The sequence below is a fragment of the Sparus aurata genome, chromosome 1 (genome assembly GCF_900880675.1).
Source record: "Sparus aurata chromosome 1, fSpaAur1.1, whole genome shotgun sequence".
NCBI lineage: Eukaryota > Metazoa > Chordata > Actinopteri > Spariformes > Sparidae > Sparus > Sparus aurata.
This window is the reverse complement of record NC_044187.1, coordinates 14,056,805-14,173,686: the sequence shown is the minus strand read 5'-3', so window position 1 is coordinate 14,173,686 and position 116,882 is coordinate 14,056,805. Positions and strand designations below refer to the sequence as shown.

The window sequence follows — 116,882 nt, the reverse complement described above, 5'->3', positions numbered from 1 at the left end:
AAACAAAAAGCTAACACGCTATCGATCGACAGCGGCCAACTTTCGTGAGGTGGTGTCGAAAGGTCGATATTGTGCAGACAGCTTGGGCCGGGGTGAAGGGCTATTACTGGGATGAGGGAAAACTCCAGCGTTTAGTCTGATCACAGAAAATTCCGCACTTTTAGCTGACAATTTCAGCCAAAACCGTCAGCGCGGGAGTGGAGTTACTGTTGTTGTCGCTAAAAGAAGAAGAAGAAGAAGAAAAAAAAGAAAGAAGAAAACCCAGCCCTGGCATTGTACAGTGAGATATTTTCAAATCAGAAAATCCAAATGAGGTTTTTCTATCCTTTCAATCAATAGCCATCCCCTGCAGTGCCTGCATGTCTCTTCACTTCCTAATCAACACTTCCACTCATGGGGAGGTCAGACGAGCAGGCGCGCAAGTGCCCCGAGCGCTGCTTTGAACTTAATTAAGCAGCTTTAAACACAGTCGAAAAGATTCATTATTACACGGGCAAGATGAGCAGCGAGATGAGAACACGGCCCCTTCAACCGGAGGAGAGTTGGCTTCGGCTGCAGTGTTGAACCCACACGGGTCAACCCTGCCGAAGGGCCGCAGAGACGGAGGTCCCCCCCCCCGTCAAAGCAAGGACTGCCATAAATCCCTGAAGGCGGCTCCTCTTTTTCTCAACAGCTCAGATGTCACTCTTGACTTAACACACGGTGTGGACGAGAACTGGATGCAGTCGGTGTTCTCCGTTAAAGCGGCGTAAATAAAAAAAAAAAGAGGTAAGAGAGGTAAAAAGATGGAGGCGTTCATGTGGCAGGAGAGGCTGCAGCGTGCCACCAGGGTGCTGCGAGGCAGGGCCTGTTTAAAGGAGAGCTCCAGACCAAGGTGTTCTGTAGCTCGGGGGCTAACGGTGATAAATGAGTCCCTTAATGTCGGCAAACACTTTATCTCTGCTTCATCTGTTTTCATTAGGCAGGGCCAACCTTTGGCTGGGCGAGAACGTGCTGTAACTTTCATTACTACAACACAGAAAGGAGAGGGAGAGAGAGACCTCCCATCGGCCTAATAAAAACACCAGCTAGACGCCATGACAGATCCTATTCCTTATTATTATGATGGCACGCCACCCGTTATAAATTGGACAATGCCGCGTCCCTCAAAGATGATCACGGCTGTTTTCCTCCACCGTCTCCCCCGCTGAATCATATCTGCTCCTTCCCGCTGCTCTCATCCGTCTGAAACACGCTTTTCTGATCTTTTTCTCAGCCTTTATTTTTTTTATGTCTTTACTCGCCATCGTCTCTGAGAGGAATACTGAGAGGCCACCAAGGCTTTGTGCAGGATTTGAGGTTATATGTGCAGTCCTTGTGAGCTGATTTGAATGTGAGGAACCTAGTCAGGGCGGGGTAATATTCAATTTGACCTCCAGTGGAATCTTACAATAATATGATCGTTTTTTTTTTTGTTACCGTTTTATGCTGTTGTTCCAGTTCATTTAAATTAAATGATACTGAGCATTAAGGCTGAACAATTGCAGGAGCTGCATTACAAATGAAGCGTCGTGGTGCTACGGAGACATGCCGGTTTTAAGGTGTACCGTGAGATAAAACTCGACGCTTATCGTACCATCTACACTTGCTTAACTGAAGGTATTGGATTCTACCGTTTCAGGTGTTTGTTCGAACCATTAAAAAAAACTTTTATTTTCATTCTTTTCAGGGTTATTGTAACAGATACAATAACTGTGTGGAATCCTGATCATTTCTGGGATGGTTATCGTTCCCCGAAAATCTCTCAACCCGACTACAGAGATGCCCCCGGCTTAAAAAAACATATCCTCCAGACGTGATCACCGCTTTAATATTTTTCTTCCAGCGACAAAATTGAATGCAACAATTATGATTTCCACTAAAATCATGACAAGTCAAGTCATAATTACATCTGTCAAAACAATTTGAATATTAATTTTAAACATACTGTTTGTCCCTGTTGAGTATATGAATATTTTGTTTTCAGGTTTTCGTTTTACATAATTGAATAATTTTTTCCTACAAGTCATAATGTTACAGTTAAGTGATGTGTATAGATAAATATTTTTCAATATCTCCCAAAGGAGGATATGTTTTCACCTGTTTCCTTTTGTTTGTTGGTTTGTTGGTTTGTCAGCATGATTAAACAAAAGTTACTGAATGGATTTACACACAACTTGGATGGAGGCTGAGTCTGAGCCCGGAACAGACCCCATTAACTTTTGGCATGGATCCAGGAACTTCTTTCTATTTTCTTAACATTGTGCTATTGGGTGTTTTTTAAACATTTTTGTTATTTTCTCAGGTAATAATGCATGAATCTTGATCTTGTCACATTTATGTGACTGGCATTTATGAGGAAGTACAAAAGAGGACTGTTGGGTCTTGGTGGATGTACGCGCTCTACTCATTCTAGTCATTGTTTTTACAGGGTTTATTTCTTTCATTTTTATTTATTGTACATGGACTGTTATGGTTACTGGACGTTAAAGACTTAAATATGGCTTTATAAATAGTCAACAGAGAAGATCTGTAGAATGTGTAAATGTATAACAGTATATTTTTATTTTATAAATTATAGTCAGCAACACCTGAGTATCTTATCCATCCTAGCAGCTAGCTACTTTACAGCTTGCCTACCTGTTCACTGTAAAGTTTATTTGCATATTGAAAGTTTAAAGTTGAGCTACAGAGACGATTCGGCCAACTGCGAAGATAAATAGAAATGAGTCCAGTTTTTACATTGTATTAAATCTGTTAAAAGTAGCACATATTCTAGAAATTATACGTAAAACGTACATTTTTCTGTATTCATGCGTAAAAGATTCCAAGCATCTAGTCAGTGAAGTATCAAGCGGTAATAAAGGTAAATAAAACACGTTTGTTATGTCAAGCAACGTGTTTGAGGAGGCGGATGAACGTTGACGTGCGCCATCAAAAGAACGAACAGAGAAGAAGACGAAACAAACTGCTGTAATATCTGATGTAAGCTTTACTTTCAAATCCTGTTACATTTAGATCTGGCAAGTTGAACATAAAAGAATGCCAAATAAAGAAAAACAAATACAAAACCAAAAAAAAAAAAAAAAAGTACAAATGATCTATTTACCAGTTATCGTCACAACCCTGTACAGCCTTAACAATGGAGTAATAAAAAAAAGCTTTGTACAGCACATACCAATCTTTACCGAGTGCCAAAAGATAAGATAGTTGAGCCTTTTTTCTAATCATAAAATACAGCCAAACGTAAAGCTAACTGATTGTATAGACAGTGCAGTGTGATGCTAACTAAATGCAACCGAGGGAGTTAGTTTTAAACACAATTAAGTGCTGAAGAACTAGAGAGAGGGCAATGTCATGCATACTCCTGAAGTGCTGAAAAGGTAGTCAAGCTTTTTGGAAAAAAAAAAAAGAAAAAAAAAAGGTCACTGTGCTGCTTTACATATGGGCAAAAATAAACAGAATAAGTGCTTAAGAAAACTGGATTTTCAAAAGGATAGAGCCCTGTCGCCTTTTTCTAAACATTACACTCGAACTAGAGGGGGACATAAAGAAGTGCAGCCATTCATGATTAACTCTGTAATAAAAGGCAGACATTTTTAAAAAGGTGTCAAGAGTGAGCACTGTTCTTTTTTTATATCTCCATCTATTTTTTTTCGTCTTTTGGACCCTGACAATTAGTTTGACTCATTCTCAGAAGTCTCAGGTGGTTTCCTTCCACCAAGTGGCACTAGAGTATAAAAGATAACGTAGATAGTACAAGGAGAGTGTGTGTGTGTGTGTGTGTGTGTGTGTGTGTGTGTGTGTGTGTGTGTGTGTGTGTTGGAGGGATGCTCCTTTCACTCCAGAGACAGCATGCCAGACATTGACAGAGCAAAAAAAGGAACAAACACACAGCAGTGTAAAAGGGGACAATCGAGGCATCGCTCCAGAGCAGGAAGTGACGGATTCGATCCTAACATCACATCTTGCGGCGAGTTTAACATTTTGGTCTTGTTCAAATTCATGTTCTCTGTCCAATCAACACTTCTTTTTTTTTTCCTGACATGTTTCTAAGTAGAAAAAGAAAAAAAAAAGAGAGAAGCAACAATGATTCATAATCAGAAAAATGCATGAGTAAAATAAGACAAAAGGAAAACATAATGAAAATAATAATAATAAAAAAAAACAATCCCTTTACAAATAAGGGATTTTGGCTTGAAGACCACTTACAAACACAAGTGCTATCCATAATGGGTAAAGCTTTGTTTCTTTCAAAATAAAACGCTTGCACTACGCTGCCCCTATCACATACTTCTTTTTGAGCATCTTGCGGATAAATACATATTCTCTGAATCAAAAAGTGCAGCACTGTGCAAAATTGGCTCATCACAATTTAGCCTGGGACCTTTAGTTCCCAGGGAGAGCTTGACCTCTACTGTCTAATTCATGCAATTTGTATTCATTTACTTTCTCCGATTTCACAGAGGCAGACCCTTTTGCACCGCTAGAAATGTCTACGTGTGAAACTAAGGGGTGATGATTGAGTGATTTTCCAGCAACTACTGTCCATTTCACAGTACGGTAACTTGGTGGATCTAAGTTTGCACTTCCGAAAAAAAATAAAAGTGGAAAATTAAAGGTTTAAGTGCTTTTGGCTTGAAGTGTGACTACATTAAGTGCAATTAAAACTCAAAAGGTTGACAGGAGGAGGAAGAGGAGGAGGGGGCAAAAAGCAGTACCATGTCTGCCGGCCTAACAGAAGCCAGTGCCATTGAACACAACGCTGTACAAGTGAATGGCTTTGCTTCATCATTGCACCTACAGGAGATTTTCTTTTTTTCTTTTTTTTTCTCACAATGGGTTCTCTATGAATGTTAGTAGAAAATGTTTTATTATGATGTAAAAGGCTCAGTAAAAAAGTAAAAAAAAAAAAAGTAAAAAAAAATGCAAGACAACAAAATAAAAACCAAAAAACACACAGAAGGCCACCAAACACACTAACTTTCCCGTCTTTTTCCAGCACAGAAGACGTCCCTGTTCACACTTCTGTATCGCTTCATTTTTCATGTACATAAACAAAAATACATTCATTCAAGTCATTTTGGAACAGTTTTTTTTTCTTTTTTTTGTACACAAAAAATTACAAAAAGCTCCAAAAAGCACCATTGAATCGGCCTGTGGTGACCGTACCCTGCGGGTAGCTCGCTAACCCGGAGCCGGTCACCTCCACAAAACAGTTATCTCATATATCTCTTCTAAGTATAGGTGCGTCGTACATAGTTCTGCATACGAAGCTGCTCCGATATCCACCTGGTCTCAGAAAGAATTCTTGTTTTTGTCTATGAGTGCTAATTCATTGGCAATTTATATTCACATCTAATTATAAAGGACTAAATCTGTACTGATTCTCGTCGTGATAGGTCCGATTGAATATTTCTTATTTACATCATCACAGCTTATCTTCTGTCGTGTGAGCTTACAAAAACTTAGCTAGGAGACCATTCGAATGGGATTTATTCTGAGGCAGAGGTGATATCAGGCGGCAGCTATGCATAATATGGTTTCACCATTATACAAAAAACCAACAGAAATCAAAAAGATGGGAGGGGGGAGGGCTACAAAACTATGTACACGACTGATAAATAAGTAAGTGCGTGGTTTTGAGGCGTTGCTTTGGAAACGTGCCTTTGTCAATGAAAAGCATTCCGTTTCATTGGTTCTGTCCACGTTGCACCGCTAACACTTCAGGATATCTCGAATTTTTAGCTTCCTAATGACGTCAAAGCTAGTTGAATCACAGAAACAGGCATGCTATTTCGATGCATAATAGCAATAGACAAAAATGCACTAAAATATAGCACTTGCAAGTTTTGTTTCGTCTTTTCAACTTTTTATCTCGTCAAACGACTAAAGAAAATATCTATAAAACTGAGATACATTAGTTTCCTCAGATAATGCAACTGGGTCCAGGTCATTCAGACATTTAAAAACAGAAAAACAAAAAGGTAATAGAGAGTAGTAGTTGAAGTAGTAATAATTCAATCGATAGAACTGATAAGAAAAGCAGCTTTTTGATATAAATGCATTTTTAGCATGTACAGCCTTTTTCTCTTATAAATGTTTTTTTTTCTTTTCTTCAATATGTTTGTCTGGTCCAGCTTATTCTGCTGGTCTGATTGGAAAAGACGTTTGCTCCCACTGCAGTGGTCAAGTGTCATTCACACCACCGTCCGAGGAGTGAGGGAAAGAGCGAGGAGAGGCGGAGGAGAGGAGGTGGGCGAGGTCAAACAGTCTTGGCCCTCTCCATCAGTCCCAGGTAGGCCAGGAAGGAGTGTTTGTGGGAGGTGGGTGAGGGTGGAGAGCGGGAGGGGGATGCCAAGTTGGAGGAGAAGAGGAGAGGAGATGTGGCGGGCCGCCATCTGGAGTGGAGGTGCGAGTGGAATGTGAAGCGGCTGTTGTGGGTGAACAAGGTGGTGAGGGGGATCAGGTGCGCCTGGTCGCAGTTCCTGTACTGCTCGAACACGTGGCGGGAGGAGGGGAGGAAGAGGGAGGGGCCGCCGCTGCTCGGACCGCCGAGGTTTCTGGTGGCGTTGTTGCCGTTAGTGCTGACCAAGCAGTGCAGTGGGCTGGTGGCATCCGGCTGGCGGGACTTACCCAGCGTGAGTGACAGAGCGACAGACTGGAGCGCCTGGGACGCCGTTAGACTCATGAGAGGGCTGTTACTCCCACTCCCCCCGCTGCTCCCTCCTCCTCCGCTGAACAGGAAGTTCTCCTGGCTCTTCCGTGACGATGAGCCTCCCAGTGATGTTCCCTGGAGTGGCAGCTCCTCTTCTCCTGCCTCCTCATCGTCCTCCTCTTCTTCTCCTCCTAAGCCTCCGCCCAGTCCCCCCGCTCCTCCACTCTGGTGTTTCTTGAGGTGGCGGCTGAAGACGAAGGGGTGTGTCGTGGTGAAAGGGCACTCTTGGCAGCCGAAAGTCTGGCGCGGCGCGTGCTTCAGCTTCTTGTGCAGGTTGAGGTTGTCCTTGCGCTTGCAGCTATAAGAGCAGCGGTCGCAGTGGAAGGGCCGCTCGCCTGTGTGCACACGCACATGCTCGATCAGCTTATTGGCCGTCTTGGACAAGTAGCCACACTGCTCACACTTGTAGTGGTTGCCCAGGCGGTGCCCGCGCATGTGGGCCTCCAATGAGGCCTGGTCGGGCCACAGTCCCTGGCAGATGCGGCAGCGGTACTCCATCTTACAGTGCGTCTTAAGGTGGCACTCCATGGCCGCTGGACGATTGGTGGAGTAGATGCAGAAAGGGCACCTGGGTAATGCAACACAAGGGAGATAGGGTGGGAGAACACGACACACAAAAGCAAAGGACAGTTGAGGAGGAAGCGTGCATTCAGAACTCGCATAACAATCCTTGAAATTTTCATAACACAAAATGATGAAGAGGAGAAGGACAGGTAAAGGAAAAAGTGTGTGTCATGTACAGTTCTGTGTGCTCATGGTGGTATGTGTGGCAGTTTAATGATTGGAGAATTGAAGTGATCAGGTATATGTGTGTGTGTGTGTGTGTGTGGAGGAGGAGGGTGAGGGGTGGTGACAGGCTGGAGAAAAGATTGGAGCAGTAGGACATGAAGGGAAATGAAGGAATGGAGTGGCACTTACATTTAAATAGCACCTTTCATCTGCTCTGGGCCCCAAAGCGCTTCACAAACCCTGCAGAACAGAATCACCTCAGAAAAACCTCGAAATGGTCAAGGCCCTCTCTCCCTTTCTACACACTGCTACAATTCTAGAAATACTTCACATTGCTCAAGTGTATACTCGTGTATACACTGGTCTAGAAAAAAAAAATCTTAAAATATAGGCAATCAGTTTGTTTAAAACTTGTTTGCCGTTATGGTCCATTAACTTATTCTACACCTGTTTGGCAAAATCCCACCTGCTGTCTGAAAGTAAATGTATATAAATATAAATGTGGTTTATATAAATTGAGAGACTGTGTAAACCTTGAAGAACTGAAAATATAACCCACATGTGCAGATATAAACAGTACAGCAAAGAAGTTGACTTGAAGCAGACTTTGATTAAACCAACTATAAAAACAATATCAAAAGAGCTCAGTTCTTCCATTCGCTGTTCTTCTCCCTTTAAAAAAAAAAAAAGAACCTAAAATAACCTGCGTCTTTCCCCCTTTGAATGCTTGCTTAAAGAAATCAATCTGGCTTCAAAAACATTAAAACCAGACAGAAGAAACATTTATAAAACCTCCTGTACATGTATTCACGCACACACTAACAGCTAGCAGCAAATCCTCAAGGTGGTGACTAAAGATGCTGTGTGAAGATCTTGGAGCTATGGAGTGGGGCCTCTTGTGTGTTTGTGTTCTGTCTCAAGTATACGTCCATATAACTGTGTTGGCAGCTCCCTTGTTTTACGTGTAGTGAAATGCTACCGCTACTGATGGCTGCACAAAAAAAATGTAGAATACAGATCTTTGTTCATGAAGAGATGAGGCGGTAATCATAATGATACTCGATGGTTCTGCACATGCACAGACTGGAGTTATGAAAACTGAAAAACAAAAACATGGTGTGTTGTTTACTTGTTATGAATCTGCATTTCCCCCCTAAAAATGTAGGCAAATATATTCATGTGTGGAAGTTTTTTCTTTCTTTTTGCAGTCTGAATTTGTGTCTAAGCACATTTATTCTGACTGCCCTGAGCTCAAACACGAACTTCATCAGTGTGTGGTGTGGATGTTGAGATCAACAGATGGGCTTTATGTTAGCTTGACAGGCCTGAAATGGGACATAAATGTGTCACAGTACAACAAAGGCTCCTGTGGGACTGGAGTATGGAGATGGAGAGGGGAGCATGTGAGGAGACTAGAGCTACAGAAACAGTGGATATTAGAAAACAAGGCTGCCTGATCAATAGAAGTCATAACTACAGTATATCTATGCATGCATGAGTGCTTGTTCATATATTTGTGTATGTATGGGTGCGAGTTAAGGGTGGGAAAAAGATTCTTAGATCCATCAGTCTCAATAATCAGAATTTCAAATCTAATTCTCGACATTGTCATCACCTGTAACAATTTTGTAAATTCAGGCTGTGCCTAATGGCTGAAACCAATTGGATTGTGAAAGATGTCGGCCGTAAACATGTGACATTCTGAGCTTGGCTGCTGCTTCAATTTTTGGGAGGATGGCTGAGCATGAGATAAAGGAAGTAAATTCAACTGTTAAATTTAATTATGGATTAGAAATTGTCACACACACTGAAAGAATATTAATCATGTATGGAAATCAACAATTTTGCTGCAATCGATAATCATTCTATCATCGCATCGTGACTAAGGGTGTAACAATTCTGGCACCAAGACAAAGCTGCGATACAAACAACCACCGACTCAACTCATGGTCCCGTCTAATGGATCCGCGCCGCTCCGTAGCCCCAACCTACTGCCGCTGCCTAAAAACTTGGTCTTTTACTTTCACTTTGTACATGACTCACTTGAACGTGTCAGTAAACCTGTCAGCCCTGTCCTCAAAAGTACAAAAACTGCACAAAAGAAACCCATTTCCCCCTCAAAGTGGCCTCACTTCACGCCTCAAAAATAGAGTTTTGTCGGACTGTCAGTCTGCGGTAAACTGTCAACTGACTGTGCTCTATATGTTGAATTCAGGGGCTGTTCGTAAATTACAAAAGCTGTGTTACATTCCATTCACATCATACTTTTCAGAGACTTTTGCTGGAAGTTAAAGGTGCGCTATGTAGTTTTGGGCAGGACATCTCCATTCAGGAGAGAAAGATCATCATTGTTTGTTTATTTAGTTTGACTGATTTTTATAAGTAAACAAACTGACCTTCAAAAGGATAGCACAGGACAATTTCATACTGTTCCAGCCTGCCACCTTTCTAGCTTTAAACAGTGTTCTGGGGACCTTATTATTATTATTATTTGGAAAAAATAAATATTTCTCAGTTTGTAATGCTACCTCATTAATATTGCAAATACACAAAAACTACATAGTGCCCCTTTAATATGTAGACTCATCATGAATGAAGTGTATATAGAAGTATCTACCAACCTCAACCCTATCTGACCTGACCGGAACTGACCGGACTGTATGAACCAAAAGTGTGGATTAAAAAACTGAATAAAACTAAATCTGATGAAAACCATGGCTAAAAAATTTTTTTTTATAAAAAGATAATTATAATAATATAAAGGCTGAACCAAACTGTGGACTACGAGAATTGTTACACCCCTAATTATCGCCCTCTGATTCAAATGGAATTGTAAGAGATTCCCACCCCTAGCAAGTGTGGTTTGGATGTTTGTGTTACTCTAGAATATGGTTTTACAAATGTAAAGACCTGACATGTATGGAGTGTGTTCACATGCTTCTACTTGATTATCTTCTAGGGGTGTGCCAACACAATTTATATAACACAAAGTACAATATGCAGTATATAGCGTATATAGTATCTGTTTTAGGGGAGAAATTAAGTAGCTTTCTGGATTGCAGGTTTCATCACATATTCTTGTTTGGCATGGCTGTTAGCTGTGGGCAGTGGAACAACAGACCCTGAGGCGAAGCCCATTTCCCTCTCCCTTCTGTTCATAGCAGCCACTGCAGACCCACAGACCACTGTCTAATAACTTACACTTGCCAAGAGAGGCTGTCAAGCTAAACTACAGCTTGTATCATTTCATTTGCTGGCTGCAGATGATGAACATTAAAAGAGAGGTTAACTGATTGAGGACACATGGCTGGAATAATCTTCAAATAGACCTGCCGTCTGTGTTTCTGTCTTATTAATGAGAGTTTACAGGTGTAATCTGTGTGGCTGTTATAATCAGCTCTTACTGAAACGAATCATGTCAATGTCAGCCAGCTTTATATGTTTGAAATGGTTTATATTTCTGTGTCCTTCAAGTAAGTAAAACGGTGCATGTCAAATAAGACAAATTTAAATATGCTTTTGCCGGCACACCCCTAGTATAGGTCTGAGTCTGTATTTACTGTATATGTGTTTTTGTGTACAGTGAATTTAAAGGGTGGGGGGAGGGAGGGGAAGGACGGGCGGAGTTAGGAACCTCTGTCTGTACTTGCTTTCCTTACTTGAGCCCTCCGGAGGGGACGGTGTGGCACTTCTTGTGCTCCAGCAGCTGCTCGGGCGTCTTAAGGAATTTGTGGCAGACGTCACACTCGAACATTCGCGTGATGAGGTGGATCTGGAGGTGCCGTTCATACATGTTACGTGTCTTGCACACAAAATTGCAGAAGACGCACTCGAAGCCTGGAGAGAAGGAAGAGAGGAGAGGGTGAGTTAAGACAGAGTTTGTTTTCAAATGAGGTTAAATCTAATAATTTTGTTGCAGAGCGGTTTTGCTCTTGATACTCAAAATGACAAAAAATCTGACACAGGCACATATGGAGTTCAGCTAAAGAGAAAATTCAGTTAGGGCTGCAACTATCAGTTATTTCATTGTAAATTCATCTGTCAATGGTGAAAAATGTTGATCAGTATTTCCGAAAACCAAAGATAACAAATTCAAATGTCTTGTTTTGAACGCAACCCAAAGTGTTCAAGTTTACTGTCATAGATGAGTAAAGAAACCACAAAATATTCACAGTTAAGAAGCTGCAATCACAGAATGTTGACTTATTTTTTGCCACATTTTTTGGGTGAGTAGTACTCCTCGTCACTAGTAAACTGATCTTTATATGTGCTGCACTGCTAGGTTACCCAAAAGAAGAAGAAAAATAATTCAAAACAGCCCGGATTAGGCCTCATACATGAACATCATTCACATTAAGTGAATGAAGTCAAGATGTTAATTTCGACACTTCAGGACTCATTTGCAATGTTCTGCAAATGTTCTAGATTAACGGGTGTATTTTTGTGTGACAAAAGTACTAATGAATGATCCCTTCTCTTCTTGACACCCGTATTTAGTCTGTCATCCAGTGTGAGCAGCTTTCTGACTAAAAAGCAAGTGTTTTTAGACTTGATACAACTCCAAAAGATGAAGGTAATTAGACGTTATGACGGGCTTGATGGCTTTAAAAAGCTCTCAAAACTGACTTTCTCAATCAGCTTCTTGCTTCTTCTTCAGGGAAAAATTTACAGTTCTCTGATTTCATTTTTTTCTCACTGTGAGCCAACTGGTGTGAGGTGAGCAGGGCCGGTTGGAAAAAGCCGACTTATTGCCTGCATCAGTCATGATTTAGTGACATTAGAATAAAAATTTGAGGAAAGTTGGAAGGTTCATATATACTGGTGTGGAAAAATATATAATGAAGTTAATCTGGTTACAGTGGTTCCTACAGTTCCTTGCCTTTGTCAGACTTGTCCTCAGTTCCTGATCCTGAGTGGCTTCCAGAACTGGACTGGCTGCCTGCGGAGGAGGGCGGGGCTAGCAGGCCCCTGAGCTCTTCGTTACTGTGGGTGAGGTCTCCGCCCTCCGAGCTGTTGAGTGAATCGCTGAGGGCCGAGAGAGACGAGGAGGTGCTCTTGGTCTCGCTGAGGGGACTCCTTGAGTTCAGACCTGGACACATGGGGACAGACAGAAAGTAAGAAAACCTTTAGTAGATGTAATATAAAAAAGGTAAATATGTACTCTTTACTGTTAAACCCCTACTTTTTTCATGGTGAAAAATCAGTCTCAAGAGCCCCAATGTTATGTACATGCATACAGACAAACAGAATAAAAGCAGGCAGCCTCCACAGTCTTGTGCTCTAGCTGAGGCCCCGCTGCCAGTCAAATCTAGATGCAGTGTGCTGTTATTGATCCCTCTCTCTAAGTCTGCAATTCACTGGGAAGAGAGAGGGAATTAGAAGGGGAGGGGGCGAGACGGAGGGAGGGGTGAGGAGTGCGGGTCATGGCCGAAGGAGCTAAGATGGCGGGAGCATCTAAGGGCATAGCTCAACAAAGGGCATTCACTCTGGAGGGAGTGAAAGGAGGGAGAAAAGGCTGCACGGATCCTGAAATGGTTGACCTATCTTTTTAATTCAGAGACACAGACATGCAAAACAAACTCTAAAACATACTGGTATGTAGGCATACCGCACACATAAAGAAATCGTTAGCCATAGATTAATTGCTTTCAATCAAATCTAAATGTACAAGGGTCGTTCACATTACAGTAAGAGCGGCATTTTGAATATAGTATTGCACCAGCTTGAGAAAGCTTTTATCTCCTTCGCGGCAACATTTAACATACACTTGTCTTCTCTTACAACATTCAAAAAGGCTAATGTCACAGAATGTAAGCAAAGAGGAAAAAAAAGAGGAAGATGCTGCTTTCTGAGGCAGTGGGCCTCGACCTTGAAACGCACCTCAACTGAAAAACATTTTATTTTCTCTTTTACTGAACAGCTTTGTCTGCGATTGCCTGGCAACATTCATTGTATAGGAAATGGAAATAGAGATCTAAAGTCTGACTGACACATAATTCAACACCTTCCTCCACTACGGAGAAGTGTACCCGACCAACCCCTTTAACCGTGTGAGTCCAGCCTTCACAGGGGGTCAGCTTGAACTATGACACCTGCTGAGCTCAGCCATCTCCTGCGTGGGCGTGTCCAGATAACCAGCCTTTTACAGTCAGTAGGGCCCTCTTTAAGTGGTGCTTACCCTCTGAAGTATAGACACTTTAACAAACAGGGCTGGACCGTGAAACAATCATTAATATCACCACATATGGAAGGTAAGTGACTAGAAGCCACATCACTGTACATTAGTTTGTTTGGTGGTGGTGTCCATCTTGTGTGAGACTGAGATAAATGCCAAGCCGGGCTCAGAGACTTAAAAGATGGCCACAGTGGCATCGTAAACCCAGCTCGTCTCCAAAGGACCCAGGGCCTATTGATTTTTTCCCCTCAGGCACGATAAGGGCCAACCTTCTCAGATAAACAAGGCCACTGTGGCCTCTGAAAGACCCCTCAGCTGTCTAGGCCGGACAATCCCACCCACCCACACACAAGCACACACACACACACACACATTGAGGAGCAGAGGAAGAGCAAAACGTCAGCAATAAACTGGACAAAGCTGTTTTAGACAAAAACACTCGTATCGACCACCAGGGGTTCACACCAGCAGCTTTAAAAGTCCAAAGAAGGTCGGCTGGAGGAGGTGTGTGTGTGAAACCCAATTCTACTGCTTTTCTTTCCCGGTGCCCTCTGAACTGATACTGGACTGTGAGTTTATGAAGTTTAGGTTACTGTCACATTAGGATGTTTTGACTTGAAACAGCCTTTGCCGATTTCCTTTCAAAAAACAGTAAAAAGCCGGGTGGTTAGAGGACAGTCGATAAGTATGTAGACAGCACTTTTTTTGTGTTGGTTTTGTACTGAAGCACAGTGGATCTGAAATTAAAGAGCTGAGTTCATTATTATTCAGTTAGTCTATAAATTCATTGCCGATTTGTGTTAAAGTATATTATAATTTTTGCGGATTGATAAATCATCAGTAGGAATGCACAATATATATCAGACTAATAAATTATCAGCTCAAAAATGAAAACATTTATATGACAATAATAAATCATCCATCCTTGCTCACTACATCTTTGCCTTTCTTACTCTCAGATGTGCATAATCTACAGGTTAGAAACTTCTATATTACATGCAGACAGTGGAATGTGGAAGTGGAAGTCTATTTTATTTAAAACGAAACAAATTCAAAAAATCTCTATTGTTGCAGAAAATAAATAAATTCAAACACTTTGACCCGTGCTTATTTACGTCTATTTTGTTTTAAGATTTCAAGGCCTTGATTTTTTTGCCCAAATAACATCGATTAGAACCTTGAAATAAATAACCTGTAGTCCTACATGAAATATGAATTGTATGGGTACAACACAGGGTTTAATTTATGTGTGTGTACACATACAAACTAATATTGTAGGAACTGTAACCCTTCGTTGGTTGAAAATGGAGGGAATATGTATAAAAACACTCCAATTCTTAAAACCCTTCAATCTGAAAGTCGGCTCTTTAACCTCGGCCGTTGTTTAAATTTAAACCCCATGTGTTGGAGTACAGAGCCAAAACAATAGAAAATGTGTCACTGTCCAAGTACTGCACTGTATTTCTATTCCGAGCTGTGAACAAGAGCCACAATGTGTAAGCTACCACCCACTCTAACATGTGAGAGTAATTTTGAAAATAACTCCATAAATCATTTTTTCTAGGGGTTGAATCATGTACTTTGCTACTATCCAGTTTGAGAACACGACATGAACAGCAGAAGCATGAGCAGTACTGCTGACACTATTAGTCAATTGATCAAATGATTACTTGACAAAAAAGTTGAAAACAGTGACTATTTTAATAATTGCTTATGTTTTGGAGTGTTGGTTGATATAAAAGAGGAATATGTCAAGATTTCCAGACAAAAAACAAATCTATTCACTGACAAAAATAATATATAGAACAAATTATATGACTAAATATTGTTAGTTCCAAGCACACATTACACCAGCACATACTGAAGACGTTATCTTTATAATGCTGTCATTCAGAACCAGCGGATCATCGGGGATTCTTCTTTACCTGCATGTCCCGTACTAATGTGGTTCTTCATGTCGTTCTCCTCCATGCAGACGTAGTCACAGACGCTGCAGCAGAGCGAGAACATCCACTGCTCCTTGTCCACATGGAGCGACATGTGGCTGACAAACTGGGCGTTCAGCTCCGTCTGGAAATCACACACATGGCAGCTGGACAGAGAACAGAGAGGAAGAGGAAGGAAGATGGCAAGAATAACAGTCAGCTTTAGTGTTATATTATGTCCGCATAAATTGGTGAGTGGCACAGTGCGGATGCATTTATTTTAATTTGTGAGAGATGATTGAAATTACGGTATTTCCGCACCACAGACATGGTGCTATTTGATTTCTTTTCAGATCATTAGCCACATAAAAAGTATTGGAGCAATAGAACGACATTTTGGGAAATGCACTCATTCACTTTCTCACTGAGTTAGATGAAAAGAACACTCTGCAATGACTGTGCCTTTGCATGATTACAGATGTATCAAAAGTCTATTTATTATTTTACTGCTATTCATTTTACCTTAGCTCTTTATCTTGCTGTCCTTCCCCGACCTCTGCTCGTTTGTTTATCTGTGTTTTTGACATGTAACATAATGGATGTTGCTACTGTGATTGTGGACGGGGTGAGCTGCAAATTAATTGCCCTCTTTGGGATCAATAAAGTTGTCTGAATCTGAAAGCGTGTAGGTAGGGGGAAACAGCTAATCTTCATATGCCAGCATGTCTAAAAATGACTAAGGAGTCTTGTAGTCACTGTGAAGTTGCCACACAACCTGCACAGACTCCAGGAAGTCATTACTCCTGTACAAAAAAATAGTTCTCTGGGTTTATTAGCTAGAACTTCCAATAATATAAGATTATTTCACATTATCAGGCCAATGAATTATCAGTCAAATTTAATTTGCTGCATTCTTAATTTGAACCACTAAATTTTTTTACATTTTGGTTTTATCCAATATTTTTTTTTATGCTTGTTTCGTTTTCATACCTATGTATGCTATTACCAGGGTCTGATAGAGACAGCATTTTGATCTTCTATTCTTACTGTGCATGTGGCCTAACTGACAAGAAAGTTGACTTGAACCTGAACTAGATTCCGTATTTGATAAACAGATGTGAGTGCGGTACTGATTTTCTCATCTAACTATCAAAAAAAAGAAGCAAATAAGCATAATTTCCAGATAAACGATTCTCAAGAATAGAGGAAATTGAAAACATGAAGAAAAAAGAGCAGCTGGCGAGAAATTGAATCAAGGACAAATTAGGAATATATAATATGATTAGAAATCAAGCACCTGATACATATAAATAAAAATAAAAAACCCTGATTCCATCATCTGATATTGTCCCTAGAGAAAGGAGTTATGGGGTTGGGGTTTGATATGTTATCACTACCTGTAGTAGTAGGGGCAGTTCTTGCGCTCGGCGGCGTCAGCTGTAACAGCGCTGACAATCTGCTCAGCGTCTGTGTTGACCAGCTTGACAGAGTGGATGGTCAGGTGCTGATTGAGGTTAGCCCTGCACTTGGCTGCGTAAGGACACAGGTGACACTTGTACTTCCTCTCTTCTGCAACCAAACACACACACAGACACAAGACCTTGGGTTACTGTAAACATTACCTCAGATGATATTTCATTAAGTCATGCTCAGCCTCCGAGCCTTTAAAGCAAGCTTAAACCTAATTACTTAACGCCTAACCCTGCCTCACCTCCGCCTGACCCCAACTGCAACTCTGATCCTGGGAAAAGCAAGAAAAAAACACCTTGTGATGTCTGACTAAATCAGCCTTTCTTAGCAGCGGAATACTCCTGTAGATGCCACAGAATGGTGAAAATATTCAGCAGGTCCAGATGTAATTTTACTGTAATTGTGAGTGATATAATATCAAATCAAATGTTAAAACACAATTGTTCCTTTTAACTTATGACAAATCAACACAGCACATCTTCTCCCTCTAGCTCCCCCTCAACAAACACACACACACACACACGCACACACACGCTCACACACACCATTTGCCCCAAGGACATGAAGCCAGGCAACCTTTATGTCGCCGGGGAAACCAAAAAGACCATCACACTGACATATGCCCCTGCTTCTGCTCTCTGTGGTGTGGCCAAGCTGTTCACAGCCAACACTCTCAGATGGTGTGTGTGTGTGTGTGTGTGTGTGTGTGTGTGTGTCTGTCGTGTAGTGTGTGCACGCAAAATGTGAGAGCATGTCCAATTGTGTGGGGGCATTTTGTACACGAGTACACATTTGTGCGCCCAGTGATTTAGTCTGTGATCTCAAGTAGGTTGCATTAATGTCTAATCCGACGTTAATTTGCTTTAAATAAAATTGTGCAAGCAGAATATTCATTCTTTTTTTTCTTCAATTTTGCTAATAGGGAGAGAGAGATGGATTGCAGAGGACAGTGACAGGGTAGAATGGATCAATTTGGAGCAAAGAAGGGCCAGGTTTGAAAACACAGTGTAATCAGGACACAAGGGAGTGAACAGCCTCATCCTGAGGAAGTCTCCCGTGTCTGTGAGTGTGACGGAGAAAGTAAAAGAGGGAACCAATAGTAGCTGCATCAGAATTACTGGTGTGTGTGTGTGTGTGTGTGTGTGTGTGTGTGTGTGTGTGTGTACACTCTGTGAGGCATCCCTCTAGCTGGGTAATTAGACGGGCAGTTTTCCCAGTGAGACTAATCATGGTAGTAATCTCTTTAAAGGAAGGGTAATCTAGTCTAGTAAGCCTTATTTACTTACTGTCGGCTGCAGAACCACATGCACAAAGCAGCCAACATCTATATGCATCCATCTATACATTAATAAACAAGTGTGGCACAGTGATGTGCACATAAACTGACATTGTATATGTGCGTCTATTTACCTGTGTGTAGTGATAGATGTCTTGAAAGAGTCTGCTGTCTACCGAACACCTTGCCACAGACAGGACAGGGGAAGAGCTGTTCGTTTAGTCTCCACTGGGCGATCCCGTTTCCCGGCTCCCCATCATCCCTCTCTGAGTCTGGAACACACGAACGCAGAAAACCATCCTCATCATTCATTGCTGACACAATCAGCCACAAATGCATCTGCAGGTGGACTAAGGGCTGTGAAGTCATGCCGTTATAAATCAAAGTAACTTGAGTTCAATATTTATTGATGTTGAAACCATAACACACTGCTGTGGTATGTGCTCATGTCCTAGTTGTGGTGTTTTGGTTGTTTTTTTCAGTGCATTTGGGGCTTTTAGTCAATAGTAAACAGCTGAGAGGTGACAGGAAAGAAAAGGACGGGGGGAATGATTACAAAAAGGTCATAAACGACTCGGGTAAAGCTGCAATTATAGTAGAGTATAAAGGATGCTTCAAAGCTTCTACGTTGCTATGGTAATTGACGTTCAAATCATCTTTTGAGGGCAGGAGACATTGCATCCACTGAAAAAAAATTACAAAATTATAGGGGGGGGCCTGTTATTAGTGGAAGCTTGTGTGTCCAGTGGGGAGTGTGAAGACAAGCGTGCCCCCCCTCCCTATCTGCGATGTCTAAGCTGGAAATAATCACATGTGATTCTCACTTAAGCTTCAAAACCCCCAAAATTGTACACAGGACAGTCCTAGTGTGTGTCTTAACCAGAATCTTTCTGAGGATAGTAACTGAGCCCGATCCGAACTTGGCAGCCATTCTTTTTTTTAGTACTCAACTCAGGTCTGACACAAGGAATTGTAAGCTGAGGCACTGAGTTAGGAAAGTAACAAGTAACAGGTCAGCTGAAAGGATGGAAGTTGCTGCATCTTGTCTAGAAATAATCTGGTGCATAACCCTCAATAAAACCACTTTGGTTTTCATATGTGATATTTAGTGAGTTTCAAGAAATGCTTGTAAGGTGCCCCCCAACTTCTTAGCTAACCTGTTTAGTCCCAGAAAATGTCAAACTATTCCTTAATTTTTTTTTCAATGAATACATACAAGACATTTTCTACCCAGCTGTTACAACCTTATACAGTATTCTCTTTCTGTGAAGGTGCTTATGTGCTCTCCACCCACCCATCAGCACTAATTTCTCCTATGGTGTGGTTTTCCATGCTAATCAGCCTGCATACTACACACTTCTCCTCCTGCCTCCACCCTACTGCACAGAGACAGTCAGTAGAGACTGGAGGGCGATGGGAAAATATGACACAGACAGGAATTAAATGAGATGACAAAGGGAAAGAAACAATACACTCACATAACATTTTGCAAGAAGTGGAGGAAAATTCAATCTGTAGTTAATGAATGGTTCTAACCTTTGAGATTATGGGCCACATCCTCAATAGTGTAACATTATATTCACTCATTTGGTTGCTTTAAATCATTACAACTTAATACTATCTGTTCAAGTAACTAACACTGTAAAAAATATGCCGCAAATCTATTCCTTGCAAATGAAATCAGGAAAAGTCTCATTTCCTTCAGAGTCAGTGAAACAACAAGACAACTGATAAACTGTGGGCTAATTTGCTAACCCACAAGATTGAAACCTGTCTGCTACAGTTTGACAGATGCTCCTTGTCTCGCCTGCGGGAGCGATGCAGAGCAAATGCATTCTTAATGTCAACGGCAAGCAGCAGTCCTTTGCTCTGAAGCCTGCAGCATACACAGATCACTACTGAAGCTCTCCTTACTGCATGCCACCCCTCCTTCCCTCCACCCCTTTCTCAAAGAAACAGGAGTGACTGTATTATTCACATTATAGAATCTTAAGAAATTAAGTTTCTGGTTTGAATCTGACCTCTTCCCGTGAATAGGGCACAGAGTAATTCACAAGGATAAAAACAAATAGGACTTTTGTCACTGTGCTATGCAACTTTCACAGATGGAGGCTTGATTTTATTCTTATTTTTTACTTACATACTTACATAATGTTCACAGAACATACTACACATCGTGACCTTTACCAAAACATTTGTATTTGCAAGGTGCTATGAAAAGATGTCACACAGAGTTTTAATAAAGCAAAGGAAAAACCTTGCTGCTCATTACCTTTCACTAAAAGTTTCAATTCTTTGCAGATGGAAATCAGTGCACACAAACTTGACTTTGCTAAAGATAAAAAATGTCAAAAGAAACCTAAAACATTTTTCGATAGAGATGGCTTTTCTCACACTGTCTCAGATATTAATCCCCATTCTACCCCCTACACTAGTGAATGTATGTTGTGTATCTTTGTGTAGTTGCTTTAACTTCACTGCCACAACAAACCTCCAACATATCTTTTTTGAATTGTGAAAGCAAAATACAAATCAAATATGATTACATTTTAATTGCTCTGCATGTCTCACGTTATCTTGATTTTGGGGGAAAATATATTTTAAGTAATACCAAATATTTTCTGATGACTTGTAGCACTGAAAAAATGTATGTGTCTCTTTTCTACTGTAGGTCTCACTGCTGTAATAAAGGTGCATGAGGGCACAAGTGTGTGTGTGGTTTCTCACAGGAAGTGAAGGTGCGACAGAAGCAGACGAGTGAGTGTGATCTGTAGGTCACAGACTTTCTGACCTCCTGCATTAGCTCAAAATCTCCTTCTTTCCCATGATGGCCCCGATATCCGTTTTCAACTGGCTATTCTTCTTTTCTCCAAACTCGTCTGTGTGTCACTAATTCTGAGAATCATTGACCTTCTTATGGGGCTTGTAGCTGAAGCTTAGCACATAAAAGCATTAACTTGTCCTGACTCACAAGTGAGACTAGGGGATGACCTGGTCAGGGCAGTGGCTCGAGGCCACGACCCGGCAAACAGGCTGATGATTAAGCCAGTTAGGGAGTGGCGTAGGCCTTGAAGTGGTTAATGGTTTAATTAGCGCTATTAGAGCTGGAGAGAGAGGGACACAAACAAGAAATGAAGGATTGTACTAAATCCCAGACTGAAGGGAGAAGACGGCAACTTCTGAGGTCTCGCTGATACCACTCAAACTCCCTGAGTATTCTTTCTTTCTTGCTTAAAAGGAAAAGGCTCACTGTTTTTATTTCATCAGTTGTTGCACACATATGTCGTCACTTAAGTGAATAAACTGCAGCCCTGATATCCTGTTTTTGAATCAAAACTTGACTATAATAATCAGGGGGGGTCACGATTCGATGTGACTTGTGATTTTGAGGTCACAGTTTCATTTGATTCAATTTACGAGTTAAACCTTTTCAGCACTGACACCTATCGAGTCTTGATTTGTAAGGATCAACAGATTACTGGTTAGCCATTTATTTTGGTAGAGGTTAGACCAAGTTTAAATCAGTAAAAAGGTTTAGTGGGTATTAAACCCTACTAAGGATACATGCATTCAGAATGATCTTTTTGCAATGCAACTGAATTTATAATTAAAACAAGGCAGAGGAAAAAAACACTGAACTCAACCACACCATCAGTTCAGTTTTCAAAGGTTATATTAGAGCATAAGGTAAAGAAAAATCTTGAGTTCTTTATATCAACTGGCCAGGGGCCGATGTTAGCTTGTTTTCAGCATTTTCCGGATATATTCAACATGTTATTTCTACTAATCATTTAAAAGTAATTGATTTATTACTAACATAGATTTTAATCCTTAAAAAATGGTTACAAAATGTTTGTGTTTGCTGTTAATCATAATTTCATAGTTTCAGTTCATAAAGTAACAAAAAAATATTGAACTACTAACCAATTCTTGTTATCCAAAAAAAAAAAAACACAGTTATGAGTTCAATTTAATCGATCAAATATCAACAAAACGTGGACAAACGCATATGTAAGGAAGAGGCAAAAAAAAAGTACTCAACGGTCACCAGGCTTTCATCAACTCAGTTAACTTGGTGAGGCATTATAGACAGCTGTCGCATCTCTGGATTATCTCTGTCAATGTCATTGTCATGTCATGTCATGTCGTTTGTTGTTGACATAACTCCAGAGGAAGTCAAAATGATTCCCTACCGGCGACTTCAGAGAAGCCTGATGATTTTCTCTATTTTCTCCATCTCTGGCAGTGGTGACATGTTGAAAACTTTAGATAAAAGTCATCAGTGAATTGTCGTTGAAGAGGGTTTTTTTTGCTGCTTATTTGGACACACACAAGTGGGAAAGGACGCAGAGAAGAAAAATTATGGGAGACTCGTCAATCCTTCTTTCTGATTTCAATGATCAGAATTGAAAGCTCCTTTTACATTTTTCCAATTCCCTATATCAATACAAGTTAATTTTCAAAAATGTAAATACAATTTTTCAGAATTCTTTCAAGACAATCATGACACAGCAGCCAACTTTAACTTATCACCCTAAAATAATTTTACAACCACTAAACTGTACAAACTAATATTAACACTGCAATAAACTAAAGCTTTTAGGTCTTTCAGTCTAGGCTCTGTAAGAGATGTCAACTAACAGGAAAAGACAGTAAAGTTCACCCAGCAAAACCAATAATTGGAGAAGGGAAATAAAACAGGGAGAGAAAGAAAATAAAGGCACACTAAAAGAAAAGAACAGGTGTAGATGGACACACATGAAGCAGAGAAAAGAGTTAAACTGTACAACAGTAAAAGAGCGAGCTGCAGAGGCTGGATCTGAAGCTTTAAACACACAAGGGAAAAGGGGAGGTGGGCTGGGCGAATTAACTTTCAGGACACTCTTGACACCCAGAAGCCAATCAGATTTTCATTAACTGGCAGAGGGACAGGCAAAGCTGGCACAAGCTAATTAACCTCTGGATCTCTCACTGCCAAAGGAACATGGAGGGAAGTTCTGGGATGCCAGGGAAGAGGGGAGAAGAGGGAGACAGGAGGGAGGGTGGGGGGATGCCCTGGGCAGAGGCCTTCAGGTTGGGGAAATGTGTGAGAGTACAGAGAGGCCGGATGGAGCTCTAAATATGAGAGGAGGGGAGGGGAGGGGGGGGGATCATGTAAAGTTGGAGGTGGTTAATTGTGATGTGTCCTTGTGGCCTTAAACTCGGATTTAAAGGTTTTTTTTCTCTCTGGTAGTAAAATGTTAAGAAGCCCATCAGGCTTCAAAGAGAGGCTGAGAGCAAGTGTTGTGTGCATGCACATATATGTAAAGTGCATGTATGATGAGCATAATCAATTATTGCTCTAAGCTACAGTGAGAATAACATGAAGCCTTGGATATATGTCTCTGAACATACATACAAATGATACAGCTGGTAGTATTTACTTGTTTTGGTCAGCTACAGATTATTTTTCTGTCCATTATTAACTCCAATATCGAGGTTATGTTTCCAGCCTTGCCCATTTGATGGTTGGTTGGTTTTCTAGCAGGATTACACAAAAACTGCTGAAGGAATTTCATTTAAACTTGGATGGAGGATGGGTCTTGGCCCAGACTGGGCCTGATTAACTTTTGTTGTGGATCCAGATAAAGGAACAGATCCAGATCCAGAAATTGTTTCTTTAACAATGCAAGATCAGGTTTTTTTCTCCAACAATTGTGTTAATTTCTCAAGGAATAATGCATGGATTTTGATGAAAAAATCAAATGTATTCCACCAGGTACAATTTGATGCAGATCCTAAAATGTGTATTATTTATTTAGTGCCATTGTAGTTCTCTTTATAATAATCTTCCTGTGAAACCGGTAAAGTAACAATTGTGGACTGCTACAGCTAACAATTATTTTCTTATTCATTTCATATTCGATTACTGTATCACTTAATTGGTCTATAAAATGTAAAAAAAAATACTATTCACAAATGTTTTACAAGATGATGTCTTCAATTTTAAATCACTCATGAAAACACACTTGAATAAAGCTGCTTTGCTTGATTCCAATGCGTTTACTGTTGCTTTGGTTTCGTTGTTTGTCCCCTTTTTGTCTGTTCGTTATATTAATGTCAAAGTTTTTATATTCATATCTATAATACTTGAGACACGCTGTCTCTTTTCTACATGTCTTTTATCTGCTGTTTGGTGGAGTGGAACCACAACATTTTTTGGCATGTTTGTCTGAGAAATTATTGAAGTTCTTTGTTGATTATCATAATAGCTGCTGATTCATTTTCTGATCGACTGACTGATCAATCATGCGACTAAACACTGCAGCTCTACAACACAATAAGAGCAAAGATAATCCTGCCTGCAACGAAGTGCCAGTGATATGTCTGCTACATCTCTATTCATGGTTCTGTATGTTTGTGTGCTGTGGTTTTTTTTTTTTTTTTATGTGTCTTACCATGAAATGCTGCTCTGGTAGAAGAGCTGGCCTCTGCGGGGGAAGAGCTCTTGGAGCGCGAGTTAAAGGGTGATTGTCTGAAGCACTCGTCCAGGAACGGACTGAAACATGAAACATAATAACAGTAACATGGCTACTTAATAAACACATCTTCAAACTACATTTAAAAATATGGTTTATTACCTATCATGAATGTCTAAATGAAAATATATTTTATTATGTAACCCCTTTTACATTTATTATTCATTATTTTTGACTCACCTGTTTATTCCCACCATGTTACCGTCTTTGTGGTTGTTGGATTTGCTGACTTTTTCTGTAAAAACAAAACAAAAAAACCTTGAAGTCAACACATCAGCATTCATATTATATTGAACATTTCTATTCATTCATCACTCTGTGTATTCAAATCTGGGGTCATTTACTTTCCAAACACAACCACCTGCTATCATGTGACTCAAGTTCAACAGTTCACGTACTGACAACTTCGCCATCCCCGTGACAACTAACGCCTTGGCCACACTACACAGCGTTAAAAGTCGTCAGATCTCTGTGCTGTTCACACTAGACAACCTTCTTTCTTGTAATCGGGAGCCTTGCAGTCGTTGTGCTTTGCATGATACATGACTGATCAGCGACAGGGGTCACACATTACAAGATCACACACGCGAGACGTAGCACGGGACTGACGCGGTCCAAGCAGTCATAGTTGTTTGTGTGCTGATTTGCAGCGAGAAAACAAAGACGGAAAAGAAAATTATACTTGTGAGAGGATGGATGTCATTATTACCATTAGTGCAACAAGGACCGGTTTCAAACACTGAAAAACTTGATTGTTTGCATTCTGATTGAAACTATAAGATATTATTGTGCCTATGATATGAATAGATGCATGAGAGCTACTGTGGATGACAGCAGACGAGTGTCTGCTCTCATTGGCTGTAGCCGTTCTTGGCTCCCTGACCCATCTGTGGCCAGATATTTAGCCTGCTAGATATCCAGCAGCCGTCTGTGACATGCTGGTTAACTGTCCCCGAGCTCCTGGATCACATCTTCCAACAGTACACACATACCGATCGTCATTCATGCGCGCCGATCTGCCTCTGATTTGGGGCTTTTTGTCAGTGGTCTCCAAAAAACTTAACAGAGTGGAAGATCAGGACTAAAATCCTGTAGTATGAGCTCAGCTTAAACAAACTATGGATGATAAAGAACATGGTTGTAGTGGACCTTTAGTTAAGAAAATGTGTACTTTAGCGGTCAAGATTTAATTTTCCTGCTTGTTTTTTGCATATATTTTAAGTCCTGGGTCTAACATACAGAGGAGATATTTAGAAATGACTAGCAGCCACTATAAAATAACACTCTGTTTCTAAAACTTTCCTGTACATTGGCCATTACAGCACAGAGGAATAAACGCTATGTAATCCTGATTCCACCATGCCAGCAAGGGTGTTCCGGCCATCTGGAGAGGTGGGAGTCTCTGTGGTGGGCCTGCTGACCTGTGGGCCAAAGGCAAGGCCAACAACACCAATATTAAAAGATGAAAAAGAATAACAATCCGCATGGATGGTCAGATCTTCAATGGACTACCCAGCTGCACATGTGTGTTTTTGTGTATGGTTGCTCTCTTGTATATAAATAAGAAACTCTGCTGAAAGCAATTAATCAGAACAAAAAACTTCAAATATCCTTCAGGTGCAATAAATACAACAACTGTACAACTAGGGACTATCAAACTAATCTCATCTGCTAAGAATTCCCCTCTCACACATCAGCACCATACTGAAACTTGCTGGGCTGTTTATCTCGACTTCTAAACTTCTAAAAGCTCAGAGGGTTCTCTTTTTCACCCGCCATAGCAACATGCTGCTCAGATTAATGACACTGTACAAGGTGATCAATTAATCACCTGCTGAGCAGAATCAGACAGCTCCTGAAGTGTAACAAGCCTAATATTTTATTTCACAAAACTATGATAATTTCCTCTGACAGTAGTGGAGCCTCTTTTACAGGTGAGGCTACAAAAAAAAGTCACCTTCCAGTCAATAATGTGTTTTTCTTCTTGTTTCTATAGTTGAGTGTTTTGAGCTTCACTGTAGTGTAGTGCATCTTTGTAGTGTATTTAAAAGAATATAGCTCAAAAATGTACATCATTGCAGTCTGTTTTTATTACCTCCTCCAAGGAGATTATTTTTTTGCCGGTGTTCATTTTTTGGTCTACTGACCAGGTTACCAGGAAATTTCCAGGAATGGAAACTTTCTAACTTTCTTTAATGTTGCAAGACACAGGTTGTTTTTCAAAATTTTTGTTAATTTCTCAGGGAATAATGTATGGATGTACACAACCGTAGATGGCTGGTTTCTATGAGTGAGTACATCCAAATAAAAATCTGTATCTGGCGGAATTAAATATGTTTAATTTGATATTGGATTTGGCTCGATTGAAGTAAAGCGTACTGTAGAGGAGGTATGTGCTGTTAGAAGTGCTATTCTAGTTTGAGTCTGTATTGTATGTATGTATACTATTTTCAAGTAAAAGGTGTCAATAACTGCAATTGCTGCCTTTGGGGTTCTCACAACTTTACAATCTTAGCACACCTGCCCTTCTTGCGCCTACGATCACACCTATTTTAGAGTCATTATCAAACTTGAAACCAGTTCTCTATAAACTGTCAAATGCTAGGAGAGTTTATGCTACATGCACCTGTAGCGACACATAGACGAGAAGAAAACAGAAGTCCCCCTCTGTCTACCAGAGTGCTGTTTCAGCATGAGTCACTTTAAGTCCGGAATGGTCTTGTTCATAACATAGAAAGTCATTTCTAGCTCATCAACGTGTGGCTGAGTCTTAAACAGAAAATTATTTGAAGAGGTTTTTAAGTGGTAACTAAAGCTATCGTTGTAAAATCAGCTAATGCCAGGAGTCGGGTGGCTGATGCGAGCATGGACTATGGGTGTTCAGCTGTTAAGAGCGATATAGAAAATGCCTGAGAATGAAGCCATATGTGTGAGTTTCAAGGCGATGCACTGAAGTGAATTTCAGAGCTGCAACCATCTCAGTGTTCAGAGCGACCTTGCTACTGATGTGTCTCTGAGGTCCTACTGCTCTGGGTAATTCATATTGATTGCTCATTGTGTGACAGCAGCCCACTCTGTTCCAGTCCCCCTCACATTCAAACCCAGTTCTAAAGGGGGGGGGGGGGGGGGTGCTTGTCGCTGTTGCCAGGCTAGCGATGCCCCGGCCTCCCTGGGTGGGCATACTGTGTACCCCTGCTGCCCTCTCTACCCTCCTTATCCTCTGCCCCCCCGCTACAACCCCCTCCACCCCACCCTACCCTAAACACCCCACTCCGTCACACTGCTCACCAAGGACAGAGGTCTCTTTCCACGTTGCCATGGAGATGCCGCACGGGAGAAATGTAAAGGGAGGGAGGGGAAGTGGGGGGGGGCGTGTGCAGCCAAGTGTGCTTGAGCCGGCATGTCTGAAAACGAGTCAAGGGAGGGTGAGAGAGAATGAGAGGAAGGAGGAGAGGGAGGAGGGGAGAGAGGGGGGCATTTGTGCAGACACCACTCCCCATGGGGCCTTGTGTGAGTGTGTAAAGGTGTGCATGTAAGAATGTGTGGGAAAGAAAGACTGTCAATGTGTGAATTTGTGAATATGTGTGAGAGCAAGAAAAAAAAAGGAGAATTTTACACAAGCTTGTTTCTCTATGTGGCATTTAAGCGAAGCAATCACAGGCTGGATGGAACAGGGGTCACAGCCCAGGACGACAGGCTTGACCCCACCACCCCCCACCCCCCTGCACACACACTCACTACACCTTTCCTCTGGGGGACAACGGTTCCACCTCAAAGCTCTGTCTTAATCTAGCAATACAAACAGCTGTCTGCTGCTTCAATGTCACTTTCATGGCTGTACAGGTAAAAAGCAGGATGTCATTACATGTCATATATCCTTGACTTTACTACAGAGCCACCAGAGGATGGAAATGGAAACATGTAGGTTTTATGGTTGAGTATCAAAAACTGTCCAAGGTTTAATGCTGCCGCGCTGCAGGGAGAAAGAAGACGTGTTGCTCTGCGTGTGTGTTGGGATTCTACTGTTGTTCAGAGAACAGTGTATGCCTGACGTGTCTTGAAGGAACATACCTGACAATTTGAACAGTAGTTCGGAGGCCATTTTGACCGATATGTCCTGGGAGAAGAGGTCTTTCTGGGGGCGGGCCAACGTCTCAGGGAGGTTGCTCATCGGCTCACTCTTCTCGCTCGCCCCTAAAGTGCTGAAGGCCAGCAGGTGAGAGGCAGGTGGTGTGAGTTCAGTGGGCGGTGGGTCCACCTCCATGGGCTCTGCCTTTACCTTCACCTTCTGGAAGTGGGCATCTTTGTTGTTCTCTGCAACAGATCACAAGACCAAAAGAGCACAATTACTGGTTAGATTCTGATTAAAGAGATTCACCTGTCACACATTATTGAGGAGTGAAGATGATGTTTTATTCACAGATGAAGAGACCTGGATGACTAAGAACCTTCATCAACATCAGACCTCAAAATGACTTAAAGTTAGAAATAGAATGGCACCAACTAAAGCGCATAGCTTCATCAAGACCCAGCAGTCCCTTTTAATTCAATCAAGCATAATCCTGTATAAAATAAAAACGATTTAAATTCGCTAGATACAGATTTTTTTATTTGGATCCACATCAAACTGTATTCACTCATAGTTACGAGCAACCAAGATCGAACAGGATCCATGCATTATTCCTTGAGAAATTAACGCAAATGTTGAATATCTCAATATGTTTAAAACAGTAAAGAAATTCCTGAATCTGTCCCTTTATCCGGATCTAAACCAACAGTTAATGTTGTCTATTCAGGGCAGAGCCCAATCCTCTGACCAAGTACAGTGTAAATCCGTTCAGTAGCTTTAGTGTAATCCTGACAAACCACCCAACAAACAAACAAACAAACAAACAAACGGACACGAGCGAAAACATAACCTACTTGACGGGGGTAATTACTTGAAGAAAAACAACAACAAGCTGGCAAAAAATGGGAGATCAAAAACAAGATAAATGCATTTTTGTAATTTTACTTGTTTGAATCAATTTATAAAAGGCATAATGAATTGTATTGAAATATGTAGCCATGCATAATCTATGTCTTGCCCATCACCATGATGGCAAAATGTATTGTAAGCCAAACCACCTGTCAGATGCAGATCAAATTCACCAATCCACAATCAGCACAACATACAACAGCCTCAATCATTAGAACCTCAATAAGGATGAGGGGGAAAAAAACACAACAAAACGTGACCTTCCGAAAGAGAAACAGAGGAGGGATTCCTGTATAACAGACATGTAACAGGATGGAGGATAAATGATTTCTTTCCTTGAATGTTTGGACAGATAATTTTCTGATAAGAATATTAAACACATAAAATGAAAACTCTTTGACTTTCATCAGAATGTACAAGCGTTTAGCATAAAAGAATAAAAGATGATGTATGAATGGCACTGAAGCTAAAAGAGGGAAGTCCAAAAATCAGTCAAAACATGAGCATTGCAGCTAAAGCCGAGCTGAGCCGGTTAGCATCTTGCTGTGTAATTATTAGGGCACGAGGGCATCGAGAGGTCACACTCTCGCTTAGGGGGGAAGAGGGCTCCTGCAGCTCGTGTAGGCCCACTGCAGCAAACAGGAAAGACACTAAAACACTTTCAATCCTAACTGAAAAACAATTAATTCTGTGTTTATAATAACTGCTAGATATAAGCGTCTCAGATTGAAGGTAGGTTTTCAGGACATAAACAATGGCCTGAAATGGTGAAAACAGCTGTTGACTCACTTCTCACTCAAGTTCAAAAGGTGAGGCGAGGCTAAAAATAGTCGAGATGGCATCTGTTAGGAATGTCCCGAGCCGATCTGCAGAATCAAACACCGACTGTGCTCTCTCTACGGATATTAAAACAAAAGACTATAGGCCGCCATAAAAAAATATTGGAAACTATTAAAAGGAAACTGTGAGGCAGGCTATATTTTCTTAATGCAGAGCTGTTCCGCTGTCAGAAAGTGGTTCTCTAATGGTCTCTGTGGCTAAATATACTCGATTAAATGTAGGCCTACAGTAGGTATACTCCGTGCAGCTGTATGATGTAGACAAATTGAATAAATAAACTGGGATTGGAGGGAAAAAAAACACCAGCTAGTATCTGTATATCCAAGGTATCTGATCTTTTGACTGCAGCGGTGGCAGGAGGCAGTGTCTCAGTGTGGTGACAAGCAAGAGCAAGACAAAAGCAGTGGGGGTGATACAGTGCTGCTGACATGGCGACTCAGCACGATTATGGGATATATGAATTTGGCAGGGCATCGGGAGCAGTGGGGGGGTAGAGGAGCTGGAGAAAGAGTAGAGAGGGAGGGAGATACAAGACAGTAACCCTGTGCTAACCCTGAAACCCCCCCCTCCCCTCACATTCTCCACTCCTCTGCTGAACGAGGCCAGTGTGTGACACCAAGACTGGACCTACAGTCCATTGTGCGCACGTGTATCTACTGAATCAGTGTTTGTGTGTGTGTGTGTATACTACTGTGTTTATGTAGATGAATTAAACTCCCCCTTGCCTCCTCCCTGAGGTCCAGGTGTCTGGTTTAGTGGTAGTAGCCAGCATGTGGGGGACACTGACAACCATCAGCCCGGCTAATCCCTTAATCAGGTGGCTGGAGTTGGCCAAGAGTAACCTAGGAGAGGCTGATGGAGGGGCAGAGTAGAGGAGGAGAGAGACGGGAGGGCGGAGGGTGAGGGGGGCATGGCTCTGCAAGGGTCAAACAAGGGACAAGCGAGCCTCCATCACTGGATCACCAGCCCAACGACAGAGGCCGAGTGGACGGCTGTGCTCTGCGAAAACACACTCGCAAAAACACATCCGCGTACAACAGCACATGATATGGACTTGAGCCCACAGCGCGGGGACAAACAAATGGAGCCGTTACAGACAGATCACACGACACAGAGGGAAAATGTTTGATCGTAAACACGCTGACAACACGTTGAAAGCATCACATCACGGCAGGGTGGATCATAAGTCTACCTGTCACGAAATGAAATAAAATGAAAATGTGGCCGCACTCGCATAGTGATAATAGCCGTGGCTTTTTGGTCGGGGTCATGACCTAATGTTCTGAAGCCATAAAAAGCAGCCCTCAGTCTGCCTCAATCCAGCCTGTGTGTGTGTGTGTGTGTATGTGTGTCTGTAACGGAGTGAGTGAGTGTGTGTGTCTACTTGCTTATGTGTCATCCCCTCTGGTGCAGAAGCCTCCTCTGTGATACACCAGCTGCCATTAGGCCACAGAAGCAGGTCTACAGGAATGTGTCTATGTGAAAAAAAACTGCCTGTGCCCGCTCTATAAAATAAATATCATAGCTTTTCTTCTCTTTTTGTGTGTCAGTGTCGCTTTAGTTCCTCCCAATATTACTTCAAAATGCACCAGTGAAACGTGGAAAATAAATGGGGTTAAACTGGAGGGTTTCTAAGTCCGGTGTGTGTTTTACAAATGTGCAAAGTGAAAACTGGCATTTGATGGTTTATATTTTATAATTTTTTTCGTGGTATTATCTGTGAAATATTAAAAAGCAGGAGAACCAACATCTAAATCCCACATCTGTCTTCTTAAGGCCCAGACATACCAAACTGAAATCAAAGAACTCGCTGTGGCCAAAGTCGACTGTTATGTCGCCTCATGTCTCCTGTGTCTCGGCCAAGAAGCTTCATTTGAACACACCGCAAAAGACTTCTACAAGCAAATTCTGCAAACTGTTCTGATTAAGCTGCATTTTTTTGGACACCACTCTCGCTGACAAAGCCGCTTCTAATCGAGAATATGTCTGACAAAAAGTTGCAAATGGCAAAGAGGCAGAGGAGAAAAATAGGGAGTGACCATATTAAATGAGTGACATGATACCACAACAGCCTCGAGAGGCGTTCCCTTTCTTTTTCAGTTTCTCTTTTCAGGGACTGATCATCAACTGATCATCAACTGTACAGCCGATCACACAGATTTATCTCACCGACGAGCCACAACAGCTAGACAGCTACAACATCCTCCAATCATTTAATTTATCGTCACCATTTTCTGTTTCAAAGTCAACATTTAAAGAGGGAGGGCACACAAACAGAATTTAAAAGATTCATTTGTCACATCTGGTGTATATTTTCCAGAAACTTTAAAACTTTATTGCCAAATTCTATGAGCATTCCCATTTTTCCCTGAAGGTTTGTTAAAGAGCAGGTGTTACAGTTAAGTACCCTTGCACACCTTCTGGCTATTTGTTTGGGAATTAAGCAGTGAACCTTTAGTTATATTTTCAGTTCTAGATTCAAATCTTTGCCTCGACAAATTCACATGGATCCTACTTGTAAAGCACAGCCTGTGCCTTAGAAACTAGTGACAAACTTTAAATTGCAAGTCTGGATTAGGTGAAAACTTCTGACCCAGTGTGACCCTTAAAGTAAAAGGCTGCAAATGAAAGCATCTTTCAGAACCATGTGGTGTGTAATGAAACCATGTTGCACAGTTTTACAATGTGCCTGAATGCGATCTGTGTGCCAAGTTCCTCTAAATGCACTATACATACCTTGTTCCGTCTGACGCAGCACTACTCAAGTTTTGAGTCAGAATGAAAGTGACTGGGGTTTGTGCGATGCTCTGTTTTTAGTGATCAACTTTGACCTCAAGTGTCTACTTGAATCTGCACAGAACTGACAGCCTGTTTCACCGAGACTGTACAATAGGAGGGTACAGACCCTGGGTGGATCTGATACCATTCACATACCATTAGTGATTTAATGCACGCAAAGTCAATTTATCGCACTGCTGTGATGCATCGGCAGCAGGGAAACAAAAACTTGGACAAACAGACGGACAGGGGAGGCAGACAGACAGACAGTGGGAGGGGCAAAGAGGAAGGGTAAAGAGAGGGAAGAAATTGTCAAACAGTGCCAGGAAAAGAACACCCGAGGGTAAGAGAGGGAAGAAGAAAGTGGGATGAGAGAGAAGAGCTGGGGGAAGAAAAGAAGGATGAGGAATTGCTAGAGCCTAAATGACAACCTCTCCGCCCTCCCCTCCGCCTGTTATCTACCCTTCTGCCTGCTCTGTTATTCCACATCTCTCCATCCCTGCCCCCATCCCTCGCTCTCTCAATCTCTCTATTCTCCTGCTCTCTAGCCGACCTGCTCAGACAGGGGTGAAGAGTTCAGGCGCTTCAAAGGCTGCAGTGTGGAGACTGCATGTCATGTGGGAGCCACAGCAGCCTTGCCTGCAGACTTCACAGACAGCTGCTGCTACAATTGATCCTCGACCAGCTAGCTCTGGGTAGTTCAGCCTTCCAATGGTCACAGGCTGCAGCTACATCTGACTCTGGAGCGGAGTGCTTGATAAACAGCCCATCAAAATCCAGATATGGCCCTTATAAAGCCGCCCTAAACAAAAACATTTGGCACATGCCGGAGCTGATCTAAGGCTGATGAAGCTTTATCATACGAGGTCAAGACAAGAGATGACAAGTGATTGCCTCCTTGATTCTATCAATCACTCCTTCCACCAACCGAGGAAACAAACACACAAATAGACACACAGCAAGGGGTGAGAGGAATCAACTCTGTATTTCTGCAAATAGAACTATAGGCAGTGATGAGAAGCCACTGAGACAGAAAGAGAAGACGTGGAGTAAAGGAGGGTGGGAGTAGGAGAGGTCAGCGAGCGGCCACATTGAGGGGGCATGATGAGGACACTGTCAGAGCCGCATAGAGCTTAACATAAAGTAATACTGTACAGTAATGCCAGTGTTGTGACTTAAATGGTGACCTGCTTACACAGTCTGCTGTGTTAAGCTTTACTGCGTAAATACTGAATCCTTTTATGTCAAGATGAGGATAGATAATGAGCATTACATACACGAACTAACTAGGAGAGTAAAGGCTGTAATGTAATGAGAGATTATATATATATATATATATATATATATATATATATATATAGATATATATATATATATATATATATATATATATATATATATATATATATATATATATATATATATATATATATATATATATATATATATATATACATACACATATATATATACATACACACATATATACATATACATATACACACACACACACACACACACACACACACACACACACCTAATCTTGCTTGATAGTATTTTCTCCTGGAAGGCATAGAAATGGACGCTTGTTATACTGACACTTTGGGACTGGGATTGGTGTCTCATGTTTGCATATTTATTTGTGTTGTCCCTTATTTGCTTTTGTGACCACAGTTGAAAGTGAACAGTGAAAAATGTTCACAAATAAAATAGAATAAAGTGTTTCTCTCTTTTGAATTAAATTCAACAATTTATATAATTTTCTTTGTCATATTAGAGTTGCTGAGCAGCGCAATTAGTTTTGATATAATTTCTCAACCTTTAGCTGTGCTTTACTGTCCGTAGGAGTAGTGCAACAAAATATAATACAAACAAAATATTCTAAGGCAAGGTGTTAGTGTTTTGGTGATTAACTGGCTGTTTGCATGCTTGACACTGAACAGCTTTAAGAGTCAAAACTTTGGTCATTCTATCATATAATAAATAACAAAACACACTTTTATGTGAATAAGTGCATCTGCATCTGTGACCGTAAACTGCTTTTAGACTTCCTTAAAGCCTTCCACTTTGGTTTACTAAATCCCTGCAGCTACCTGAAGGCAGCAGGTGATGTAATGTGTGTGTTTTATCTGTATCCAGTTTCATGCCAAAGAGCAAAGCCACTATGAACCATGGCACGCTGTGGTTACCTCGAGGAAATCAGACACAACCAACCAGCACTCGTCACTCTGGTCTGTTACAGCACTTGTATTCTGCTTTATCTTTTGCAATTTAATTAATGCATTTTAAGGGCAAAAAAAAAAAAATGTTTTATTTAAATTTAAAAGTGGAAAGAGAAAAGAAACCCAGTCATTCAACTGTCAGATTATCCAGCTGACAATGAGAACATCAACGCTGCAGGCCAACAACATGTGGTATGTCAGTTGGTTGTGGCTCCTGCAGTCGAGGCAATCATGTGAAATCTTTTGAGGGGAAGCCAGGTGGAGCTGGCATCCTTTGATTATAAACAGTGTTAATTATCACTCAATCAATCAGCTTTGGCCACTGCTGTAAGACCTGCCAATGCTTCTGGAAATCAACACCCACTTTCTAGCTCCTCGCTGCGTTCGGCTTATTGTTCTGACGCACAGACAAAGACCAAAACAATACACTTTCTTAAAAAAAAACTATGAGGATGTACGCAAGGAAACCATGGATAAACACCAGTTAATATTAAACCTACATTTGGTTGGTAACAAGAAAAAGCTCGCGTTGCTTTGTTCATGTAGAAGTAGGCTGTTATTGTCTAAAATATAAACTAAAAGAACCTTAATCATCAAAAATGTGTTGCTGCCAGTTTGATTCCAAGTCATTCTGTACCTTAGTGGTCAAAATTGCTTAATGCAACTTTTATTAGCAAGGTAACGAGCACTGCAGAGGGGAGAGGGCCTTTAAAATGTCCTCAGAGATGAAGGGCCTGTTCCTAAGGAATGAGGAATGAGTTAAGCCAGTACAAAGTGTGATTTCACACCTATAGTGAGGGTGGCTGGATGGTGAGTGGGTGGCACGGCTGTTACCCACACGATGCCAGTCTGCCAGGGCACCACCTAGGGCCTTACACACATACCCCCCTTGCCTTCCCCCTCCCTTCCTGTGACGCCATGTTCCCCTTGCCCTGCAACACCAGTGCCCATCTGCTAGGACACGTTAGCCTCTGGCGCCAGGGACTATTTAGCCCGGCGTAATTAGCCCCCAGACACCAGCAGCCTGGTTTTAAACAGATGTGGGGGAGGTAGCGCTAGCAAGGCGACTCAACACGACCAACCAATGTTTGATAAGGAAGGGGTGTGGGGGGGGGTGTGGGGGGGGGGTGACCTAGTTAAAGGGATGATGCAACTCATGTTACAGCACAATGGCCAGTAATGATGACAACCCTACTTGCTCCGATTGTCCAATGCCATGGCCGAGGAGGGATGAGCAACAGAAATCTAATTAGGCTGTGTCCATTTTCTGTACGACAAGCAAGACTGAGAAAATAAGCACTCATAGCTGTTTTGTACAAAGAAAACGCTTTTCCTAAAATCCCCAGGGTGATTTCCCTATTCTAGTATCCTCACCGGGGCTGACCTTTAACAGGGGACAGAGAGAAGTCACAGTGTAGATGCCCTTGAACCTCATGACCGTAATCACACGTGACTGTAACTGTGCTGACCTTTCCCTGGCTCTCTCCTTTCCTCCTCGCCATCTTTTCCTCCTTCCCTTCCCCCTAGGGTCATTTGAGGGTCCAGACTCTTGTCAAGGCTGTCACTCTAGACGGCCCTCTCCATCTACCGCCCCCGCTGTTGCCATGGCAATGGACGGCACTGCGCTCCGAGGACTGTGTGAGGGGGCAGAGGGAGCCAGCGGACGGATGAACGCTGCAGCATCTTTCCCTAACCTAGGTCAACCTTGCAGAGCTAGTGTAAGTGATGGGAGGGGATAAACGCCGGCCGTGCTGCTTGAGGACCAAATAAACTGGCAGGATAACATCAGTGCAGGGGATTGGAAAATGGCAAAAATGATGGGAGAGAAAGAGGGATAACAAAGATGAAACAAAGAACATAGGTTGGAGGCAGTACAGTGGAGGAATTAGAAACAGCCCACATCATTCTCTCAGTTTTTCTCTTGGATTTAACCCAAAGGCAAACGTCTTGAATTAGGTTTATCTGTTGTTTTTAAGTGGTAATCATGTCATCTTTGTCTTCCTTACACAAAAGCACACTCACTCACGCACACACACGGGGGAAACGTGACCTGGGGGCAGGCAGTGGAGCAGCACACGTGTAGTACCACAGAGCTTCAAGCCAGCATGAGTCACTGTGAACACCAGTCAACCCAGAGAGAACAATGGCAACCGGTGTGTGAGGTGTCTGTCATGCACGCACACACTGGCACAGGATGAAGAGCGGCGGATGGAGAAACGCCCCACTGCGCCACCATCAGACTGCCTCTACATTTGGTTTTTAACACTGTGGATGGATGCATATTTTCACAAGTGTGTCACATTTTATGGCTGCATAATTCTAGCGTACTAATCATTCCAATGTTGAAATCAGAAATTTTTTTCCAACAGGAAATGTAGTTCATGAGGCCTTTAAAATACACAGTTAAATCAGGTGGGAAAAAAAGGGGGAAAAAAGGGGGAAAAAAAGGTTTATCATATATAGCTTGGGAAACCAGCTGTGTTGGTACAAACTGATACATACTTCAGCAAATTTCATTCTTGACAGCCTGAGAGATACACTCCAGCAGCCCACAGCGGACAAACACCTGTCCATAACACACTTGAACTGGCCCTGGCGCTCAGGAGTGATTTTGTATGTAGGCTAAAACAAGCAGCAGCTTCAACTTTATCTAGCAGCGACACAAACTGTGCAGTATTCAAAAAACAACAGCGCAGCAGCAGCACACGCACTCTGCCACAAAATAAAGAGCTAGGTTTGAGTCTCTGCCCGAGGACTTGTTAGCAACATTCTTGCTGAGCTCAAACCAGAAGCTGTAAAGGCTGAACAATGCTGCTCTGGATGATGTCGGAGTGTTCCACACAGGTTGAAACATGATGTGTGTCAAATATCTTACTGTTTAACTGTCTGGCATAAAACAAGAGGCGAGTCAGGGTTGAGTTAAATATACAACACTGATTCCCAAAGAGTGGGCAAATACAAACAGAATGCAATCATTTCCAAATGAACTCACAGACAACCAACAATGGTTTTATAAAGTCTCCCTAAGCCTGTGTCATATTATCCTTTATACAATGGTGTGTTTCACAAAGTGGTGAACCTCACCCCATCCTCGCCAGTGAACAATTGAGCCTTTCTAGGATGTCCCCTTCATACCCAATCATGATACTATCACCTTACCCAGTGTTTTACAAGGAACCTAAAAAAGAAGGGAGGCTCCTTATGTTGCAGAACCTTATTTTGGTGCAAGACTGTGTTTAAGTCAATGGGAGATGCATTGAGAAACACACTAAACCCCAGCATATCTACATTGTGTGACTTCTGATGAAGAGATGCCTCCAGGAAATGAAAGAACAAACTTCAGAGTAGGCAACTTTTCCAAATTATTGAAAGGACTGATGATATCATGGCCAAACAAACAGGTCCACCCAAATATTGCTGATGAGACTGCATTCAAACTGTGAACAGGATCCTTGCCCAAACAAAACAGAGGGGCAAACAACATGTCGATAAAACCTGAGACCGAGAACCTTAATCAACATTTGTGTTGCTGGCATGAAGTTCAGAATATGCATATATTTACTAAAATCAACGACGTTGATGAAGTAAAACATTAAATATATTGTCTTCGAACTGTTTTTAATGGAGGTTATGTGAAAAAAAGGATTGACAAGTGATCACATTGCCTTTCATTTATATTTTAAACAGCGCCCAAACTGTCCAAAAGACATCCGACAGGAAGCTGTTGCACAACACAAAGCAGAACTGATCCTCAACATACTACTCCTTGTTCACAAAAACATGGAAAAAACAATAGATGCACCGAGGATGGCTGTAGAAAGAAAATGAAGGGTCAAGACAAGTTACCCAAATATCATCACTGAAGATACAAATTCTTCGCAGCCACAATCTGGAGGCCTCAAAGAAACTGTTTCACCGCATATGCTTTTCCCCCACAGATGCACTTTGCTCACCTTTGAGAAGCACCCAATTTCAGCTTGGTTAGGTGGGCTATGGTAGAAAACAACAGAACCCTTTTATGTGTCATAACCTGAGCTGCTATTGGCTGATCTGACACTCAAAAAGCCGACCAGCACCACAAATATCAATACCACAGTGCATGAACTGTTCTGTCTTAGAAATACTTTTGGATAGAGACAGATTTTTAAAAGGTATTCAAGGTTGTTTCCGCAAAGTTTTTTTTCTCCACATTTTATGTTTTGTTTGTATCTAGAATAATAACAATAATACCTGAGAGCTTAATCAGCAGCTCAGAAGCCACCTTGACGTTGATATCCTGGCTCAGCAAGCTGTTCTTCGCCATGGGACTTCCTTCCCTTGGTTTCAGTGGCCCCGGGCGTTCAGTCGCTGCTGCTGCCCCAACTGGTCCGTCCTGGCAGAAAGTCGCAGGGAAGCTTGGCTGGACCTGGCTCTGGGATTGAGAGGATGGTCTGGGGCTCAACGCCTCCTCCGCTTTGGGCTCTTCCTTCAGGTGGAAAGGAGACTTGAGGGTCTCTCTCTGGTTGGCCGCTGCAGACAGAAATAAAAGAAATTTAAGATAGAGAATGTAAGGGGAGACTAGCGACTGGTTGTGACCAAACAAGGGAGGTTCACAGTGAAAACAAGAGGCCATGTGGAGGCTCTTTCTAATACAGCATCTCAGTGTCAGGCAGCAAAAAGTCTCTAAAATGTGCATGCACTTAAGGGCCACATACTGCATTCTGTGTACCTTTTATCCTTCAGCTTGAGATGAGCATCTAACCTTAATTTAATTTGACACTAACTGATAAAAACAAACAGCAACACATGAAGTTGAGTTTAATATCCCACAAGGACATTATATCAACATTTCTTGAACTTGAACATCACTTATGCGAGAGGATGACTACACAAACAACATAAAGTTTGATACATGAATGTGCAAATTAAACAGAAACAAAAAAGTGGCCCACAGCGGATTTTCACAGTCTTGTCACTGGTTCAGACACCACAGTTGGCGTGCTGTGGGCCAACACCGAGTGTGCAACCTCACGACTGTCTCTCTCTCTCTCTTGGTCTTTAGAGCATCGACAACAAATTCCCAATTCACTTCTCCTTCACACGGCCCCCCTTCAGCACCCCATTCATTTCTCTCCAATTTATTCTCATCTCTATTCTACTTTAAGTCCAGTTTCCTCATCCCTTCTCGCCCTGGCTCTCATCTGAATCCTCTTCAGGCGTAAGAACATGAAATAATTCCTGTACTTCTGTAGAGCAAGATAGCAATCGGCTGAAGCCTTATCATGCCATCTCTGCAGTGTGTAGCCTAGGTTGGGGAATGAACTGTCACATGGATCCCTCTGCTCTAAAGTCATCTTCAAGAGAAACTGGGCCACATCTAATCCGCCTAAGATGAATAATTAATAATTAGACATGGAGCAACTTCCGATAGTCGCCAAGAAAAGAACAGCGGGGCAAGCGTCTCTCTTTGTGTCTCTCAGCGCGCTCCACTACACTCTGTGCTAAAACAAAGGTTTACACAGGCTATAGCTTACAACATTGTTGAAATTTGAAATGGCAATAAAACACAGAGATGCTGTTGGAGTGTGTTTTTAAAAACATATTTTGTCAGTTTGTGGAAAGTTATTTGATATCTTCGTTTTATTCAGTGTAACTATGGGAACCATGGGGAAGGTTAAAGGATACTATTGTCCACTACTGTAACCTGATTTACTACAGGTGCACCGTGACATTTTACAGCACTAATTACAGTACTAAGTATTCCATGAAGTGGACTGGCTGTTGACAGCACAGATCAGCATACATGAAACTTGAAACTGCTACATGAATGCAAGTACAATTAACTTTCAGCACAATTTCTGTGTTTGTTGTAATATATGTAGTTTTAAAATATTACATATTACTGAAAGCTTTGGAAAACTTTTTCTGTCTGGTTTTCTGAGGTAATAATTGTAGTCTTTTTTTTTCCTGAAAAATAAAATAAAATGCCAAAACACCCTAATTTGCAATGTTACAGAAAGTAAAAAAAATAATTCTGGATCCTTCATTTGATCTGGATCTGTACCAAAACCTAATGTGATCTATCCTTGGAATATAATGTTATTTGCGTTTTGTAATAAGATAACAAAGTTATCAAAGCTTTTGGGACCTACTTCTACAATTATCCATATATTCAAATAAAAATCTCAATCATGATTAAGTTAAAAATATATAAAAATTCAGATTTTACAGTTTTTATTAATTTGTTACCAATGAAGTTTGATTGTGACAGAGTAGGGTACCAAAAAACACATCAAAACATGTCATCAACACCCAACCCAAGCCTTGACATACGAACGGTTTTCAAACAACCTGTACACCACCCACCCCTATCGGTTTGTCTCACACACACACACACACACACACACACACACACACACACACACACACACACACACACACACACACACACACACACACACACACACACACACACACACACACACGGATGCACACACGGACACACACACAGACACACACAGACACAGGGCATGGATATAAGAGAGGCTATCACTCTTGGGCAGACTGCTGTCCAGTCTCCTCTGGCCCCAGCAGAGATCTGCTCCGCTTCTCACCCTACCGTCTCACCTAACATCTCTAACAGCCACAGGCCTGCCGCCCCCTGCCCGCATCATCAATCTGTGCCGGCTCCAACCCCTCTGATTAATGATGATCTATGCCGGAGGGATAGAGGGCTCAGGGACAGGGGATACGGGGCAGGAAGAGGGGACAGGTGCTGGTGTTTTGACCACCCATGTGGTGCCACTATGCCACAGTGCCACTCTATGGCAGGCTTGGGCTGCAGTTCAAGAGGGTGAGAAGGAAGAGGTTGAACGGTGGGGGAGGTGGAGGTGGAGGGGGGTGGGAGGGGGGCAGTGACCTTCAAGTTCAGGGGCAGTGGCGCAGGGTCGCACACAGCACCAGCTGGAAATGTCACACCGTCAGATGTCAGCGGGCAGGCTAAGTATAACCTGGTCAGCACCTGGAAGGACGTCCTCTAATTAGAAGCGTGTTGGGCCATGTCGGATCAGACAGGGACAGCACACTTGGTCACCGCCTTACAAACACACATAAAAATACACTATCCTGTCTACCCACGCAGACACATACTTATCTTTATCTTCGGAGAAATGCTTACTTTGTGTGGCAAGCTGCGCTGCACATAAGCTTCTGACAAACACACTGAACACAAACTTAGATTCTTAAATTCCTCTTCTCTGTGGCCTCACGAGAACAAAAACAACCCCAGGACGTGCACTCGCACACAAAGTCACACCACTCGAGTGACCTTTTGGATTGTCGCTATAAATAGAGTGTATTTCCACTAAGAATCTATGTTACATAGCCCGATGAATTATTTAGTAGCCCAAACCAATGGGCACGTTTTTTTATTCCTCTAAGCTCAATGACAAAAAAGACAGAGCACAGTACCAACGGGAACAATCCAGCTCACACTTTGGCCTTTTGTCTGTCCAAATTTCACAATCACAATAGCATCATGAGCATCGAGTCTCTGGCAGAGCATCTTGTGAAATGAACACAGATCTGAGGAGGAGGTAGGCGTCTCTGGGTGACTTGGCATCTCTTCTGTGAGCTTCCTGCCTGTGTGAGTACGTACCCAGGCCAATGTCAGCCCCCTGACATCCCATGATACTGTATGGATGGTTCTAGCTCCGGGTTGACGATGCTATCAGTTTGTCTCCATGTTATCACACCCTTCTGACACCTGCCACCAATGCTACTTCCATCGTCGTTCTCTCGCCCGACTCTCTCCCCTTCGCCACGCTTCTCTCTCGCGCCTCATCCGTCTCGCTGCCAGGCGCTTGTCCACTACGCCTCACCTCTCGCTCTGTGGCCAGGGCTGCCGTCAAATAACTTCATTAGCTTTCCACCTCTGTCACGCCGGCCTGCTCCCCCTCTGACAATTGGCTGCTGTTTTCTCCCGGATAAAAAAAAAAAAGAAGTACAGGGCTACGTGGGGCAGGTTGAGAACCCAACAATAGCTGACAGTGTGCTAGACACTGGACAGTGATACTGATGGCTGCAGTGGGGATGTATGGACCAGAGGTCACACACAAAAGGCCTGCCTGTGTCTGCTCATGCGGAGCTGGAAAGCAAGGGACATGTAGATTAAATCTAGATGTTTGCAGAGAGACAAAACTAAAGAGAAGACATTTCAAATTCTGATATTCTGGGGCAACAAAACCAAAATATTTTTACACTTGAACATAAATTGATGCTGCGATGAAGGTGTCAAATAACAAACTGTCTGTCACCAGGAGAATGACACGAAAAAATAATCTGTGCTCTCTAAATATCTGTGACAGTATTCAAAATGTCTAAAAATGTACAATGTTCAAATTCTAACTGCGCCCCATTTCACTGCAGCCAAAGCATTGCATGCAAGATACTCTCCCAGGAAAAAGATAAATAAGACAACTGCAGAAGCATCATGACAGATGCAACACCTCCCACAACCCCCTGCATGCCAATTATTCACACCCAGCCAGGGTCAAGCTCGTTGTGCCTGTGTCACCGCAGCGGGAGGTGGGGGTGGTGTTTGGAGGGTGTGCAGTGCCCACTGTCATTATTAACTCAGGGTCCACTGGGCACAGGGTAGGGGCTGTGCATTTCAAAGTGCTTCGGTGGCTTTCATCTCTGAATCAAAATGTGGATCACACTGGATCGCTAACGGTTGTGTCAGCGTGCAAGGATAAAAATCAAAGGGTATCAGTACAAGACTCAATGGAAAGCAGGGCAGCCCAAAAAAATGATATGCTTATTATGTCAGAGGTCAGGAAGAGTTCACTGGCTTTTAATGCCTGGGGAACTCGATTCAACTCCCTCTTTGCCTCCTTCTCCCTCTCCCTCACATGCTGTCACTTTATCTGTCTCTCTTTTTTTTTTATCTTTCCCTCTCCAGCTTTTTTCTACACCCCCCATTCCCTCCACCCCTCCCTCTCCCATGCCTTGTGGGATTGAGGCACTGAGACAGCAGTGTAAAAGCAGGAGGGATGAGCTGCTCGTGTACACATTCAATCTAGGTTGGCAGGGAGGTCAAAAGAAATAGAGTCTAGAGGTCCCAGGAGGAACTTCCTCACCTCTCCCTCCCTGGCTGCTCTGTGGCATGGGTAAGTCTCACAAAGATCTGAGCCCTGTTCTTCTCAGTTTCATAAACCTCCATCTTTAACTCCGCCCCCCAACAAAGGGAGAACTTTGTGATCAAAAAAGCAGTATTCATTAAAACCCGTCATCATGCATTCAAGTTCAGCATCCTCTCGCCCTGTCTTTTTACATCCCTCCTCATTCTCCTTGAATGATGCCCTGACTAAGATGTCCGCCACTTGACACTGGACTGACATTGCGAGGAGCCATCTTGGCTCCTTTGGGAGTTGCCTCTGCTTGATTGTGCAGTCTGGGAGTGAACGCAACTGGCACCCAGGGGGCATCCATGTGGAGCCGGGGCGTGCGAGATCGAGGGGGAGTTAACTAAGCCGGCCCAGTCCCTGTGCATCCTGGCGGGGTCACAGGATGGCGCTGAGGGCGCTAATCATTTCAAATTATGAATTCCTTTTTAATTATGAATTATGCATAAATTTTTAATTAATCTAATGTTCCCAGGGTTTTTTCCTCCCATCCTCGCTCAAGATCTCAATCTAATTACACAGCATTAAGTGGAAGACTGGCAGCCGTAGCCTCGACCCCGATGCTGAACCTCGGTCAACCTTTTTCCATCAATCTTGCCATCGTCTCCAAGCTTATCCTTTGATATTGTGCAACATGGTGAAATGCATCTAAACACGGCCTGGACCTAGTACACCTTAGAGCAGCATGTTTCTTAAGTTTTGTTTAAAAAGTGATGTGTCATTATGTTAGAAAGCTGAGATAAATTCCATGTCACATTGCGACTTTACCAATGGCATAAAATACTGAACTGAAAGTGAAATTCTAAGCCTGAAACTACTTTGTGAATGGCAAATATTACTGTTTAAACTGCTTTAAGTCATAAGTCATGCAATGTAGACAACCAGGTAATCCGCAGCAACTGCAAACTGATTAATTTCTGAATGAGGCTTTTGACCAAAATAATGTTGCTTTATGTAAAGTACCAGAGCTTCAGACCCACTTCTGGGTCATTTTCTGTTTCATAAACAACTTTAAATATCATTAAATATACCATTTTGTCAGTCATAATAAAACTGACACATGCAAACACAATTGTAAGCAGGACAAACATGTCTAGATGTTGCAGATCTTTAAATCCCCTGACAAATGTCAAATATGGGTGAGTAAAATGAATTCCTCAACTAGTATTGAGGTGCCCTTGAGCAAACCATCTGCTCCCGAAGTGCTTCAACGGAGCTAATCAGTGACCAATATGAGAGGACTTTGAGAGTCATTTTAACTGTATGTTAAATAAATCCATCATACAGCATTAATTCTTGGATGGATAAATAATTTCATAAAATCATAGAAATTTGTAATATCATTTGGGTATCATAATGACACTTTTAAGTAAATAATAAGCAATTTTAAAGGAAACTATTTATCTATAAGATAAGATGAGTACATACTGCACAGCTCTGATTTAGGTCATGACTTTAGTGCTGCACAGTGGCACTTAAGTTGATGTTTGAGAGCATCTTCGACTCTGCTGCAACCACTCATGATTGTACACAGTAATTTTTCTACATCAGGTGAACTTTGATGGATGAAGAGCAAAAACATCATCTCCATCGACCATATAGCTGAGCAACTTTTGAAGGCATGAAGCCACTCAAGCTTCACTTTTAAAAACTACGGTAAGAAGAAAGCTCGATATCAGATTCCAAGCATACCATGCAGGAGTAAGGAAACTGAGAATGCTCTGTTATTATGCGAGGAATGTCTGCTCTCTTTTGCTTACTCCAACACACCTTAGTCGTACACAGACGCGGCATGACACAAGGAGGGTGCCAATAAATCAGTAGGATGTGCCAGCTTTAGGAGTATCCACTATTTGAGCACGGATCAAGCCACCATCAGTGAGATGTGTTGTTTTTAGAATGTAGATCCTTTCTGTGTGTATCTCAGTGTTGCACAAACTGGACGGCTTTTTGTGGGATGTTATTGGAATATTTCAAGCCTCTGTGTCTGTGACTGCCTACTGTGTTTTTCAATAACAATATAAAGCATACAGTATACAATATGTTGACTGGCAAGACGATTTTGTAATAAAACTTGGATGAGAAAGACCTTTTGATATGTAGGTACTACTGTACATCATAGAGAATCAGAGTGCACCTAATCCAACTTTTACAAAATAAGCAATTTTTCTGTGCCTTTTCTATATATTAAATATCTTTGTTCTAAAGAGCTAATATACAGTATTTTGTCTTCCTCAAATCAGTAGCTATTTAGATTTTGAATTCTTTGGGTACCAGTTTAAAAAGGCATGTGATACTTGTGAAAAGGCTAAAAGTCCATGGCCTACTTTCCAACTATACTCATGGGAAAGACACAGAAGCCAAGGTTGTGAATAACCCTGTGTACAAGTGAAGGCATGCCTGATATCCCCAATCTGCACAATAATATTTAAAGTCTGAAAAAACATCAGCTCAAACATACGTGTCTAGAGATGCACCCAAGAGCCATGCAGCGTTATTTCACACAATTGTGTAAACTATTTCTACTTAAACACCAGTGGGTTTTGCGTTTTTCTCCCCTGTGTTTATGTCCATAAAAAGTCCAAGCACCTTAATGTATTTGCAGCTGTCAAAATTAAAACTGTCGTCTATTCATTAAAGGCTTGAACTAACTCCCAGACATTTTAGGCTCCAATTGTTTTAAAATCCATTAAAAACAGCTCACAGAGACGTACTGCAGCCTTGACCTGAAACGATAAACATAAAACTGTTTACACTTCTTACGAGTGTTATTTCTGGTGACAGCGAAGAATCAAAACAAAACTTAAGGCAAAAGGGGAGACAACAGAACGAAGATCAGAACGCATGTCTTCACGTTCAAGTCTGGAAGAAGTGAAGCAAGTTTTTGATAAAAGTGCAACTGCAGCGACTGGAGTTAAGAAGTCAAGTTGAGAGAACAGCACAATAAACAGAACAATTATGGATTACAGGAGTCAAGCTGGTAGTGTGACTGTGGAAGCTGTTTTTCTCAAAACCATTTCACTTGATGCGATGTGTCTTACACTTGGACAGTTAGAGGTTTAATCCTTTTTATAGGCAATAATGGCAATATGGTATACTGACTTTACACTGGTGTTACGCTTGTAATTTTGATAGCATACAGGCTGGTGCCATTATAAACAGACCACAAAGTTAGTAAAAATAAACACATGGATGACTAATAGAACACATTAGAACAGAAATGATTGTGTCAGTTGATTATCTGAACATGAATTGTCAAATTTTTTGATAAGTCTTTTGATAGTGATAACTTGTTAAAAGGTGTCATATGTAAAAAAGTTACACTTGTGGAGGCAGAAGTGAACATTTTTCATCGAGAGGCTGCAGTTTGATCCGACTGAGAATCTGAGGAAATGCCATGGTAGCCACTTGTCAATCACAAGGTATCCAAGCCCAAAGTTTACCCTGTTTCATTGCCTATTTTACTCTAAATGGGGATATCATTTACAAAATGAACAATATGCTGTATTTTAGAAGACATGAAACAAGTGAATGAGACCCTAAACTCATCACAAAACTATTATATTACTGAGATAATAAAATCAAATGAGAAGTAGGATCATTTTCTCACAAGCTTACATATCATCACTTTTCTTTTTGAAACCAGTGGAGTTGCCAACTGCTGGCAGTTAGAAGGAATTCAGGTTTGATGCATCTTCTGAGTTAGATTCACTTTTCAGGCATGAAAGGACTGTCCATATTTTATCAGTTAATGTATAAAATTAATAGTTTTTGGCTCTGCAAACTTGTGATGGTCACAACTTTGCTATTTGCCTAAATTATAGTAGATTAACCAATAATGACGACAAGCAGCAGCCCTGGAGTGAACTGCATTTTCCATTTTATGAAAACAATGATGCTAACCTGAGAGCTTCATAAGCAGGTCAGTGGCCGTCTTGGTACTAATGTCAGGGCTGAAAAGGGAGGCTGTGGTTGGACCACTGGGACTGGATCTGATCCCGACTCCTACCCCAACTCCAGGCAGGTCCAAGGAGTTGGCACTGCTGTTGGGACGGTCCCTGGACATGCTAAAGGGGGAGAGCACAGACAGATCTCTCTCCTGTGGCTCCTCCTTGATGTGGATGTGATTGGAGGAGGCCTCGACCGGAGGCGACGTCTGCTGCTGAGTGTCTGAATGCAGTGGGGACACCTCGGTCCCCCTCAGGTCTGCCGAGCCGCTGTCACCCATCAGGGAGCCCTCGCCCTCCGTGTCTGTGGTGAGCTCCTCTTTCACCTTGACGTCTGTGCGGGGGAAGTGCTGGTGGCAGCGCATGTGAAGCTTCAGGCTGAAGTGACGGGAGGAGGTGAACGGGCAAAGTTCGCACTGAAACGTCTCACCCCGGTCCTGGTGCTGATGTACCTGGAAAAGGTGGACAGGTTTAAGTGTCAAATCACTGCTTCACTGTGGCGCTACACAACATCACAAACAAAGACTGGATTCTTTGCTTCTTCTGAGTTTAATTCTTTTACAACAAACATTGCAATGCAGTAGTGTTTAATTATGCCATGAAGAGGATATATTACAAGTTTAACGAATGCATGCATATCCTTTAATGTTAATAATTATATTGCTAGAGCCATAATAGCCACTAATTAAAGATGATGTGAGTGAAGGTGACGGAGGTGCAGAGTCATAAGATGAAGATATCACCTCACCTTCATGTGGGACTTAAGATTGTCTTTGCGAGCACAGCGGAAGGGACACAAGGGACACTGGTGGCTTTTCAAGCCTGTGTGGATGACCATGTGTCTCTTCCAATAGCTCTTGCGTTTGATGACCAGTCCACACACAGGACACTGAAACGGTTTGCCTCCATCCTCAGGGGAGCCTTGAGGGCGCCAAAGAACATTGTTACCTTTTACAAAGAACATTCAAGGAGTTTAAAAAGCCAGTCATCAGTCTTTCAGTGTGTGGAAATATGTACTATGCTGCTGAAATGTACCATTGTTGCCATTACAAAATAAAAGCCATGCTTTTCCAAATATAGACTACAGTATCTGGGGGAGATAGCTTCTCCACACCTAATGGTGAAAACTATCAAGGGAAATGCCAGCTGGAAGCAATGGAACAATGGGAGTAAAAACTCAAGCATATTTTAGTATCTCGATTATTGTTGTTGGCTTCATATCCGGCATCCATTACTGTTTAATTGGTCTTATTAGAAAGAGGCATGATTGCATTACAAATTCTACAAGGGCCTGTCAGGATGGCTTCATAAGTATTCCAGTGCCGTTCCTTGAAAAACATCTGGTAATCAGTGTTTGGTGAAATTACTGTGCTCAGCCATTCATTGACCTGAGGTGTAAAACCTCGAGACTGCCTATTTGCAACAATAAACCGCCATCTGCGGCCCAACCTCTCCAAGCACAGGACAGATCACAATGCAAAAATGACTTCTGCTTATTCTGAGTCAAGCCGAGTGAAGCGGAAATAAAACGGGGGAGAGTGTGTGAGTTTCATTCCTTCCATTAGTGCTTAACATACCTGTTTCCTATCTAATCACAACCATGTTTTAGAAAAAAAAGGGAGACTTTCCTTGTACATTCAGAGCGCACAACATACCCTGCAATACAGTTTTATGGTGGAACTGGCAAGGGACGACAATAAAACAAGACATGACAGTCAATAATCAAGGTCACATTTTTCAGTCTGGCGACCAAACAACTACCTGCATTTTTACAGCGCTGCTCGACCTTGACGGCTCGTGGGTTAGAGCAGACCCCCTTTTTAGCATGCAGATCACAGAATATTACATCGACTGCCTCATCTGTCTGAAGTCAATTTGATCCAGCCATTTTAGATTTGGCGGGGTTGCGACACAATCCCTCAAAAGTGCCCATCCATCTCCCTGAAAACATTCTGTTCTCCCTAAAGGCTACTTAGTGAGAGCCTGCACTTTGAAGCTTTCTCTCTCCCTGTGCAAGAGTGAGATCTCCGTGTGCACCACTGTTTGGGTTATATGTCTACATCTGAGTACACACTTACAGAATATACTGCATGGCCATTTGTGAGTAACAGAGAGAGCATGTGAGGGAGAGCAAAAGAGAGAGTGTGCACGCATCTGTATCCAGTCAGTGGAAAGTATGATGTGTTTGGCCTTAAGTCTGCTGTGCTGATCAGTGCAGAGGGCTCTGGTTAGTGAGGGTTGAAGCCAGGAGGAGGCTGCCGAGATGGATATGGACTCCAGGGCTCCCCACTGTGCCGAGCACACACTGACGGCCCCCTTTTGGCAGCACGCACATCCGAGCACAAACGAGCTGGTCTGGGAAGGCAGTGAGGTCTCAGTCGGAACCCCCCGTTGAGCCCACAGACCATTTCCCAGACTAGAAGGCCAGCCAGGGCTGTTTTCTCTCGGCTATGCTCTCTGCTCGGCTGACAGTTAAGCTGAGGCTACACCACTCGCTATTTCATCGCCAGTGAGGTGAGAACAAAACCATTACAAAACTAGAGAAAACATGTCATGGAAGTTCAGAATTGTCCTTTTTCAGATTTTTTCGGTGACAAGTAAACCTGCGACTCCACACAATGACAGCAAAAACATTTTATCATCCATTGCAATATTAGTTTTAATGCATCAGTACTAAGAGTTCCACTTTGCATTTCATGATATAAGTTTTACTTTTTTGGTGAAGACTGAATGCAAAGAAGTATAATGAATGGGGAAATATTTCTCTTGAACTTCAGGTAAATTCTTATGATTATTTTTCAAAAGAACAGGGCATGGTGAGGGAAGACGAAAAATGTTCCATAAATGAAGTGCAGTTGAAATTATCTTGAACTGTCGTAGTCTCTTTCTTCTATACAGACATGAGGTCATTTTATTTCAGTGTAGCAACCTTGTTTGAGCTTAAGTAGCCTCATTCAGTGGCAACAGTTGAGTGTGTTTTCAGTGTTCTGTAACTGTGGCTGAGCTGAGCTGAGCTCCACTCTTGTTATCAGTATCAATGCAATAACTGTAGTATTACTTGGACTACATTTGTACCAACTGCTTTAGTTATATTCTTTCTTAAAATTACCTGCTTGGCTGTTTGGCTTGCCTCTGCCCTTTGGAGTAGACGGCAACAACAACTCTAGGCTCTGGGTTGGTGAAGGCGTTGGAGCCTTCTGGTTTTTGTCCAGCAGCGGCTTCACATCCTCTTGGAGGACCCCAGGTGTCGCCAAGGAGGAACCCTCCTTCTTCTCTGCCAGCAGGTTTCCCGCTGCCCTGGCTGCCACCTCTTTGAGCAAGGCAGCCGAGGAGGTCATTGACACAAGTGAGAGAAAGGAGCTGGCTGAGCCTTGGTGGTCAGTAGGAGCACTGGCCGTTGACGAGGCTTGGCTCCTCTCACTGACTTTCTTGGAAAGTGCAGCAAGGGTAGAGCTAGCTGACTGTGGGCTGAACGGAGAGTTGAAGGCATCAAAGCGCACCACATCATCTCCTCGACCACCCCCTCCAAGAGCGGGTACTGCAGATGAGGCAGAAGTGGAGGAGGACGACGAATTTGTTGAGGAGGAGGCCACGGCATTCTTGTCTTGAAGTACAGCATTTGCTGCAGCTTTTAACTTCTGGATTGCAGAGTCCGGGGAAAGGCTAGAGCCGCAGGGCGTGGAACAGCTGGCTGGTGGCCACTTATCTGCAACACCTGCCCATACAAAGCCACTGCCATTGCTTGGAGTGACAGAGTTAAAGGGGTCATGGGGCTCTTGCTTAATGTTGGTAATTGAGGGTGCCAAGGAGGCTGGTGAGGCAGAACCGCTGTTGTTGTTGTTATTGGCCAGTTTTCGAGCAAGAGCACTTAACTGCTGGGCATGATGGGAAGACGGGGAGAGGGTCAAAGGTGGGGCTAGACCTATTGGTGGAGACTCTCCCCCAGCACCTCCCCTAGATGACCGACCCAGGAGATCCCCAGTATCAAGTTTCAGCGACCCAGCCTCTAGGAGGCGCCGTAGGTTGCTGCTGAGAGGTTTGCCCAGGGCACGAGATGCTGCCTCACCATACAGTGATGATACCACAGAGGAGAGTGTGTCCTGGGTCGAGAATGCACCTCCATCCAATCCAAGAAGTTCCAAAGAGGCACGATGGATGGGTGTGGGGCAACCCAATGAGCTCTCACCCCCGCAGTTATCTGGGTCCGCGGACCCAGTGCTGATTCCAGGCCGTTCATCAGGAGAGGAACCCCTGGCCAGGAGGAGCTCATCCTGGGTGTCTCCATAGGACGACGACTCTGAGCGTGTGTCAGAAGCATTCCCAAACCAGCCTTCCTCCTCAACAGGACCGTCATCTGGCCCTCCTTCCTCGGTGCTGTCCAAATCTGTAAGAAGAGAGTGAACATACAATATTCAGTAAGAGAACAGAAACAAATGCTGTGTTGTGGGACAAAAGTATTACCAAAGCATCATTTTCACTCAAAGTGCACTCAACTTTTTGACCAAGGAACTAGATTTCAAAGTACTAAAAGGTTCCTTCATCCCGCCGTTGTCTGTGTTTCCACCGAGGTCTAAGAACCCACGAAGTTAAGGTAAATTAGCTCATTGATGTATGACATGGCAACTGTTCTTTTTAAAAATCATGTCTGCACGCGTGTATACACACTATAAAGGCCTGAACTCGGTAACTCCATGTCAAAGTGTCAAAGCACAAGCACAGCACAGTTCATGGAGTGGAGACGTGGCTAAAGTTTCTCTGTCCAACAGTTGGGCATTATCTTTTTGGCTGAACACTCAAGTATACTGATTAAGAACTGTAAACATCAAACATTTATTACGAATAGTTAAGCAGAGGGCATAGTCATAGCCCTTGGCTGACAGTAGATCGCTTTTAACATTGGCGATTAGCATTTCCTATTCACTTTTATTATTTCACATTCTTGCCCTTCTCATGTGGAAGCCTAATGAAGACTGCGATTTTGAACATTCAAAAACACAGTAGCCTGCTCAAAGCAAAGTCAAATGCTCAGCAATGAGTGCACAAATGACTTCCAACACAGATTCAACCTCTTTCTTATATAATGGCAGTTTTCCACAAGGCGCATCCAAGATGTTTGAGTAATTTAGATTTTTCTGTCCTTTTTTTAACCATATTTTTCCCACCCTTGGTCTTGGAAGAGTCTAGTAAAGGGGTTACCATGACAACGGGTCCTTCTGGGAGGCTAGACAGCAAAGATTAGGGTAATGGAGGTTACAGAACTAGATTAATATTCATGAGCCTGCAGATACCACCGGGGAGCCAATAAGGATAGGGTTAAGGTCACCAAGGGTCATTAATATACACTTCATGTATCAATATTCATAAGCAAAACATTACAGCTTGCCAGACAAGGGCGAACAAAGAAAAGTGAATATTCCTGATACATATTAACAAACCTCCATAAGAATATGTCAAAAGCACCAAGCCTGGGCAAAGCAAAATGTCAAAACTGACTTTTTTTCTGCTCCTCTTTGGGTTACTGTACACAACCTCACAATACATCTAATAAAAAAAAGGAAACAGCTGAGATTTCCGACTTAAGTGGGCACTTACAATTATAGAGCAAAACACAAGACAATGAAAGAATTATTTAAAATGTCTCACACGCCAACATACACATATACCCGCACACGCCAAGCTGTCTTCACCCTCGCGACCCTGACAGAGGACTGGTGGGTCTGTTTACAGGCAAAGGAAAAATGGTTGCCAGGCAACCCAGCCCCAGCAACCTGTTGGGATCATTAGAGTTGGCTGACATCTGGCCCGCGTGGCTCACCGTGGTCCACAAAGGTGACCACGATCACAACCCGCTATGACCGCTACTCTCCTGCTGCAACAGATATCAAACAGGGCTTACACACATCCCACAATCTTATCATCCGTCTCACACATACACACACTGCATGTTACATTTTTTCTTTAACCAAAAGCTGACGGAAAATGTCAAGATGCCAAAAACCAACACAACAGATTATGTTGTAATACCAAATTGTCTATAAATATATGTGTAATAGACTTTCACTTAGACAAACATACAAGATGCATGAGGCCGATTAGCATAAACAGCATACATGACCCTTCTCATTTCTTGTGACTGCTATAAAGGTGAATGTAAACTCCATAATGCACTGATTGTGAACCCAATTTCCCATGCTCCTTGACGCCATTTTGCCACCTGAGTAGGGTTAACAGGAAAGAAAGAGAGGGAGATGGATAAAGAGCCAGTGAGTCATGCAGGGCAGGGCTTGACCCATTTCCATGTGACATGTGAAAAGCAGCAAGAGCCACTAATGGCTGTAATGTGGTTAGAGGGAAATCGCTAGATTGCTGACCCGAGGTCTCAGCTTTGAGGCTGAACTCTCTTGCTTCCAAGGTTCACTCTTAAATCTTAGGGTTAGGTGCAACTGGACGCAAGACTACACCACCAGGCTTCTGCCGGAGTGCTACAGTGCATCGATGCACTCCACTACCATGGCTTTGTGTGTCACAGGCGAACCACCCCCGTAGGCGGAATGACATTTCCCAAGGTCATGGTCTCCGGCCCAAGCTCTAAGGGGGCTTCGTCTGAGCTCTGTACTTGCTGCTGTATGCCCACCGCACACATGGGGACAAACAAATGCACGTGCACACATATGTTTAAACTGCACAGCCAAGAATGTGATTTAACGCCGGAGTCCTGCCCCCACTGCATTTTTTTTCCCCTGACACACATTCAACTGCTTTGCCTCCAGTACGGCGGCTGGCTCGGCGACAGTAACTGCAACCTCCCCCAAGTGATGGAGGCATGGAGATACGGGCCGAGGCGGCAAGCGTCTGCCACTGAAAGGGAACCATTTAGCGGTGTAATGGCGGGGATGACTTGCATGTTGAGACAAACAGCTGCGGGGTGCTCAGCAGTCTGGATCTGTTATCACTCACACATGGGTGATTCAGTGGTGCAGTGGCGGGGGATTTTCTCTCTAGGCCACCGGGATGTATAGTGCCACCACATTATAGACAAAGAGAGCGCCATAACAAGTCAAAGTGCAAGCTGAGGCTGCATTAAGAGGAGACTGTGAGGCTTCAAGACTGGCTAAAATAAACTGCCTTGAGACTGAACAGAGATGTACAGTGAGCAGCTAAAAATATTTGGATGTAGCACCTCTGTGACTTACAGTGTTTGGGAACCTGTGCCTTGTGTTAACCTTTCATAAAAAAAAGGAGACAGAAAGCTCACAGCCTGTAACTACAGCTAAAAACAGTTGGACATTACAGGTAGTGTGCTTGTTCATTGTTTCACCACGCAGTGCTGTCAACAATCTCCATTTGTGAACTTGGCAAGACTATTTTGGACGTGGCTTTTCTAGGTCAGAGTGGGGTGCATGTTGTGTGTGTGTGTGTGTGTGTGTGTGCAGGCACATATGCATGAGTTCGGTACAGGAGTCAGCCAGATTTCCCTGTCACACAAAATGATCGCTGGTAAGGGGAAGAGCGAAGGGACTGGAGTAAAGGTAGGTCAGGAGGTCACCCATCACATGACTTGTGTGTGGCTGCTGACTAACATCTCTCTCTGTCTTTCTTCCTCCCTCCCTTTCTCATGAACACACACACACACACACACACACACACACACACACACACACAGACATATACACACAAAGCTATTCTGTGACTTAGCCAGGCATGAAAATTGGCCTCACTGACCCCAGGCCTGAACGGGGTATGGGGGGAGAGGAGAGGGGGAGGGCGAAGGAAGGAAGGGACAGATAGAGGGATGGTTATGGGAGGGGCTGATTTGGCTGGGCAGGAAAGAAGAGGAGGCCATTAGCCGATTAAGGCTGGACAGGGGTGCATCGATACAGTGCTGATGTCAAAATGAGAGCCACGGCCATGAGCTAATATAGCAATGAGAGTAAGAGAGGCCAAGAGAGAGGTAGTGCAGGTCGAGGAATCACTAAAATCTCAAAAGACTGCTGACCGCAAAGCCATAAAAAGGAGAGAAAACATAAAAGACTGCCACAACGTACCAAGACTAAAGCCATCACATGTACATCGCCAAAATGATTAGCCTTACATCTTTCCTGCTATGAATGGGGGGGGGACAATGCTGCGTGCATGTGTGCGTCTGTGTGGGTGGGTTAAGGAGGTAGAGCAGGGGGTGAGGACATAGGAAGGAAGGCAGTAGTATGGATTTAGTGAGGAAGGAGCCACGGCGGTAATTAAGTGTCCGGCTGGGCCCTGGCGGGGGTTGCCACGGCCGCGGGCTATGCTAATGAGCACGCCCGGCGGTCAGGGCTGCCTTATTAGCGCCTGCTGGACAATATGGTGGGAGAGACGCTCTACTGGCGAGCTCACGTCTCGGCAAATGACTAACAGTCCTCCCGAGGAGGAAGGTAATTCCATTAATTGGGACACACTGGATCAGGATCGCTTCCCTTCACTTTTTTTCCCGTAATCTCTCACTTGCTTGATCTCTTTCACGCCCACGGGCTTTTTTCATCTTGTATACATCTCCCGTCATCCCTTCCCCCCTCTTTATGCTGTCTCCATCAACAGCAATGCAAATACTAAAAATAAATTAATAAATAAAAATAACACAGATGCTCTAAATAAATCCAGCTGGATGTGTGGGAGCTCGCAGACATACATCCCCTCCCTCTCTCCCCGCTTCACATTAAATTATACGCCATCAATCTGTTAAACGCTGTGGTTCTTTTGCAGGAGCAACATGATAATTGCTCCAAAGTTTACACATCATGTTATTTCCATTAGGAAGTTGATGAAACATGACAACAAACAAGGTTACGGGCAAGACGTGTGATCACTGAAGCAAAAATGCCATACAATGGAGCAGGTAACTTTTTTACTTTTTAAAGAACTTGGTGAAGGTGTGATGGCCTGTGCCCTGCATTGGGAGATACCACAATTCCTTTAAATTCGCCTATTTAAAAGAAGTTGGTTATATACATACATTACATTATAGTAAACTATACATATGACCATTATGTAGTCAATTATACTGTATAGAAGTTGTCAAGGCCTTTACCTATACTGACTTAAGAAAAGCTTGAAAGAAGGTTTTTGTTCCTTCTAGGCAAATATAAGCTAAACATCCCTTCAGCAATTGACACGGGTACCATGCATTGATCAAGGTCCATGTTCGACATTCAAACATCATGAAAACTCCTTAATTTCTTCCGTAACTGCCTCCGTTACCCTGTCCAACTGGTAGTCTGTGACAAAGACATAGAGAGCCCATCTTTTAGCTGGAATCTGAGGTGAGGCGATACTCTGAGTGAGGATCAGGGTTCAGGCAGCAGGGCTATATATAATGGCGGTTGAGTCGTATTGAAATGTAGTGCAAATTACCATCTGTGTATTTTCGGCCTTGGCCTCCGTGGTTTGTGGGTACTTTGGGCGGCATGCCAGAGGTGAAACAGGAAGGAGAAGTGTTCTTGGAAGAGAATGAGACGACTGAGAGCCCCAGACCTCTGAAATTCCTCATTGCAGATGAAGTGCACTTTACCCCCTGGTTTATTTTTCCCTTCCATTTTTAGCATCTCATGTTAAAAAAAAAATACTTGCTCATAACCTCAAATGTGTCATCAAAGCTATGGATCTAAACTGCTGGAGGGAGCGAAGTGGTATGTCTATTGCATCTTTGCAGCATAGACTGACACACATAAAGATTGTGATGAGAGGAGATAACAACGCAATCTGATTAGTGACTAGTGATTGTCCTGATATAATTCGATTCGGAGTTAGAAGTCTGTCTGCAACTTACGTTTCTGAACATATTGTGTTTTACATGTGTTTGTACTATGATTGTATCACTAAAATATTAATGTATTGTTTTGACATCTGGACACATACAGAATAAAAGTTAAAGTAACAAACCTATTTTCTAGAAGCTGATTTTATTTGCTGCCAGGTATCACAGTCTATGAATTCAGCTCGATTGCAGAGAGCTGTTTCAAAGTTTTCCCACATTCCAAGAAAGACATCGAATTTACATTGCCCATGCAACAACCTCCTGGTGCAAATGTGTGAATATGGTGTGAGACCATTACAGCAAAGCCTGTGTGAGTAACTAATCGCCTAGAAAGAGGCATTTACAACTTTTTTTCATCTCACTTTAGAGCACCCTCTGTAGTTGAGCGCCGAGAGTATCTCACTAAATGATTAAGATTATCATTCTAGCAATAATCTACATCCCAGGCTTCAAGCAAACCGTGTTACCCAGCTAATGACACTAATTGGTGAGTGAAAGCGGGCCAATGTTCGCTGTCACAGTCCCAAAAACAGCATCAAAATGTTTGAAATGTCTAGTACACATGAGACTTCAAATCCCATCTCTGTCTACCAATCCCCATTTCAAGTGACAAAGGGCAGTCACTTTCTAATTACTTCACATTGCTATCAGAGACTTTCAATGTCATGTTTGTGTATTTTGCTTATTTTTCTTCTTCAAAACGTCTACTGGAAAACGGCACTTTTCACATGAAACCCAAGCTATGGCCCTCTAAACAGAGAGAACTGCAACACTTTAAGCAAACAAATTAATAAGTAAAAGCCATAAGAATCGACAGTGATCCGTAGAATGTGTCAGACAGTTGGGAAAAATAAAAGCCTGAAAGGTATTAAGACCTGGTGTCCAGATTTTAAAAAACATATATTTCAAATGTTTTGTTTTAACTTGAAGTCTGTATGTGCTTTGCCGGTTAATGATATACAGCCAAGATGAAGCTATGACTTCACTAGTTGTGTCTTGTATTACACTCAAGAAGCATTTACTATTTTACCAAAATTCTTCCTCAACTGGTTTGTAAAGTTAACCTGAGTTTAGAAAGTAAAAAGAAAAATGCTGACTATCACTCAAGAGGAGCAGAGGCTGCGGCCAGCTTCTGCATATGGTGTTATTCAAGTGCCTCCCCTTCAGAAAGATTAACCACTTGTCTACAAATAGCCAACGGCAGTAAAGATCATCCATGGCAGCCAAACATGATGGAAATGAGGCATCTTTATATGCCCAGCTCCAAATGGGTGTTGCTAGCTTCAGTCATATCATGTGCATTTTGCGTACATTGAAGGCAAGGTGCTCAACTGATACATGCAAATGTGTCGCTCAACTTCTATATTTTTGTTTAGTGTTCAACAGTCTGTATTGACATGCCCAACTTAATCCATTAGTGCAGTTGATTTCAGTTGTCAATGAAAGATGCAAATATTTAATGTCAATCATTGGGGAGACATCAAGGAAATTACTTTAATTTATTCTCCATGTTAAATTATTGGCCACATCCAAATATTTCATCAAACTCATAATTCAATATTACCAAAAATGTATTCCACAGTCCTGCTGATATGGTTTACAAAAATACCCACAACATATCCAGTAAATTGTCATATCGTCCAACCCTACATGATGTCAATGATTTCTGACAAACTCAGAGTTGCTCACTTATTGTATTCATGGATGAATATGATGCTCATGCAGGTCAGGGACATCGTGTGCATTTAAAAATCAGACAGATTAAACCCACTGATACCACTGACCAGGGTCAAAATTAGCACCAGCCACTAGCCAAAAGCTGTAATGAAAATATGCAGTCAGTGGCTGGTAGCTTTGCCTCACTCACCAGCCAAAAAACAACTGTAATTTATTGATCTGCTGGTACATTTTGAACATACAGTAGCCATTTTAAAAGAGGATTTTTTTGCACCTTGTCCCTGACAAACGCATGATCAAGCACATTCATGTGTAAATAACTCTACAAGCTACTGGATCTCGGCGGAGCTCTAAGGTGGCACTGATTCTGACCGGGTATACTTTAATGACAGCGGACCTGTGCTACAACAGAGGTACAAGTATTAACTGGATTGTTATAAAGTGAGAAGTACTAAACGCCGAACACTGGTATTCCCAAGGCACTGGTTTGGGACATTCAACTGGCCCTGGGTCAACATCTTACTGGATGATTTTACTGACAAACCTGGTGACAAATGTGTTATTATTATCATTATGAATGACTCGTCCACTGCTTGCACAGTTTTGGGTAATGGTGAGTCATGCTTTTTATTGGATCTGCTTTACAAGCACTGACCTACAGTAAGTAGCCATTAGAAAAGAAGACCTCATGTCCGACAAGGTTGTACGCATTTCCTCTCATCTTTAAAAGCAACTCTATGCATCAGCTCTCCAGTGACTAAATATGAAAAACTACAAGATGATTTGACAATTCAACAGTATAATACAAAAGCTACAATCTGTGTATCACCACTACAGGTAGATCCAAAACGGACAACATAACCATTTCAAAGTCTAAAGAAAAAAGTATAAATGTCAAATGACATTTTTAGTGCCTTCCCATTCATTGCATATCATTTATTGGTTTGTCGGTGAGTGAGTGAACATTTCTTGGCATAATTAGCAAAACTGCCTGTGTATTCAGAAAATGTTTGTCTGCAAAAGGTTTCTATTCAAGGATTGCAAGGGAGTAATCCCAAAACAGATGAGGGTTTTGGGGTCTTTAAGAGCAGGGTGTCAGTGAGGGGTATTACTTGGAAGCGTAAATCTAATCCCAGCATTTAAAACTGCTGACCAGCCGTTCTGCTCATAAAGAATCATTTGGTCATATGGGTTTGGAAAGTGCTAAAATTTCCTCAACTCATTTCATGCTGCATTGCACAATTTTGTGTATTTCAATCTTTATCTTTTAAGGCTTCTTTACATACCTCTTTTAGTTAATTGTTTTAGACCTTTTTGATTGTTCTATTGTAGGCCACACACACACACACACACACAATACAACCAACATTGCTTTAAATTCAACACAGTCTTTCCAGAATTTGTAATAATTTGTGTTGTTATCGTGAGTCATAATATAACACTATTTATTGTAGATAAAAGCCAGATGCCAAGTCTGTCTGCAACCAGCCAAAACACAGTCCTTTCATTTTTGAAAAAGAAGTAGGCTATTCAGAAGGACACTATTGAGACGGCATGTCTCTACCTCAAACAAATTAAGAATAACTGGCCTTCATTCTCATAAAATAATTACTCAAAATGAAACCTTTTAGTTTAAAATTCTATTTTTGACTGAATCATTTACACGATAGATTTCCGAACATTTATCACTGCTGCTGATGTTGAACAAAATAAATAAATAGGTTGCAGGATAAATGGGCCACACCACCAGAATCGTGTCTAAACACTATACAACGTACACCCATCTCTTGATTTTGTGAGAAAGTGCTGTTCATATTCATCAAGACTTCACCCATTCTATCTCATAGGAATAGGCTTATGTGGGTGGCATCCTTCTTTGTAAAAACTGAACACATGCAGCACACTTTAAAACACCACATATGGTAGGAAAAAAACTTTAGTGTTTTTCCATGCACATGTGTGAAAAACACACACAAAAAAAGATGCCTCTGACACAGACTTGCTCAAAACAACACAACACTTTTTCAACAAATGGCCAATAATGGGCTGCGTATTTAAAATGCATTTTCTAGCGTTACATTTTGACCGACAAAACCTGATTAATTTACAGTGCTACAGTGGTTGTTTTACAGGTATTTCAGTGTTTCCTACAAAGAATCCAAAAATCCAGCATGATGATGGCATAACAGCTTTTCTTAGTTTCACAATTTCCTCTTCTAAAACACTGAGTAATTAGCATATGCCCACTGTTCAACTAACATAACTCCCTTGCGTATTTGCTTTACATCAGGCAAAATTGTCATCAATACAGCTCACATTACCATTTCATGTGGTTTTGAAAACTGCTAATTATAAGCCACCTGACATACGAGTCAGATCCCATCATTTTTTTCTTCCGGTTGACAAAGTAACCTCATTCAACCAAGACGTGGATGTCGCACTTGCATTCTCAAGTAGACAGGGTACATTCTTTGGAACAAGTGCGAAAAAGAACAGGCCATCACCCCGCTGTGTAGTTTTCTGGCATACTGAAACTCCTCACAGAGGTGATTGTGTGTCTGTGGAAGAGAAGTGAGAGAGAGAGTAGGAGGGTGGAAGGTGGGAGTGTGTACAGCGTCCATGTATTGTTTGTAAATCGCCCTATTGGCAAAAGGGACACTCGGCTCTATAGCAGCCAGTCCACCCAGGGACACAAAGCAAGGTCTGGTGGGAGGTGGGGGAAGAGTGTGAGAGGTAATTCTATATGTGCATGTATGTATGTATGGGGACAGAGTGTTAGAGCGATGGAGGCAGTGTCTATTAGAGAATGGGCGACAAGGGAGAATGAGCAGAGCAGCAAGGAAGACGAAAGGGGGAGGGAATCTTGAGAATTGAGGGGAGGCTGGAGAAGATGCCTTTTTTTTTTATGCTGGTATTGCTTTGACGGCTGTTTGGCAGAGGCGCCCAAGGCAGTGCCTGCTTGGATTTTAGCCTGTCACTTAGGACAGGGACACTAATCAGCATTGGTCCCGGTCCCTACCCCAGGAAGAGGGGGAGCACTTTCAGGCCATTATTAAAAAAAAGGGAAAAGAAGGGAGCAAGAGAGGGAGAAGAATTGCTGTGGCACAGCAGGAAATGCTAACCGCTAACCTCATTTACATGCAGGTCCAGGGAGAATGGGGGGGAGCTTATTCCGTTTCCAATCTCCATGTTAAATGCTAGCCAGGGCAGCTGATGGGAATGAGAGGCATTGTTCGCCCCATGCTGCTCTTTCCCTTCCGTTACACCAATACCTGCCTTGCCTTTCTTCAAGGTATAAAAAGAGACATTGCCTCAGTAATTTCAATCTGCACCTGAAACCTATATGAACCTGACATGCTATGTATGCGGCTGTTTACTTTGTGCAGACTGTGTACTGCAACCCTCATAGGTCTATCTGTTCTGTCATAACCAGGTTGTGACCCGAGGCTGCCGCATTCAAAGCCATCCTTCACCCACTGAGTCTGTTCTGTGGCATAATGATTGCTATGACAACCATCACTTAAAGCCACGGGTAGGTGGAGGAGAGATGTCAGCTTCTCGTCTGCTCTTCTGATGATCTCATTTCTGGCTGGCAGGTACAACAAGGTCAAACCACTGAAACTGGCAAAGTGGCTGCTTGCTACATGCAAATGACAGAACCCGAGTTTCCAAACAATTACACTGGCCTGTCCAAATCGACACGGGGCTAAGCTCGGACAACCACAAGGTGGGGGATAAAAAAAGAAAAAAAAATCAGGGGAGTCAGAGAGAATGAGATGTAGAGGGAGGGATGCCTGTCTTTGGCCAGCTATGAGCACAAAGTCTGGCTGTGCGTGCCAAATGAGGTTTTTAAACGGTTTTTCTGGGAGGATTTGTGCTAATCTAGAAAACCTTCTGGAGGAAGTGCAAATACATCTGCCGCTGACCACTCCCCTGTAGAGTACGAGGGATTAATGACATGGCAATCTGAACCAACATGGCCCTCATTCAAAACACTCGTGGGCAGTGGGAACATACGGGCAATCATGAGCTGAGCCATCTGATTGACTTCTTTTTAGAACAACTTGCTACCTAAATCCATTCATTCATTTAGAGCCACAACAATGAATCAAATCAAACATCAACAATTTTAATAATCGATCAACTGTTTTGGGTAATTTGAGTAAAATTCTCTGATTTCAGCTCCTTAGATTTGAATATTTTCTTATTTCTTTAGTCCTCCAAAGCCAATATATTTGGGTTGTGGACAAAATAATACATTTGAGGACGTCATATTGTGCTTTGGGAAATACTGGCTGACATTTTTCACCATTTTGTGTACCTTAAATCGAACACTGATTTATTTCTACTTATGCTTATAGTTCTTACAGGTACCATAAACTACGGGGCTCCTCACTCATGCTGACACAACCAGTGATTAGCTAATCTCATTAGCATCACAAGGGCAAAATCAAGTGACCAAATACCCTTGGTAAACAATGACAGGATGAGACCCGCATCAAAGTGTGCATTTAATGCATTAAGAGAGGCTACAGCTATGTTGAGCAAGAGGGGGAGCCTCCTCCACAAAACTGAATTAGTCAAGACGCTCACCTGCGTTTTCAGCATCATAAATAACCTCACACGGCAGTGACAATGGCTTTCTCTGAGATGACATCACGTCAATGATTTTAACTTCTCAGGATTTTTGTCTCGCAGCCAAAACACTTCCACTCTCTTTTTAGAGATGATATATTGTTTCCCTAGAGAGCTGTCACTGCCTTATGGTCCTACTATCCTGTGTCTGCAACAGCTCCCCCTCCTTCCTTGTACTCTTAATCTCCCTATAAAACTGATCCTACAGCCCAAAAAGCTGCAGACACGCAGCTGTTAGCCCCGGCTAGTTAAAGACATTAGCCTGTGCCTTGCTCTTGACTGCCTAAATGTGCAATGTGGAAACACTTCCACACTGAGAGGAGAGAGGGGTTAGCCTGGCTAGTGCACTAAAGGCTAACTAGAGCCAGGCTGTGCTTGAGAGAGAATATCTGCATGCATGTGTGTAAGAGGCCTCCTGCCCTCCTCTACCCACACAGGAAGTGAGGTCATCTCATAGCACTGCGCTGCGCAGAGTGCATTCAGCGAGGGCGACAAAGATCAACGTGTTGGCCAAAAGCCATTTTAAGCCCCCTGGCAAAATATACATACGCTGATAACCCTACACTGAATTACCACGTTTTAAAAAGTAGCTTTCTGGAGAGTTGATGTATAATATGCAAAGCAATATGTTTGTAGGACAGTCAGAATGTAACAAGCAAATTGGAATGCACAGCCAAAAACTATGATCATATGCCCCTTTGTGCCAAAACCTTCCCTATTTCACGTACTAGTTATAGACATACCACATGCTCCAAAATTTCTTCACAGCCCACAGGCGATGGTCTTTCTTCTAAGACAATTGGGGGAGTTCTTTATATCTCTACAATGTAATTTTAGTGTCTTTCTAGGAGTGAAACGTGAGACAGAGTCCAACAATAAATCACATCCCTGTTTAGAGCGGGCGTCTGGCACGACTGGCCGGCTTCAGCTCCCCAGACCACCACCTCCTTTCCACTGCCGCTGCCTCCTCCTCCTCCACCTCCTCCTCCTCCTCCTCCTCCTCTCCTCTCATGCTCTCCATCCCTCATGCCTGTTAAAGGCTTGTCCTGCAGGGCCTGGATGCACTTGTGTGGTACAACAACAGAGAAACCGCCCAAAGCTCTTAACAGCTCTTCCTCTCCACTTCCTCCCTCCCTCCATCTCCACTGCTACCACCACCACCACCACCACCACCAGCTCCTCTCTCCCTCTCCACTCTGCTCTGTCTTTCCCAGCTGCACCGGCGAGCTGTTCCGTATGAACTGCTGCCAGCTGAAAGCCTGCTACTCCTGTGAGATTGCTATTACTCAGTGCAAGCAGGGCTCTGCGTAGCCAAAGGGCTGCTCTCCGAGCTGTAGATCTCCATGTTGTGACTTGTCAACACGGGAAAAATCGTTACCAAGGCTGAGGCACTTCCATTCCACACAGAGGGGGTCTGATTGAGACCAGGCAGACAGACAGGCAGGTACTGTACTGGAGGTATTAGGACAACTACTGTTACCTGATTTTGTGCTGCAGAGGATTTTCTGCTTAGAGGAGGCACTTTCAAGTTATTAGATAACAAACATCTGAAGAGGAAAAACACATTCCCACAGTGAATTTCAACTTATGCTATTGATATTAAATTAAGTAATTTGTAATCAGATGCTGAACAGGATGAATCAGAGGTTTTCTTCTGAGAGACCAAATTTTAAAGTTGAACGATTCATGAAACCTAAAGACGTACTTTGATAACGATGTTCAGGGATCATGGGAGTTGTGGTCTTTTAACAACCACCATCTGACATCAAATCAGACAGTGATTCGGGAAGAAATGTTCTCAGACAAGGTAATGTTGTAAAGTTACATTTAGCGAACTTCACAGCTTCCTCCCCCATTATTTGACGTATAATCTAATGTTTCCTGCATTTCCCCAGAAGTTAAAGCACGAGACGACCAAATCAAACCCACTACTACCTTGGACAAAATAATGTTTTTTTCTGGGTTTGAACATTGTTGGAAACATTTGAGATGATGTCAAGTAAACAACTCAACATAATGTCCAGTCATTTTTAGACATTTCGATGTGGAAATGTTACTCATTAAAAGTTTTTGATTTTACAATTTGTACTAGACTTGTGGTGTACCAGAGTTACAGAATTTACTTCTTAAAAAGATGCCAGCAAACAACGAATGAATCACAAACTGGAAAGAACATTTTTTTGAATGCTGATTATTACTAGCAAATGCAGGACTGTGAAACATTTTGCTACTTGAACTGAGAGTACCTTCTGTTAAGTAAAAAATGTCTACTTCTGTATTATTCATTAAAATAACATTACTGTCGCTGTGGTTTTACAGCCTGCACAAAAATCAACAAAATAAATGTTTAAAATCGGGCAAAACAGGTAAACTAAAACACAAATCTGAACGAGCATTAAGTAGCAACTTTTATCTTTGAGGACGGTGCAAACCCATTTAAGATTCAATACCTATCCCTCTGTAATTTCAACCTCCTGAATGTCAAACTCTCGCTGGACATACTTATTATGGCACACAATAATATTTTTAAAATTTAATAAATGTATGAGAAATAGTCAAATTATTACTTTATTACTATATTACTAAGACGCTCATCATTTTGTAAGTGTGCCACTTAAAAACTTTGGGTGAGCTACTTTAGACTTCAGGGGCACAACTAGCCTCTTTTACATGCACATGTAAACACTTTAGCAGCTCTTCTGCTGAAAACTAAATTATTAAACACTCGGGTTTCCTTCCAGTGACCTCAAACATTTACTAATCAAGAAAATGTGTGGTTTACACGACAAGATAAGAGCAGCTATTTAAGAGTGTAAAAAGTGAGCAAAATTCCACGGTGTACCAGGGTTTTCAGGTGAAGGTTACACATGTTTTAGGACAAAAACATGGGTTTTAATTCTTGCCAAGGTCACATAAACTTTTTTCTGCTTGTCTGAGGAAAAAATACAGACGTTTGTTCATGTTACTTCTGAATAGATAAAATCAATTGGAAAAGGATGAACTTTGGGGACTGGTGCTATGAAACTGATAAAATTTGTTGGAAGGATATTTGATACCATGTCTGAATACCATAAAGTGTGTGGATAACTATTTTGCCACTGATGAACAATGGCATTCACTAATGCCTGAATGTGCAGTGGGAGGCAGCCTGAGCACCATGCAGAGAAAGACCGGCACCCCAACTTCGATACCAGACACACTTGGGTTATGCCACCACAATGTTTGACATATCTATTTGCAAAAGCATATCTTACACTAACTTAGGTTGAACAACACAGACAGATGTCTCGCTTTTACTCCTGCCATCCTGTCTATATGTAAAAGTTGTGCTGGGCAAACATGACTGTACCACTTTTTTCTTCCTGATGCCTATTCTGACACCTGAACTTTGTATTTTGGCAAGTGTGCTTAACAAAATATATTTTTCAAAATCTGTTTAGAGCATGACTGATCTTTTAGGCCGGTGCCGATACCAATACGAGGGAGCAAACAATTCAGAAAATCAATATATTGGCTGCTATACATATTTTTGCAATGATTCCTCAAATGTGGTTATTCCAACACTTGTGACAGACATTTAAAAAGGAGGCAAGTTATTTTACAGTTTAACAATTAACTTTACTGTCCCTAACCCTAAATAAAAATGATCTTATGTTAGTCCTGAGCATATTTTTCTGCATTGTACTGTTTTTTTTCTAATCCTCTATGGATGTTAAGTTACATTAGTCACCTGCCATTTACGGTTATTGCCTCCACACGCAGTGAAAAATCTGTAAAGTTGCATGCATGTGTCTAGGACATTGCTGAGAAGTGCCAGTGAAGCCCGTGAACTTGCAGATACCCAAGAATTTGGTGTCATAACAACACTCTTCTTGACAAGCATAGCTTACATGTCAACAGGGAACAACTGGAATACCATCAAAGCTTTTATGTCAAGACACAGAACATACTTATTCAGTTCACCTGGTATACTGAGGCCAAAGCACTGCAAATAACAATTTAATATGAATGCACATGCTGTTATCATCCGTGCAAAAACTACACCCTTAAACATCAGTTATGAATCTTTAAATTTGGTGTCCTGACATGTACAAAAACCTTATTTTAATGAAGCTGCGACTTGCTTGGCTACTTTTGAACTGAGAGACAACTTCCGGCAAATACATTCAAGTGAATCATTCAAAACAATGTGGAAGAGGTTATTTCGAGAAAACTGTGATTTCGCATGTTATTTTTGGGTTACATTCAGACCCACAGAGAGCTTTGGAAACATGTATTTTCAACGTTGTATTAACCCTGTATCTTATCACTGACATGATAAACCACCATGCTGCAAATGTGACTTGCCAACTGTCTAAAGTAGCGAATAAGGTTAACATTTGTGTACAAAGATCCAGACCTTGAGGCTCAGCGACTTCTTTGAAACCAGGCCAATTAGACCTTACCCAACTGTTTATTCACAGTCTGTGTTTTCATTTACTCTAAAACACAGAAGACAGACTTCAGTTTGGCCGCAGAATATGAACGTTCCCTGACAGCAGGTTTCTATGCTCTCTGTTGCAGCGTATGGGGAGAGAGGCATCCACCACCTTTCCTCTGCCCTTTAATTCATTTCTAAGTTAAAGCCTGTGTATCATTATTCGCTTGAGCTCCACTCGCCCGACACCACCAGAGCACCCAAGCCCCATCAACTTGGGGGGGACGTGGCGGTGGTGGTGAGGTGGGGTGGGGGATTCTTGGCAGAAATTCCCCGCAAATTTTATGCCAAGAGCGAAATGGAAACCTCCTCTCATTTTCCTTTCCCCTTATACCAATGTTTTCAAGCCCCAGCCCCACCAAGGTCATTATAATCATAGCAAGTGGAAGGGAGCCAGTGACCCGCCATTACAGTAAGGTAGAGAGCCACCCAGTCAGTCAGCTATTGGCTGATGAGGAGGAGCAGAAATCTGTCCATTTCAAATGAAGAAAGCCAGGGGAGAAAAGAGCAGAATACAAGTCTTCCTCCAAAAACACTTAAGGTTGTGCTCTTTATGATATGGACTCTCAGTATTTTTGACATACTCACCCACTGGCCTTGAAAGGCTTTGAGGAAGAGGATGACAACAGGTTCAGAAATATGAAAAAAGCCTTTTTAACCCTTCAATATCACATTCATGGTGATAACGTGTACAAGCCATGCCAAAAAAAAATTCAATTTGTTTGTATTCTTATATTAAAATCCAATCATGTTTTATTCCTATTGAACAAAAAAGTACGTGTGCTTATGTAGGCTTGAACTAACCAATATGAACCAATAATATCAGGACATCCACCCGTCAATTACTCTGCAACTTTTAGCTACACAGAGCCAAGATTCATTGGACAGCTAGCTAGCCTGCAACCTGTATGTTGGCGCGCCTTCAGGTGTTTGCCACTGCAGATCTTGTTCAGTTTCCTGTAAAATATCATGATTACGGGCCCGCTGGCTAGCACTTATTCACTTGTAGAAAAGTTGTACAGTGACAGCTCAAGGCATTTTACAGTGGACTGCTTCAGCAACTACATGGAGCATACGATGGGCTTCATCTCTCTCTCCCTGACGGATTCTGCTCTCACGCTCACTTTTCCAGGTACAAGTCAAATTCCTCCCAGCATCGTGTCCTTCATGCCTATTCTGTTTCACTTGGAAATGCTTCCGAACACAAAAGCTAAATGCTCTCAACGCTCATGCCTTGTTTCGACCTGATGACAACACAGCCTACAATGTGGTAATTTTGGCCTAGAATGTGGCAAAGAATACTGAATATAAAGCCTTATTCTGACTAAACCTTTGTCTAATTTTTAAAGTCAAAGACACATACACAAATTATTACACCATAAGCATTTTGACTAACCTTAACTTTTAAGAGTGAGTAATAAAGCAGCAGAATTACACAAACAATAGCACGCTGCAAGGTCATAAAGAATGGCAGAATTCATTGTGGCACCAAAGGTCATGTTTACTTGTCAGAGTGAAGGCGCCATACTGTACTGTGACCTCCATAGCCGGCTTATGTACCCACAGACACACACGCGCGCACACACACACAAACACAAACACACACAGGCTGCGTATTCACTTTCACATGTGCACACACACACTTAAAGAATAGTCTCCTCTCACAAGCTGTGCCACAGACAATAGGACAGTGCACACTGGGCTGCACAGCCCATATATCTGGGTCTGTGCTAAGATAAAGCACCTCCAGCATTAAAGCCAGTGTATTAGCTTGGCCTTTTTCACCACAGATGAAGAGATTTGAAGCTCGATATTGTGCTTGTTGGCTGGCACACCACCAGGGTGTTGTTGGCTGAATAATGAAAACACACAGACTGACAGCGAATGGCATGAGGTGACACTTCCATTCTAGAGTGGGAAGATCCAAAACAAAGCGCAAAAAGCTTCTGACAAATTCATACTTTTCGGTGACAGTTTGTTGACTGAGGAGGGAAACAACTCCTAAATCAGAAAAAAAAAAGCCTTTCATTTTAAACCCGGGAACACAGGCACAGCAGTGCTCCTAGTACAGTGCCTACACGGGAGTACATGATTACAGATCCGTGGGTGAAGATTTTTTTGTTGCAGACCAATTACAAAGCTTAATTGAAAGGTTGACATGGACTACCTTTGGTCTTCTTGGCCAAAAGATGGAAAATACAGGACTTCATGTTGACTGATCCAGACTTTATAATGATGACAGTATGAAATACAGCTTTCACACATAAACTGTGCACCTTTTTCAAACACAAGTTGTTTATCATTAGGGAAGCTTTAGTGAACACAACCTCATTGCTGGATCTCACAATTATCATGTCCATCATTTTCTAACATGTTACGATGATTTATAAAAATAAAATCATAATCAAACTGGTTTAACTAATTGTTTATCTTACATTTTACACTAACAAAGTATGTCCTCAAATACTCTAATCATTACGAAGCATCTATAAAAATCCTAGTAGTGGAAACTCAACTCCAGGGTACATTTGGATGTGAAAATAGACAATCAATTTCTATTCCTTAGGTAGGCAGCATCGCAGCAGGTGCTAACACATGATGTTACGTCTGCTCCACAAACACATCAAATCTATTCCAATTTTGCAATATTTCGAGTCTACTGACTCACATCAGAATAATATTCAAAAACTATTAATATATATGTGTCCCTGTTAACGAGGTGACATGTCATACATTCCTACACAATGAGTCACTGCAATTACCGGAGAAAAGACACTTATTTTATTATTTAGAAGGAAAATTAACAACTTATCAAAGTATCAATGGGCCGTACTGTACTCAATATTGGATTTTTAAAAAAAAAATCTAAATCATGAACAAGTTTACAGATGCCCTGGAAACCTTTTCACACATATTCTTAAATTAAGTAGATGAATGTCAAGAACGCAAGAAGGGAAACTCAGGAAAGGGCAACCTGTTTCACGCGTTGAAATGAAAAACTACTGCGAAAAAAACGCTTCATGATTACACTTTACCCTTTATACACTTCATAAGACACAGATTCTGGTTACTGATGAGTAGAATAAGTACAGCAGACGAGGTCCCTGAAAGAAGTCTCGGCATGCAGAGTGTTTGTAAAAAGGGCTGCAATGGGTCACGTTTGGTTATATATCATGACCCTGTTCTGTGCAGTCCAACTATGTGGCTTACATACTCCTTATGCAGCATATCAGGGAAGGCTCACTGTCCGAATATCCCCCTGTCACTCACACACATACACACACACACACACACACACACACACACACACACACACACACACACACACACATGCAGTCAGTCACCAGTGTCACCCAGTCTCGTCCTCTATGCCTCCCAGCCAGCCGCTGCAATTTCCCAAGTTCAACCCTAGGTCAAACAACTGAGCAGCAGATCAGTGAGCATTCCCATTAAAAAATAAATAAAAATAGAGAAAACATTTGCGTGTGTTGTGTATAGGAGCTGCAGGAATTCCTCTGATGTACATTTGATTCAACGTGTGAGAGATCTTAAACTGTGACAGGTGAGGGAGCGCAGCCCCTGCCTTGAACCCTGCAATAAGGTAAACTGTACGTCAGTAAACTCAGTTAAGGAGACAACTTAAAGTGTCTTTTCTGGTCATGGCTGGTTCTTGCCGAACAGCTGGCACCGTCTGACATTTAAGAAACGAAGAGGATAAGTGTCATAAGATAAATGTACCGAGCCGTCGTTGATTTAAAGATGAATCACTCACTTATTCATTACATTTGCATACCAAATGTGACAAATTGAGATGTTTGCTTACACGTGTATTGAGCAGAAATGATCAAGAGCATTACAAAAAAAAAGGATGTCACTCTGTGGATAATTCCCTTTAATAATGGTTGTCATTGCCCACTACCATCCAGGCAATCCTCTAGTGGCCGGAGTGTGTTATCGCAGCATTTCATTATCTGGACTGATAAAAGGCACAATACGAACATCCAAGATACCGAGGGTCAAACGTACAAAAGTAAACCAAGCTACTAGCAAAATCAACTCCACCACGGGAATCACAGTGGGTTTCAGCTGCGGCACGGTGTTATTTCCAGCGATGTAGAGGAGCATACAACTGTCGTTTCCTTTTTCTAACCGCGTTATCGATCGTAGTCTGTCTGCAATGAATGGCTGCAAAGGGAAGGGGGGGAAAACCCTGAACTTCAGGTGACCGACCATGGCTCTGACATAGCCTGCATGCAGACTGGGAGGGGTAGAAAAAAAAATACATTGACTCGGGAGAAGGGGGGGAAAGAAATCTCACCACACTTTTTAAAGTCGACGACAAACAAGCGCGAACAAATTGGGTTCCGCGATATGGAAGCCAAAAACTATGAGGCGAAAGTTAGACGTTTATCGCCGAGGAAATGAAGTTTACCGAGCGTTGCTAGATAGCGCTATTGCTAACTAGGAACACTGGGGTATGGGTAGCCAGACTCTGGCTTGTCTGATCCGACTGACCCTTCATTTTATTGCGGCCAGACTCCCAGATCCTCCCCTTTCTACCCGAAAAGCGACCAAGCGAGAGGCGAACACATTACCGAAAACGCTCGGCCGTTGTTCCTCACACACAAACCGACACATACGCCAACTGACCGCAACCTTTAACGGAATCGGACCACTATCGATTATACTCTTTAATAAAGCCACGTATCATTTATCCACTCACTGCCTTGGCTAACGTTACCCATCGCCAACAACATGGCTGCCTCGCTCGGACCTAAAAAGGGAGAAATAACCTACGCCGAGTCTTTTGTCTGTTTCACCTCTTTAACCCTAAACTACTGCGCAAAACACACGGAGAGCCGTTAAAATGGAACAAATCGAGTGAACGACTTACGTGAAGGCAGGCGCTTGGGTTGCTCCTGCTTCCTCCTTGGCATTTTCCCCCGTTTTTAATCACATTCTCGTCCTTGTTTGGGGATAAGAAGAAAAAAGGTTTTTCCCATTGAGACTGGAGGCGCCAGTGATGGCAGGGACTTGGTCGTGCACCTGGCTTTGCTCGGTTTAAAGTGTATTGTTGGGGGGGAATGGGAACACAGGCGGAGGAGGTGCCGCTGTTGTTGTTGCCGTGTCTTGACTATGGCTGCTCTCGGTGCAAGTGTGTCTCCGAGCCCCTAACTAACACTAATGCAGGGATCAAAGGGCAGCAACAGCAGAGCAGACACACACACGCGCGCGCACGCACACTCACACACTCACTCACTCACTCTGTCTCTCTCTCTCTCTCTCGCTCTCGCACACACACACACACACACACGCGCGCGCGCCCCCCTCTCTCTCTCTCTCTCTCTGTATCTCTCTCTCTCACTCACACACACGCTCACTCACGCACGCACGCACACACACTCACTCGAGGAGCTCGCCCCCGAGAGCGGCGTACGGACAAGGTGCCCCCAAGCTTTCAGGGTGTATTGCTGGAAAGAAAATGTATTTGGAAGAGAAAAAAAAAAAAAAAAAAAAAGCAAAAGAGGGTATAATTCAGCAGAGGGGGCCATATTGATGGAAGCGAATTACGATATCTATTTAATTCCCCCTGCCCTGCAACAACAGCTACAACAAAATAATAATATAATAATAATATAACAGTGAGTGACGATGGTTATTTATGCGAATGATGCGAACACGAATGTCCATTTAGGCGCCATGAAACGCATAAAGCAGAGGCGCGTTGAGGCGTAGATTCTCCATGCTGTGGCCGAATCCTCATTGTAATTAAAATGAAATATAACATTTGCTATATGGTCATAATTAGATGTACCAACAGGCTTGTCTTGACTGAAACACTGCGTGCATTGAATCTATCCTGCTGTGCATCTGTAATACTAATAACACTTTTTGGTAAATGTTTTAATAGTAATACAGTAATGACAACCCAAGCTTCTCCTCTGAGGAAAGTTTCTCCCAGGCTTCCATTTCACCATCGTTTATAAACTGTACAAGAGTTGCACGGGGGAAAAGCAACACCTGAAAGCTGCAGTCTGAACTTCAGCTTAGTTAATAACAGGAAACATCCCCGTGATCAAACATCCTTTATTTATATCTGGCTTATTTCCCCCATCACCCCCTTCTACCTCTGCTCCCCCACACACACGGGTGTCGTACATGTCAGGCGGCTCATTTAAAAACTGCCTGCTGAGTTTTACCTAAAATATGTCTATTAAAAGAACAGCAGAGAAAGAAAGGTACGTTGTGTGGGAACCAAAATGAAATCAGGTGGAGGTTGTTTTTTTTTTTTTTTAACAGGTGTCAGTGTTAGAAAAATGTCCAACAATTATCCAACCCAATGTAGTCATCTCCTCATCAAAGTTGAGAGACCAGAACTGGCCAGAGCTGAATCCTCCTCCCTCTCAGCTGGGTGTTGGGGCTTTTTCACAGCGCAGGCTGTCCCCCACTCCCTGCTGTTGGACTCCTCCAGGCTGCGTTCTGTTGGCCTGCCGCGTTCTTTCACACCTCGGCCGTGTGTGAGGAGAGCTGTGTCTTCATCCCTCCATCCTTCCATCCTCCAGTCCTCCTCCTGCCATGCCTTCCACCCACCCCCAGTGGAGGCGCAGGAGGCTCGTTACCGTGGCAATTAGTGAAAAGCCCAAATTAGCCCTCTTGGCTGTCCACAGGTGACAAAGACACTTTGCATTTCTGCTAATTAGGAAACAGAACAACATGATTAAATGGGGCCTATCAGGAGGAGAGTGGACAAACATGTTCCACAAATAGAAAAGAGTTATATATTATTGCATCTCCTGCATGAAACGATTAAGACATCCCATTAGGTTCTTCATTTGTGGAGGGGATAACGCAGGGATGCAATGCTGAACGTTTTAATGGTTTATGTTGCAATTTTAAGAGACTGTGCGGAGACAGCTGTGTTCCTACCTGCAAATGTGGATGGACAAGCACTCTATCCAAAGAGGGAATGACCTTCTATGAAGGAAACGGTTCAGTTCTTTTTGGTTTCTGCATTTTCTCCACATTGTCTTTTTTTTTCTTCATTTATTTGTATTTTTTGGTGGACAGCACAAAATATGCAAATGGCAAGACCTCTAGACGATTTCTCAAACTACCTCAGGGAAAACGTACTCTGTTTAAGCACTAAGATATATAAAGTTCTGCTGGTAAAATATTCAACTTTGATAAAGAGTTCGTACTACATATTTGTATGCCATTTTTATGCCAGAGCACTTGATAGAAATAAGTTGTAGAAGAGGGAAGAGGTTAATTTTGAGGGCATAGGCAGTCATCCGGTTTAGAGCAGGTACCTTGGTTTAAAATGCAGTGCAAACTATGCAGATCTGGTTTGCACGTCTTGATGAAACCACAGCTAAATACCTTTTAGATTTCATTGTCATGTTTGAGCCTTTTGACAGTAATGAATGACCAAACTGAATTTAAGGTCTTACTCCGGACTCAAATCAGCGTAGACGTTCAAATCTCTCACCTCTGGTGCCATCGTGTCCATTAAACTTTGTCCATAACAGAATAATATCTGCATTATAGCGCAACAGTGTTTGTCCTGGTGGTGTTTTTGTTCCCAGTTCACTTTGGTCACCGCAGGGAGGTCACAGCCTGTTCTCTGACCCCGACAATGCCAGGCAGCTGAGGTAATGCTGGCTCCGGTACAGTCTGCTGATAGTAGCCATGGCAACACTGACATGACCTCACTCAGGGTTGAACCTAAAGGTCACACCCCATCGCTCCAGCTTTATTACCAGTGACAGCTCTCAAATTTCCCAGCTGGAACACACACTGTACATTATACATTAATGGGAGCAGGCTAACACAAACACACACACACACACACACACACACCAACACAATAAGCACTGTGTATTCTGGTTCTTTAACGAAGTGAAGAACATATTTGAAGTCAATTAGGGTTTTTTTGTCTCACTTCCCAATAACTGGTGCAGGATTCCTGCTTTGAAAACAGCTCATACCGTCAGCTGGCATTATTACTACTTATTAAAATGGTTCCCTATAGTGGCACAACAGTTAGAGGGGGGCTAAATGAGTTTCAGGTGCTTCAGTGGAGGATGGAGCAGACTGGAGAGAAATGAGCTAACTTGCTCATGTGCCTTGGGGGCAAACTGAACATCCTCCAGCTTCTTCTCCATCTCTCTGCCTCTTTTTTCTCCCTCTCCTCCATCCTCCCAGGCCCTGTCCTGTGCGGGCAACACTGCTCGGGCTAACGTTAGGCTCGGCCAGTCAGATGTTGCCCTGGGGTAAACAGAAACATCTGTCCCCTGCCCAGCCGTGACTGTCGCTGAGTGATAAATCCTGGGGTGGCTTGTGCCAGCGCTGTCCGGCGTGCCACCTGTCCCCCTCCTACACAATATCCCCAACCCAACCCCTGCGCATACACGCGCACACTTCACCCTATTTGCACTCGTCCGCCTTCATCCTGACAGCGTGACAGAAGCAGGTGGTTCACTCCCTTTTTGCCCTCTGGCCTTCTATGCTCTCGTCCTCGGTTGGCACATTTATGCAGGGAGCGAGAAGGGTTGTCGCCTCTAGCAAATACCAGCGGAGAGATCCCTGCACCAGGTTATTCAGCGGTGGTGGTCCTTCGGGAGCTCAGAAGCCTATGGCAGTCGTTTCCTTTAATCAGGCATAAAGTCTGCGGATCAGATAAGCTAAGTTTCACAAAGGTCAACAAAATGCTCGGTGAAAAAAAAAAGAGAGATTTCAGAAGAAATGCCCTGCTTTTAACTTGTTTAAGATTTTGTTTATCCTGCAACCTATCTGACCTTCTTGTAAATTCAGCTGTCGGAGAAGTGTGCACACATAATGCGTATTAATTCAAACTTTCTCCCGTCTTACTCTCCCGCGACCACTTCCTTTCTCTGCTCCGCTACTTTTACAAGTGTGACAGAGGCAGGTGGCCAACTTCCTGCCCTTTGACCTTCAACAGTTTCCCCTGCAGTAAGGAGACAGTGCAAACCTACACACACACACTTCCACACACACACACACACACACACACACACACACACACACAGAGGAGGAGCCTAGGTTGCCCCGGGTGAACTGGGGCAGAGGTCTTGCAAAAAGGCCCTGGAGGGAAGCGAAGGTCCTTCGGCTCGGGGACAAGAGATATTTTAGCAGTGCCAAACCTGACAGGCTGAATGATCATCCCCGCGGTGCCAACACATCACTGAATATGCACATCAGAGAGAAAAGAGAGACGTACAGTACGCAATACAAAAGCTGACAAAAAAACTGAGAGGCTGATCGGTGACACGCCCCTCACGAGCGCAGTTCTAAAAACAATGTGCTCTTTTATCATTTCAAGCAGTTTTCATCCAGTACATTTTTCCCACAGAAACTAACACAAAGCAGTAGGACAGTAACACTGCCACCTGTCTATAAATCACTTTTTTTTTTTTTTTATTCCAGAGGCTGGGTGAGTGAAAATAATTACAAAAAGTGTTATGAACAGCTATTCATTTGACCACCTCCTTGCCCTTGGCTGCTTGACTATCTTTTTTCTTTACAATATCTTTGAATCTATCTTGCAAAAGGCCAGTGGTAAATTCTTTTTTTTTTTTTTTTTTTTTTTTTTTACCATTTTAGATGATATCAAATGAAAGAGCAATCCAGCGCTCGAACGTGTGCTCTCTTGAGCCGTACTTCAGCCTTGTGCACGTCTCTGTGTGTATGATTTGCATGTTTGTTTTATGCCTCTATGTGTGTGTAAGAGGACCCCTGCTGATTAATGTCACTTCATATTGTAATGGAGCGTGCTGAACATGTTCTGATATCTGTAATGTGTTACCAGTCTCAGCTTGATTTTACTGCCATGGTCTAATAGGATATTGCCACGATCACAATTTGGATTAACTTCCATATCGCTGCTGTTAAACCGAGTGAGGTTTGTATGTGTGCGCACACAAATGATAGAGGAGTGGGGATCTCTATCAGGGTGGGCTGCTCTGGTCGATTAATTTCACATTCACCACCTCCTTCGTAATGTATCTCTTCTATTTGTCACCGCGATAGTTTTCGTCATGAACAGTTACAGCTGCTGTTTTTTCCTCTCATTGATGCTGCGACGAGGGAGGAAACATTTTTGACCCTTTGGAAAATAAGACGCTGCTGTTTGAATTTGCTACGGGGGGATACTGTACCTGCAAGTGCTCTCCTTTATGATTTGCTCTCCTCTGCGTGCGCGCGTGCACACACACACACACACACACACACACACACACACACACAGGTATAACGAACCCTGGTAAAGAGGTCTGGCATGCTTTTGTACGAACATTTTTTTGTCAGCAGGGAGCAGGGAACTCTATGCAGAGGAGGCTGCCCTTGCTCTGTGAGTCCTTTGTCTCCCCGCATCCCCAAGCTCCACCTCTCTCTCCGCCAGCCCTCCAATGGGAGAGCCTTCAGGTGTTGACCTTATCGGGTGGAGGTCAAAGCCAGGTCAGGGATCTGTTGCTAGGCTACCATCAGATAAGTGGCTAGGGTAGGCAGCAGTGGGTAGCTCTGTCATTCAGGGCTTGTCATGTAATCTTGTTCATTTGCAGACAATTGTCTGGACGTCAGAAAGGCTATCTGGCCCATACTGTTGTAATGAAACACATTAAAATATTAAAACCGGCCATGCTGAGCATTGGCAGCTCCACTTGGCACATGTCTTTTTTTTACAGTCATGCCAACTGTCAGGCAGTAACATGAGCCCCCTTAAATACGCTCGTGTGGTTGGCTGTGTCGAAATTTCAGAGTTGTAGAGGATAGAGGGGTATTCATCTGGGGTTTTTTTTCTTTTTAATTTTGTACTGCGTCGTTTGATTTATTTGACAAAATAAAGCTCTTTAAATATGCCTCAGATTGCCACGACACGATTCGATAGTTACACGCGGTCATCTATGCAACCTAACAAGAGAACGTTATCTGTGTCTGTAAGCATTTTTGTAAGTCATCGCTAATTTATGTGTAACACAAACTTAATTACATTCCAAAAAATGTGTAAGCCAATGCATTGACATTTTTAATGAAATCAATACAACCCTGTGATAAAACTCAAAAGTGCAATATGTAGTTTTGGGAATTAATAATATTTACAATATTAATGAGGTAAAAGTACAAGCTCAGAAATATAATATTTTTTTGTTTAATATATTTCCATAACTGCATAAACAAGCTGTCCTCAAAAGAGAATAAGGTCCCAAGAACAGCAGTTGAATATGATATGTGGCTATCTAGAAGGCCCTGCAAATATAAACCGAGTAAAACTGATTAAAAAAACTATATGATGCACTCTTAATGTTATCAAAACGATTTATATAACCAGTGCTAAAAAACTTCCTACATCGATCGGGAAAGAAAAACGTCATACTATTATCAATCTGTATGTATTTCTACTGCAAATACTGTACATAAATAAATAGATGAATTCATTCATGACTCATTTAGGGGTACAGGTGGGAAGGCATCTTGTTGTTTGCTAACCTACAACCTTTAAATAGAGTACAAAGAGTGCTACAGCAGTCTGTTTGAAGAGGGAGGGGGGCGGTGGGGAGGGAAGGAGGGAGGGAGGGAGGGAACGAGAGAGAAAAGAAACAGAGAAAAAGAGAGAGATAGTTGTTGCATCTTCACACAAACATGGTCTGTTCTCCCACTCTGCCATTCCACCACCTGGACCGGGCTATGTGGGAGACTGCGCCACACAGTGATGAACGACACCAAACAGGACAATTTCTGTTCACACTGCGGGTCATATGGAGTAAGACGGCTTGACACAGCATCTGTGTCATATCACAGGTTCCTCTTTGGTGACACCTGCATTTTGTCAATGTCACCCGCTCGGCCGTTCAGGTTAACCGCCGGGGCTGGGAGGAAGTGGCCTTCGGAGGGGAGAGCGAGGAGCAAGACCTCAGACAGTTAGACATAAAGAGACCTAGATAAGGCACGTGGCAATTTATCCATGCCAGTCCTTGTACTGTAGCTCCAACATGGGATCTCGTCTGTTAGATTGGCGCATTGTGAAAAGAGGTTCTCAGTGTCTGGGCGCTTGCCAGCTGACATTCCACGGAGACAAATTGAGAGAGAGGCTCCGGCAGATTTATCGGGCCATTGGCTCGCCTCAGGAATTCTCTTGTAACATGGCACTCCTGTGAAAGGGATAAAGAAATTAGTGTAAAACAGCCCCCCACGCCCCCTCTCCCACAGCACCCGTTTGGATATCGACTTGTAACCACCACCCCCCCTCCAGCACACACACACACACACACACACACACACATACACTCTTCCTTATTTTATATAAATGCGGATGAATACAAGATGGATGGGTCTGTGCTTCAGTCCTCTTATTTCGATGAATATTCAAGAGGGTGGGCAAGAGAACGGTGCTGTATTCTGGCTGTTGAGTCACAGGTCCTCAGTGGCAGGAAGCACTGCTGGTCAAATGACAGAGAGAGAGAGAGAAGGAGAGAGAGAGAGAGACATGGCGAGAGAGAGAGGGGGAGAGAGAGAGAGGGAGAGAGAGATATGCGTGTGTGTGGGATTTGAAAGGAACTGCTCCTGGCTGTCTTGGATATTTATTCCTTTCTAAAGCAATGAGGTGTTTGGAGAAAGAAGCCAGTTATGTTCCTAATGCTACAGTGAGAACAGGGAGCATTCTTTTGCACTTGGCCTTGCAGACTCCCGGTCTGCGAATGTGAGAGCACGTTGCCGCCTCTGACCCGCTGGTGATCAATAGAGAAATTTGATTGACTTTTTCCAAACCGTCTGGAAAACAAGACCGTCCGAGCACACCGCGCGTGTTGTTTTTAAATATTCAACCCATACATTACGGACGTCATAGCCTAATGAGGATTAATTATTTATTACAGCTATAAGCGTCCCTGCTGGAGATTCACTTCCTGGTTTTGCATACAATAGAGCCCTAATGCCATCCTCCATATCATCTGTCAGCTTCTAGAGGTTATCTGCCAAGTTGATGAACAGAGAGATTGGCTATGAAACACAAGGTGTGACAGTATTGCAATATGTTATAGTATGCAGGCAGAGCTCATCAGGAAAGAGAGGACGAGCGGCTTTGTTCCAAATGTCACGATGCATATTTATGGGCGCGCTGGAGTGGCCCCTTGTATAAGCACCATTCACCATCTATCAAGCAAAACCACTACAGTGTCTCTTTGACAACTTGGTAGGATAGTGTTGTGTGACTGACAAAGTGATCAAACTGGGCGATCTGCTCATGGCTCGAGCCAAATTTTCCTGTGAAATTGACTGTCATTTTGACAGTCAAGACAATAAAGCATGCTGAGGTTAACAAAGTATAATTATTAGTTACCGTGCACATAATTATTTTTTGTGACAGGATGCTTCGAGGCAAACTTCTCCACACAAGCTTGTCATATTGTTTGAAAGATAAGTTTATTTTAAGGATTGTTTCATGCTCTTTTTTTCTCTCTCTCTTCCCTAATGTGACAAAAAGGAACACTGGGTGGGGAGCTTTAAAATACATCCCCTCTTCGCCTCAGATTGAGATGTCGAAGGGAAGTGAGAGAGGATAAGGTGACACGGGAGGGTGTCAGACAGAAAGACAGACAGACAGCCAGATACAAGCAGAGCCCTCAGCATAAGCTCCACTGAGCTCCCTTTCCACTAAGGAGGATCTCAGGAGAGTTGTATGCTGGCTGGCTGCGCCTGGGCCATATAGCACAGGACGGGCAGTCTGACTGTCTGTCTGCGGTGCCACTCCTTGGGGATAGAACATGGCTCCAGGGCTGTAGCTGATTTGAGATGGTCCCAGGACTAGCCCCTGGGGGACACCAACCAGGCAGAATTGCTTCTCTGAACCTCTCTTTTTAGGCTTTTTGCAAGCAGTGGGGCTTGGCGAGCTGTGGAGAGACGGTACACGAGGAGTGCTTTCATCTTGACTGTGAGCAGCTCAGTGGATTTCCTTCAAATTACAGGGAGTGATTACATCCCACCTCGTTTTCCCCGTGCCACCCCCTTCTCTCAGCATGGGGCCCCAGGCAACCAACCGCTGTCAACTGTCAGCGCTCACAGCTGAGTCATTAAGTGGAAGTTGAGCGATGTGTCATTGGAAAAGAAATAATAAGGAGCAAAATCCAAAGCACAGGGACACCCGTTGCACCTTATGGGTATTTTACCACTGGTTATGAATTTCTATTCTTTATTGTACAGTTAAAGGCTATGACGAAGGGGTTCAGAGCTCTTATAGGGGACGTATAGAGGATGGATGTGGAGGTCTGACCACCTGTTTGGTGAGCTGTACAGTTAAATGAAGAGAGGGCAGGCATGGAGGGACTCACAACAGCGTCAAACAAAAGTCTGCCGTTTAAAATAACAGTCAATGCTACAAAGGCAACAGATCCCAGCACCAAGCCATGCAGCTGAGGTTTCCCAGTCCCTTAGATGGAAGAAAGGTTTCCCATCACTTCCGAGCTATTACCTCCATACAGTTAGGGATTACACAGAAGCAGGAACAGGGACACTCTGTCAACCAATCTGTTTTTTATTTGAAAACTCCCCCAAGCTTTTCCATTATCTTCTCCATATCAAGGCTGACCTGAAGAGAAAACCTGGCTTGGAAGGGTCAATGCAGTCTAGACTTTCTCCTCATCCTGCACAGCCACGACCCCCACCTACACTCCCATCCTGCATATTGCTTTAGTATACAAGAGGGATGCGCATCCCCCCCATCCCCCCCACCTTATTCCCACTCACCTCCAGCCCCTGCCTCCTTTGGTCCAGTCCCCTATTTCCCACCTACAATAGCATCTCCCGTCACCATAATCTTTCTATTTCACTGGACTGCCCCTCGGGGTTACGGGGTCTGGAGATGGAGACAGGATTTGTCACTCAATTGACAGCACCGCTGTTGTGCTTTCTGGCTGACCACTCTTATAGTCGATGTACAGAGCATTTCTGATGAAAAGTCACTCATGGGTTGGCTAGATGTTGATTTTTACAATGTTTTCTGAACAATGTTGAAGAAATGGGGCCTTATACAGCTAATGAGCAGAAGACTGACTGACTGACTGACTGACTGAAGGAAAGGAGCTAAAAATAACTAATTATTCAAATTCATATGATCAATTATGTAATTCGGGAGAAATCAAATATAAGCTCTGTATTAATTATAATGATGTTGCAAATAAGCCAAATGTTAACACTTATATTATCGCTGCTATTAATACCACTACCACTACTACTGCTTCTGCAACCTAATAATACCACGACCACCACCAGTACTGATACTTCTACTGCTACTACGATGACTACAATCAAAAAAATATGTTGTTGGTTATTATGTGCAAGCTGCAAACACAATACTGTATTATCACCTCTTACGTAAATTGATATGGCAGGGCTCCAGACTAACATTCTAACATTCTTCTATTCTGGTTGCACTGGTGTGTCTTACTTTTTCATTTAGGTGCACCAGAACATAATTTTGATGCATCCAGTAATACATTTTAAAATGAATTTCTTAACAAATTTTGTAAATGATTGTAAATAGAATGAATTTCTTCAAAGGCAAGTATCTGCACACTCACTTGGTGTTTTTACAAATATTTCTATAGGCTATTTTTTATTATCTGACCTGCTGAAATTCAGGCACACCGGTGCAACCTATGGCAATGATTGGACAGATGTTTGGATGGATGTACGGAAAATAGTCGCATGCTGGAACCCTGTATGGTGTAACATAACAGTAAACAGTCGCCTATTTACACATCAAGCAGTTTCGGGCCATGTTTCTGCCCAACTGATGAATCTATGTCAATATTCACGCTCTTTTAGCTCTGATTTTGGTCTCCACCAACTCCTTGGAGAAATAGCTGTCTCTTTGGCATCTAAATTTTCCACAATGTTCACCAGGCAGTCACTTACTTTGTCAGTTATTTTTGATGCTGGGCATGTAGTGTACAGTGGTATTTCTAAAAACAACAGATCCTGTGAGGCTGAACCAACACAGTAAAAACAATGATGTGAAAGATGCTAATAATTCTCTGTGAGTTTGTCACAAAGAAACCCCTAAATGTTAGGTACATTTTTTTGTGCCGCAGATTTAAATTAGGAAAAAATAAACAGGAAAATCTTGGACACCTGCAAAATTTTGTGTGTGACAGACTTTCCCAGTGAGGTTGTAAAATGGCCTTCAGAGGAAATACATTTGTATACAAGAAAATGTGCCTAATTACCAGTGATAACCATAAATAATATATTTCAATACTGATTCTCATCCATCAGATTGACCTAGAAGCAAAAACATAGCTGTTAATGCTTATGTATTAACAGGAATGTAAAAAAGCTTTGGCATTTCCGAGGTGTACACCTACGCACTTTAATTCTAAATAACGTATAGGCTGCAGAATGTGTGACCACCATTGACATGTAATCCGTGGGATGTGATTATTTTAGACCACAGTGTCAATGTTTACAATTAACCTCTATTGCAGCTGAATTGTTATCGTTGAATTTTCTGCAGGTTACTAGGAAAAGACACTTACCTCAGGGCCTTTGGATACTACGATTTGTCCGGGACTGCTCGGTTCGAGTTCTCATTGCATGCCTCGTTGTCATGCTGAATATTAAAACGTCTGCAACAAATGCTAGGGAGAACGCATCTTTGATCATAAGTTTTATTTAAACCACAAACTTTATGACCTGGTAGGAAAAAAAATCATCGCATTATTATAACATTATTGGTTTTATTGTATTAGGCAGTAAATTATGGGTAGTTACATTTGGTGCATTCAGGGACAGAACTGCATAATGAGTATGCCAGGTTTCAAATAGCAAAAGGCCACTTTCTATTACGACTGAGGCCATGTATTATGATAACAAAGGACAACTGAATGTAAGTGCACAGAGGTCATTTTTGAAGGCGGCAGAAATAAACTGTGAGGTTTTTTTTTTTCACCAAAATTTCCTTCAAAGAAAGCAACAACGAAGGGAACAGGGGACAAGGAGAAAAAAAATATCTTCATTGAATATTCATTAACCGGTGCCTAGGTGTATACATGGCTCTTAACTACTCTTGTTTATGACTTAAGGACTTGTAGTACTGACCTTAGTTTAACACAGCAGCAGATACCAAATTAACCTCTAGCCTCCACAGGGCTAGCCATGCCCTGCTAACAAGCAACCTGTCTAGACACACAAGAAGTACTTTATGATTCCACCTCTCACAATCCCTCTCTCTCTCTCTGTCTCTCGCCCTCTCTCTCTATTTCTCTCAACCTCTCTGTCTCTGTTAACACGTACTGGCACATCCTCCCTCCCTCTATCCTCTTCTATCTTTCACCTCAGCTATTTCATCGCTATTTCCCCCCTACACCAATTTTCATGTACCTCCCAAGCTGTGCAGTGTTTGGGTCATGCACCCAGCAACTAGAGTTTTATCAGATGGTAGACTTTCTCTTATCCTTCATAACATAGCCTGGCCGGAGGAGGAAAAAAAAAGAAAAGCTGTGAAATCTCTAGGATGCTCGAGGTACTGCACTTGAACTCACAAAAAATGTTGAAAAATGGTAAAACTATGATGCATTTAAAAATATTACTACATACATTTCAAAGCAGATTTCCATTTAAGAATATTATAAGACAATGAAATTCCATAAGAGATCAAATAACATATGAATATAAATATATATAGTGGGTTAAGGTCACTTAACTCATTTTTGGGCATCATATACACATTAGTACCCATAACATTGTTTACGCCCTACTATAATGTATTACGTTAAAGCGGACACATAGTTACATATATTATATATATACATGTATATATTTTAAATATATGTTTACATGCTCAAAAAATCTGTCAGTTTGGTTATACTGTCCAATGCAGAAGCATTTTATTCCTCCTCTGTCAGATACGCTCTGTTTTAGCTCCTGCCTCTTTAAGGCCCCTCCTCCTGAATACCCTGTCTGCTCTGATTGGTCAGCTGACACACGCCTGAGCCAGCACTGCTCACCCTGTCTCCAGTCAGATTGGTCGTGTTTCCGGCTTCCAGTTAGCCTCACTTTTACCTTGAATGTAGGCATAAATTATGCAAATGTGTGTCATGGTGACATATTGTGATGTCAAGAAGTCACGGAATTAAAGGTAGGACTACTGATGAGGCATTTGCATTGTTCAGGAGAGCGGAACACCTGTTGGTGCAGACTTTGAGCTTTTTAACTTTCAAGACCTTTTACATGCACAAAACCCTATAGGTCTATAAAACACTTGAGGAAGGGAGAAAAAGCATAACAGGTCTCCTTCAAATAAAAAAAAAATGAGCAGTCTGACAACTGTGAAATAATATTCAGTTATGCCCGAAGAAATCTGTCAGACATATTGAGACATTTTCAATAATTTTACTTCATATAATTAACGCTGGTATCATTAACGTCTTTCCTTGTTTTTCCATGATTAAGAAGAACAAACAACAACAACAACAACACAGGGTTGCACAGTAAAACTAATGCGAAGTAGTATAAGCATTAGTATCATTGTGCAACCCTGTGTTGTAAACTGATAAATAAATTACCTTCATTCCTTACATTTTTTGATTGATTGTTTTATCAAAAAATGTCAGAAACTAGTGAAAAAATATCTTCTTATAATTCCCCCAACCTGAAGGGATGGATACATTAAAATATTCAGCTTATGATCACATATGGCAAAGAAAAGCATACTCTCCTCACATATAAGAAGCTGGAACATGCAAATATTCAAAATGGCTGCTGAGGAATGTTCTGTTAATAAACACTTAATTGACCAATTATTGCTTCTCACAGACAGCACAAAGATCCCCATGTTGCCCACCTACCTTGCTGGAAGATAAGATCTTAGCCCAGTGCTGCACATCTCATGACCAACTGTGCAGCAGTAACTCATTTTCATCAGGACTGTATAAGTTTTTACAGGTCCATGGTGGCTGTTCTATAAATATGCACAGTGCAGGAACACAGCAACATGATTCTCCCACAGATGTGGCACACATGTAGATCTGTGTGACTATAAAAGGGCTGGGCAAAATGTAAAATTTACTTTTGTCATCTCTCCAGATTAAGCTTTTACGACACAATTCTAATATTGACATCTCGCTTCATGAGAATGATTAAAAAAACTGGGTCACAGCAGGAGATCACAAATTAGTATTTTCATAGGCTTTTACAGTTTTTTTCAACTGTTTACATACAAAAACTGGTACTTGAGACACAATGACCACAACATGTAACTCATGCACCAACCCCCTGAACCAATTCTGCTAAACTAGAAGCACAATTCCTGCTTTACACTCAAATTGCAGTTCTAAAACACACTTTTTTCAAAACACTACACACAATTCTCTGCATTTGGCACAATTTTCATGAAGAAAATCTCTTGCTTTCACAAAGAACACTCTGTCATTCAAAATTCTAAAGTGAATTGCCCTACTATGCACACTGACTCATCAAATGGGCAAACACCTAGACACCCTACACAACACACTCATTCCACCAGAGCAGCTCAGGTACGTTGTCATATGGGACAACGCAAGTTTCCACTGGGCTGCTCTGGTTCGTAACTGGTTCACTGCCAAACCACGCTTTATCTCCCTCCATATTCTCCATTCCTCAATTCTTCTGAGAATTTTTTGCAAAGTGTATGACCGAAATCCACAAATCCACAAATGTGTATACCCCTTCTCCAAGCTATGGAAGATGCATGTGGATATATAGCAGTTGGTGCTTTTCATGGCTGGATTCACCATGCTAGGTGATGTTTCTCTTGCTGCTTGGCCAGGGAAAACATTGCTTGTGATGTGGATGAGGTGCTGTGGCCAGACCGAAACAGAGGAGAGCATGCTGCACAGTTTTTTATTTTTTTATTTTATTTTTCTACTGTAACTGTGTACAGTAAATTCTTCTGTTGTTTTGTAGGTAGACCGTATATTGTTGTATATGCACTTTGTGTTGGTTGGGATGTACACTGTGTACATTGTTTTTGTGGGAAAAATAAAATATATCTGTTACCGTGTATTTGTGTGTTCTGAGTATAAAAACAATATTCTCAAATATTTTACATCACACTTATGTATGTACTGACTGTAGTAAGTGTAACTGAACAAAAAAGGCCTAAGTCATTATGATGAATGAAGAAGAAGTGTTTTCCATTCATCATAGTGTTTTACACTGAGCACATCAGTGTTCAACTGGTTCTTATAAATGTCTATTCATTTGATGGTTTGTGTGTGTCATTTGAAAACTAAATACCATTTTGAGAAGAAATAACATTGTTTTGAATGTAAAGTTTAATTTTACAGGAGAATTGAGGGGTTTTGCCCATTGTGTGTGTGATTTTTGATTTGTGTGTAGAGTTCTGAGAGCATGAGGCATGCTTTCAGAAAATGTGTGTAAACAATCGAGAAAAACTGTAAAGGAAAAACAAAACAGGTGCAGATAGGATGAGCATTTGAATGATTATTTTTTATAATGCAATTTTATCCAAACAATGCTGTGATAATCAGCACCGATCAAAATTATCCCATATTACCTTTACCCTTTTATAGTCAACCAGAATTTTCATTACACTTTGGTTTAGTTGTTTTTAACTGAAATTGCCTTGACATGCTTCTTTTTCAGTTAGTGAATGTAATGATTTCAAACAGCCTCTAACTAATAGTTCTTTTCTGTGAATCCTGATCTCACAAGATAACTAGTTGAATAAAAATGGAAAATGTTAAACATACACTTGCAAATTAAGGTAGATTTTCCTAACGATAGGGGATCAGATTTTCATAATGACTTTTGCAAATAAAAAAGTTATACTTTTAAATCCCTAATACGGCACCTACTCATTCTCCCTCATTAAGCATTCCAAGATCTCAAAGCTGAGTAGATTGTGCCTTTTTTGTATCTTTTTCCATTACTTTCAGGGCCTGATTATATAAAGATGTAATGTGTCTGATTACGGACAGTGATGTGATTTGTCTTAAACACAGTTACACGTTTCAAACTCTCGAACCAAAACATATCTGCAAAGTTTTTGCCACTGTACCTGCCTCTCTTGTTTTGATACATGCCACTTCACTGTCTTCACCAATGCGCTTTTTCAGATTTTTGTCCCCACTCAGACCCCGTATAGTAAAACGCCTCTGATTGGTCGGTCTGGTCGGTCTGCGCTCCATGCCCCAACACAGTCGATTGGACGACGTCTACGGGTAAGTGAAATGCTAACAAATCTATAGCTACTAATACATTTAAAAGGTAAACTTCCACATGTGCAGTGTTGTCTGTTTCGACTCCATTAAACGTGTACAGTGTACGTACACGATAACAACCCTCTCAGACCATTAAGAGCAAGCTTATTCATTGTAGAGTTGGCAGTTAGCGGGTTAGCTAGCTAGCAGCTAATGCTACTTGTCCACACAGTGTTAACTTAAGACACTTATTGTTTACTACATTAGTGTTCGGTCAAACCGGAAACGTTACTTCATGCTACCTTAGATGATACTTACGGTACATACATCCTAACTGTTAGATGTTCCGTGTAAATCACACCAAGCACGAGTTAGCTATCAGGTACGATGCTAATGTAGCTAATTAAAGAAAACTGAGCCCATAACATGAATTTTTCTGTTTTTTTTTCTGCAACCCTTTTCAGAGTACAGTCAAGATGAGTTTGAGGAAGCAAACCCCGAGCGACTTTCTGAAGCAGATAATTGGGAGACCTGTGGTCGTCAAACTGAACTCAGGTGTCGATTACAGAGGTAAACTTATTCGACCTGCATGTCAACCTATTGTGTGATTTTAATTTACAATTGTACGTCCTCTTCAGCCAACACACGTGCTTGTTTATACTTCGTACAGGTGTCCTGGCCTGCCTGGATGGTTACATGAACATTGCCATAGAGCAGACTGAGGAGTATGTCAATGGGCAGCTCAAGAATAAGTACGGAGATGCTTTTCTCAGAGGAAACAATGGTAAGATTCTCACATTTACAATTATATCTCCATTTTATAGACATTTTGTAAGTCAAGGCTTGGCAGTGCATGGATCTTGTCATGATATTTACATGTGTACAGAGTTTTTTCGTAATATACATGTCTAGATGGGAAACTCAGTTTCCATGGTTCTAAGTACGTTTCGGAGAAATCGACTCATTGGTGAGGTTTAACTGTCTACAACAGGGAATATTGGGTAGACTTGCAGAGGCAGGAAAATCAAGTCTGATAACTATGTGTTTTAATTAAATGCATACCATAATATTACTTTTTTTTTTTTACTTCTAAAAACAAGGTTATTCCAAATTACCTATATTTTCAGCATGCTCCCCCGAAAAACATGCATGTGTATTAGCTCAATCTAAAGATCTTGATACTCCAGAAATGTTTTGTTTGATTGAAATGAAAAAATAAATGCACAAACATTGTATTTGTGTTTTTCAGTCTTAAAATATGTTTAACTAAAAAACTGAACTATCCCTTTTACATGTATGAAAAAGGCCTTGGTGTGGAATATTGACAATGCTGGAAGCTTAAAGCACCCGGCATTAGGAGCTCTCTTTCTTTTTTCTTTGTTTCAGCCGTTTCTGCTGTCAATCTTTGATGAGTAAAAGAATACAGTGTGTGAATACAGAGTGTTTCATAAGTGCTGTATTTAGCATGACAGTCAGAACCCTTGCTTAAAGAATCTGTTTATTTTTTAAAAAACTTTAGCTCCTATCTTCATCTTCCCTACACCAGCCATGTATCATATTTACTGTGTGATTCCCTCTTGAATGTGAGTCATGCTGGCTGGTGGACTTCTCGGTGTGATAAAAGGCCCAACAGAGATCGGGCTATTTTAGTCAAAACAGAACAGGATTATAAAAATAGATTTACATAAAAGTAACAATTGGTTTTCCTGACTGCTTTTCTATACAGTCTTCAGCCTTACACCTCTACCTCAAATGACTCCCACAAAACAAGTCTACAATTTATCTTAAGGATGACTGTTTTTTTTCCAGAATGAGATCATTGGGTTTATTTGAGGTCCAGCAACGTTAAGTTAAGGACGGGGTGACTGGAAACGGCATTGAGCCTCGAGACTCAGCTGTAAAGAACATTGTGTTCACAAACCTTATATCAATTCCATATAAATGCACCATTGCATAAGACTATTTTACTTGGGTCAACGGTATTGACACAAACAACACACTTTAAATGTTGCTTGGGTTATGGTGACAAATCAGTGACTAACCAGACTTTTTACTGCTCTTCTCCATGTTCTCCTTTTTACCGATCACTTAACAACCCCCTCAGTGTTTTTTAACGAACCTTGTAAAGGTTTATATCTACATAATCCCAGCAATTTAATTATTATTGAACTTTGAGGACCCTTTCTCCCTTGAATATCTGGATCAAAATAAAGAAATGATATGTCAAGAAATTTCAGATTTGGCTACAGAGATGTGCCTGTGTTGCTCAGTAAAACTACAGACTTTAATGTTTTTTTCTTCTTTATTTTCCTCTCTTTCTCCACAGTCCTGTACATCAGCACCCAGAAGAGGAAAGTGTAGCGAAGATCATTCCATTGTTTCATTTTTATTTTCCAGTGTTTGTTATGTCAGTGGATAACTGCCAGATGTTTTTTGGTTCTGTAAACTCTGAAGTCCTGAAGAATGCTTGTTTTTGTAAAAGCGGAATAAGTTAATAAATGCTGAGTTTTGATTGAATTCTGATTTGGTGCATATTATTTACACTTTTTCGGTGTAAACATCACAAGGGATTACAACAGAAACTATGTTTCTTGTGCATGTCAATGTGGGGATTTGAAGTAACTATTTCATTTCATTTTGAAAACGATTGTCATTCTTATGTGGAGTTGCAGTTCATGTTTTAATATCTTGTGATTTAAATCTTGAATATATCAGGCTTCACTGCCAGTAGGATCGTAGCAGTGGAATAAGGATCGGCATTTTTTTGGCTAAATCATTCAAAGTTTATCCCCAGAGCAAAGCAAATCTACCACCGTTTCACCACAAGGCTTAAAAAGGATTAGAACATAATTTTGCAATTTGTCAGTACCAACGTGCTAATTTTGTAATTGATCTTGATACAACTTGCCTGCAGATACCCATTACCGAGTAGCCTGTGTACAAATTTACTCATCTTTCTGCATTTACTTTATATAATAATTAGATCAGCGACTGTTTCACATAAAGAAGAAACTATTCCAGCTTTTTTTTTAAAAAAACCCCTATTTATTTTTAGCATGCTTGTTTTCAAATTGAACACGAGCAATGTTACTGAAAGCATTCCCACCGCTCTGTATGATGACTCCACTTAATAACTATACTGATGGAGCGTTTGCTTCAATACACTAATGTACCTGCGTCTAAACATAGCTGGTATCCAGTAGATTAAATCACGGAGCCTGTGACTGCATGATGGAGTACCCATACATACTCAAGTAACTTGTTGGTTGTTTTAATGCAGCCTTATGGAACAGTACGTACCTGTGCAAGAAAATTCTTCACTTACCGGCCATTTAAATATCCATTACTGACTGACACAGAGAGAGTGTGACTGCAGGACCAATCTATAAATGGTGCCACCTGCAGGCTACGTCAGGCTGCATTAACATGTAAACAGATCCGTCAGATCAACCCCCCACTGCCCTCTGCAGCAGACGTCCATGTTTTAGTGCTTCTAAATGTCTCGGAACACAGCTCACCTTTTGTCATCTGTGACTGCACATAGATGCTCTTTGTTCACACGCCTGGCATGGATTGGATTGGATTGGACCGGCTCTTGCCCTATGTAAATGAATGCTGCGGCATATGCAAGGAATTGGAAGTTTATTCCATTTCGGCGTGGCCCGTGGTAATTTAGCAGATGGGTTCAAAAAGTGGCATCACCTCATTACGCTAAGATAAGAACGCTATAAATATATGATTCATTAGGCTCTTAATGAGAATGCTGTGGTGTGGTGGCAGTGAGGGGAATTCTTTTGCCTTCCAAGGGTGGATTTTTGAGAGCCTTGTTTTCCAACCTGTACATGCGCACTCTGGCCCCTGGAAGGAGACAAAAGGCTGCCAAGGTCAGGCCCGACTTGAGAATGAAGGACGCGTTATTGATCAAACTCTGCCGAGCTGCAGCTGTGGAGAGGGAATGTTGGGGGGGGGGGGGGAATTGAGCTGCAACACAGACACACACGGAGGCAGACATACGCACTGAGTGATGTGTACACAGAAAGGCATTCTACACAGTGCAATACACAAAGAATCATTATGGCACCTAGTGAGGGTTAGGAGAGGCAAATATTTACCTACTGGAATCATAACTGAGCCGCTGGCTGTGTGGCCTCACAGGGAACCCAATTAATACCATTCACACAAATGACCCAGTGGCAGACATCATGCTATCAAACCGAGCGCATCTATGAAAAAAAAAAAAAAAAAAAAAAACCTGAGCTGATGCAGTCACTATTTCATTTTGCATGTGCATGTCCTTGTCAACAGTATTGATTTAAGCCTCACGAACTCACATTTTGTCCTTTGGATCATTGAAACAATGAGCGCGCTGAGTGTGAAACCGAATCATCTTTTTTTATTTCACGTAGTTTGCTCCAAGATGTCCCCCCCCCTCCTTCTGTGGCGTAGATGGTTCAGGGCACTGGTCCTTCCACCGTCACCCCATCAAAGCAGACTGGCTTCAGGGGCTGGCAGAGGATGCTGCAGTGGCTCAGCGTTGACGTACGGAGGTGAGTGATGGAGGGGAGAGGACAAAGGAGGATAGAATAGGTGACAGCCTTGTTATGTAGGAGAAAAAAAAGCAACGGGGAGACGCAAGTCTTACAGCACCACCAGCTGCCAGAGCTACAAAACTACAGTAGAGTCACAGGAGGGGAGGGAGGGAAAGCGGAGTATGACTTTGACCCTGACTGATCACTGCAGCATGACTGTCTAGCCTTTTCACAAGGGATCAAAGGATGACAAGGACAACCTGAAAATCAGTGTTTCTTTTTTCTTTCTTTCGTTTTTTTTTTTTTTTTTTTTTTTTTTCAATGTTTGGCTGTAACATGTGCGTATTTGGACAAGGACAAACGTCTGTCTTCCTCTATGCAAATCTATTCAGCGTGGTTCTTTTCATGTGAATGGTTTTTGCCAGGGTTGATGGAGAGTCTGCTATACACCTGGAACATTCAAGTGATTTTTTATTTTCCCCCTGTTTTCTTAAAAAAAAAAAAAAAAAAAATCTTGTTGCACATATTCAGCAACGTCAAGGTGAATCACGCATTTTAAACACATGCATCGTGTGTGTGCGTGCATGGATATGATAATGTGCCACAATAATGTGAATGTATGACGGTTCAGAAAAACATCACAAATGACAGCCTCATAGCTTACCATTAGACTTAATCATCCCCCTCTTTTGACTCAACAACAAAGCAAACTACCCGTGTGTGTAGATGTACGCAACAACTTGCCCCTGCATGTGCGAAGAGACCTCCCTCCCCGCAGTGTATTTGGATCCGTGCTGTCCTGCGTGAACTTGACCAGCTTTAACCTCTGCCTGACAGCCTGTCATGTGTTTAGGATGTAAATGATGGCAGTGACCTCCCACACTGTGTCTCTGCTCTCACATTCCGCGGGGCTGGGTCAGAGGTCCTGTGGGGTTAGCGCAGAATAAACAAACACCTCAGAAAGAGCGTAACAATGGCAGAGTAATGTTGAAAACAGCTGCTACTGATTAATACACTGAACGCTCCTTGTTTATCTATTAGTCCAGTAATCAGCTATGGCTATCACCCGTAAAAATATATATCAGGATGAAGAGTGTGGGCTCTGGTGTTTAGATCCAGAGGGCTCCCTCCTTAATCTTCAGCACAGTTACCAGAGTAAGATGTTGGCATTTAACATTTCTAGAAACTACGGATTTGTGAAATTTGTACATTTCATACAAATCATATCAGCATTTGCTACAGTATGTATGTATAATGTTCAGATTGCAGGTATATGAGCTGACCTTCTCATTTGGAGGAGGGGATGGAGGTGCAGTGAGGTGAGGGGGGGTACCAATTTTCTATCAGTTAAACTGGAGACATTTTCAAGTCATGTTTGTGGCAACAAAAGTGTATATTTTTACCAAGACCTTAAGCCATTTTGAGGCTGTCTTTGTTGTGAAAAAAATTAGATATTCTTGATGAGACGCTCTGAAGTTTTCCAGCTTTGCTAGTGCTGACAAAACCAGATATTTTTATGGAGATTTAGAAACATTCTCAAGCTGCGATCGGGGCAACAAGCCTATACACTTTCCACAAGTCCTCAGGACATTTACAACCCATGTTTGTGGAGATTAAACTTGGTATTTTCAACAAGACTTAGGGACATTTACAAGCCATGTTTGTGGAGATTAAACTTGGTATTTTCAACAAGACTTAGGGACATTTTCAAGCCTTGTTTGTGCCGATTACAGCAGGCATTTTAAATAGATTTCTGGATACTTTCAAGCCTTCTGTGTGGCGACAAAAGTGAATATTTTTAACACGATGTTGGGACGTTTTCCAGCTGTGTTGCGGTGACACATTGTATATTCTAATGTAGGCCTTGGGATATTTTCCGGTCATGTTTTTGGGGACTAAACTGAGTATTTTTAAGAAGACTTAATTGTACATTTTTCAACATATTCGTGGTTGTCAGAACCACAAGGCCAACATTTATTCTATTGATCGAGTTGTTGCATTTCAGTAACCCAAATCCAAGTTCAGCTCTGATGGTTGTTTTGATCCTAATTGAGTGTGCTAGCCAGCGCTGCTCTGCAACCCCTAGGCTCTTTATTTAGCCCTGAGGACAGCCAACCTTGGCCAGAAATGTGACCCTTGAACTTCTTATCTGGAAGAAGCTATTCCCAGCATGGACAGGGGCTTCTGTGATTTATCTTGGCTTGAAATGGCAGCATGATGCAGATGGTGAGGTTAGGAGAGCATAAGTAGGTACCCTTCAGGAGGCCAGAGAGCAGTAAACTCACAGAGCATTCATGTGTTGCACAGTCTCCGATGCTATGAACAGCAGCAGACTTACAGGCTACAGCCAGGAAAAAGTCTCGCACGGAACAGTAACGTGGTCCACGTGAGTCCTTGAACTTTGACCTCCACAAGGCTCTCCAGCTGTCCCACAGCAGCAGGGTCTATTTTGGAAACGCACTTGCTTGAAATCTCTTACTAGATAATAACCATATTGTATTATTGACCATGACCTGACCCACTTAAGACCACAATAAGCGGGATGGACGGATGTGAATACAAAGCACGTCATCACTATTCGACTCAACAGGCAGCAGTTGTTTTGTTGATTCCATATTTTGTGTTGCTGACGTGTGTTAGTTAACTTTTTCATTCAAAAGAGCTGTGGCTTCAGGACTGAGGTGAAGCGTGGCAGCCTTGATCAACTTTATCTTTACTTTTAATTTGGTTTTAATATAAATATTTTACTTTAATCAGCTAATTAAATGGGTATTGAGGATTAATTCCATAATATACGTTTGAATTTATGAAAGGGGCCCTCTTATGCAGCTGTAGACTTGAGACTGGGACTGAAGTCAGAAATTAATTAACGAAAAATAAAGGCCACTGCTCCTTATTCCACATTTGAAAGCCAAAACGTTTACTGCAGTAATAAATGATACTAAACTTTATCTCAAAAGCGCCTTTCAAAAGACAAAGTTACAAGGTGCTTCACAGATTAAATACAAAACTATATAGGTGCAAAGATGGCGATCCAAGAAAAATAAGAGAACATTTTAAAAATCATAATTTACAGAAAATTACATAAAAACAGGGATTTCATGATGACCCAAATAATTAGAGTCAATGCTGGCAATGTACCGTTCTGCATCTCTTTATTTTGCAATTTCATGTTCCATTTTCAATTTCATGTTGTGATAATGCTGTTCTTATGATCTGGTTAAGTTCAGGCACAAAAATGGGTTTGTTAGGGTTAGGAAAAAAGATCATGTTTTGGCTTAACATACCCGTTTTCTTTACAACAAACATGGCTTGAGATGTCCTGAGGTTTCTTTAAAAATATCCTGTGGTTTATCACACGTATAAATGTTGGAACAGCGTCTTAAGTCGTGGCAGCCTTTTTGCTTCACTCCACCACCATCTCCTCTCCCCCAGATGTGAAAGTCAGGTCCATGAAAGATATGTGAACATGACAGGACACCTAATGTAGAAATGTCAATATGGTATGTAGCCTATGACGGGTACGATCAGTGGTTTGCAGAAACATTAAGTGCCAACATTATACTTGGCGACTAGGCTGTTAATGAAGTGGTCAAAAGTAGGGAAATGAAACAAGCTGAGTGTCCATCTGCTGATGAAGGTTATAGGATAAGATCAAACGCTCCAGAACAGCCACTACAGGGACCTTGAGGTGTGATTGTTTTTGCCGACTGCAGGTTCAGAAGTTGAAAATGAACTCTGAAAGTCAACGTTGCATCAGACACGGATGCAAAGTCCTCAAAGCGCTCACAAAAATGAAAATATGAACGATCATAGACGTATGACAGGACAAGTGAGCAAACTCAGATCATGCAACAAGGTCCAGAAGAGCGACTAAACTGACCTTAAGGTGAGATGTGTTTGTAGAATTCAGGTTTCAGGGTTTACCTAGTAAAAAACAGAATAACAATAACAGAGGAATGGTAGGGTCAACCAGGCTGTGCATAGCCATATTGCTTGATTATTTAGTTATTTTTGGCCTGACCAGTGAGAGCACTCTGTCTTGATTTTGCAATTTGCTTTGATGAGATTTAAAACTGGACTTTGATTCGCCCTGAAAGACTTAAAAACATCTTTATGTCCTTAAGTTCAGTTCGAAAACCTGAAAGACACATGTGCTTGTGACACACTAATCGCATTAAGAAAGCGTCCGTTAACATGTAATAAACCTGCTGTAAAATCTTAATATGTGGGATCATAAAATTGAAGGTTGCAGAAGCTTACTGAATGGCCGACTTGGGGCCCCATCTCACAAAATACTATATTTAAGAATGAGGTCATCAGCGCTTGTGAGCAATAATTAGTAAATATGAAGTAAACAGCCCGTGTCAAAGAGCCACTTTCAATCGCCTTTTTGCTCCACAATGGCTATTGTTTGTCAGCCAAGTCTCACTACTATGCACATGAGATTTGCATGAAATACAAACTAACCCTGCACTCAGGCAATTAGCCTCCATTACACTGGCGTTCCAATTGCCAATTTGTCTGCCATGCAAGGTAATCCGGAGTGTTGCTGGCAAGCGCCCAAAATGGTAATAATGGTATTGCAAGAGTCTTTTGTTGTTGTTTCCTCTCAGACTAACGGCCACGGGCGGCTGGAGTGTCACTGGATGAAATGTTGAGGAAGTGGAAATGTTTGCGCGGCAGTCAGGAGTCAAGACATGAACCTTTGCCCTCGAACAGTGCGGTCCAAACGCCTTTTGGCTCCAGCTTTTTTAGGATTTGGCCTGACTGTGTCCTACTGAGTTATTCAGGGTTTGGTCTTGTGTCTTGTTATGTTGTTGTGTTTTTGGTTATGGTGAGGCAGTGGAGACAGTGTTACTTATTCAAAATGTTGCATAGGAGGGTCAAGAACAACACCAATAATCAATGTATATATATATATATATATATATATATATATATATATATATAAATATAAATGGATCAAATGACTAAGTGAAAGTTCATTCTTGTAGACCAACCCACAAATAAAATATCACCCTATTTTGGAGTACCTCTCAGCTCTGTGGAGAGTTTTAGCTCATTGTTTTGGTTATAAAATGATTTAGGGGCATGTAGTGGTGTAGCTGTATATGGCCACAAACTGGATACAACTCACTCCATCTTCCACTACGATAGCCACTCAAAATGTGCAAAAGGCCCTCTCCAGAGCCAGTGTTTGTTTGTCTGCTGTAGAATAACAGCAGGTGGACTCTGGGGAAGAGATCGCGCTCCCTCTGGTATAAAAGGCTCATTCTAAGGTAATTAAAAGACAATAATTGTTAGTTTTAGCCTGCACAGTGGACCTTTAAGGCAAACCAAGTCACCAGGATAAATGATGGCGATGTACAGTTTTGGAAAACCACTAATATGAAATGTTAAATTTCTTTAGTTTGTCACTTTTATTTCTTCAGGTTCAATAATAAGATACCACATATATTCAATTTCATCCCGTGACAACGCTGTGCTTATGCTCTGCTTGGGTTTAGGCACAATAGCCACTTGGTTAGGGTTAGGAAAAGATCACGTTTTAGCTTTAAATACCTGTTTTGGTCGCCATGATCACAGATGGAGCTGTCCTGAGGTCTCACCTGGCTTTGCGACATGAACACGGCTGCACGCGTCCGAACTCACCTTTAAAAATATCATTTTTTTGCTGCCACAAATGCAGTGTCACGCTGACCACTTTTGAAACGCTCTCTCACACCTACACCTCCACCTACAGACATGACAGTCAGGTCGTAAACATGTAATGTGAAAGTGCGATCAATTTAGTAGTTGTCCTATGACATGTACAACTGTGAGCCAATCGGTGGTTTGCAGGAACGTTAAGTGCCAACATTTTATCCTGTTGACTGTGCTCTTATGCCAAATAGCGCATCGTTTTGGTTGACGGTCGCTGCTCTCATCAGTGTTTGTTTCCAGCCACAGCAGGCAGTTGTTTTAGGTAGCGACTGGTGGGTGATCATAAAGGAACATTATTCAGTTAAAGAGGCAAATATTTGGAGCTGGTTAAGGGTAGAGCATAACGAGGCAGAGAGGGAATACTGGACCTTGATACATCAGGAGGCCAGAGACATGACTACAGATGAAATCTAATATTGGTACATATAAACTTGATGTATTAATAAGCTGCTGTGAGAAGTCAAAGGTACCAAACAAATTGTTGGTGTTGAGGATGAGTTCAGGAGTCTCACAGCCTGAGGAAAGAAGCTGCATTGTAGTCCAGAGGAACGGCAGCAGGGTGAACAGACTTTGGCTGTGGTGTGTGTGCTTACAGCCTGACCCTGCTCTGACGTGACCCAAAAATCACTCAAAGGTTGATGTTGTTCTCATGCAACTTTTACCTTTTTCTTGGGAGCCTTGCCCATCATTTCTATTGACTGGTCTAACACTGTATTCCCCCAAGTAAATCAATGAAAGCTGCGAAATCTAGCCACAGGTTCTCTAGCCAAACTTAAAGGGTCAATATGTAAGAATAGACCACCTGTTGAATTCATACTGGAAACAAAAGGGCGGTAGCAAATCCCCAGAGTAACCGCTCACTGGCACCAACTGTAGCTGCCGTTAGCTAGTTAGCTCAGTTAGCCATGCAGTTAGCGGTCCACCATTTTGGGTGTGTTTAATTTCGCGTCTAACTGTCAAAAGTAGCCTAAATCTGCTCACTTCTTTACAACCTGACTGCTCGTCCAAACCCTTGTGTTGCCTGCCCTCAGTGTGCCCTGACACCCAAACGTTATTTTTGGGGAATTTTATCATGCCTAATAGAATTATCAAAACGAAGCCCCGGTTGTTTTAAACTGGACTTATCCTTTGATGAATCTTCCCTGACAGTTAATAATGTTAAGACCATTATACCGGCCTTTCATAATTAACCACTTGATTCTTCTCATGTCGTGGCATTCGCTCTCAGCTGCTTTGAAGATCTTCGCGATGGCCTACCGTGCTCGCCACAGTGGAATGTCTCTGTGTGTGTGTGTGTAGTTTCACTTGTGTGTATTCACGGTTATAGAGAGAAGCTCAGTGGTTTGACTCGCTGCACTCAGAGTGCCTGTGATATTGCTCAAGGGTAAAGCCCGACAGAAGAGTTATGACTTTAGCCCATCTCCGGCCATCAGGGAGGTCATAAGGAGGCTACAGTCACACGGAACCAACCACACGTACACACACACACTTACCTAACACTCAAGAACACACACTAAGCTCCCTAATCTATCACACGTGCACGGTTGCACACACTCCGACGCTGGACTAGGGCCAGTAGAAGAGTCAGGCCACTGTCATAAACACAATTACAGCCTTTTAGTCTTGGGTCTCTCTTCTGTCTGTTTGTGTGTGCGTGTGTGTGCGTGTGAGAAAGACAGATAGCGAGAGAGAATGTATGTGAACATTTGCGTCACAACATATTATGAGGCTGACAGAGGGGGGGGGGAGCATCTCTCACATGGAGATATGATTTCCCGTGCTGCGCGGCGCAGGAACAAGAGGCCATTAAATTCAATGTGACACTCCCCAGGTTAGCCACTGATGCTTTTTACGTGGGCGTGTCACTTTGAGAGTTTTTAACGACCGTCAGGGAAAGTGGAGAGGGGATGCTTTTTCAGCTCACGCACACACAGACACACACACACACAGACACACACATACAGGATCAGCTTTTATAGGGAAGACATCTGATGGCGTGCCAAAAGTGAAGGGGCACTGCTTTTAACTGTGCGAACAAATGGGAACTTTAAACATCTTTTGACATCGTATTTTTCTGCTTATTGTGTAGGAAAAGCGTATGTAGCCCTCAGCTAAATATCTAAGGTGATGTTTTGGATATTTGCATGTTATCTGGGCCGTGACAGTCCCTCAGCTACTGTACTGTAGTGCTCTCAGATCTGCATTTTTTCGAGGCCATATCTAAGCCCCTTGTGCCCTCTTGTGGCAGATCTCGGCGGTGATTTTACCGCTCGCGAAGCCAGCCACTCAGCCCTCTTGTTCCTTATTTTAATTGACCTGGATTTGTTCCTTTGCTTTGCTGTAATGAAAAAGCGAGAGGTGCCTCGAGACTGAAAATCCTGTCAGCTTCGCCCCGCAGCAATTCCCACAACCCAAAACTGGGTCCCCTTTACAAGGTCTACTGTTTGAAGCTGAGCAGAAATAAAAAATTTAAAAGACCTGGGTGCTTCAATGCCTTGCAATGAATAATTAAGAAATATGCATTTCCAGATAATGGAGAAGGGAATTTTAATACATTTGGATGTAAATTCATAGAAGAAACACTTTGGCATATATTTGTGTGGGGCTTGTACATGACTTTGTCTTGTATCCTTATTTCTCTGTGTAAAGAGATGGTAAAATATTCATCCGGACATTTCGCACTGAGTTTTTCCTTTATGTTAGACATAGAGAATGAGCAGGATCACTTTTTAAAAAAACAGAAAACCTGTACAAATGGGACATGTGCTCATTGGGGTCCCGCACTAAAAAGAAATACGAACACCGCCAATCTGATACATATACATATTAATGCCGTCTGAGGCCGGTGTCAATACAAGGCAATCAATATTCTACATTATGAACAAGGTCATTCAATCGAAAAACATGCCGGATTAAACATTAAATAGGAATTAAATTTGTTTCAGAAAGAGATGAAAATCAAACTTTGTAATTAATAGATTATACAATGATTTAATAGACACAGAGGTCTTCCATGAATCTATAAAATACTATATAAATATACAAAACACTGCATACATGTGAGATTAAACACAGTCATCCCCGCAGTGAGAAGGTAACAGAGCTTCTCTCGCTGTAACGACTGAAAACCATGCTGTCCGATTAAAACAATGTCAAGAATTACACATTTGAAAATGCGTAAATCAGAAGATTTTAGTCAGTCATACCTGCCACCACCTCCGTCTGACAGAGTTATGCCAGACCACATAAAAGGAATATTTGAGGATGAATTCTCCCTCGCTGCTCCTCTGGCTTTTCTTTTTTTTTTTTTTCTCTTTCTCCTGTTGTCATTACAGAGACTAGCTTACAACTCCCTGTGCAGTTATGAATCATAGACCATGGGCCTGTTTGATTTTACACTTGATGACTCATCAGAGGTTTAACTCTTCACATTAAAGCCTGGTGACAATTTTATGGCCTCCATACTGGAAGACGAGTGAATAAGTTGTGTCGTGCTACAACAGAAAGCTCTCTGTCTTCATAACTCATCTCCTGCGATGGCAGAGCTCGATTGAATCATCTTTGCTCGGGGGCTGGGAGCAGAAAGCCTGGCAAGGCTGGGGCTAAGGTGTGTGTGTGTGTGTGTGTGTTCGTGTGTGTGTGTCAGTGCATGCGCGTGCGTGACATTTGTTGTGTGTTTGCGTGTGTGTTTGAATGAATGTTCGTCCTAATTAAGCATCAGCAGCTTCTTGGACCAGGGGGAGGCAAGACTTCACAGCCATTAAATCAGGACAATGCTTTTTGTGTCACTGGTGCTGGCGTAAGTCGCCCTGCCTCCCCTCCTTCTTGCATCTCTTCTCTCCCTTTACCCTCCCACCTCCTCACCCTCCTTCAGTCCACAGCTGCCATGCAGCCTAGGGCTCCAAAAATAAACGATGGCTTCCCAAGTGCATGGTCAAGGCCAGGCAAGTTGGCAAGGCCGTGGCTCCTTCGAGATCTGTAGCAGTGACTTCTTACTGGCGCGCCCTCTAGTGGTGGATTGTGTTAACTACAACTACACTCCTGGAGGTGCAGACTTGCAAAATACAAAATACCACAAATACTGTTGAATATAATGCAGTCCTGTACAACACAAAAAACAACTGCTGGTATCATTTTGTAATTACCATTATTAATAAGTGGTATATTTACAGTGAATTAAACTTTGATTAATAGTTGTTTCACTGTTAACTGACAATTAATATTATTTATAACCATCTATTTAAGTGGAAACAACTTCCTCACCTCCATAGTGTTTTCTAGTGGGGTTATTGTTGGCACCGCTGTTGCAAAAACAACTCTGTCGATTTCTGTTGACCTTCAGAGTAGCAACTACCAACAACACAGAGTTTATTCATTCATTTAGTCAATAATGGAGACGTGAAAGCAAACAGAAATGGGGCCCAGGTGCCACTCTGACTGGAACGCTATCCGGTCACATTGACATAGATTTCTGCCCGGTGCCAGGCAAAATAGTGTAGAGAAAACAACGTTTACAGGCAAAAAAAAAAAAAAAAATCAAAATTCAGACGGCATCATTATTCTATAGCCACCATTCTATGCAATCAACATTAACGTCATAATAATATGATTAAGTGAAAAACGTGTCTGTTGACATTTTAAGCAATTATTCTTTGTAAATTTGCAACTGATTAGTTTAGTTTTCTTCAGGTTTTATAAGATTGTTAATACATACTATGTAGTTCATCTATAAAATGGTTTATGAGCATTTCATTGGTTGTTAAACATTAAATAACTATAAAATAAGTTTAACTATAAATATTACATTTATTAAGGATGGTTATCAAAAGTGTTAAGTGCTTAATTGTTGAACCAAAGCTTTTCCTGCACAGCGTCGACATAAAGGTTTTGGGATTTGACTCACTCTAGGGGTAATTGTTTGTCAGCAGGATTACACAAAAACTGCTGAACCAATTTCCGCAAAATTTTGATGGAGGATGTGTCTCGGCCCAGAATTTACCCCAGTGACCTTTGATGCTGATCTAGATAAAGGGACAACTTTCTTTAACATTGCAATGTATGTTCATTTTCATTAATTTCTCAGTGAACACCATATTTCCTTTAGGTAGCTGGTATCCATGAGTGAGTATTGATGCAGAATATATAATTCTTCCACAAAACAATGGCAAACATAATTACGGTTAAGCAGTTACGGGTGCTCTAGAAATTAGAGTGATACAGAAAATATGTTTGTTTGATATCGGATTAGACTTGATTGACTTACAGGGGACAGTTTGGGTGTTGGCGGAGGTATGCACTCTACTGAGTTTGATTCTCGTTATTCTCATTGTTCGTGTATTTAAATGTGAATGCGGGTTTGAATATGTAAGTATGTAATACGTATACATTTTTTTACGAATTCATTCTTTAAACTCAAGTTTTGCTATATAAATAAACTTAAAAACATTCAAATCTTCTCCAAGATGGCTCCATTGTACTGTACGGTGTTCATGTTATTTTGTCCGCTCAGCTCCGCAACTTTGTGAATAGATACTCAACCCTTCTTCAATGTGTCATTTAGAGATAGAGTGTGCAGTATAAGGGCTTTAATCTCTTGTCTACACACAGGATGTCAGATCCCATCAGATAAAAAAAGAAAACACAGTGTCTTTATCTGACCCTTTCCTATCAGACTTGTAAGCCGGTGTTTGGCATCATTTTTTTTTTCTTATCTTGATAAAAGCAAAGTGTACGAGTAAACAGTCTTCCCATCTGCTCTCTTCATCCAAGGTCTCAGCGGGTGACAGGGAAGTGGAAGTGAGGGCGCTGAAAAGTCAAAGTGGGTCAGCGTGGAGGAGAATACAGGCTCGGGCCTGTAGTCACTCTGAGGAGGAGGTGAGGTCAGAAAAGGACCAGTCTGTGTGGAGGAGATGGAGAAAGAGAGAGTATTTAAATCATTTGTCCAGCCAGACACCTCTACAACACACAGGATGTAACTCAAGACTAGAGATGAAATGGCTAATCGCTTAATTGTTTTGTCTATCGAGCAGTGAACTAAACATTTGCTGATTCCAGTTTCCAGGTGTTTGGATCTGCTACTTTTCTCAGTTTTTAAGGATCGTAGATTGAAAAATGTTTAGGTTTGGGACTGTTGTAGACATATGAGGGTATCACATTGACATCTGGGAGATTGCGACAGGCATTTTCAACATTTTCTGTCACTTAATACACCAGATAATTCAGTGTTTTCTCTCACATGTTTGGCAGAAGGTTTCTGCCCCCCCCCCCCCAAAAAAAGAAAAAAATTACTTTTTTTAATATTAAAAATGTTTAAAAGAAGTTTGTTTGAAAGAAATACTCACAATGACTTCATCTTATTTGAAAACTCAGCTGCCTTTAGAGCTAATGAACAAATCTACTACAGATCTACAAAATACAGAAGTGGTGATTTGAGAACAAACCTAAGCAAAATAGTGGTTAAACCCAAGCTTATGACTCAACTTTTGACAAAAGGGGACAAAGAAGAAGGAAGAGGACTATCCTGGCAGATAAGTGTCATCTTCTGACAGTTTGAGCCTTTGAGCTCCGGGAGGCGCTACAGAGCCCCTATAGCAACTAAAGCTGCATTTAGGAAGTCGTTTATTCAAAGTACCATAAATATTCGTAACCTTAGAAAAGTGCCTGATGAGATTTAACCACAGGGATGATATAAACTGTTCAAATGTGTAATGTGACTTGGTCTATTTGTCTGTTTGCTAACTGCTCGTTTGTTTTTACGTTGTTGTTTCCCGTATTTGGTCAGCCTAAGACACATTTCCAACCTGTTGGACAATACATTTTTTGTTCTATTCTACTCCATTTTAAAAACATGACATTTCACATCATTTTGGACCATTATTGTTACCACATCTGAGCACAAAAAAAGTTCTCTAGAGCAGAAAATGAATGAACAACAATCTAAAAGCTTAACAACAAAAACCTCACCAACTTTCTTTCACTAAAGAAATCCACCCAGGGCCACAAAACTTCTGTCTGGAAAAGTTCATGTAGTTTGTTTCGATGCTCTCCATGTTCATTCAGTTTAGGTGCAGCACCCAAATGGCTTGGGTGCTGCACCTAAGCCTTGTACAAAGGTGGAAGTACTGATTCAACTTCTTTACTCAAGTACAGGCTCTGAAATGTGCTCATAGCATATAAGTAAAACGTTTCCCTGTGAAGGACATTTCTACCAATCATTTCTGTCCAAAGTTGAACTGAACCTCACGTAATACGAATATAATTCAAAGACTATTAAACTTAAAGGTAGCATCAGTAAGATTTATCTGAGCTGCTCCTAAACGCACCAGGAAGATAGTTGATTGTTGAATCTCATTCCCAGGACGTCAAATACTGATGCTGATACTGATTTTGGGTCCTCTGCCGTGCACGATACCTTCCAATAGGTTGAAATCAGTTTTTTGATGTTGGGAAGTTGGCGTGCAAAGAGGCAAAATAAAAATAAGAAATCTGAGGCATTGAAACGAAAGTAACAAACCTGTTTCGAAAAAGTAAAAAGTTCAGATATTTGTGTTAAATGTAGGGAGTAAAAAAAACAGGACTGAAAAATGAATACAGATACCCAGCAACTGATTGATAAATTGAGACAGTAATCATCAGACTAAGTGACAATGTCAATGATTATGAGTGGCATCATAACTTCACACAATCACTGCTGTCTTTCCACACTGCTGACAATAAACCAGGGTCGACAAAATTACGGAAACATTTTAAAACATGATAAAAGTCGACACAACAACAACACAAGCTCAGAAAACACAGCCGAGCTGAAACAAAGTTAAAGTCTTTGATGCAGTCTCAGCATTCTTGTTGCATGGGTGTTCATATTATTCTGTCCTCACGCTGCAAAGTTACTCCTCATCGTCGCAGGCGACAAAACCATCTGATGCACCGACAACGTAACGCAAGACGATGAGCGCAAACATGAAAATAAAATATACAACAGAAAAATGTCATTCTCGTGTCAGATTAAGCGTGCGTACATACAGACAAACACACACACAGACACACACACACACACAGACAGCCTCATCTGCCCTCCATCAAACCTCAGCACACTGTCGCCGCTCTCTGCGCTCTCGAGTGGATGAAGCGGCTCAGAGGCAAGTCCTTTGGTCTGGTATTAATTTTACATACTCTAAGACGGCCATATATATCTTTTATCCATTTAATTAGTTCTGCTGTCTCCGAGTTGGTCAGATCTATTTTACACTCGACGGTATGGGCCGGTCCAGTCAGTCATGGAATTCATCAAATATATGCATTGCATCTCCGAGGACTATTCAGGCTTTAATACATATTCAGTGTGTGAGTTATTGTTGTCAAAGGCAGACGCACTGAACTGCAGTTCAGAGGATGGAGAGCAATTGAACTTGAATGTCTGTTCAGCCCCGTTATTGACTGTGGCATCAAACATTATGAATAATGGTTTTGTCTACTTAAAAACAAATAAGTGTTCGTAGATGCAGACCAGTGCGAAAGAGCCCGAGGCGCTTTAGCTCAAATACTTTCCGCAGCACAATTCGGGACATGTGTTCCTTGATGAAATGCAATCAAAAACATCTCAATAGATGATTTATTCATTTTAACAAAATTTATACAAGTTTTATAGATGTTTTCCTTTATCTGTTTTGTGTGATGCCTCTGTTAAAAAAAAAAGGGAGTGTGGTGTGCTGGTGGGTGGAGTGGGTGTCCACTAGGGGTCAGGCTGACACTGAACATTCAGCACCTGCTGCGGTGGTGGTGGAATAACTCGACACATGCTGAGACTGTTTGAACAGTGCGAGACAATGTTAAGGCCAGATTACTTGAGGAAAAAAAATGCCCGCATTAATGATGATTAGAAAAACAGTGTTCATTCAGATCAAAACACATTCAATTAAAATGAAAAGCCACAAATTAGCATGATATATGTAAGTATTTATTTTTAATGCAGAAGCTGTTTAAAACTTTTGAATTATTTTGTGGCAATAAATGTTACATAGAGACAAACTCGATGAAGACGCGGAGACAAAAGAAGTGTTTATGTTCAACATTGTTACGTCTGATAAGAACTAACGTTAATAAATGGTAAATTTATGGTGAACTAAACTTCAGTTTATAGCTATTTAACTGTTTAAATGCACTAAGCAATTGTAAAGATTCAGTAGCAACTTTATAAGGTCCATTGAAATACTGTCTATAGATGAACTACACAATATTTATAAACCAATTACAAATTATAACTTCACAACTTTACCTTAAACAATTGCCTAACAAATGGTTCAGAAAACATTTTATTGTTTGTTTAATAAACTGAAATAATGAACTATACATTTCCCATTTTCAATAACACTTATCATAAAGTATTACTTATATATTTAAGGCAAATCCTCGTATGACTGATGATAGAAAAGAAGGCTGTCGTATGTATGTATTGTTGTATTTTCACACTATGTTGATCTCTAAATAACTCAGATCTTAAATTGAGTCTGTGCATATTTCGAGAGTACTATTAGCATTACTATCCAGACACGACCTGAAGGTATATCCTATAAAATATTGCCGAACGTTATTTACGATACGCTCCCTTTGTAACGCTCCCCATGGCTGTAATCACATATGCAAACCAAGAGCAAAATTTTCATCATTAGTACAAATATATTCCCAGAATGTCAGTGTTAAAAGGTCAAATTGGCTACACGGTTAAAGATGAAATAAGGTGAGACAAAAAAAAAAGCACTAAATCAGATAATAATTATGTAACTTTACATTCACAATTAACTTTAAAACTACATTGGGTCCTGACAGCACTGCCATTCAAGATTTTTTTTAATTCTTTTATTAAAAAGATATATATCTGTCATAAAAAATAGAAATTTTCTGTAAATGCAAATGTCACCGCGAATCTAGAAATAAGAATACACTGAATTTACAATGCTCCTTTAGTGAAACATTCCTGCATTACATTTCCGGTGAAACTTCACCTCCCGTCTCAAACTTTTTCTCCAATTTGTAGTTTGCCCTCTATTGTGGAAATGTCTCTGTTCAGTTCTGTAGGTAAAGTGTGAGGACAAACTCAGTGGATAGTCCACAATGTCTGAGCTGAAAAGTGATGTTTACTGCAGTATAAGAAGCTGTTATGTTCCAGACAACAGGGAGAAAAATGGTAAGTTTTCTATTTGTGATTGTACAAAAAAATAAACACATTAAAAGGAACTGAAGATACTTTGTTTGAACAAAAGAGTAGCACAGTCAGATTTCTTAGGGCCTTTTTATTTGATGATGTAAATGTAAAAGGAATGGATTTCAGGATAAGTTGTTTTTTAGAATGTTTACTTATTTCTTGTATCTATATGTATACATACTGTCTTAAATGACGAAGAGCACTGACAGAATTTTGGGTAACACTTAATAAGAATCATAAATTGAAACTGTTGAAAATGAAATACTTTATAAACTATTTATTAAGCAAACGTAAAGGTTTGATCCAAACAGTGTTTATAGACAGTATTTGTTCAACATTTACAAATAATCATAAACATCAGTTGCAATAATTAAGACAAACAGTTGCTAATCAATAGTTTATAAAGCATTGTATTGTTTGTTAACAGTTAAATAACAATTTTCTCAAGTTTCACTAATCATAAATGTACCATTTACTAATGCTGGTTAACATGAAGTGTTACCGAATTCAGTACATTATCCTATTATTTGTCACAACAATAGGATATTTTTAATAGTGTGATTTTAAAGATTGAATACATAATAAAACAAGACAGAACAGGGCACAAAATGTTAAGGAGTGTAGAGCAAAAAGAGCAAACAAACCAGAAGTTAATTAGAAGTAGAAACATTTAAAGTTTGTTCGTCTGGCTGAGTGACCGGAGTATGCTATTTGTTTGTTTGTTTGTTTGTTTGTTTGTTATGAGGATGACAATGTTTCCTTGTCAAAAAAAAGAGCATGAATTTCCACCCTGTTCCACTTATTCCTTCACACGCTCACATGAGTCTGCTGAAATATGTGTTGTGTATTGCAGGGTGTACACAACATAGTGGGAGCAGCTCCAGCGTGGTGCAGTCTTTAACAAGCTGTCAGGGGCCATAACATTGTTCTCCTGCAACAGTTAACACAGCACACCGGGCAGCTCCAGGTAGTGACACCCTCAGCGCGCTACACTGCAGTCCACAAAAACACACACACACACACACACACACACACACACACACACACACACACACACACACACACACACACACACACATACATATAAAACTGTGTCTGCTCTGACTCCCGCTCGCATTCTCACTTCTGGCCCCATACACACCAAAGCACCTTAATAGGTGGCAGTGTTCTTGCTTAATGGAAGTGCAGAGAGAGTTCTGCTGCTGAGGTAGATAGGGCCCTCTGGGCAAAAACACATTAACCTATTTGGAGGGCGTGAATTCTAGATGGTGTTATTAGCAGAGAGTCTGAGCACCTTGAGCTGAGCTGCTCTAATACTCAGTGTGAGTTTGTGTTTGGATGTCAGCGAGAGAGAGAGAAAAAGGGGGGGAAGAGGAGGAGAGAGAGTTCTTGTTTCAGTCGAGTGTCTCAGACCGGAGTGAAGGTCTTTGCACGATCCATCTCTGCAGTCAGTGAATCAGCAGGTCAGAGCAAAAAGCTGGACTTCCTGCACCGAGGGGTTGATTTGCCCTTTGGCAGCCTCACAACAAGTCAATGCAGCGCTGGAGCTGTGCAAAAAAAACAAAAAACAAAAGGCTGGCAAAAGAAGCAAGCCATTTGAGTTTTGACAGAAACATGGAGCGAATGAAATAAAACTTGAGAGTCGGCTCGACAACAAGTTACGTTGTCGTGCATTTTAATAAAAAAGCTATAAAATGACTCGACTGTCACTGCCACAGCTACGTACTCCATTTTGCACTAAATGCTTTGAAAAAAAAGGGGGCAATTATGCTTATGCCATCCACCAGTTCTACCCAATTAGCCAATTAAAGCTAATTACAGTTTTAGCTTTGGCACAAGGGTTTTCATAATTAACCATTAATCAAATCTCCACCCTCTTTTCTCTCCAGAAGACACCCAGGCTGCAGAGCAGACGATGCTGCCTCCTGCTCCGCCACAAGCCCACCTTCCAGCCCCCGGGGGGAGCGAAGCTGCAGCACATCCCCAGCGTTACCTTCGCTTTTGCTGTAAATTTATTGTATTTGACCTCTTTTAACAAGACCTGTTAATTAAATATCACTTAATAATTATTTAATACACACTAGCAGCCTGCCTATAAAGCGTATATGACTCTGACCATACCTGTGTAAATTCATCAGGGTGACCACGGGGTCAGCGGGGCCTCCAACCTGTCCTGTTCCTCTCCGCCACGCGCCACACTCTCACCCCTTATTGTGCCACTGCATTATCTACTTTTAGTTAGATTCTCCGGTTTCACAGTGTAAGTGAATTTCGTCGACTTGTGCATTATTAAAGGGGCAGAAATTATTTATCTAATATTCATTATTTATATTTATACAAGGAGCTTGTCCGCAGGGAGCAGGTCTCATTTTCAGCCTCATATTTTGTAAACAGGCAGTCACAGAAGCGACAGTTCTTCTGATTTAAAGAGACAGGCCTGCTTATGGAGAATGATGGCTTCCTTGAATTCAAATGGAAAGGTGATCAATTTTTAATATTTTTCTTCATGCAGCATTTGCATTGACTCATTCTCGGATTCTGCCGCCGCTCTGCCTTTCAAATGGACAATGAGGGCAGACAGGTGAGCTTGAAGTGGAAAAAGGGGGGAGGGCCAGCCATCTGTGCTGCAGAAAACTGGACAACAACTCAGGCAGAGGTAGGATTTATTTTGCTTTTTGCTTTCGGGACCAAATGGAGAGATCGCTAGGAAGGGAGCAACTATTCTGTTATCCTATTCTGACTTTAATAATAACAATTGACATGTCATCAAATTGATTAATTCCCGATGACAACCAAATCTTCTGTCTCTGAGTTGTGTGAAGCCACGATGTGTCCACAAATATCCCCCCAAAAAACCAACAGCCTGAGCCACAAACTCAAAATCACGATAAAAGTTCTCTGCTGAGAACTCGCTGGAGGCCTCGGCATTAAAAAAGCAGCGTTTCAGTCGGACGGGATTGTAACATTGAGTATGCATCCTTCCATGTTAACACCGCGCTGTAGACAGACTGAAGGGATGGCAAGGCTAGACAACCAAGTGCGTGTTTGTTAGCCCGAGTGTGTGTGCCCGCACCTCCACCACCGCTGCCGTCTGAGTAGCTTTAAGTACGAACAAAATCGCTTTTCAAAGGGAATAATGTAGAACAACATCATGTCAACTTTAGGATATATTTATATATTTCTTTGGGCCAGCATTAATTTTAAAGCAGCATTTTAAAGTTGAGGAAAGGGGGGAAATGCTCGCGCTCGAAACCGAGACGAAACATGAGACACGGGGAGCAGTTATGCAAATGAATGAAATAAATGTCAGAATGGCAGTGAAGAATTGATGAGGACAGAGAGCGCTTGTCTTGGTTGCGAGGGAAGTGGATGACTGAGAGGACAAGTGACGTTCATTTTCAAAGGAAAGTTTCACGCCGCTATCATGGCAGCCATTGTGACTCGGAGATAAATTTTAATGGCCCACTCTGACGATTCTGTGTCACTCTCCCTCTTTCTTTTTCTTTCTTTCTTTTTCTTTTTTTTTTTGGGTGAGTACTATCCCCTCTCCCAATCTCGCCGCGATGACATCCGAACAGACACATGTGCATGTGGTGCGCCAGGACCCAGAAAGCCTGTGCACATGGAAAAGAAAGATGGGGGGGGGGGAGTCTGCATAAAAGATTCATCACAAATGTCTCTAATCCACTACTGCATTGTCAAGGAGATGTTATAAAGCACACATTGTAAATGGATTCTTCCCTCACTGACTTAAGTCATTTCTGCAGAGGGATGGGGGAGTGGAGCCGAGGCGACAGGGGGCATCCTTGTGTGGCACCAGACAAGTACATAGTGTGAGCAGATGAGCAGCACTCTCTGGGACTGCATTACTACCTGTCCCCAGTGCTGCACTGCCTGTGAGCCCGGCTCTAATGTACAAGCCGGCCACATTCCCCTTGTCAAGGCCTTGACGTGCACGTCAGAAATTACCCAACCTAAAGTGACAGCCCCCTTTTCTTCCCATCCTCTGCAGCCCGGCCCCGCTCTCCAACCTGCTAGAAGAGTGCTTTGAAAGCCAAGACTGCCAGTGCCACTCTACAGCGGCAGGCACTTTATTTATTCCTCACCGCAGGCAACGGGAGGTAAAACAATATGGATGGCACTGTGGAAGCTCATAATATTAGCTTTGGCTGTGGGCACTCGGCCATAAATATCGCACTGCCTCGCGGAGAATATGATTGGAGCCACTTGAAAGTATCACGATTTCGAGCAAAGGTCTGAAAAAAATGAGGGGAGCCGGGTGTCACTACCTTTCTTTCATCTCTTATCAAATCACCCTTCAGCTCCTCCATCCTCCCAGCGCAAAGTGACACAAGTCTCTCATGCTTTTAGTGGCACTTTGAAAAATAAGACCTCACTGAAGCAAAAATAATCACTCTTTTCAACACTTCACTTCATCTGGCGATGCTCTTCACTCCTCCATTTCAGAGCGCCTTCAATCACATGTGATGATATTAAGTATTACTTATTTATTTTCTGTCGGAGAGGTGCAGAGGTTGAGGAAAAGCGGAGGAAGCGACAGGAAGGCGAGCTCTGCCCCGCCACAAACACACACAAACATCCACACACACACACAACCACACACACAATCACACGCAGACACACATACACACAAACGCGAAATCTGTCACATTTTGTACGGCTCTGATCTCCTCCCTCCGTTTGACTTTTACATAAATAAAGAAGTGACATTTTATTTTATCTGACGTTCTCTTTAACCTCATCGTGGTAATTTGTGTGTGTGTGTGTGTGTGTGTGCATGCATGTGTGTGTCAGGAAGGAGATAGATAGAGAGAGAGAGAGAGAGAGAGAGAGAGAGAGAGAGAGAAGAGGAGTGTCACGTTCTGGTGCCTCATGTCTTTTAATAAATGTTTCCCTTGAGGACAGATTTACTTTTTGATTTATAATAAGGTTAAACAGCAGCTGCTGAGAGGTGTATCGACACTTGTTTTGACACACAAACAGGCCTGCCTACAAAAACACACACACGCACGCACACACACAGACACACAGACACACACACACACACACACACCTTCCCTACAAACATGCTCATTAGGCTAAGAACACAGACTGGATCGAGGACAGGGATGTGGACACCTCAGCCCGAGCTGGGGCAAAACTACATTTTGCCGTTTGTCCGATCAATAACCTTTTGTTGCTTTGATCTCGCCTCTGTTCAGCTCCACACGTCTCCAGACTGACTCGATTCTTTTCCACGCTATATCTCTATTAAACAAGAAGAAACGGAAGCAAACAAACTGTTACAAACAACCAGTACACGAGGGGAAACAGGGTGATAGCTGCTAAAAGAAATTGGCACAGTGGTTTACAAATGTTTACAGGCGACAGCGATGACAATGACCATTACAGTGCATGAGTTTCACTCCACTGGGTTGAGAAACGATTCACAAAAAGCTGCTGTACAATATTTTCAAAACTGTCTTCATGGAAAGAGGAAGCAGTTTTTCTTTTGTATGTGCTGCTCCCATGTTGAGATGAATCTCTGTTTTCTTGTTTCTCTGTGTCCTGTATGTGTATGTTGTCTTCTGTTAAGCAGCATTTTTCATAAATCCCACTTTGGACTACAGAATTTGAGAGACAACACTAAAGACAGAGTTCAATCGCTACATCTCAAGTTAATGAGTTCTAATTCATTTCTTCAGTTGCATAATATGGAGAGTTCACTGCAGGTCGGCTGAACATACAAAAGCTTAGCTACTTAACTTCAAGCACAACATTGCAGATAATAAACAATAAACATTTCCAATAATATATTAACATTTCTGTGGGTTTAAAGGATCTCAATCTCTATGTGGGAGTTTGTGGGATTCTTTCAAGGAAAAAAAAATCTGTGG

The 116,882-nt window shown here is 41.9% G+C and overlaps 2 protein-coding genes and 1 long non-coding RNA gene across 3 annotated transcripts; 2 read left to right on the top strand and 1 right to left on the bottom strand.

Annotated features, from left to right (window-relative positions):
- Window positions 1-2,992: 2,992 nt before the first annotated feature.
- On the bottom strand, window positions 2,993-74,635 carry znf827 (zinc finger protein 827). Its single transcript, XM_030421754.1, has 14 exons — window positions 74,232-74,635; window positions 51,868-53,142; window positions 49,507-49,679; window positions 48,715-49,210; window positions 39,878-40,156; window positions 28,901-29,143; window positions 25,010-25,064; window positions 24,749-24,849; window positions 18,446-18,583; window positions 16,963-17,134; window positions 15,566-15,732; window positions 12,345-12,554; window positions 11,125-11,302; window positions 2,993-7,304 (listed from the first exon to the last, which is right to left on the bottom strand). The coding sequence occupies exons 1-14, from the start codon at window positions 74,272-74,274 to the stop codon at window positions 6,284-6,286; spliced, it is 4,551 nt and encodes a 1,516-aa protein (XP_030277614.1). The 5' UTR covers window positions 74,275-74,635; the 3' UTR covers window positions 2,993-6,283.
- A 15,811-nt stretch (window positions 74,636-90,446) lies between these two features.
- Window positions 90,447-93,066, top strand: lsm6 (LSM6 homolog, U6 small nuclear RNA and mRNA degradation associated). Its single transcript, XM_030393757.1, has 4 exons — window positions 90,447-90,570; window positions 91,014-91,119; window positions 91,220-91,333; window positions 92,876-93,066. The coding sequence occupies exons 2-4, from the start codon at window positions 91,026-91,028 to the stop codon at window positions 92,908-92,910; spliced, it is 243 nt and encodes an 80-aa protein (XP_030249617.1). The 5' UTR covers window positions 90,447-90,570; window positions 91,014-91,025; the 3' UTR covers window positions 92,911-93,066.
- A 16,373-nt stretch (window positions 93,067-109,439) lies between these two features.
- Window positions 109,440-113,292, top strand: LOC115591287 (uncharacterized). Its single transcript, XR_003985931.1, has 2 exons — window positions 109,440-111,952; window positions 112,875-113,292. It is a non-coding gene; the product is annotated as an uncharacterized LOC115591287 (long non-coding RNA).
- The last annotated feature ends 3,590 nt before the right edge of the window (window positions 113,293-116,882 follow it).

Excerpts from the sequence above, each read along its gene's own strand:
- lsm6 (XM_030393757.1), top strand. The coding sequence starts at position 91,026 with ATGAGTTTGAGGAAGCAAACCCCGAGCGACTTTCTGAAGCAGATAATT. Across the intron at positions 91,120-91,219 it reads CTCAGGTGTCGATTACAGAG|GTGTCCTGGCCTGCCTGGAT; the intron begins GTAAACTTATTC and ends TACTTCGTACAG. Across the intron at positions 91,334-92,875 it reads TTTTCTCAGAGGAAACAATG|TCCTGTACATCAGCACCCAG; the intron begins GTAAGATTCTCA and ends CTTTCTCCACAG.
- znf827 (XM_030421754.1), bottom strand. The coding sequence starts at position 74,274 with ATGCCAAGGAGGAAGCAGGAGCAACCCAAGCGCCTGCCTTCAC. Across the intron at positions 49,680-51,867 it reads CAAGCCAAACAGCCAAGCAG|GCTCCCCTGAGGATGGAGGC; the intron begins GTAATTTTAAGA and ends GGCGCCCTCAAG. Across the intron at positions 29,144-39,877 it reads GCTGCTGATTAAGCTCTCAG|AGAACAACAAAGATGCCCAC; the intron begins GTATTATTGTTA and ends GATCTGTTGCAG.